This window comes from Capricornis sumatraensis, chromosome X (genome assembly GCF_032405125.1).
Source record: "Capricornis sumatraensis isolate serow.1 chromosome X, serow.2, whole genome shotgun sequence".
Classification (NCBI taxonomy): domain Eukaryota; kingdom Metazoa; phylum Chordata; class Mammalia; order Artiodactyla; family Bovidae; genus Capricornis; species Capricornis sumatraensis.
This window is the reverse complement of record NC_091092.1, coordinates 14996631-15140809: the sequence shown is the minus strand read 5'-3', so window position 1 is coordinate 15140809 and position 144179 is coordinate 14996631. Positions and strand designations below refer to the sequence as shown.

At 46.2% G+C, this 144179-nt stretch overlaps 2 protein-coding genes across 5 annotated transcripts in view; one reads left to right on the top strand and one right to left on the bottom strand.

The window, feature by feature from the left end:
- The window catches only part of NCBP2L (nuclear cap binding protein subunit 2 like), a 52937-nt gene extending 5931 nt beyond the window's left edge, over positions 1 to 47006 (bottom strand). Inside the window, exons 1-2 of the mRNA XM_068962533.1 lie at positions 47001 to 47006; positions 46124 to 46658 (exon numbers count right to left, since the gene is read on the bottom strand). Coding sequence (XP_068818634.1) covers positions 46124 to 46658; positions 47001 to 47006 — 541 coding nt within the window. The remainder of the gene's footprint in view (positions 1 to 46123; positions 46659 to 47000) is intronic.
- A 20296-nt stretch (positions 47007 to 67302) lies between these two features.
- On the top strand, positions 67303 to 135099 carry TSC22D3 (TSC22 domain family member 3). 4 transcript variants are annotated; one of them, XM_068962107.1, is made up of 4 exons: positions 67303 to 67435; positions 68097 to 68522; positions 132284 to 132335; positions 133489 to 135099. In XM_068962107.1, the coding sequence occupies exons 1-4, from the start codon at positions 67341 to 67343 to the stop codon at positions 133717 to 133719; spliced, it is 804 nt and encodes a 267-aa protein (XP_068818208.1). In that variant the 5' UTR covers positions 67303 to 67340; the 3' UTR covers positions 133720 to 135099. The 4 variants fall into 4 exon arrangements, with proteins under 4 accessions (XP_068818208.1, XP_068818211.1, XP_068818210.1 ...); XM_068962110.1 differs by lacking the exon at positions 67303 to 67435 and adding an exon at positions 67705 to 67813; XM_068962109.1 differs by lacking the exons at positions 67303 to 67435; positions 68097 to 68522 and adding an exon at positions 126481 to 126530.
- The last annotated feature ends 9080 nt before the right edge of the window (positions 135100 to 144179 follow it).

Below are 144179 nucleotides of genomic sequence, written 5' to 3'. Positions count from 1 at the left end.
CACAGGATTCTCTAGGCAAGAATACTGGAGTGGGTTGCCATTTCCTTCTCCTAGAATACACAGAAGAGCTATACAAAAAACATCTTCATGACCCAGATAACCACGATGGTGTGATCACTCACCTAGAGACAAACATCCTGGAATGCAAAGTTAAGTGGGCCTTAGGAAGCATCACTACGAACAAAGCTAGTGGAGGTGATGGATATCCAGTTGAGCTATTTCAAATCCTAAAAGATGATGCTGTGAAAGTGCTGCATTCAATATGCCAGCAAATTTGGAAAACTCAGCAGTGGCCACAGGACTGGAAAAAGTCAGTTTTCATTCCAATCTCAAAGTAAGGCAATGCCAAAGAATGCTCAAACTACAGCACAATTGCACTCATCTCACATGCTAGCAAAATAATGCTCAAAATCCTCCAAGCCAGGCTTCAACAGTATGTGAACTGTGAACTCCCAGATGTTCAAGCTGGTTTCAGAAAAGGCAAAGGAACCAGAGATCAAATTGCCAACATCTGCTGGATCATTGAAAAAGCAAGAGAGTTCCAGAAAAACGTCTACTTCTGCTTTATTGACTACGCCAAAGCCTTTGACTAAGTGAATCACAACAAACTGTGGAAAATTCTTAAGGAGATGGGAATACCAGACCACCTGACCTGCCTCCTGAGAAATCTGCATGCAGGTCAAGAAGCAACAGTTAGAACTGGACATGGAACAATCGACTGATTCCAAATCAGGAAAGGAGTACTTCAAGGCTGTATATTGTCACCCTGCTTATTTAACTTATATGCACAGTAAATCATGCAAAATGCCAGGCTGGAAGAAGCACAAGCTGGAATCAAGACTGCTGGGAAAAATATCAATAACCTCAGATATGCAGATGACACCACGCTTACGGCAAAAAGTGAAGAACTAAAGAGCCTCTTGATGAGAGTGAAAGAGGAGAGTGAAAAAGTTGGCTTAAAACTCAACATTCAGAAAACTAGATCACGGCATCCAGTCCCATCACTTCATGGCAAATAGGTGGGGAAACAATGGAAACAATGAGAGACTTTATTTTGGGGGCCTTTTAAATCACTGCAGGTGGTGACTGCAGCCATGAAATTAAAAGACACTGTTCCTTTGACGAAAACTATGACCAACCTAGACAGCATATTAAAAAGCAGGGACTTTACTTTGCCAACAAAGGTCCATATAGTCAAAGCTATGGTTTTTCTGGTAGTCATGTATGGATGTGAGAGTTGGACTACAAAGAAAGCTGAATGCCGAAAAATTGATGCTTTTGAACTGTGGTGTTGGAGAAGACTCTTGAGAGTCCCTTGGACTGCAAGGAAATCCAACCAGTCCATCCTAAGGGAAATCCGTCCTGAATATTCTTTGGGAGGACTGATGCTGAAGCTGAAACTCCAATACTTTGGCCACCTGATGTGAAGAACTGACTCATTGGAAAAGACCCTGATGCTGGGAAAGATTGAAGGCGGGAGGAGAAGGGGATGACAGAGGATGAGATGGTTGGATGGCATCACTGACTTGATGGACATGAGTAAGCTCTGGGAGTAGGTGATGGACAGGGAGGCCTGGTGTGCTGCAGTCCATGGGGTCACAAAGGGTCGGACACGACTGAGTGACTGAACTGAAATGACTTACTTTATTGTGTATGACTTTAGTAGTCTTACCTAAGCCTCCAGCTCTTTCAAACTGGTTTCTGGTTTACCAAAGCTCTGTACAGAGTGCCACAACCTCCTCTTCCCTCCCCAATCAGCAGCCCATATTCTGAATCTTTCCTATTTCCTCCTCAAAACTTAAAACTGCTTCTGGGTTCCTTTCACAAAGGACCTTACTGATAAAGGATTTCAGTCAACTAATTTGAGCTAAATATTAGTAACTTCATTTGTCTCTCTGTTAGTAATGTTTTAATTTTAATGGAGGCCTTCCATGTATTAAAGCAATGACTAATAGTGTGGGTGGGTGTGAATGAGGGTGTGGAGATTTCACTAATCACATCCCATAAGCAACCAGTTTGAAAATATCTCCACTTTCAGTGGTTTTATGCAAATTATCCCTGTAAATGTATTAGAGTAAATGTTTTGTGTCTGGCAGGAGATGCGAAATCGGCTGGGAGTATGTGATGAAATTATTTGTCTGTAATTATTTAATGGTTACCTTTGTATATAGCATGTGTTGATCCTATTAGCAAAAGAAATCAGGCCCATGGGAAAAAAAGGACATCTGACAAATTCTGCTTGAGGTGTTTAATTGAATTAAGCTGAGGCAGACTCAGGACACCACAGTCCTAGAGGATGAATGGGACAGCTCATGGGCTCTTTTTTTCCTAACTACAAATAGGGGGGCAGGGTAGGCGGAGGAATGCTCAAGATACTTTCCACAGAGAGAAGCACAGAGCCCAGTCTGTTTCAGAAGGAAAAAATCACAGAAGGGAGATTTTGTTGCACAAGAGCATTGTTGCTTCTGCAGAAGGGAACCTTCATACTGCTCTCAAAAGAAGTGGCTAGTTGTCTGAAATCCAGAAGTTGACTGAAGGCTTTTCTAACCAGTGAGCTCTTAACAAGATGGTGAGAAGAAAAGTACTTTGGCATGGGCTCATCTATAGGACATTGTTCTAAAACCAGTTGTGAACATGCCACGTTCAAATAAATACGTTCCCAGTATGGAGAAATGGCATGCTCCTAGCCCTTCTTATTCACCTTTGAACTCTATCCTGGTATTGCTTTCATTAACTTTGTAATTTATTTGAATTATTCTGTTTGTTACAATAAACATATCTGTTTGAAATCTATGGTACAGTGGTAAATGCTTTCCTAGAGTTTTAATTAGCCTTTAGGACCAAGCCTAAAACTTGAGGTTCACCATGCTTTCCTAACCAGCTCACCAGGTCACTTACAATCTAGTAGTGTCTATGACCCCATGTCCTCCAAGTTTTGTTCCCATTTCCAATGGGCTCTGTTGCTTCCTCCTGCTGCTCTTCAACCTCTGAAGGTTGGTGTGACCCAAGCCTTGGTCCCTGGCTCTCTTCTATGCCTACATTCACTTCCTAGGTGACCTCTTCTAGTCCTATGTTTTAAGTACAATCCCCACTTTAGCTCTCCAGCTCAGACCTCTCCCCTGAGTTTAGACTTGCTTATCCACCTGACTATTTCATATCTTCACCTGGTTGCCTCATGGACAGCACTAACCTTTTTTCTTCTGGGCTGCGCTGAGTCTTGGTTGCTGCTCTGGTCTTTGTACTCTCTATCTTCAGTGCACAGGCTTCTCATTGTGGTGGCTTCTCTTGTTGTGGAGCACTGGCTCTGGGGTGCACAGGCTTCAGTAGTTGCAGCTCCCTGGCTCTACAGCACAGGCTCAGAAGTTGTGGCACATGGGCTTAGCATGTGGGATCCTCCCGGACCATGGATCGAACCCATGTACCCTGCATTGCGATGTGGATTCTTTACCACAGAGCCAACAGGGAAGCCCAGCACTAACTTAATGTTACCAAAAGAAACCCCTTGGTTTTCATTACTGCGCAGCTCAGTCAATGACACCACCCAATTGCTTAAACCAGACCCTGCGATGTTATCTTTGATGCTCTCCTCGCCCCAACACGCAATGTTCAATCCATCATCAAGTCTTACTTTGGTCTCCCCTCCTCTACTTTTGGGAAGCCCTGGTGGCTCAGCGGTAAAGAATCTGCCTGCAGTACAGGTGACACAGGAGACTTGGTTTTGATCCCTGGGTCAGAAAGATCCCCTGGAGAAGGGAATGACAATACCACTACAGTATTCTTGCCTGGGAAATCCCACAGACAGAAGAGCCTGCTGGTCTATAGTCCATAGGGTCACAAAAGAGTTGGACACAACTTAGTGACTAAACAACTTCTTTTGCCCTCTTACAATCACTTAAAATTGCTCTTTTAAAAGTTATCAGATTTTACTTTCTTCTCTCTGGCCATTGCTTGACATAGTCTCTAAGACTTGGCATTTGCTGGCCCTTATCTACCTCTCCCACTTCATCCTGTTATACTCTTGGCCTTACAATCCAAACACACTAGCCTTCTGACACCCCTTGAACCACAAGCTCTTGGCCACCCCAAAAACCTTGCATGTGCTCTCCCTCTGCTGGAGTGCTCTCCCTTCCGCTCTTCACATGGCTGTTCTAATTCCTTCTTGTTATGCATCACCTACTCCAAGAAGCCTTCCCTGATTACCCCATCTAAAGTAACCTCTTCACATTTTTCCCTAATATAACACCCTCCAGGACACTTACTGCTAGCTAAATTTACCATATGTGTTTATTATATTTCCCCCACCATGCACATGCGCGTGCACACACACACACACACACACACACACACAGCACACACAAGCATATATATTCCATGAGAACAAGAACTTTGTCTCTATTACTGATGCCTCTCCAACAACTAGAACAGTACCTAGCTCATAGTAGATGCTCATATTTGATGGATGGATGGCAAAGGACAGGAAAGAGTGCAGTCCAGAGATGACTTTCATCACACTGATTCAAATTTATTCCAATCTTCCATCTGCAATGAGAACATCACATAGAAAGGATCTCTTGGCAGAAATTTATAGCAGATTCATGCAAAGAGGCCAGACACATTTCTCTGTGCCTCAACTGCTTAAATGCTAGCAATTTTCAAACTGACCCAAGAAACGCTAGTGTCCCTCAGGGTATTAACTGGTGTTCCGAGAAAAATGAATTCGATCAAGTAAGTTTAGGAAACGTTGCACATCAAATCTCTCTCTCTCAGAGACTCTGCATACATTAGCATATTAAGGCTTTAAGAAGTCTTTCCAGAAATAAAACCTATTTTAGCTTTGCTTAGCATTTTCCAGATATATTTGACCCTGGAACTTTCATGTTTTACTCACTAATTGATATCCCACAGGATACTAGCATCTCTCAAAATACAGTTTTGGAAATACTGTCACAGATATAGACATAGATAAATATGTATAGAAAGACATAGAGATAGGCTTCCCTTGTCTATAAATAAATATCTATAAATGTCTATAAATATATATATATATACTGGGTATTAATCAGAGTTTACTTCAGGAACCAGAGATCAAATTGCCAACATCTATTGGATCATAGAAAAAAGCAAGAAAGTGCCAGAAAAAAACATCTACTTCTGTTTTATTGACTGCACCAAAGCCTTTGACTGTGTGGATCACAACAAACTGTGGAAAATTCTTAAAGAAATGGGAATACCAGACCACCTGACCTGCCTCCTGAGAAATCTGCATGCAGGTCAAGAAGCAACAGTTAGAACTGAATATGGAACAACAGACTGATTCCAAATAGGAAAAGGAGTACGTCAAGGCTGTATATTGTCACCCTGCTTATTTAAATTATACACAGAGTACCTCATGAAAAATGCTGGGCTGGATGAAACACAAGCTGGAATCAAGATTGCTGGGAAAAATATCAATAACCTCAGATATGCAAATGACACCACTGTTATGGCGGAAAGCGAAGAACTAAAGAGCCTCTTGATGAAAGTGAAAGAGGAGACTGGAAAAGTTGGCTTCAAACTCAACATTCAGAAAACTAAGATCATGGCATCTGGTCCCATCACTTCATGGGAAATAGATGGGGAAACAGTGGAAACAGAGACTTTATTTTGGGGGTCTTTTAAATCACTGCAGATGGTGACTGCAGCCATAAAATTAAAAGATGCTTGTCCCTTGGAAGAAAAGCTATGACCAACCTAGATAGCATATTAAAAAGCAGAGATATTACTTTGCCAACAAAGGTCTGTCTAGTCAAAGCTATTGTTTTTCTGTACTCATGTATGGATGTGAGAGCTGGACTATAAAGAAAGCTGAGCACCAAAGAATTGATGCTTTTGAACTGTGGTGTTGGAGAAGATTCTTGAGAGTCCCTTGGACTGCAAGGAGATCCATCCAGTCCATCCTGAAGGAAATTAGTCCTGAATATTCATTGGAAGGACTGATGCTGAAGCTGAAACTCCAACACTTTGGCCACCTGATGCGAAGAACTAACTCATTGGAAAAGACCCTGATGCTGGGAAAGATTGAAGGTGGGAGAAGGGTATGACAGGGGATGAGATGGTTGGATGGCATCACCGACTTGATGGACATGAGTTTGACTAAGCTCTGGGAGTTGGTAATGGACAGGGAAGCCTGGCATGCTGCAGCCCATGAGGTTGCAAAGAATTGGACATGACTGAGTGACTGAACTGAACTGAACTGACTTCAGGTCCATGACCATAAATTCCAATTCAAAAATACCCGTGAAATGAAGTTGAATGGGATTCAAGTTTAAAATAAAGCAGCAGTTGGAGATAGTGCTTTCTGTTACTATCAACTGGCCTGCAATGGGTTAACAGTGCTGCTTTAAATAAGTTCAAATCTTCTAGCCTGGATGAATTACTCCCTAGGCAATGAGAATGTACAAGTACAATCAAAGAACCACTGTCAGTGATCATTGGGAAATCATACACATGGGAGAAGTATCAGTATCAGATCCTCAAAGATTGGAGATGATGGGCTTTCAAAGGAGGAAAGGTAGTAGATTCTAAAAGCTACAGACCAGTGTGGACTTAATGTGGATCCAGGATAAGATTCATTATCATTCATTCCTCTAACCCATTTCAGTACTTCTTTCTGTTCCTTGTGGCTCAGCTGGTAAAGAATCCGCCTGCAATGCGGGAGATCTGGGTTCGATCCCTGGGTTGGGAAGAGCCCCTGGAGAAGGGAAAGGCTACCCACTCCAATACTCTGGCCTGGAGAATTCCATGGACTGTATAGTTCACGGGGTTGCAAAGAGTCAGACACAACTGGGCAACTTTCACTTTTCTGTTCCTTGAACCCTCCAAGCTCAGCCCTGAGTAGGGCCTTTGTGTTTGCTATTCTTTTTGCTTAGAGCAGGGGTGGACAAACTTCTTCTCTAATGAGCCAAATAGTAAATATTTTTGGCTTTTGGGCCGTATGGTCTCTGTCGCAACTACTCAGCTCTGAGCAAAAGCAGCCACAGATGATGCGTAAATAATCAAACTTTATTTACAAAAACAGGCTGGGGTCCAGATTGTGCCCAAGGGTCATCTTTGGTCTACCTTGAGTGTCCTTTGCCAGGATTGTTATAATACATACCTTTTTGTTCAAATTCAATTCAAACATCCTTGTCTCAGGGTACACCATCCAAAGCAGCTATGCATTTACTTGCTTCCAAATCATTCAATTTTAATTACTTCCATTGCACCCATCACTAACTTGTATTTTTTTGTTTATTGGCTTGTCCCCATGTGCCCACACACAACAGAATAACTAACACTTGTTGAGCTCTTTTGATGTACCAGACACTGTTTAAAGCATTTTACATGTATTAGCTCTTTTAATCTTAATAATAATCTCAGAGCAATAATCCTTATTTTCCCCATTTTATAGATGAAGAAACCAGGGCTGAGAGATTAAGTAATTTATCCATAGTCACGCAGTTTAGCAGGTAGTGTTTCCAGGATTTAGACCCAGGCTTATAACCATTATGCTACTGTGATATTGTGATTTATAATAAGAAATATATATTTGGCTGTCCTCCTTGTTCCTGGCACAAAGCTCCTAAAACTTTCAGAATTTCCTAAGTGATGAGAGTGAAAAATGTGTTTTTCTTATGTTAATGAGCTGAATTTTGGATCACACCCAAGGTAGGATGCTGGTTGCCAGGGGACCTCCAGGGAGGGGAGGGGCTGGAGGTTGATTTAGCCAATGGCCAGTGATTTAAATCAATGATTCCTATGTAATGAAGATTCCATAAAGATCCAAAAGACAAGATTTGGAGAGCTTCCAGATTGATGAACGTATTTTTTTTAGAGTATAATTGCTTTACAACGTTATGTTAGTTTCTGCTGTACAATGAAATGAATCACTATATGTATACGTATATCCCCTCCCTCTTGAACCTCCCCCCTCCAGCCATCTAGGTGGAGAACACATACTGATGCTGGGAGATTGGGCACACAGAAAGGGCTTGGAAACTTGGTATCCCTTCCCAAATACCTTGTGCTATGCATCTCTATCATTTAGCTGTTTCTAAGATTATATCTTTTAATAATAAACTGGTCATCTTGTAAGTAAAATGATTCTCTGAGTTCTAGGAGCCATACTAGTAAATTAACCAAACTCAAGGAGGGGGTCATTGGAACCTCAAATCTCCAGCCTGTACTTGCAGAAGTACAGGTAACCACCTGGTATTGTCATTGGCATCTAAAGGGCAAGGGGCATCTTAGAGGGCTGAGCCATTAACCTATGGGATCTGACACTTATGTCCAGGTGGATAGTGCCAGGATTGTGTTGAATTGTAGCACACCCAGCTGGTGTGGGAAAATTGCCTGGTGGTATGGGGAAAACTCTGCATATAAGTTAAATAAGCAGGGTGACAATATACAGCCTTGACGTCCTCCTTCTCCTATTTGGAACCAGTCTGTTGTTCTGACTGTTCTGACCAGTCTGACCAGTTCTGACTGTTGCTTCCTGACCTGCATACAGGTTTCTCAAGAGGCAGGTCAGGTGGTCTGGTATTCCCATCTCTTTCAGAATTTTCCACAGTTTATTGTGATCCACACAGTCAAAGGCTTGGGCATAGTCAGTAAAGCAGAAATAGATGTTTTTCTGGAACTCTCTTGCTTTCTCCATGATCCAGTGGATGTCAGCAATTTGATCTCTGGTTCCTCTGCCTTTTCCAAAACCAGCTTGAACATCTAGAATTTCACGGTTCACGTATTGCTGAAGCCTGGCTTGGAGAATTTTGAGCATTACTTTACTAGCGTGTGAGATGAGTGCAACTGTGTGCTGGTTTGAGCATTCTTTGGCATTGTCTTTCTTTGGGATTGGAATGAAAACTGAGCTTTTCCAGTCCTGTGGCCACTGCTGAGTTTTCCAAATTTGCTGGCATATTGAGTGCAGCACTTTCACAGCATCATCTTTCAGGATTTGAAATAGCTCAACTGGAATTTCATCACCTCCACTAGCTTCGTTTGTAGCGATGCTTTCTAAGGCCCACTTGACTTCACATTCCAGGATGTCTGGCTCTAGATGAGTGATCACACCATCGTGATTATCTGGGTTGTGAAGATCTTTTTTGTACAGTTCTTCTGTGTATTCTTGCCACCTCTTCTTAGTATCTTCTGCTTCTGTTAGGTCCAGACCATTTCTGTCCTTTATCGAGTCCATCTTCGCATGAAATGTTCCCTTGGGATCTCTAATTTTCTTGAAGAGATCTCTAGTCTTTCCCATTCTGTTGTATTCCTCTATGTCTCTGCATTGATCTCTGTGGAAGGCTTTCTCATCTCTCCTTGATATTCTTTGGAACTCTGCATTCAGATGCTTATATCTTTCCTTTTCTCCTTTGCTGTTTGCTTCTCTTCTTTTCACAGCTGTCCTGGGAAGCAAAGGCCTCCCCAGACAGCCATTTTCCTTTTTTGCATTTCCTGTCCATGGGGATGGTCTGGATCCCTGTCTGCTGGACAACGTCACAAACCTCCATCCATAGTTCATCAGGCACTATCTCTATCAGATCTAGTCCCTTTGGACTGGCCAAATACAAAAATCTGACGAAACCAGTTACTGGCAAGGATGAGGAACAACAGGAACTCTCATTTGTTGTTAGTGGGAATGCAAAATGGTACAGTCACTTTGGAAGCAATGTCTTACATAGCTAAACCTTGTCATACGGTATGATCTAGCAATTTTGCCCCTAGATAGTGCACCAGGTGATTTGAAAGCTAATGCCCACACAGAAACATGCACCCGAATTGTATAAAGCTTAACTCATACTCTGTCTCTCTCTCTCTCTCTCTCTCTCTCTCTCACACACACACACACACAAATTGGAGGCAACCAAAATGTCCTTTACTACCTGAATGTTTAAACTAACTACAGAACATCAATATAACAGAATATTATTGAAGAATAAAAAGAAATGGGCTATCAAATCACAAAAAGAAATGGATGAAACTTAATGATGTTATTAAGTATAATAAGCTAGTCTGGGAAAGGTTATACACTGTGAAAGTTGCTCAGTCATGTCTGACTCTTTGTGACTCCGTGGACTGTAAGTCCATGGAATTCTCCAGGCCAGAATACTGGAGTGGGTAGCCTTTCCCTTCTCCAGGGGATCTTCCCAAGCCAGGGATCGAATGCAGGTCTCTCAGTCTGGGAAAGGTTATACACTGCATGATACCAATTATACCACATTCTGGAAAAGGTAAAACTAGTGCAAATAAAAAATAGCAGAGGCTTTTTTTCCTTTTGCTTCAAAATACTTTTATTGGTTTGGATACAGTTTGTCAACACTCAACTACTCTTCTTCCTTGATGTGAAAATCCACTTCATCGGGGTCTCCGGTGTCCCCGTAACTCATATACCGTAGTGTTATTCTGTGCATCACCAAGAGCCTCGATATTGGGACATTGGCGTCTATCACCGGTTGCCGCGATGAGTTTCAGATTCCGCATCCTGGACACAAGGTTCACAAGTTTCGTCTTGACCTGGGTTAAGGCACCGCACCTAGAGTCTTTGTCGGGGGAAGCCTTTATCTTCTTTCTTCCTGGAGGGCCAGATGAACAGCCCTGACGGCCAGGAGGAGTGCACATGTTACTTTCGTCATCGCCTCCGGGAAACTTCAGGATCACCAAAAACACGAGGAAGATTAACAGCCAGTGCAAATTTCTCCGAAACCAGCCTGGGGCATGCTCTGCTTGATTCTGCCGAATTCGGAAGTGCCTTCCGCTGGGCACCATCCATGGGGGTTCTTCGGCTTCATCTCTCAGGACATAAAACATATAGGAAAAGACAAACGAGACAAATGTAGACCAAAAAAATACCCATATCACAGACCGCATCGTGAGCTGAGATGAAGTGGCTCCCGGTGCGCTGGTCTGCGCTGGCACCTGGAGACTGAGGACCAGGCAGGGCTGGGCCCTTGGTGACGTCACAGAGGGCCCCGCCCCCACCAGAACCCATGTGGCCATGGTATGACTTCAGAGCAGAGGGTAAGGAGGCCTGCAGGGGTCAACCGGGAGTGGGGCTTAAAAGGACATGGGGACATTTCCAGTGGGCAGTTGAAAAAGAGGCGAGGAGTGACAGAGTGCCATCTCCATGCCAGTGTATTCTTTCTGAACCTGGTGTTCTCCTGGGAGGGTGGGTCCATCTTCTGTTTTTATTTTTCCATTTGTTGAATCCAGACACTGTGGTGAGCAGAGCAGACCCAGGGGCATGTGCCCCTGTGGAGCAGAGAGCCAAGTGGGAAAGAAAGATATTAAGCCAGAGGCCACAAACTAGGAGCCACTGGTGTTCTGTGCGGCCTGCCACTGTTCCTAAAAATGATTGTGCCCAGGGCTAAGTCCTGTCTGACTCTTTGCCACCCCATGGACTGTAGCCTGCCAGGTTCCTCTGGAGACGGAAAGTCAGGGGCATCACCAGTGATGCAGTAGGGGTGGGCAATGAGGTGGGTACTCTCTAAGATCCCTCCCAGATCAGAGGTTCTATGATCCTGCATGGCAGTTTCCCAGAGGGCAGGGATGCACCTCCCAGGCAACAAGCAGCAGAACTGGCACATCTCTGGGGAAGTGCTGAGTTGGCAAAACTACACTAGCTCTGATGCCCCTGTGGATGAGCAAGTGCTGGCTGCACTCCTCCTCCCCGTCTGTGCACGTTTAACCGCTACATGTGTTTGAAGGTGACCTTGCTCTGCAGGTGTGGCTTGAGAGCTGTGTTTCTTTCTTCTCTAGGAAGACGACCCTTCTTTGTGCTGTGCGAGTTGATGATCTGAATGAATGTGTATGGCTGCAGCACTCGGCACTTTGCCTTTCTGTCTGGGCCGGTGGTTTTCACACTTGAGTGTGTATCAGGGTCACCTAGAGGACTTGCAAAGTCCCATTTTGCTGGATCTCAGTCCTCAGTCAGTCCTGGGTGAGACTTGAAGACTGGCACTTCTGCACGTCTCTGGGCAACACTGAGAACCACCCTGCAGACAATGGCTTCACTCACAAAGACGTGGCTTCCCTCTGACTGCTGTGCACTGAACCTGAGGGCCCAGTGGGAGTGGAGAGGCAGCAAGAGCACCGAACTGGAGCCTGAAGACCAAGGTTCTACACTGCACCTGCGCTCTAGCGAGCTGTGTGACCTTAGGCAAGCCTCAGCACCTCTCTGCGCCCATAGCTGCCTCACAGGCACAAGGGCACGATGAAGTTGGTGACTGCTACTCTGGGTGTTTCTGAAATTCAGATTTGGTCTGTCACTCTTGTCCCCAGCCTAGCCTTCCCAATTGGGAAGCCAGATACCCCCACAGCACGCCACCCCCAAGCATCCAAGTGCCCACTTCTGTCCATAATCACCCCCAGCTGGAGTGGTCCACTTGCTTGGGGGTCTCCTTCTACAGCCAGCCCTGTGTATGGAGCCCAAAGGGTGAAACTGGTGTCTCCCTCTTAGAGATCCACATCTACCACTTGGGGGTATGTGTGTCTTGCGTGTGCTACTTGAAACGCCTTTTAGCGCAGAGATAAGGATACAGAATCCTAGAGGTAGTCTCCTGATGGTAAAATTCTGATGCTAATGACTTACTGTGTTACCTTGGGTATGTTAGTTAACATCTCTGAGCCTCATGTACCTGACTTTAAAATGGAGAAACAGTACCTACTTCATGGGATTGCTGTGAGGACTAAATGAGATCATGTATGCAAGGCCTTTACCAGAGTGCCTGGCACATAGTAAGTACTTAACATGGTAGCTGTTGTTTCTCAAAAAGAGGATAATGGCCTCCTCTATAACATTAGAGATGCAGGAAAGCTGAAAACACTATGGTTGCAGGTGTTCTACTTTCTTAATACCTCCCATGGTACATAATAACAACAATAGGAATACATATATACTGACACTAGGGCTTCCCCGGCGGTGCTAGTGCTAACGACCCCGCCTGCCAATGCAGGACATGTAAGAGGCTGGAATTCGACCCCTCAGGGTACAATCCCTGGGTTGAGAAGATCCTCTGGAGAAGGGAATGGCAACCCACTCCAGTATTCTTGCCTGGAAAATCTCATGGACAGAGGAGCCTGGCGGGCTACCATCCACAGGGCTGCAAAGAGTCAAACACAACTGAAGTAACTTAGCATGCATGCATAGTAATACCTTATAGAAATGTATATTTCACATTTTTGAGAACACTATCCACACTAAATCCTCTCATTCCATCTTTATCACACTATAAGGACAAGGCCACCACATTTGTGTGGATCTCAGGATGAGCTGCGATGTTCTGAAAACACTGCAGTCTACAAGCCTCCCATCAGTAGGCTGCTTTTCCCTATGTGGATTTCTGCTCCTGCATGGGTGAGAGAGCATCCTGGGCCATGGCTGCCAGCTGGGGAGGCTCCAGGGACCCCATCTGGTACTCAGCCCATTTCTCTCAGGTACACATCAGGCCTAGAGGCTGCTTCCCATGTGGCATTATTGCTTGCATTCTGTTTACTGCATGCATTGCTGCTGCTGCTGCTGCTGCTGCTAAGTTGCTTCAGTCGTGTCCGAGTCTGTGTGACCCCAGAGACGGCAGCCCACCAGGCTCCCCTGTCCCAGGGATTCTCCAGGCAAGAACACTGGAGTGGGTTGCCATTTCCTTCTCCATTGTATGAAAGTGAAAAGTGAAAGGGGAGTTGCTCAGTCGTGCCCGACTCTTTGTGTCCCCATGAATCACAGCACGCCAGGCCTCCCTGTCCATCACCAACTCTCGGAGTTCACTCAAACTCACGTCCGTTAAGTCGGTGATGCCATCCAGCCATCTCATCCTCTGTCGTCCCCTTCTCCTCCTGCCCCCAATCCCTCCCAGCATCAGAGTCTTTTCCAATGAGTCAACTCTTCGCATGAGGTGGCCAAAGTACTGGAGTCTCGGCTTTAGCATCAGTCCTTCCAAAGCACAGTCAGGACTGATCTCCTTTAGAATAGACTGGTTGGATCGCCTTCCAGTCCAAGGGACTCTCAAGAGTCTTCTCCAACACCACAGTTCAAAAGCATCAATTCTTCGGCACTCAGCTTTTTTTATAGTCCAACTCTCACATCCATACATGACCACTGGAAAAACCATGTCCTTGATTCGATGGACCTTTGTTGGCAAAGTCATGTCTCTGCTTTTGAATATGCTATCTAGGTTGGCCATAACTTTCCTTCCAAGGAGTAAGCGTCTTTTCATTTCATGGCTGCAGTCACCATCTGCAGTGATTTGGGAGCTCCCCCAAATAAAGTCTGACACTGTTTCCACTGTTTCCCATGAAGTGATGGGACCAGATGCCATAATCATTGTTTTCTGAATGTTGAGCTTTAAGCCAAATTTTTCACTCTCCTCTTTCACTTGCATCAAGAGGCTCTTTAGTTCCTCTTCACTTTCTGCCATAAGGATGGTGTCATCTGCATGTCTGAGGTTATTGATATTTCTTCCGGCAATGTTGATTCCAGCCTGTGCTTCTTCCAGCCCAGCATTTCTCATGATGTACTCTCCATATAAGTTAAATAAGCGGGGTGACAATATACAGCCTTGACGTCCTCCTTCTCCTATTTGGAACCAGTCTGTTGTTCTGACTGTTCTGACCAGTCTGACCAGTTCTGACTGTTGCTTCCTGACCTGCATACAGATTTCTCAAGAGGCAGGTCAGGTGGTCTGGTATTCCCATCTCTTTCAGAATTTTCCACAGTTTATTGTGAGCCACACAGTCAAAGGCTTTGGCATAGTCAATAAAGCAGAAATAGATGTTTTTCTGGGACTCTCTTGCTTTTTCCATGATCCAGTGATGTTAGCAATTTGATCTCTGGTTCCTCTGCCTTTTCTAAAACCAGCTTGAACATCTAGAATTTCACGGTTCACGTATTGCTGAAGCCTGGCTTGGAGAATTTTGAGCATTACTTTACTAGCGTGTGAGATGAGTGCAACTGTGTGCTGGTTTGAGCATTCTTTGGCATTGTCTTTCTTTGGGATTGGAATGAAAACTGAGCTTTTCCAGTCCTGTGGCCACTGCTGAGTTTTCCAAATTTGCTGGCATATTGAGTGCAGCACTTTCACAGCATCATCTTTCAGGATTTGAAATAGCTCAACTGGAATTTCATCACCTCCACTAGCTTCGTTTGTAGCGATGCTTTCTAAGGCCCACTTGACTTCACATTCCAGGATGTCTGGCTCTAGATGAGTGATCACACCATCGTGATTATCTGGGTCGTGAAGATCTTTTTTGTACAGTTCTTCTGTGTATTCTTGCCACCTCTTCTTAGTATCTTCTGCTTCTGTTAGGTCCAGACCATTTCTGTCCTTTATCGAGTCCATCTTCGCATGAAATGTTCCCTTGGGATCTCTAATTTTCTTGAAGAGATCTCTAGTCTTTCCCATTCTATTGTTTTCCTCTATGTCTTTGCATTGATCGCTGAAGAAGGCTTTCTTATCTCTTCTTGCTATTCTTTGGAACTCTGCATTCAGATGCTTATATCTTTCCTTTTCTCCTTTGCTTTTTGCCTCTCTTCTTTTCATAGCTGTTTGTAAGGCCTCCCCAGACAGCCATTTTGCTTTTTTGCATTTCTTTTCCATGGGGATGGTCTTGATCCCTGTCTCCTATACAATGTCATGAACCTCATTCCGTAGTTCATCAGGCACTCTATCAGATCTAGGCCCTTAAATCTATTTCTCACTTCCACTGTATAATCATAAGGGATTTGATTTAGGTCATACCGGAATGGTCTAGCGGTTTTCCCTTCTTTCTTTAATTTAAATCTGAATTTGGCAATAAGGAGTTCATGATCTGAGCCACAGTCAGCTCCTGGTCTTGTTTTGTTGACTGTATAGAGCCTCTCCATCTTTGGCTGCAAAGAATATAATCAATCTGATTTCGGTGTTGACCATCTGGTGATGTCCATGTGTAGAGTCTTCTCTTGTGTTGTTGGAAGAGGGTGTTTGCTATGACCAGTGCATTTTCTTGGCAAAACTCTATTAGTCTTTGCCCTGCTTCATTCCGTATTCCAAGGCCAAATTTGCCTGTTACTCCAGGTGTTTCTTGACTTCCTACTTTTGCATTCCAGTCCCCTAGAATGAAAAGGACATCTTTTTTGGGTGTTAGTTCTAAAAGGTCTTGTAGGTCTTCATAGAACCATTCAACTTCAGCTTCTTCAGCATTACTGGTTGGGGCATAGACTTGGATTACTGTGATATTGAATGGTTTGCCTTGGAGATGAACAGAGATCATTCTGTCGTTTTTGAGATTGCATCCAAGTACTGCATTTCGGACTGTTTTGTTGACCATGATGGCTACTCCATTTCTTCTAAGGGATTCCTCCCCACAGTAGTAGATATAATGGTCATCTGAGTTAAATCACCCATTCCAGTCCATTTTAGTTCCCTGATTCCTAGAATGTCGACGTTCACCCTTGCCATCTCTTGTTTGACCACTTCCAATTTGCCTTGATTCATGGACCTGACATTCCAGGTTCGTATGCAATATTGCTCTTTACAGCATCAGACCTTGCTTCTATCACCAGTCACATCCACAACTGGGTATTGTTTTTGCTTTGGCTCCATCCCTTCATTCTTTCTGGAGTTATTTCTCCACTGATCTCCAGTAGCATGTTGGGTACCTACTGACCTTGGGAGTTCCTCTTTCAGTATCCTATCATTTTGCTTTTTCATACTGTTCATGGGGTTCTCAGGGCAAGAATACTGAAGTGGCTTGCCATTCCCTTCTCCAGTGGACCACATTCTATTATGAGAAACGCTGAACTGGAAGAAACACAAGCTGGAATCAAGACTGCCGGGAGAAATATCAATAACCTCAGATATGCAGATGAAACCACCCTTATGGCAGAAAGTGAAGAAGAACTAAAAAGCCTCTTGATGAAAGTAAAAGTGGAGAGTGAAAAAGTTGGCTTAAAGCTCAACATTCAGAAAACAAAGATTATGGCATCCAGTCCCATCACTTCATGGGAAATAGATGGGGAAACAGTGGAAACAGTGTCAGACTTTATTTTGGGGGGCTCCAAAATCACTGCAGATGGTGACTGCAGCCATGAAATTAAAAGACGCTTACTCCTTGGAAGAAAAGTTATGACCAACCTAGACAGCATATTCAAAAGCAGAGACATTACTTTGCCGACTAAGGTCCGTTTAGTCAAGGCTATGGTTTTTCCAGTAGTCATGTATGGATGTGAGAGTTGGACTGTGAAGAAGGCTAAGAGCCGAAGAATTGATGCTTTTGAACTGTGGTGTTGGAGAAGACTCTTGAGAGTCCCTTGGACTGCAAGGAGATCCTACCAGTCCATTCTCAAGGAGATCAGCCCTGGGATTTTTTTGGAAGGAATGATGCTAAAGCTGAAACTCCAGCACTTTGGCCACCTCATGCGAAGAGTTGACTCATTAGAAAAGACCCTGATGCTGGGCGGGATTGGGGGCAGGAGGAGAAGGGGACGACAGAGGATGAGATGCCTGGATGGCATCACTAACTCGATCGATGTGAGTCTGAGTGAATGCTGGGAGTTGGTGATGGACAGGGAGGCCTGGAGTGCTGCGATTCATGGGGTCACAAAGAGTCGGACACGACTGAGAGACTGAACTGAACTGATGGGGAAAACCCCTGACACTCATCGGAATTGGAGTCAGTATCGTACTACAGTGTATCTCAATTACAAGCTCCATGAGAGCAGGTTTTTTTCTTTTTTTTCTGTCTGGTTTACTGACGATGAGCCTAGAACAGAGTCTAGTGGAATGCCTGGTGTTAAGTGCTCAATAGACATTTGTCCATTTAATAAAAATTCTAGAATGCTCAGATTATTAAAGTGAGATGTTTTTACTAAGAATAAGTCCAATTAACCTGATTTTCTCCTTTGGTGAAGCTAATCATTAGGGAGCATAAGCAAATGGAATTTTGGATTTTTTTGGATTATAACAAAGAACTAAATAAGTTCTTTTCAGGAACCCTTATTTTACTAAACCTTTCCATGTCATTGAACACTGTTGCTCATTTCTTTCTTCTTTGTGGCTTCCATGACACCACACTTTCCTTGCTCCCTTCACACCTCTATGACTATTCTTACTTGTTCTTTCATGTGATCCTCCTCCTCCATCAACATGTAGGTGTGTTGACCAGGATTTCATCCTTGGTCCTTGGTTCTTTTCACTTTCTGAATTGTCCCAGATGGTCCCATCCGTTTTCATTGTTTTCATTCTTACCTTTGTTCTGATGACACTCATATCTGTATTTCCAGGCCAGAACTTTCTTTCAAGTCTGAAAATCCTGTAGGTACCTCAATTTGAACATGTCCAAAACCAAACTCAGTATCCCCCACGTCCATTCTTTTTCTTATAATCCCTGTCTTATTGGATGGCATCACCCAGTCAGTCCCACACCAGAAACCTGAAAGTCATTTTTGCCTCCTCACTCCCACTCACTTCCCCCATAGCTAAACCCTGACTGAATCATGACAATTTTCCTTCTCAAATATTTCTCAGTTCATCACACACCTGGTAGTTGTCTCCCCAATTCCAGTTTTGACCCTATCCAGCTCTCCACATAGCCACCCGAATTAGCTTTTTAAATTGCAAATAAGATCATGTAACAGGCTTCCCACATGGCACAGTGGTAAAGAATCTGTCTGCGAATGCAGGAGACACAAGAGACCCTAGCTTGATCCCTGGGTTGGGAAGTTCCCCTAGAGTAGGAAATCACAACCCACTCTACAGGATTCTTGTCTGGAGGAGACTGGTAGGCTACAGTCCATGGGGGTCACAAAGACTGCATGCACACACACAAGATCATGTAATACCTCATGACCTATGAGATGGAGTCTAAGCTATGTTGCTGTTCAGTCATGCAGTCAGGTCCAACTCTTTGCGACCCCATGGACTGCAGCACACCAGACCTCTCTGTCCCTCACCATCTCCCATAGTTTGCCCAAGTTCATGTCCATTTTCACTGTTGATGCCATCCAGCCATCTAATCCTCTGATGCCCTCTTCTGCCCTCAGTCTTTCCCAACATCAGGGACTTTTCCAATGAGTCAGCTGTTCACATCAGATGACAAAATACTGGAGTTTCAGCTCTAGCATCAGTCCTTCCAATGAACAGTTGGGGTTGATTTCCTTTAGGATTGACTTATTTGACCTCCTTGCAGTCCAAGGGACTCTCAGGAGTCTTCTCCAGCACCACAGCTCAAAAGCACCAATTCTTGGCCCCTATGTCAGGGACATGCAAATCTCCTCAAACTTGCCAGCATCATCTCCCACACTACTGCCTCTTTCACAGCTAATGTCTCAACAATACCAAACTGCTGGCAACCTTGCAATTCTCCAAACACTTCTCTGACTTTGCTCATGCTGCAGCCTCTGCTTTGATGCCCATCACTTCTGCTTCTCACTCTCTCTCTGCCTGGCAGACTTCTTGTCATCCTCTCAAACTCAGCCCGGGCATCATCTCCTCAAAGAAGGCTTCTTTAACATGCCCCATCCTACGCTGGGTTAGAGTTTCCTCTTCTGTGCTTCCAAAGCATCCTGCTTCTATGTCCAGCTGTATTTTTCTTGTCTGTTCACATGTCTGTATCCCTCAGACTGTGAGCTTCCTGTGGGCAAAGAGTATGCTTTATTCAAAATCGTACCCATCACACCATGTACAGTGCCTGGCACATAGTAAGGATTCAGCTGATGTTTGATGAATCCACTATTTTATGGCCATAACATCCCCTTGGTTCATGGGGTTGACTTAAAACATTCTTACTTCTTTCACACAAATAGCTGTTACATAGTGAACTGTGCATAAGAACAGTGTAATGTGCAAAAGAACAGAAGAGGAACAGCCAGCTCAGCCTGAGATGAGGGGAGGTAGAAGATATGGTGGGGGCTTTCCAGGTGGCTCAGTGGTAAAGAATCCATCTGCCAAGCAGGAAACTCGAGTTCGATCCCTCGATCAGGAAGATCCCCTAAAGAAGGAAATGGCAATCCACTCCAGTATTCTTGCCTGGAGAATCCCACTGATAGAAGAGCCTGGTGAGTTACAGTCCATGGGGTCCCATGGACATGAATGAGCGACTAAACAGCAGGAGCAGCAGCAGAGGAAATGCTACATCAAACCTAAGCTACAGTGATAGAACTAGAGTATGTGGAAGCAGAAAGGGGATAGTGTAGGTCTATTCATGTGGTCAAACGCCACCTGAACAACATTTCAATCAGTGGGCTCAGTTGAATTATTCAATAAATGGCAGTGATTTAGGGGAAAATAGAGCCAAAGCTCAGGAATGATTGAAGGAACAGAGGAGGTTTAACTGAGACAAAAGAAGGCCATATGGAATTTGATGATTTTCTTAATATTTGAAGGGCTGTACTCTGAGTTGAATTGTGTCCCTCCTAAAAGATATGCTGAAGTTCTAAACTCTGGAATATCAGAATGTGACTTGATTTTTAAAATAATTTTGTGTATTTCTTTTTGGCTGTGCTGGGTCTTCATTGCCGCATGAGCTTTTCTCCAGGCGCCGTAAGGGGGGACTCCTCTCTAGTTGTGGTGTGCTGGTGTGTGGGCTTTTCATTGCAGTGGCTTCTCCTGTTGTGGTTCCCAGGCTCTAGGGTGTGCAGGCTTCAGTAGCTGTTTAATGTGGGCTCAGTAGTTGCAGCTCTTGGACTCTAGAGCACAGGCTCCGGAGTTATGGCACACGGGCTTAGTTGCTCCGAGGCATGTGGGATATTCCTGGAGCAGGGATCGAACACGTGTGCCCTGCATTGGCAGGTGGATTCTTTACCACTGAGCCACTAGGGAAGCCACTGAGTTTTGAATGCAGTCTTCACAGATGCAGCTCATTCAGAGGAGGCATATTGGCATAGGTTTGGCGCTTAATCCAATATGATTGGTGTCCTTGTGAGAAGGAAATTTGGTCACAGACACAAAGAGAAGGTGATCATGTAAAGAAGGAGGCACAGACTGGAATCGTGCTGTCACAGCCAAAAAACAGGAGCCCTCAGAAGCTGGAAGGGGCAAGAAAGGTTTCTTCCCAGAGTCTTCAAATGAAACATTGCCCTGTCAACACCTTGATTTCAGACTTCTAGTCTGGAGAACTGTGAGACAATAAATTTCTTTTGTTTTAATCCACCTGGTTTGTGGCACTTTGTTATAGTGGCCACAGGAAACTAATACAGGCTGTCATGGAGCAGAAGGAGTAGATTTGTTCTATGTAAGACTCAATGAATGGAAGGTACAGGGAGACAGCAATCCTTCTTTCTGTTGAATGGAAACACTATTGAAAAATAAAATGAACTGCTGTGAGAGCTGATAAGCTCCTCATCACTGGAAGTCAAGGCTGGAGATCTGTGTGATAGAAATGATAATGGTGACGATGATAATAGTAATATAACTTCCTTTTTTACCCTTATTTGGATAAGCCAACTTAAAAATTGTTTTTGACATAATTTGCGATGTTTGAATGCTGATTGGCATTCAATTGATCATACTAAGATTTTTGTGTTAAACTTTTAGGTGAAAATAATGGCATTAATTAATGGTTATAATGAGAAAGAGAGAGAGAGGAAGATAAGGGTGGGGTGGGGATCAGCCTTAAGTCTTTTACAGATACACACTGAAGTGTTTACTGAGCAAATGATATAGGTGTCTAGGATTTACTTTATGAGCTGGTGTACAGATGAAACATGTTTGGCCATGTGGTGATAAGTGTTGAACCTGAGTGATGGATACATAGAGATTCACTTATACTGGCCTTTATACAGTGTGTGTGTTTGAAATTTTTCCATAATCAAATAAAATTTTAAAAGCTACCAGTTACCATGTTCTAAGCACTTAAGATGTCCAGGAACCATGCTAAGTGTTTTTAAAGCATTATCTCATTTAATTTAATCATGGCACATAAAGGCAAATAAAAAGTGACATTTCTGTATAGGAAGGCACAATACTATAAAGATATTCTCTTCAAATGTGTCTGCATAATCAAGATGAAGAGAAAGTTCAATTTGTTTGGATTGCTTGAACTGTCAAAAGAATATATCTGTGTCAATTTGTATTCTTAAAAAAAAATCTCCACAACAGCCCAATGAGGCATTATCATATTGATTTTATAAATGAGGAAACTGAGGATCAGAAAAGAGAAGTAAACTGCCCAAGGTTGCATAACTACTAAGTTAGAAGAAGTAGGATTTTAACCCAGGTTTCTCTGACTCCACTCTTGTGTGATTTTAATGTCCTTGCTATTCAAAGCGTGGTCCACTGTAACATAGGAGAGTTTTCCAGAAATACAGAACCTCAGGCCGCCTATCCAGACCTACCAAGTGAAATTCCACTTTAAAGTTTGAGAATGCTATAATCAGGCTGTTCAAGCACTGACATGATGACTACACTCGATCAAACATTCTAATCCCTGGTTACTCATCTGAACAAATATTGGTCTCAGATTACACTGTATTGTACCTCTGTATTGTACTGAGCCACAGGTGGCTCAGTGGTACAGAGTTTGCCTGCCAATGCAAGAGACTTGGGTTTGATCCTTGGGTTGAGAAGATCAAAAGGCAACCCTCTCCAGTATTCTCGCCCAGGAAATCCCATGGTCAGACGAGCCTGGTGGGCTGCCTCCATGGAATCACAAAGGGTCAGATATAACTTAGTGACTAAACAACCAACACCTCTGGAGTGGGGCATGAGAATCTGTATATTTACAGGCTCCCTCAGATGAGCTATTAGGGTTGAGAAGCACTAGAAAAGGGGACCTATAAAGATCTTTTTCAACTCTTAGATTCTCTAACTCTTGATAAGTTTGCGGGAGAAAATAAAGAATTCAGTTATGTGTGACTGTGGAAAATTATCTACCTGTTCACTGAACATAACCATTTAGAAGGGACTTGAAGTTTTATTCTAAGGAAATATAAGCTTCAAGGAGTGAAAATAGAGTCCAGATATATGGCATGAGAAAATTAGTAAACATATCAAAATACATGACAAGTAATGTATAAATATATAAATCTTATATTTTATTTCAAGGATTTATCAATGCATACATATACAATGAAACAAGAAGCCTATGACTACAAAGCAATTTGATTGGTTCTTATTGGCGCCTTGTGTAAATCAAACTCATTGTATTAGAGTTAATTTTTTCAGTGTGTGCTAAGTCCCTCTCCTCAAGGAGTCCCAAGTCTAGTAGGGAAAAGATAAGTGAACAGACAGTTACAATAAAGTGTGGTAAAGCACTGAGATATGATAAATACAAGCTGCTACGCAGCATGGAGAATGGGATCCTACTAACGAGTGGAACTGGGAAAGATGAGTCTTGAAAACAGAAAAGGTGTTGTTCGGGGAAAGAAGGGCATTTCAGAAAGATGGCACAGCATTCACAGCAGCACAGAGGCCAAAGGGAACATGGTAATTCAATAAATGAATAATATTGTAGGTACATGGTTGAGTGTGGAGGAGAATGAAGAGGCTGATAGTCTGAAGACAGATCATGAAGAACTCTATATGACATTCCAAGGAGTATGGACGTTTTCCAGAAGCTATGAGCAATCTTTGAATGGTTTTAAATAGGGCAATGCCATGATGAAATCTGCATTTTAGAAAAATTATTCAGGTAGCTGAAGTAATTCAAAAGGGTAGAGATTATTGCATAAGAGCTGCTGGAAAATCATTGCAATATGTTAAGCAACAGATACTTGGTGCTACTGGTAAAGAATCCACCTGACAATCCAGGAGATGGAAGAGACATGGGCTCAATCCTTTGGTCGGGAAGATCTCCTGGAGGAGGAAATGGCACCCCCCTTCCAGTATTCTTGCCTAGAGAATCCCACGGACAGAGGAGCCTGGTGGGCTACAGTCCATGGGATCGCAAAGAATTGGACACGACTAGCTATTTCAAATCCTGAAAGATGATGCTGTGAAAGTGCTGAACTCAATATGCCAGCAAATTTGGAAAACTCAGCAGTGGCCACAGGACTGGAAAAGGTCAGTTTTCATTCCAATCCCAAAGAAAGGCAATGGCAGAGAATGCTCAAACTACTGCACAATTGCACTCATCTCACATGCTAGTAAAGTAATGCTCAAAATTCTCCAAGCCAGGCTTCAACAAAACGTGAACCGTGAATTTCCTGATGTTCAAGCTGGTTTTAGAAAAGGCAGAGGGACCAGAGATCAAATTGCCAACATCCGGTGGATTATGGAAAAAGCAAGAGAGTTCCAGAAAAACATCTACTTCTGCTTTATTGACTATGCCAAAGCCTCTGACTGTGTGGATCACAATAAACTGTGGAAAATTCTGAAAGAGATGGGAATACCAGACCACCTGACCTGCCTCTTGTGAAATCTGTATGCAGGTCAGGAAGCAACAGTTAGAACTGGACATGCAACAACAGACTGGTAACAAATCGGAAAAGCAGTACGTCAAGGCTATCTATTGTCATTCTGCTTATTTAACTTATATGCACAGTACATCATGAGAAACGGGGGACTGGAAGAAACACAAGCTGGAATCAAGATTGCCGGGAGAAATAGTAATAACCTCAGATATGCAGATGACACCAGCCTTATGGCAGAAAGTTAAGAGGAACGAAAAATCCTCTTGATGAAAGTAAAAGTGGAGAGTGAAAAAGTTGGCTTAAAGCTCAACATTCAGAAAACGAAGATCGTGGCATCCAGTCCCATCACTTCATGGGAAATAGATGGGGAAACAGTGGAAACAGTGTCAGACTTTATTTTGGGGGGCTCCAAAATCACTGCAGATGGTGACTGCAGCCATGAAATTAAAAGACGCTTACTCCTTGGAAGAAAAGTTATGACCAACCTAGATAGCATATTCAAAAGCAGAGACATTACTTTGCCGACTAAGGTCCGTCTAGTCAAGGCTATGGTTTTTCCTGTATGGATGTGAGAGTTGGACTGTGAAGAAGGCCGAAGAATTGATGCTTTTGAACTGTGGTGTTGGAGAAGACTCTTGAGAGTCCCTTGGACTGCAAGGAGATCCTACCAGTCCATTCTCAAGGAGATCAGCCCTGGGATTTTTTTGGAAGGAATGATGCTAAAGCTGAAACTCCAGTACTTTGGCCACCTCATGCGAAGAGTTGACTCATTGGAAAAGACTCTGATGCTGGGAGGGATTGAGGGTAGGAGGAGAAGGGGATGACAGAGGATGAGATGGCTGGATGGCATCACTGAGTCGATGGACGTGAGTCTGAGTGAACGCTGGGAGTTGGTGATGGACAGGGAGGCCTGGCATGCTGTGATTCATGGGGTTGCAGAGTCGGACATGACTGAGTGACTGAACTGAACTGAATTGAGCATCTCAACCAAAGCCAAATAAGAAGAGCACATAAATGAAAGAGATTAAGAACTTTGTGACAAAATAAGTGAAGGAAAAGAAAGAGTCAGATTTCTGGTTAGGTACTTGGAGCCAGTGGTGTCACTAACTGGGACAGGGAATGCAAACAAACAAGCAGACATAGGGGAGAAACGGAGATGAAGAAATGTGGGGGAGGGATAATGAGATCACCTTGGGACATGTTGAGCATGAGGAGTCTAGGGAATAACTAGACTTAAGTGGACATGTGGATGAGGAGCTCAGAAGAGGGGTAAGGACTGAGCACACACGTGTGGAAATCATGAGTGTGCACATTGGAATTATGAGAGCAAATGAGTTCACCTAGGAAGGGAAGAGGCAGGAGCAGGGCGAGGAGGACAAGAAGAAGGAAGAGGAGATGAGAAAGTGGAGGAAAGGGAAGAGGAGAAAGAAGCAAGTGTGGGAAAATGTTAGCATTTGGGGAATCTGAGTGAAGGACAAAATGGGATTTTTAACAACTCTTATGGCAAGTTTTTTGTAAGTCTGAAATTAAAAGCTAAAATTAAAAAATAAATGTTGTCATTGTTCAGTTGCCAAGTCATGTTCAACTCTTTGTAACCCCATGTACCCCAGGCTTCCCTGTCCCTCACCAACTCCCAGAGTTTGCCCAAATTCATGTCCATTGAGTTGGTGATGCCATCCAACCATCTCATCCTCTGTTGCCCTCTTCTCCTTCTGCCTTCAATCTTTCCCAGCATCAAGTTCTTTTCTAATGAGTCAGCTCTTTGCATCAGGTGGCCAAAGTATTGGAGCTTCAGTTCCAATTTTATTTTAAATAAAATGCTTAAAAGCTAAAATACAAAAATCAAAATAAAAAGCTAAATTAGAAAAAAGAAGTGACTCTGAGAGGAGGAAGTGGATACAGCAACTTCTCAACTAGTTTTGCTTTACTTTCAATTTCTTTCAAAAAGTTTGCCTGTGGCGGCAAGTCCTAAGGGAGGACAGTGGTGGGAGGGGTTGCAGCTGCTGCTATTGTACAGGTGGGAGAGATTCATGCCATACAGCCTCGGGGGAAACATCAAGTGGAAATAGAGTAAAGATACAGGAGAGATGGGATGTTGCTGGCATGGGACACATTGGTGGAGTTCCACATTGATGGAGCATTAGCCTTAGACAGGAGAGTGGATCGATCCCCACTTAAGAAGGAAGAAAACATGGGACTGTGCATATGTAATTTGTATGTAAGGAGTTGATGAGAGAGATTTTCTTCCTGATGGACCATTTGCTTTGTGAGTAGGAAGCAAAGTCAGCTACACAGTGTTAAGATTATATAGTATTCAGTCAAAATAGTTATTCTGAGGAATCGGAGAGGAAGCTAATTGGGGAACTGTTGACTTGCCTAGTATTGTTGAGGGCCCAGCTGAGGTTCTAGGGAGTTAAAATCCAAACACAAAAACTGACTTCTTTGCAAAAGAGCAAACACAGTGATTGACTCACAGTCTATAGATGACTTTACCTCCTACGCCACAAAGTTGGTGCTTCAGCATTCACATGGATGTACCACTGGATTCTCAGTTCCTTGATCTATTCATTTCCCATGATCTTTTCCTCCATCTCAATTCAGCCATCTACTCCCATGGTTACACCTTGGACCTTATCATCACAAAAATTCTATCACCTCTGCATTTTTAGTTGAAACATCCCATTCCTCTGCCCTCCCCCACCCTCACTGCTAACACACACACACATTTCCTTTCTAAAACCTCCGATCCACTGGTGATCACTCTTCTCAGTATCTATTAGCCTCCATCCTGACTTCATTTCATTTCTTAACCAGTCCTGAATCTGTGTTGAAAAGTGAAAGTGTTAGTCACTCAGTTGTGTCCAACTCTTTGTGACCACATGGGCTGTAGCCCGCCAGGCTCCCCACTCTATGGGATTCTCCAGGCAAGAGTACTGGAGAGGGTTGCCACTCCCTTCTCCAGGGGATCTTCCTGACCCAAGGATCGAACTCACGTCTCCCTCATTGCGGGCAGATTCTTTACCGTCTGAGCCACCAGGGAAATCTGAATAGGCTCTTATCTGTTCTCATTTTACTCACACTCTTAGCAGCATTCAGCACTATTGACCACTTCTTCCAGTTTGAAATACACATCTCTCTTGCCTTTCTTGACATCATACTCCTGTGGTTTACCCTCTTAACTGCTTAGCCATTATTCACTCTGCTTAGTTATTTGCTCTTCCTTTAGTTTATTTTTTAATATTGGCTTTCTTCAGTGATCTGTCTTATACACTCTTCTGTTTTTACTCTATGTTTTCTCATTGCATGATCTCAGCTATTCCTATAGATATAAATATTTTATTTTATTTTGATGACCCTCAAATTTAAATCTACCAATCAGAGATCTCTGAATTCTAGCTGTCCACTTGACACCTATATAAAGATATCTTACAAATATATAACACTTGATATATTCAAAACTAAATTCTGGATTCCTCTAATCATCTCCTTACTTTCAGTAGTAAGCACCACCATCAATCTCATTGCCTAAGTTGGATATCGTTATCTTTGAGTTTTCCATTTCCCTTTTCTCTTATCCTGTCTTCACTCCTCAGGAGGCTGTATCTTCAATACACATCTTCAAGCTACTCAGACTTCTCCATCTTCATTGTCATCACTCTAATTGGACTATTTTCAGCTCAAGTCTGGATGGCAGTAAGACCTAATTTCTCCACTTGCATTCTTGACCCATCTAATCTATTCTCTCACAGCGGCAGAAGTGACACTTTTAAACTGAAAGATGATGTCACTACACTGCTTAGAACCGTTTAGTTCACCTAGGGAAAAGATACAAATTCTTCATCAACTGGCTGGACCTTGTATAATCTAGTCTCTGTCTGTTTTCCTGGAACCATCTCCCTTGTTTTAGCGCCCCTAGTCTTCTTTAAAAAGTGCTTGAAACACCTAACCTCTCTTTTGAGACAGGGCCTTTATGCTTGCTTTTCCCTCTGCCCAGTATGCTCTTATTTCCTTTATATCCTTCCTGTCTGAACTCAAATGCCAATTCCTTAGATATGCCTTCCCTGGTCAATCCTTCTAAGTAAACTGAAAAGTGAAAGTCAGTCATGTCAGACTCTTTGTGACCCTGTGGGCTATACAGTCTATGGAATTCTCCAGGCCAGAATATTGGAGTAGGTAGCCTTTCCCTTCTCCAGGGGATCTTCCCAACCCAAGGATTGAACCCAGGTGTCCTGCATTGCAGGTGGATTCTTTACCAGCTGAGCCACCGGGGAAGCCCAAGAATACTGGAGTGGGTAGTCTATCACTTCTCCAGTGGATATTTGCTACCCAGGAATCGAACTGGGGTCTACTGCATTGCAGGCGGATTCTTTACCAACTGAGCTATCAGGGAAGTGCTTCTAAATAGACTAGGCCCCTTGTATTATTCTCCTTCTTAACCTCTTGTTTGTTTCTTTGGTAGAACTTACTATAATTTATAATTATCCCATTTATTTACCTTTTTGTTGGTCTCCTCTTTGGGCAGAATTCTGTGGGACTGGCTCATCTCTACTCCACATGATGTTGGATGGAGCTGCTTGACTAATTCTGGAGGATCCAATATGGCCCCACTCACAAGACCTTTGTGCTCGCTGTCAACTGGGGCACCTTAATTCTCCTTGTGGCCTGTTTCTACATGAGGAAAGCTTGGAGTTCTCTACATAGCAGCCACATTCAGAGGGTAAAAACAGAAGATGGATGACAAAAACCATCACAATATTGTAAAGTAATTAACCTCCAATTAAAATAAATAAATTTATACTAAAAAAAGAAATAAAATAAAATAAATAATTTAAAATAGAGAAGCTGCAAAACCTCTTAAGACCTAGCACTGATAAGTTTACATATCATTCCTGTCCCCTTCAAAGCAAATCATAGGACCATCCCAGATTCAAGAAGAAGAGGGAAAGTTCCAATTCTTGATAGAAGGAGTAGAAAAGTCACATTACAAAATGGGAATGCTGAATGGGAGAGATTATTAGTCATACAATCTACCACACTCAAATATCCAAATGGCTCAGTCTTTCACCTCTTAAAGATTTTTGCTCAAGAGACACTTTCTGAGTGAGGCCTTTGCTGACCACTCTAAATTGAAATCCCATCTACCCATTCCCTAAAGAGTGTTTTATTTTAACACTACAGAACTTATCTGGAGATGGAAATGGCAACCCACTCCAGTATTCTTGCTTGGGAAATCTCAAGGACAGAGGAGACTGATGGGCTACAGTCCGTGAGGTCACAAAGAGTCAACACAACTGAGCAACTGAACAGACAGAACTTATCACCACCCAACATGTATATTGCACATACTTATTGTCTGTCTTCTCCTTCTAGAATACAAAATCCATGAAGGCAGGGAATTTTGTCCATTTTGTTCATTACTATACTCCCAGAACCTACAGAGTGGCGGGCACATACTAGAAAGTCAGTAATTATTTAATGAATATGAATTTAAAAATAGTGAAACCTAAAAACATAGATACTTAGATATATACTATAAGAATATTAAAGAATTTATAACTCATTAGTTTTCCCTCCTTTTCCTCTCCCTGATTTCTTGGTAAGCCTTGAATAAGTTGTTATCTACAGATCTTATCTTAAAGAAAGTGAAAGTTGCTCAGTCATGTCTGACTCTTTGTGACCCCATGGACTATACAGTCCATGGAATTCTCCAGGCCAGAATACTGGAGTGGGTAGCCTTTCCCTTCTCCAGGGGGTCTTCCTAACCCAGGGATCAAACCCAGGTCTCCCGCATTGCAGGTGGATTATTTACCAGCTGAGCCACCAGGGAAGCCTAAGAATACTGGAGTGGGCAGCCTATCCCTTCTCCAGTGTATCTTTCTGACCCAGGAATTGAACCAGAATCTCCTGCATTGCAGGCATATTCTTTAGCAACTGAGCTACCAGGGAAGCCCACAGATCTTATCTCCCCACCAGCAAATGAACATATATAATAAAACATTGTGCTTTTTAGAGAAAAGCATGGGTTATCTCAATAAGAGAGTTTGAGGGGACTCCTATGAGATCAAATTTGAGATCCTATGAGGTGAGATGGGCTTCCAGGTGGTGCTAGTGGTAAAGAACTCGCCTGCCAGTGCAGGAGATGTAACAGGCATGGGTTTGATCTTGGGTCAGGAAGATCCTCTGGAGGAGGGCATGGCAACCCACTCCAATATTCTTGTCTGGAGAATGGACAAAGGACATTCCATGGACAGAGGAGCCCGACAGGTTTTAATCCATAGGGTCGCAAAGAGTTGGACACACTGAAGCGACTTAGCATCCACACATGAGGTGAGGTATAAGGCCATTTTCAGCTCATTATTTTGTATCTTGTGCCCAATTTATACCCACTGGGGACAACTAGTTAAAGTTCTGGGGGGGGGGTTGGTTTCAGTCTGGAAATTTGGTGAAGATGAAAATCTCATTGTCCAATTGCAAATAAATAAATCCAAAGGCATCAAGAGGACGAGAAAGTGTCTTTCAGGGAGGAGGTGATTTAAAGGTAGCATTATATATCCTTTCCAGTTATCCCTGGATTGAGATCAGATATTGGTCCAGTGCCCTATCCTTGCCAGGACAAAGGGACAGTTGCCCTAGAACAGAATATAGGGATGAATCCAAGTATCTGACTAAATATGCATCCTTCCTCTCCACAAAAGAAAGTGTTGGTGTGCTAGTACAATAGCAAAACCCATCAAGGAATGCAAATAGGAAGAGGGTGGGTTGGGGGTAAAAGTAGGGTTATAGGGAAAGTAAGCCTTATGTAAGAAATTTTAAATTGAAGAAGCCTTCAATACTACCAGGATATACACAGATAAAATAGCCTGCCTATCCCTATATCTGTTCATATCCAACAAATTTTTATTCAATGTGATTTTTAAAAACAGCTTTATTGAAATATGTCACATACCACACAATTCATCCATTTAAAGGCTTTAATATATTCACAGAGTTGTGCAAACATCACTACAATCACTTTGGAACATTTTCACTACCCCCCAAAGAAATCTCATACCCAATAGTGATCATTCCCCACCAACTCCCTGGATCCTGGCAAATATTAATCTGCCTTTCTGTCTCCACGGATTTGTCTACTGTGGACATTTCACATAAATGTCCTTTTTTACTGGGGTCTCTCAGCATAATGTGCATGTGCAACTTCACTTCTTTTTGGGGCCAAATGATGTTTTATTGTATGGATATACCACATTTTATTTATCCATTCATTGGTAGATGGATGTTTGAGTGGTTTCCACTTTTTGGCTCTAATTTATGGTGCTATGAACATTCATGTACAAACTTTTGTGTGAACATGTTTTCATTTCTCTTGGGTATAAAACTCTGAGAAGAATTGCTAGGTCATTTGGTAACACTTTGTTTAACATTCCAAGGAACTACCAGACTATTATCAAAGCAACCATACCACGTTATATTCCCATCAGCAATGTATATGGGTTCCAGTTTCTCTATATCCTCATCGACATTTGTTATGAGAATCTGACTTTTTGGTTACAGCCATCCAACTGTTTGTGAAGTAGTATCTTACTGTGGTTTTGCTTTGCATTTCTCTTATTGCTAAGGATACTGAATATCTTTTCATGTGGTTATTGACCATGGGTTTTTTCTTCTTTGGAGAAATGTCTATTCATCTTCTTTGACCATTTATAGAATTTTTTGGTCTTTTTAATTCAATTGTAAGAATTCTTTATATATTCTAGATACAGGTTCCTTATTAGATATATGGTTTGCAAAATGTTTCTCCCATTCTGTGAATTGTTTTTCTACTTTTCTAGTGGTGTCCTTTGAAGCAGAAAAGCTTTAAATTTTTGATGATATTCAATTATCTAATTTTTATTTGACTTCTGGTGCCATAACTAAGAAATCATTGCCTATGCCAAAGTCTTGAAGATTTATGTTTTCTCCTAAGAGTTTTATAGTTTTAGCTATCTAACCCATTTAAAATTAATTTATGTGTATGGTGTATGATAATCAACCTTACTCCTTTGCATGTGGATATCCACTTAAAGTTGTTCCTGTCCCATTTGCTTTAAAGGCTATCTTTTCCCTCATTGACAAAAATAATTTGGCTGTAAACGTGAAAGTTTACTTCTGGACTCTCTATTCTAGTTGATCTATCAGGGGGGCAGAATTGAGCACTAGGTGCTTAGTCACTCGGTTGTGTCTGACTCTTTGTGACCCCATGGACTACAGCCCACCAGACTCCTCTGTCCATGAGATTTCCCAGGCAAGAATACTGGAGTGGGTTGCCATTTCCTTCTCCAGGGGATCTTCCTGACCCAGGGATCAAACTGGGGTCTCCTGCATTGAGGGCAGATTCCTTACTATCTGAGCCATCAGGGAAGCCCATTGATCTATGCGTCTATTCTTATGTCAATACAACATTGTCCTGTTTACTGTAGCTTTGTAGTATGTTTTGAAATCAGTAAGTGTAAGCCTTCCAACTTGGTTCTTCTTTTTTTTCCCTCCACCTCTCCCAGTCTTTATTTTTAAAATTAATTAATTTATTTAAATTGGAGGCTAATTACTTTACAATATTGTAGTGGGTTTTGCCATACATTGACATGAATCAGCCATGGGTGCACGTGTTCCCCATCCTGAAACCCCCCCTCCCACCTCCCTCCCCATCCCATCCCTCTGGGTCATCCCAGTGCACCAGCCCCGAGCACCCTGTCTCATGCATTGAACCTGGACTGGCGATCTGTTTCACATATGATAATATACATGTTTCAATGCTATTCTCACAAATCATCCCACCCTTGCCTTCTGCCACAGAGTCCAAAAGACTGTTCTACACATCTGTGTCTCCTTTGCTGTCTCACATATAGGGTCATTGTTACCATCTTTCTTAATTCCATATATATGCATTAGTATACTGTATTGGTGTTTTTCTGACTTACTTCACTTTGTATAATAGGCTCCAGTTTCATCCACCTCATTAGAACTGATTCAAATGCATTCTTTTTTATAGCTGAGTAATACTCCATTGTGTATATGTACCACAGCTTTCTTATCCATTCATCTGCTGATGGACATCTAGGTTGTTTCCACGTCCTGGCTATTATAAACAGTGCTGCGATGAACATTGGGGTACAGGTGTCTCTTTCCATTCTGGTTTCCTCGGTGTGTATGCCCAGCAGTGGGATTGCTGGGTCATATGGCAGTTCTATTTCCAGGTTTTTAAGAAATCTCCACACTTTTCTCCATAGTGGCTATACTAGTTTCCATTCCCATCAACAGTGTAAAAGGGTTCCCTTTTCTCCACATCCTCTCTAGCATTTACTGTTTATAGACTTTTTGATAGTGGCCATTCTGACCGTCATGAGACGGTACCTCATTGTGGTTTTGATTTGCATTCCTCTGATAATGAGTGACGTTGAGCATCTTTTCATGTGTTTGTTAGCCATCTGTATGTCTTCTTTGGAGAAATGTCTGCTAGTTCTTTGGCTCACTTTTTATTGGATCGTTTATTTTTCTGGAATTGAGGTGCATGAGCTGCTTGTATATTTTTCAGATTAACTCTTCGTCAGTTGTTTTGTTGGCTATTCAGTTCAGTTCAGTTGATTAGTCATGTCCTACTCTTTGCGACCCCATGAACCACAGCATGCCAGGCCTCCCTGTCCATCACCAACTGCTGGAGTCTACCCAAACCCATGTCCATCGAGACAATGATGCCATCCAACCATCTCATCCTCTGTCGTCCCCTTCTCCTGCCCTCAATCTTTCCCAGCATCAGGGTCTTTTCAAATGAGTCAGCTCTCCACATCAGGTGGCCAAAGTGTTGCAGCTTCAGCCTGAACATCAGTCCTTCCAATGAACACCCAGGACTGATCTCCTTTAGGATGGACTGGTTGGATCTCCTTGCAGTCCAAGGGACTCTCAAGAGTCTTCTCCAACACCACGGTTCAAAAGCATCAATTCTTCGGCACTCAGCTTTCTTTACAGTCCAGCTCGCACATCGATACATGACTACTGGAAAAACCATAGCCTTGACTAGATGGACCTTTGTTGACAAAGTAATGTCTCTGCTTTCTAATATGCTGTCTAGGTTTGTCATCACTTTCCTTCCAAGGAGTAAGCATCATTTAATTTCATGGCTGCAATCACCATCTGCAATGATCTTGGAACCCAAAAAAATAAAGTCAACCACTGTTTCCACTGTTTCCCCATCTATGTACCATGAAGTGATGGGACCGGATGCCATGATGTTAGTTTTTTGAATGTTGAGCTTTAAGCCAACTGTTTCACTCTCCTCTTTCACTTTCATCAGGAGGCTCTTTAGTTCTTCTTCACTTTCTGCCATAAGGGTGGTGTCATCTGCATATCTGAGGTTATTGATATTTCTCCCAGCAATGTTGATTCCAGCTTGTGCTTCCACCAGCCCAGCACTTCTCATGAAAAGGCAAAAAGATAGGACACAGAAAGATTAATTCCCCAGGTCCATAGGTGCCCAATATGCTACTGGAGATCAGTGGAGAGATAACTCCAGAAAGAATGAAGGGATGGAGTTAAAGCAAAAACAACACCCAGTTATGGATGGGACTGGTGATAGAAGCAAGGTAATTTGCTATTATTTTCTCCAATTCTGAAGGCTGCCTTTTTACCTTGCTTATACTTTCCTTCATTGCGCAAAAACTTTCAAGTTTAATTAGGTCCCACTTGTTTATTTTTGCTTTTATTTCCATTACTCTGGGAGGTGTGTCATAGAGGATCCTGCTGTGATTTATGTCAGAGAGTGTTTTGCCTATGTTCTTCTCTAGGAGTTTTATAGTTTCTGGTCTTATGTTTAGATCTTTAATCCATTTTGAGTTTATTTTTGTGTATGGTGTTAGAAAGTGTTCTAGTTTCATTCTTTTACAAGTGGTTGACCAGTTTTCCCAGCACCACTTGTTAAAAAGATTGTCTTTTCTCCACTGTATATTCTTGCTTCCTTTGTCAAAGGTGTCCATAGGTGCATGGATTTATCTCTGGGCTTTCTATTTTGTTCAATTGATCTATATTTTTGTCTTTGTGCCAGTACCATACTGTCTTGATGACTGTGGCTTTGTAGTATAGCCTAAAGTCAGGCAGGTTGATTCGTCCAGTTCCATTCTTCTTTCTCAAGATTACTTTGGCTATTCAAGGCTCTTTGTATTTCCATACAGATTGTGAAATTATTTGTTCTAGTTCTCTGAAAAATACCATTGGTAGCTTGATAGGGATTGCATTGAATCTATAAATTTCTTAGGGTAGTATACTCATTTTCACTATATTGATTCTTCCAATCCATGAACATGGTATATTTCTCCATCTATTTGTGTCCTCTTTGATTTCTTTCACCAGTGTTTTACAGTTTTCTATATAAAGGTCTTTTGTTTCCTCAGATAGATTTATTCCTAAGTATTTTATTCTTTTTGTTGCAATGGTGAATGGAATTGTTTCCTTGATTTCTCTGTTTTCTTATTGTTAGTGTATAAGAATGCAAGGGATTTCTGTGTGTTAATTTTATATCCTGCAACTTTACTATATTCATTGATTAGCTCTAGTAATTTTCTGGTGGAATCTTTAGGGTTTTCTATGTAGAGGATCATGTCATCTGCAAACACTGAGAGTTTTACTTCTTTTCCAATCTGGATTCCTTTTATTTATTTTTCTTATCTGATTGCTGTGGCTAAAAATTCCAAAACTATGTTGAATAGTAGTGGTGAGAGTAGGCACCCTTGTCTTGTTCCTGATTTTAGGGGAAATTCTTTCAATTTTTCACCATTGAGGATAATGTTTGCTATGGGTTTTCATATATGGCTTTTGTTATGTTGAGGCATGTATTGTCTATTTTATTTATCTTCTCAAAGAACCAGCTTTTAGCTTTGTTGATTTTTGCTATGGTCTCCTTTGTTTCTTTTTCATTTATTTCTGCCCTAATTTTTATGATTTCTTTCCTTCTACTAACCCTTGGCTTCTTCATTTCTTCTTTTTCTAGTTGCTTTAGGTATAGAGTTAGGTTATTTATTTGATTTTTCTCTTGTTTCCTGAGGTAAGCTTATATTGCTATGAACCTTCCCCTTAGCACTGCTTTTACTGAATCCCATTGGTTTGGGGTTGTTGTGTTTTCATTTTCATTCATTTCTATTCATATTTTGATTTCTTTTTTGATTTCTTCTGTGATTTGTTGGTTATTCAGAAACATGTTTTTAGCCTCCATATGTTTCTAATAGTTTTTTTCCTGCCATTGACATCTAATCTTACAGCATTGTGATCAGAAAAGATGCTTGAAATGATTTCAGTTTTTTTTGAATTTACCAGCACTAGATTTATGGCCCAGGATGTGATCTATCCTGGAGAAGGTTCTGTGTGCACTTGAGAAAAAGTGAAATTCATTGTTTTGGGGTGAAATGTCCTATAGATATCAATTAGGTCTAATTGGTCCATTGTATCACTTAAAGTTTGTGTTTCCTTGCTAATTTTCTGTTTAGTTGATCTATCCATAGGTGTGAGTGGGGTATTAAAGTCTCCCACTATTATTGTGTTACTGTTAATTTTCCCTTTCATACTTGTTAGCATTTGTCTTACATATTGTGGTGCTCCTATGTTGGGTGCATATATAATTGTTATATCTTCTTGGATTGATCCTTTGATCATTATGTAGTGTCCTTTGTCTCTCTTCACAGCCTTTATTTCAAAGTCTATCTTATCTGATATGAGTATTGATACTCCTGCTTTCTTTTGGTCTCCATTTCTGTGAAATATCTTTTTCCAGCCCTTCACTTTCAGTCTGTGTATGTCCCTTGTTTTGAGGTGGGTCTTCTGTAGACAGTATACATAGGGATCTTGTTTTTGTATTCATTCAGCCAATCTTTATCTTTTGGTTGGGGCATTCAACCCATTTACACTTAAGGTAATTATTGATAAGGAAGAAGCACAAGCAGGAATCAAGATTGCCGGGAGAAATACCAATAACCTCAGATATTCAGAAGACACCACCCTTATGGCAGAAAGCAAAGAGGAACTAAAAAGCCTCTTGATGAAAGTGAAAGAGGAGAGTGAAAAAGTTGGCTTAAAGTTCAACATTCAGAAAACTAAGATCATGGCATCTGGTCCCATCACTTCATGGGAAATAGATCAGGAAACAGTGGAAACACTGTCAGACTTTATTTTGGGGGGCTCCAAAATCACTGCAGATGGTGATTGCAGCCATGAAATTAAAAGACGCTTACTCCTTGGAAAGAAAGTTATGACCAACCTAAATAGTATATTCAAAAGCAGAGACTTTGCCAACAAAGGTCTTGTCTAGTCAAGGCTATGGTTTTTCCAGTGGTCATGTATGGATGTGTGAGTTGGACTGTGCAGAAGGCTGAGTGCCGAAGAATTGATGCTTTTGAGCTTTGGTGTTGGAGAAGACTCTTGAGAGTCCCTTGGACTGCAAGGAGATCCAACCAGTCCATCCTAAAGGAAATCAGTCCTGGGTGTTCATTGGAAGGATTCATGCTAAAGCTGAAACTCCAGCACTTTGGCCACCTCATGCAAAAAGTTGACTCATTGGAAAAGACTCTGATGCTGGGAGGGATTGGGGGCAGGAGGTGAAGGGGACGACAGAGGATGAGATGGTTGGATGGCATCACTGACTCAATAGACATGAGTCTGAGTGAACTCTGGGAGTTGGTGATGGACAGGGATGACTGGCGTGCTGCGATTCATGGGGTCACAAAGAGTCAGACACGACTAAGCGACTGAACTGATGATGATCCCATTGCCATTTACTTTATTGTTTTGGGTTCGAGGTTATACACCCTTTCTGTGTTTCTTGTCTAGAGAAGATCCTTTAGCATTTGTTGAAGAGCTGGTTTGGTGGTGCTGAATTCTCTCCGCTTTTGCTTGTCTGTAAAGCTTTTGATTTCTCCTTCATATTTGAATGAGATCCTTGCTAGGTACAGTAATCTGGGCTGTAGACTTTTCTCTTTCATCACTTGAAGTATGTCCTGCCATTCCCTTCTGGCTTGAAGAGTTTCTATTGAAAGATCAGCTCTTATCCTTATGGGAATCCCCTTGTGTGTTATTTGTTGTTTTTCCCTTGCTGCTTTTAATATTTGTTCTTTGTGTTTGATGTTTGTTCATTTGATTAATATGTGTCTTGGGGTGTTTCTCCTTGGGTTTATCCTGCTTGGGACTCTCTGGGTTTCCTGGACTTCGGTGACTATTTCCTTCCCCATTTTACATTTTAGGGAAGTTTTCAACTATTATCTCCTGAAGTATTTTCTCATGGCCTTTCTTTTTGTCTTCTTCTTCTGGGACTCCTATGATTCGAATGTTGGGGTGTTTAACATTGTCCCAGAGGTCTCTGAGGTTGTCCTCATTTCTTTTAATTCTTTTTTCTTTTTCCCTCTCTGATTCATTTATTTCCACCATTCCATCTTCCACCTCACTTATCCTATCTTCTGCCTCCGTTATTCTACTGTTGGTTCCCTCCAGAGTGTGTTTGATCTCAGTTATTGCATTATTCATTACTGATTGATTCTTTTTCATTTCATCTAGGTCCTTGTTAAACATTTCTTGCATCTTCTCAATCCTTGTCTCCAGACTATCTGTAACTCCATTTTGTTTTCATGATTTTGGATTATTTTTTACTATCATTATTCTGAATTCTTTTTCAGGTGGACTCCCTATCTCCTCCTCTTTTGTTTGGTTTAGTGAGCATTTATCATGTTCCTTTACCTGCTGAATATTTCTCTGCTTTTTCATCTTGTTTAAATTGCTGTGTTTGGGGTGGCCTTTCTGTATGCTGGAAGTCTGTGGTTCCTCTTTATTGTGGAGGTTCGTCCCTGTGGGTGGGGTTGGACGAGTGGCTTGTCGAGGTTTCCTGGCTAGGGAAGCTTGCATGGGTGTTCTTATGGGTGGAGCTATATCGCTTCTCTCTGAAGTGCAATGAAGTGTCCAGTAGTGAGTTTTGAGGTGTCTGTGTGTTTGGTGTGACTTTGGCCGCCTGTATTTTAATGCTTAGGGTTATGTTCCTGCATTGTTGGAGAATTAGCTTGGTATGTCTTGCTCTGAAACTTGTTGGCTCTTGGGTGGAGCTTGGTTTCAGTGTAGATATGGAGGCTTTTCGATGAGCTCTTGTTGATTAATGTTCCCTGGAGTCGGGAGTTTTCTGGTGTTCTCAAGTTTTGGATTTAAGCCTCCTGCCTCTGGTTTTCAGTCTTATTCTTACAGTAGCCTCAAGACTTGTCCACCCATACTGCACTGATGATAAAACATCTAGGTGAATGGAGAAAAGATTCTCCACAGTGAGGAACACCCAGAGGTTCACAGAGTTACATGGATAAGAGAAGGAGGAGGGAGATAGAGGTAACCAGGAAGAGAAGCTGCTGCTGCTGCTGCTAAGTCGCTTCAGTTGTGTCCGACTCTGTGCGATCCCACAGACGGCAGCCCACCAGGCTCCCCCGTCCCTGGGATTCTCCAGGCCAGAACACTGAGGGAGAATCAAAAGGGGAGAGAGCAGTCTAGCTAGTAATCAGTTCCCTATGTGATCTCCACAGTCTGGAACACCCAGAGAGGTTCACGAAGTTACATAGAGAAGAGAAGAAGGAGGAAGGAGATAGAGGTGACCAGGAGGAGAAGAGGGGGAGTCAAAAGGAGAGAGACAGATCTAGCCAGTAATCAGTTCCGTACATGTTATCCACAGCCCGGAATACCCAAAGAGATTCACAGAGTTATGTAGAGAAGAGAAGGGGGAGGGAGGAGATAGAGGTGACCTGGGGAGAAAAAGGAGAGTCAAAAGGGGGAGAGGGCAATCAAGCCAGTAATCACACTCCTAAGTAAAAATGGGTACTAAGGATTGGATACTTAAAGGCACAAAGTTGATAACAAATACCAAAAGGCAAAAGTTAAAAATCTAGAGTAGAGGTTAGACTCTCAAAAATACAATATTAAAAAAGAAACAAAATCACAAACATCATAAAAAATATATGTGAAATTCGCTTTAAAAATAGGGTCTCTTTTTGCAAGGTAATAGTAGGTTATATAGATGAAGATTAAAGGAGTAATAAAGAACTTAAAAATTTTTTTAAATGATAATAGTAAAAATATCTAGGAATTTCTCTGGAGTTGTTGAGGGCAGTGTGGGGTCAGTTCAGTTCCAGACAGTTCCTTGTTCCATCTTATACTTCTTCTCAAGGTCTATAAGCCCCTTCCAACGTAGTTAGTGCTAACTACAGGGTTTTAATCTGTTGCACCTGTCACTTCCAAAGCGGTTCCCTCTTCTTTGTTTATTTTGTCTTCCTCTGTTGGGCTTCTCTGGTGGCTCAGAGGTTAAAGCATCTGCCTGCAATGCAGGAGACCTGGGTTCGATCCCTGGGTCGGGAAGTTCCCCTGGAGAAGGAAATGGCAACCCACTCCAGTATTCTTGCCTGGAGAATCCCAAGGATGGAGGAGCCTGGTAAGCCCCAGTTCACGGGATCCCAAAGAGTCGGACATGACTGAGCAACTTCACTTTCTTTCTGTTTGCAAGTCTCTTCAGTGTCTAATTTCTGCCCTGACACAAGGGAGTGAAGGTAGACACTTATTTAGGCTCACTTGTTCAGTTGTGCTGTGGGGAGGGAGGAACACTGGCGTGTGTGGGGAATGCTTGTAGTGTCTGGGTCACATTGGGTTTGCCCCCACTCATGGCATGTGTGCTTTCCCAGTCTACACTGCTCAGGCTTCAGGTTGCTCTGCAGGGGAACTGTCTAAAGTGGGCCCTAAGTTGTGTGCACCTCCCAGGTCTAAGCCGCTCAGGTTCAGGTTCTCAGGTACTCCACAAAGGCAGACTAGGTTGGGCCTGTGTTTTGTGCCCTTCCCGGGTCTGAGCATCTCAGGCGACCAGGTGCTTGGCAAGCACACTCTCCCTAGGTGGATGGTGCATCTTATCACTTCCCCAGTCCCAGTCACTCAGTTTTCTGGGTGTTCAGTGGGAGCGCTGTCTCAGGTGTGCCATGTGTCTCCTCTGGGGAGCTGATCTCTGGCTGCGCCCCTCCTGGTGGATGTCAACCGTCCAAGATCCCAAGAAGACTTGGTTAGCAGCTGGGATCCTGCTCACAGTTTGGTAGAGGATGCCATCTCTGGGGCCAAGATTGCCCCTCACCTTCTGGCTCTGGCTGTCGCTTGCCCACCTCTCTGCCTCTGGCGGGGGATGGGCTGGTCCGCAGCCAGCTAGCTCTCCTCTGGTATTCACTCAGTCCTTTGTTCTGTGAGTGGATCCAGCAGTGCCTTAGGTTAGAGCTTTTTGTGGGAAAGTTCTCTCTCTTTTTTCTCTCTCTCCCTGGCTATCTCACAGTTTGGGTTGCTATCTCATGTTAGTTCCCTCAGATTGTCCTCAGGGCATTTAGGCTGGGTCCTTACCCTAAGCATGCAACGTGTGCCTCCCTGTTCAGCCCCTGCTTGCTGGTGGTGGACACGAGTGTCTGGGCTACTTCTCCACTGGGAGTTGTGGTTAGGCACGTAATCTGTGGGTGTTTTTTTTTTTCCCTTCCCGGTTATGTTGCCCTCTGAGATTGCAAAACTCCCCACAGACCCGCCAATGAGAAGGTTTCCTGGTGTTTGGAAACTTCTCCTTCACGACTCCCTCCCTGGGATGGGTCTCCATCTCTAACTCTTTTGTTTCTCTTTTTATCTTTTATATTTTGTCCTACCTCCTTTCAAAGACAATGGGCTGACTTTCTGGGTGCCTGGTGTCCTCCGCCAGCATTCAGAAGTTGTTTTGCTCAGCGTTCAAATTTGCTCAGCATTCATATGATCTTTTAATGACTTTGAGGGGGAGAAAGTGGTCTCCCCGTCCTATTCCTCCTCCGCCATCTTAGGACCGCTCCCCTTGGTTCTTCTTTTTCAAGATTTTTTTTAGCTATTCTATTACATTTCCATATGAGCTTTTGGATCAGCCTGTCGATATCTTAAAAAAAAAAAAAAAAAAAAGCCAGCTGGCGTTTCAGTAGGAATTGGATTTAAGCTACTGATCAGTTTGAGAGATATCGTCCTCTTAACAATATTAATAAGCCTTCCAATCCATTAATATGGAATACTTTTTCCATTTATTTAACCCTTCTTCAATTTCTTTCAAACAATATTTTGTAGTTTTCAGAATGCAAAGTAGACACTTCTTGTGTTTTTTCCTAAGTATTTTGTTCCTTTTTATGCTATTTTAAATGGAATTGCTTTCTTAATTTCATTTTGGATTTTTTATTCCCAGTTCATAGAAGTGCAATTGATTTTATCTCCTGCAACTTTGCTGAGCTATTAGCTCTAGTAGTTCTCTTTTTAGTGGACTCCTTGGGATTTTCTCTCTACAAGATCATGCAACCCGCAAATAAAGAATTTTACTTTTTCCTTTTCAATTTGAAAGACTTTTATTTCATTTTCTTGCCTAATTAATCTTAGCTTAAAATCTCCAGCAGAATATTGAACAAAAGTCTACTGTTTCTGATCTTAGAGGGAAAACTTTCAGTCTTTCACCATTGACTATGGGGTTTTCATAGATACCCTTTATCAGAGTGAGGAAGTTCTGTTCTATTCCTATTTTGTTGGTCTTTTTTGTCATGCAAAGGGAATTGAATTTTTTTCAAATATTTTTCTGCATCTATTAAGATTATCATGTGATTTTTATCCTTTAGTCTACTGATTTATTCAACATGATTTTGAAGAATATTTTATATTGTAAGAACTACTGGAAGAGTACTCTAGCTACACAGTATGAAAGTTCCTTTAACTTAACTGACAGTATGCTTCATAAGACATTGTTAAATGCTTAAAGACATATTTGGGAGCAGGCTAAGTGGGTAGCCACGAGGAGGAGTGGCTGGGAGATATGCCAAGTTACTCCTCCAGAAACATCCTGTGATAAAAACAAAATTTTAATCCCATGACTTGAAAAGTCTCTTTTTCTATTTTAGGGAAGTTGCAAAGAGGAGACACTAAAAACTTAGTAAACTCCATTGCTGTATGCAGAGTAAACTAAATTGGCCAGAAATGCATGTCAGGTGCTCCTCTTTCTCCCTGAGAGTAAAAATAAATATGGCTGGGTAGAGTTCTCGACATCAAGACAGAAAGGCTTGAGAAGCTTGCTTGAGGGAAAGAGAGCTCAGACATGATGTAGTCAGTGGGACAATTTCTGGAGAAAGAAAACTGTAATAGAGGTTTGGACCTCCCGTCCTGACTGAAGATAAGGGAAAGAGATAATAGAGTACCCTGCTTAACACCACCTTCGATGGAGACTCCTTGGTTTGAACCCCAGCTCCGCCACTTACTAGTTGGTGCCGTTACCTCTCTGAGCCTCTGTTTTCTCATCTATGTAAGGGGCATAGAGTTGTTAAGAATAAATGAAATTGTATTTTAAAGCCTCCCTCAAAATGCCCAGAACTTAATAACCAAAAAATTGACATTCCCTTTCTTCTCCTACTCAGGAAAGTATGTTACTGATGAGAGAGAATAACATCAGGACACAGGGTGAAGAAATCAAGAGTAAGATGGGGATTTTATCGAAATTCTCAGATGAAAGGTCATGAACCCTGGAGAGGTATGTTTGGGCTCGTGAGAAAACAGTTTAAATCCTTTATACAAGAATAAAATTAAGAAAAAGTAATCAGTATTAGAGTACTTTCAGCTGCATGTCAACAAGCTGGTTTACAGGATAAAATACAGTATTATCTCACATAATAGGATATCCAAACATGGTGTGTGCTACAAGGCTAGTTGATTCAGCATCTGGGCAATTTCATGAAAGACACAGTTGCTTTGGTTCTTCTTCCCATCATCTAAAGAGCCCAGTTCATCCTAGGGCTTATTTCTCTTGTGGTTATAAGGCCATTTGTAGCAATCACTGTACACATACTTATTCATATGCAGTGGGAAGGAGAGAGACAATGGTTCATTCAAATATAAATTAAAAATCCTTCATTTCTGTCTTACTGGGGTCCCCATTGGTCATTGTCCACCTATGGCCTTATTAATAACTAATCTCATGGGATTGTAAACCTCTGATTGGCTTAATAATTGGATTCCTAATCCAATCATTAACAAGAAAGAGGGAATTACCATAACTGATTCACATGACTGGTAGTGGATAAGCCTTTTGGGCCCCCAAAGGAGGATGATCATGGCATGGAGAAGAACCCCCAGGCAATCAGCAATGAGAATGTAGTTTGAGGAACAGACTTCATTGATTTTAAGCCACTAAGGCTTTTGGGGTTGTTTGTCACTGCAGCATAAGCTAACCTGTGTTGTAACAATATAAAATGTAAGTAAAATGTTGCAAACTATATTGAGAGAATTGAGAGAAGAGAAGTGCCAGTGGGGGTGTAACTGAGCTACATCCTCATCTCTGAAAGCAGGAAGTCAATAGATGACATTTAAAATTAAAATAAACAGTGTAAGTAGTCATGTTATTTAGAAATATGGAGAAAACTACCAGGAAAGATACCAGAGTCATTCAGTCCAGTCACTCAGTCGTGTCTGACTCTTTGTGACCCCATGGACTGCAGCATACCAGGCTTCCCTGTCCATCACCAACTCCCGGGGCTTGCTCAAACTCATGTCCATCGAGTCAGTGATGCCATCCAACCATCTCATCCTCTGTTGTCCCCTTTTCCTCATGCTCTCAATCTTTCCCAGCATCAGAGTCTTTTCCAGTGAGTCAGTTCTTTGCATCAGGTGGCCAAAGTGTTGGAGTTTCAGCTTCAGCATGAGTCCTTCCAATGAATATTCAGGGTTGATTTCCTTTAGGATGGACTGGTTGGATCTCCTTGCAGTCCAAGGGACTCTCAAGAGTCTTCTTCAACACCACAGTTCAAAAGCATCAATACTTTGGTGCTCAGCTTTCTTCACAGTCCAACTCTCACATCCATACATGACTACTGGAAAAACCATAGCTTTGACTAGACAGACCTCTGTTGGTAAAGTAATGTCTCTGCTTTTTAATATGCTGTCTAGGTTGGTCATAACTTTTCTTCCAAGGAGCATCTTTTAACTTCATGGCTGCAGTCACCATCTGCATTGATTTTGGAGTCCAAGAAAATAAAGTCTGTCACTGTTTCCATTATTTCCCCATCTATTTGCCATGAAGTGATGGGATGGGATGCCATGATCTTCGTTTTCTGAATGTTGAGTTTTAAGCCAACTTTTTCACTCTCTTCTTTCACTTTCATCAAGAGGCTCTTTAGTTCTTTTTCGCTTTCTGCCATAAGATACCAAAACAAGCTGCTAAAATAATTGAAAGTTATTAGCCAGGGAATAGGCCTAGGGTAGGAAGAGGTAGGGCAGGAGGATTTTTGCTTTCCTTATAGTCTCTTCTGGATTTTTTTTAATACTTTATAATAATGTGCTTACATTCCTTTAATGGCTTTTTAAATTGTTTCCAATTATTTGACTTTATTTTATGCAAAGTCTACAAAATGATCATTTCAGGTTCTGGGAACATGGTCATAAAATCCAGCTGAAATCTTCCTGAATGGGAAGTTGTACTTTTCATGACTCATATCTCACATAGCTAATTTATTCCTGAAGGACATTTCACTTTTGACCACCTGATGATCAAACTAGTAACCTGACAACCAGTCTCAAAATTAAGATAAGAACAAGAGATTATTTTTATTTGCACCATTTAATATCATTTCAGAGAGAAAAAATACATCAATAGGGCTTCTGCCCAGCAAATAAAGTAATTTAAATTTGTTATGAAATGGGCTATTTGCTGGCCTGGCATTGTTCTTTAACAAAGAGATTTTGAATGGATTCCTCTCCTACCAGGGACCTGAGCCTGTTTTCCAAAACCTCCTCTATCATCATTGAAGTCTTCATGAAACTCATCTCTTAACTGGCTCCCAGATTGACCATGGCCATATTGTCTGCCCTCTCTTAAGCCTAGATCCCAATCTGTGAGGATAATATGGTCATCTAGGCTGGCGCCATTCAGGAATTGCATGGCATTTTCGGCCTCAGCTCTGTTAAAGTATTCTATGAAACAGAAACCACAGGCCATTTTCTTTATTTTATCCAGGCCCATATAAACATTCTCGATGTCACTGCATCTACTAAAGAGCTCATATATTTGCTCTTTGGTTGTATAAAAGGAAAGATTCCCCACATAAAGTGTGGAGCTTTCCATCAGTAATCTTTCTTGCTCATTGTTGTCACCACTAAACTTCTGGTCCCAGTACTCGTTCGGCTCCAGGGAGGAGTCATTGCACAGAATGCTTAGGTCATTGGATGTGGCGCCATGTGGGCACCGTGAGAGCGGTTCCTGATCCAGCTTAGCAGTAGCGACACCGCCAAAGAAGCCCTAAATTAAATTTTAAAGAAAGTAAAGTTACAAGGAGGGAAACTGAAATACAAACTTGTGTGTATTTGAGGTTTGCATCCAGAGGCATAGACAACCTCAGCTCTTGACTGTGAAAATCACATCAAGGCAAACCAAAAATGATAAGTTCCAAGTCCCAGGAACATGGTCTTAAATCCAGTTTAGCAAGTCTTCCTGAAAGGGAAGTTATGCTGCCTTAGGTTGACTCAGATGTTGTACATACCTCATCTATTACCAAAGAACACATTTAATAACAGTACCCTCCAGGAAAATACAGCATAAAATGGTAAAATGAATCAAATTTTCATGGAGAATGAACACTACCACCATTCCTGATCAAGGACTAGGCATCAGATAAAACATACCTAACCAGGGGCCAAAGTACCAATATAGTTGTGACATACTCTCATAATTTAAAATAACAAATTTGTGATTCAAGCCTATAATATGGCAATCACTATATTATACTGTTGAATTAGGCAAAATATATATTGTCAAGTACACAAGTAAAGTGAAAAGGGAAAGTGAAAGTCACCCAATTGTGTCTGACTCTTTGAGACCCCATGAACTATACAGTTCATGGAATTCTCCAGGCCAGAATATTGGAGTGGGTAGCCTTTCCCTTCTCCAGGGGATCTTCCCAACCCAGGGATCGAACCCAGGTCTCCCACATTGCAGGTGGATTCTTTACCAACTGAGTTATCAGGGAAGCCCTCAGTATACAAGAAATTATATAAAAATGAAAACTCTCTGGCATCACAAACTTTGATCTAAATTAAGATCAGATTTTATTAGCAATAATTTCACTTATTATCTTAGACTTTAGAACTTTAATATAATTAATTGAATATTCCAAGTCTATTTAAAAACCTTTCCCAGATAATTTTAACGAATGCCTTTTTCCCCCTTTACTAAATGTTCTTACTGTAGTCGGAGACATTAAACATGATTCAACTGGTTTTAGCTACACTTTTCAAAAATATGCATTAGTTCTCCCCCCTCCCCTGACTCCTATTTTGCAGTGGTTCCCAAATTTTAGTGGGAAAGAAATATCTGCAAACTAGACTGAAATGCAGCTTCCTGAAGTCCACCCTTAAGAGATTCTGACTCAGCAGATCTAGAACAAGAACTGACATTTAACACGTAACCTGAGGCCTTCAGTGATCTAGATGCAAATGGTCTAAAGGACCACACTTGGAGAAACTCTTCTGAGGAAATGCATTCTCTTACCAAACCTACAATGAGCTATCTTTATTTGCCAGGCACTATGCAAAGTGCTTGGAGAAGACAATAGCACCTCACTCCAGTACTCTTGCCTGGAAAATCCCATGGACGGAGGAGCCTGGTAGGCTGCAGTCCATGAGGTCGCTAAGAGTCGGACATGACTGAGCGACTTCACTTTGACTTTTCACTTTCATGCACTGGAGAAGGAAATGGCAACCCACTTCAGTATTCTTGCCTGGAGAACCCCAGGGACGGGGGAGCCTGGTGGGGTCCGCACAGAGTTGGACACAACTGAAGCGACTTAGCAGCAGCAGCAGCAGCAGCAGCAGCAGCAGCATGCAAAGTGCTCTGAATGCAAAAATGAAAAAGACAGTGTAAGTATGATTTTCAGAAATTATTGTATCCCCAGCACCTAGCATGAACAATGACTCGCACACACAGTAAATGTGCAATAAATACCTCTTGAATGAAAGAACGCATGAGTTCAGAATTGACTGATGCAGGGGACAAGTAAACTAGAGAATACAATATGGTGTGATCCATACTGTTTTAATGATATACATGGGGAAAGAGAGAATGAAACGAACATTTATTGGGCACTGACTTTGTGATAGACATTGTGTGCACTTTCCACTACAGCACACGGGAGGAGGAACAGTTATTCAGTTTGGAGGCACCAGAGAGGGTATCCAGAGGGAAGGTTGGGTACACTGATTCTCAAATGACAAGGAGGGTGTGTGCATGTGTGTGTGTGTGTTTTGGGGGAGGGGAAAATGTAGAAATTTAGGGAACAAGTCAGACAGAAGAAACATGTGCAAGAGTACAACTCAAAGAAAAATAAAAGCATAGAAAACTGAAATGGGAGCCTAAATAAAACCAGGTGCAAACAACAGTGCTGTACCATTCAAAGCAATAAAAATGGGGGACCCTGCTTATTTACATGCCATTTGAAGAGCAGTAGTAGCAGCAGCAGCAGGAAGCCCACTGCCCCCAAATCTTCCTGGCAGCCTTTCAGTGATGTTTGAAACTCTGGAAACTTTCTGCTGGAAACTCATTACTTTGAGTCATTGACAAATTGCCCCTTTTAAAAACAAATACCCCTCCTAGACTTCATTTCCTTTTTTTGGGATCTGGTTACTAGATTGGCTGATCAGAGAATGTGATATCTATAGTGGATTGCAATTCATCCAGGCATTAGGCAAAGTTTCCCATATTTTCCTTGTTGATGAGATAGCAAAATATAGGCTGGGTGCCCCAGCTGTTTGTTGCGATGAGCCTGTAACTAGTTGAACAAATGAATGATTTGGTATCATACATGAAGGGAAGTTGTAGGAGTGAGCCAAAAAGCTCTATTCTTGGCTGTGTCTTGTTCAGCTCATTTATAATTTTGGCTTCCTACAAACAAGAGCTTTAAAAATGGTTAGAATATGGATGTTCAAAGATAGAATGGCTGCCTTGGGGAACTGTGAGCACTAGGTACCAGCACTAGGAATTCAAGTCAACCTTGGAGAATACCTTGCCTGGCAGTCAGCAATGGAGACACCCCTTTTAACCAGTGTAGTGTTGTGAAAAGTAGAAAAAACAGTGAAAGTGTTAGTTGCTCAGTCGTGTCCTACTCTTTGCAACCCCATGGACTATAGCCCACCAGGCTCCTCTGTCCATGGAATTTTCAGGGCAAGAATACTGGAATGGGCTGCCATTTGCTTCTCCAGGGGATCTTCCTGACCCAGGGATCAAACCTGTATCTCCTGATTTCAGGCTGACTCTTGTAGTGTTATGAATCAAGCATAAATATTGAAGTCAAAAGACCTCAGTTCAAACCTAAGCTTCACCACTTATTATCCATGCGACCCTCAGTAAAGTAGTTAACCATAGTGATTTCAGTTTCCTCATCTATAAACTAGGGATCAAAACATGTACCTTGAAGCAAGTGCTGTAACAATGTCATTGCTTAAAGGGGCTTCCCTGGTGGCACAGACAGTAAAGAATCTGCCTGCCAATGCCAGAGACATAGGAGATCCAGGTTTGATCCCTGGGTCAGAAAGATCCCCTGGAAGAGGGAATGGATACCCACTCCAGTATGCTTGCCTGGAGAATCACATGGACAGAGGAGCCTGGCAGGCTACACTCCACAGGGTTCTAAAGAGTTGGATACGACTGAGTGACTTTAATTTTCACTTTTCACAGTCCTTAAAACACTGTTCAGTTCAGTTCGGTTGCTCAGTCATGTCTGACTCTTTGTGACCCCATGGACTGCAGTACACCAGGCTTCCCTGTCTATCACCAACTTCCGGGGCTTGCTCAAACTCATGTCCATCGAGTCAGTGATGTCATCCAACCATCTCATCCTCTGTCGTCCCCTTCCCCTCCTGCCCTAAATCTTTCCTAGCATCAGGGTCTTTTCAAATGAGTCAGTTCTTCACATCAGGTGGCCAAAGTATTGGAGTTTCAGCTTCAGCACCAGTCCTTCCAATGCATATTCAGGACTGATTTCCTTTAGGATTGACTGGTTGGATCTCCTTGCAGTCCAAGGGACTCTCAAGAGTCTTCTCCAACACCACAGTTCAAAAGCATCAATTCTTCGGCACTCAGCTTTCTTTATAGTCCAACTCTCACATCCATACATGACTACTGGAAAAACCATAGCCTTGACTAGATGGACCTTTATTGGCAAAGTAAAGTCTCTGCTTTTTAATATGCTGTCTAGGTTGGTCATAGCTTTTCTTTCAAGGAGTAAGTGTCTTTTAATTTCATGGCTGTAGTCACCATCTGCAGTGACTTTGGAGTGCAAGAAAATAAAGTCTGACACTGTTTCCATTGTTTCCCCACCTATTTGCCATGAAGTGATGGGACAGGATGCCATGATGTTAGTTTTCTGAATGTTGAATTTTAAGCCAACTTTTTCACTCTCCTCTTTCACTTTCATCAAGAAGTTCTTTAGTTCTTCTTCGCTTTCTGCCATAACGGTAGAGTCATCTGCATATCTGAGGTTATTGATATTTCTCCTGGCAATCTTGATTCCAGCTTGTGCTTCTTCCAGCCCAATGTTTCTCATGATGTACTCTGCATAGAAGTTAAATAAGCAGGGTGACAATATACAGCCTTGACGTACTCCTTTTCCTATTTGGAACCAGTCTGTTGTTCCATGTCCAGTTCTAACTGTTGCTTCCTGACCTGCATATAGGTTTCTCAAGAGGCAGGTCAGGTGATGTGGTATTCCCATCTCTTGAAGAATTTTCTACAGTTTGGGGAAAGGCATAGAATCAGAAAAATCCTGGGAAAGACCAGCATTTTAAGGGTGGCAGAGGTAGAGTCCACAAAGAAGCATATAAAGGAGTAACTAGGGAAGAATGAGGAGAATCAGGAGAAGAGCAGCATCACCAAAGCCAAGGAGTAGACACTTTCAAGAGAGGCATGAGGACAGAAATGGAGTGAGAGTGAGATATTAAATGCAGCAGCAAGATGTCCAATAAAACAGAGGTCTGTTAAAACAAAGACTTAAAATTGTTCATTGTATTTGGCAATCAGGATGTCATTAGTTTCCTTAACAGGAGCAGTAACAGTGGTGTTCTGGGACCAGAAAAGGCAGACTGGGCGGGGGGGTGGGGTGGGAGGTGGGATGTGGAGGCAGGCAGGGCTGGCTTTTGAATGGGAGGTGAGGAAATGGAGATAATGAGTGTAAACTATTCTTTTGAAAGGCATCTGTGATAGTGGGTGGAAAGAAATAGGGTGAGCACCAGTTAAAGATAGAGCCAAAGGAGAGTTTGCTTCTTTTTTTTTTAATTGAAGTATAATTGATTTACAATGTTGTATTAGTTTCTGGTATACAATATGATTCAAGTATATATATACATATATACATATATACACATACATATATACATGCATACTAACATATATATGTATATACATATATGTATTGCTGTTGTTGTTGTGTTGGTTGCTCAGTCATGTCCAACTCTTTGAGACCCCATGGACTGTAGCCCACCAGGCTCCTCTGTCCATGGAATGCTCCAGGCAAGAAACTGGAGTGGGTTGCCATGACCTCCTCCAGGGGATCTTCCCAACCCAGGGATTGAACCTAGGTCTCCTGCATTGCAGGTGGATTCTTTACTGTCTGAGCCATCAGAGAAGCCCATATGAATGTATACATATAAATATATGTATATTCTTTCTAAGATTCTTTTCCATTATAGTTTATTACAAGATATTGACTATAGTTCTCTGTGCTATACAGTAGGATCTTGTTGCTTATCTATTTTCTATATAGTAGAGTTTGTATCTATGAATCCCAAACTCTTAGTTTATCCCTCCCCCCCTTCCCTTTTGGCAACTATAAGTTTGTTTTCAATGTCTGTGAGTCTGTTTCTGTTTTGTAAATAATTCATTTGTATCAATTTTTAGATTCCATATATTTGTGATATCGTATGACTTGTGTCTTTCTCTCTCTGACTTCCTTCACTTAGTATGATAATGTCTAGGTCTTCGTCTGTTTCTTTTGTAATGGGAGAAAGTCGTACATATCTAAATGCCGATGGGGAAACAGCCAGTACAAAGACAAAGAGTGGTTGAAGATACAGATGAGTGAGGTGATAACTGAAGAAGAGAGGTCAAGGAGGTGGGAGAGAACAGGATCCAAATCATAAGCAGTTCCTGCAAGGTAAGAAAGGAGGTAGGACACGTAGGGATGCAACTCTGTGGCAGGGTGGGGTGAGGGCAGGAAATTGAAAGGATGAAACTTGGACATGGGTCATTTACAAGGACATTAAAGTCGCTCAGGATAAGGGCCAGAGTTGGGGAGACTATAAGTGAGATGCCGAGATCCTCAATAAGTGAGAGACCTGGAGGGCAGTGGATATGAGGAAGAAGGCTGGGAAGAAGGTAGCTATACCATCTCCTGGACCCAAAGGAGGCTCTCAACAAATGTGAAGAAGTGACTTTTTAAAGCCAACACAATCGTAAAATCGCATTAGAAGATGACAAGAAGGAACAGTCCTAATGTACTAAGCTCAGTTCAAACCACACATGGAGCAGTACACCCACCCCTAGGTGCCTTATTTTAACATGAGCATTTACAAACTATAGTGAATTGATTAGCAACTGGGCATATTTAGTCTAGCAAAGAGATAGTTAACCTTTACAGGAAGATATGGCTAGCGTCATGATACATTTGAAGGGTTATTTCTGCTCCCTATGGTCAAAGTAAGATTAATGGATAGAAGTTACAAGGAGAAGACTGCAAATCTTTTTTATGCACGGCTTTTCATTTATCCAATGATGAAATGTGAACCTACCTAGTATATTCAAGTGAAGATTGGATGAATACCTACCTGAAAAGGGAGTCAGAAAGGCCACGGTTGGAGAGAGAAGATGGAAAAGCAATGGAGTTATTTCGGGCCACAGATCATCAAGTTGATTTGTAGACATTGTGCGAGACTATTTCCTACTTTATGAAGTAGAGCTTGGCTAGAATAGAAGGCCCTCCCTGCCTCTTGGTACTGGGGAAGAATGAGTCAGAGCATCTAAAAATAGAAGAAAACCTTGAAGAATGGCTCAAAATGATCGCAATCAAATCCTAAGGGGAGGGAGGAGAGAAGGTGGCAAGATAAATCAAATAATCTTTCAGGGAAACCAATTTTTCTAGTCTTCTGGAATTAGCAGGAGTACTCTGCAAAGAACTTTTTCAATGGCTGCCTTAAATTAATGCTTGGTATTATTTCAACTATGTGGAAGAAAAAAAGATTTGGACTCTTCAAAAAGCCATGCTGTTTCCTGCTCCAGATGAAGGCAGTAGCTCTGAGGAAGGAAATTAGAAAGAGCTGGGACAGCAGTGTTACATGCCTCACCCTTATAAGACTGTTCCTAGCAGGAGAGAGAAAGCTTAGAGTAGCTGTTGAGGTCTGGACCTCATGGCCAGAGATATGGCTTGGGCCAAGAGAAAGTAGTGCTTGAGTGAGGCTGCTTAGGGCTCCAAGTAGTAGAAGATGCTCATCTATCTTTAACACTGTATTTTAAAAAGCAGTTGAGCATAAGTTGAAACAGACAGGAAGACCCAAAGCAGAGACAATGACCTATGACAGCCTACAGGAGAAAAGAGAGTAATAAGTGTTTAGTATAGAAGCTGATCTTGATTAAATTACTAACAAGGAATTAATGATGCTTAACATGTTTGCTTGCTTATCATTGGCTCTGTGTGGCCTTGCAATTCAAAGTGTTGCCCATGGACCAAGGGTAGCATCATCACCTAGGAGCTTGTTAGGAAAGCAGGAGCTCAGGCCCCAACCCAGACCTGCTGAATAATCATTTTAACAAGTATCAGGTGATTTGTATGCACAGTACAGTGAGAAGCACTGGTTTCTTAGGTGAACTTTTGCCTAGCAAAACTCTCTCCCTTCCTCCTTTCTTTTCTCCCTCCCTCCACCTCTCTTGATTTCTCTGATCCTTGTTTATATTGTAAGCTAACAAGCAACTCTATGGCTGGTAGCCTTAGTGCTCATGCTATACCCAGATAAGGAAAAGAAAAGAGTGGCCAGGTAACATATGATAAAGCATGAATTTGTGGGGTGGGAAACCACTGACTCGGTTTCCCATTATACTGTGTGAATGACCTTCATCAAGCTTATGGACCTTTCTGAGCTTCAGTTCCCTCATCTGTAAAATAAAGGTCATTATAGCATTTGCCTCATTGTGCTGTTGTGAGGGCGCTTCCCAGGTGGCACTAGTGGTAAAGAAACTGCCTGTCAAAGCAGGAGATATAAGAGATTTGGGTTCGGTCCCTAGGTCTGGAAGATCCCCTGGAGGAGGGCATGGTAACCCACTCCAGTATTCTTGCCTGGAGAATCCCATGGACAGAGGGTCTTGGCGGGCTGCAGTCCCTAGGGTGGCAAAGAGTTGGACACGACTGAAACAACTTAGCCCCCACGCATGCTATTGTGAGGGTGAAATGAAGAGAAATATGGAAATTGTCCGCCACAAGGTCTGTCACTCAGTAGATGCTCAGTACATAGCAGTCATTGTTACTGACAGCCATCAGTTTTGAAGTGAAGTTAGAAATAATAAAGAACTAGTATAGCCTTCCCAAGTCCCTGAAAGTCCCCTTGAGAGCCTCCAAAATGGAGTGGATTCTCCATTTTCCTCATCTAGTTCAGCCTCCTTGATTCCAGTGCCAGCCAGCAGTCGCACTGAAGAATTTCTTATTCCCTTGGACTATCTTCCTGTTTTTGCTGAATTAGGAAGATTTTCTACTTTTTCATTGCAAATGGCCCACAGTTCTAGTACATTAACGTTTAAAAAAGTCTTTTATGGTCTGATCTGGAAATATAACTACCATTTATAACAATTTTTTTCTCCTATGGAAAAATGCATGTCACCTTCCAAACAATTGACTCCAGAGTGAACTTTGAGATCCTAGCCTGTGTACAAGTTGGAGGCTTCCTCAATATCAACATACAGAGCAGTGGCAAAGGGCTAGATAAACCGAGTCCAGAATTCCAGAGGTGGCTGAAAGGTAAATGAGAATGCTCCAAGGAGTGGAAAGTAGGGTAAATAGATCAATCTGAGTGCACAGCATCAAGATTTAAAAAGCTAGTACAGGAAGGGAGATTCACCTTGGGAAAGATATTAACAGACAGCAACAACAACAACACAAACCACTTTTCTACTATATTAAGTTAGGGGCCCCTAATCAGTAGCTTGGGATCTACAAACAATATAGAAGCCTTACAAGTTATCTCCGTAAGGTGGTTGCCCTCCTTTGCCTTGATGTCTGTATTTCACCTGGATTCTCAGTTCAGGGAAGAAGACAGAAAATATCATCCTGGCCCCATCTTTCTCACTCCCACATCCTGACAGCCAGCTTCCAGGTTCAGTTAGCTTCCTTCTGCCCTTACCTCCTTCTTTCAAGAGGAGATCAAAGCTTCAGGAAAGTAGCACACAGTTTTTCCTTACGAAGAGGGAGAAGACCACTGTATTGGGTTAAATGAAAGGACTAGTGAAAACAGGATCCCCAGGATGGAGAGAGGTGGAAAGCTAATAACAAAGAACCATGGAAAAAGCAAACGACTTGTGTGCCTTCTCACTGAAGTGTTTAGCAAGATTGATTATATAATAAACAGGGGAACTCTGAGTTAATAGGGCAGCAAGCTAGCAATGGCGGATGCCCACCATTTACAAATGCCTATTACAATATCCATGAAAGTGAAAGTGTTAGTTGCTCAGTCGTGTCCAGCTCTTTGCAACCCCATAGACTGTATCCTACCAGGCTCCTCTGTCCATGGAATTCTCCAGGCAAGAATACTGGCATGGGTAGCCATGCTCTCCTCCAGGGCATCTTCCTGACCCAGGGATCGAACCCGAGTCTCCTGCATTGCAGGCAGATTGTTTACCATCTGAGCCACGAGGGAAGCCCTGAGGTACAATATCCATGAAGCTCTGCAAGAACACCAAGAGTTGCACTAGCTAGTGAAACTGCGGATCGGGGGAGGGGGGTGGAAACTGATCATCAACTGCTAGTGAGGAAGGAGGACCTGGCTCTTGTGGGAAGATGGGATTGGACTGAGGACCATACTTGTGGCCTATATACCCTGTGATCCAGACAGTATAAGTGCCCAAGAAAGAGGAGAAAACTTTTGATTGACTTCTATCAGCTGTCTTCAGGGGATTTACTCATCAGAAAACCAGAGATTATTCCTTTACTGGGTTTCCCAGGTGGGCTATGGTCCATAGCATCACAGAGTCAGACACGACTGAAGTGACTTAGCACACACACATGGACTATAGCTTGCCAGGCTCCTCTGTCCATGGAATTCTCCAGGCAAGAATACTGGAGTGGGTTGCCATTTCCTTCTCCAGGGGATCTTCCTGACCCAGGGATCAAACCCAGGTCTCCTGCATTGCAATAATACATGACCACCATGAAACAGTTCTACAAAGATAGAGGTTGAGATAAAAATTGCTCTTGGCTGGCTAAATTGTGGGTGAATTTTGAGGCTTCTTCATACCATCCTGCAATAGCAATTTTCTAAAATAATCTTGTATTACCTTTTTTTTTTTTGGCTGTACTAGGTCTTTGTTGCTTTGCATGGGCTTTTTCTAGTTGTGTCAAGTGGGGGCTACTCTTCACTGTAGCGCACAGGCTTCTCATTGTGGTGGCTTCTCTTTCTGCAAAGCATGGGCTCTAGGGCAAGCAGGTTCAGTAGTTGTGGCTCACGGGCTTAGTTGGTTGATGACATGTGGAATCTTCCCAGACCAGGGATCAAACCTGTGTCCCCTGCATTGGCAGATGGATTCTTATCCACTGAGCCACCAGGGAAGTCCTTGTATTGCTTTTATATTTAAAAAAAATCTTGAATTTATATTAGTAAAACATACTGATTTTTGGCAAATGATAAAGCTAAAAAGTCCCTCTCCTTCACTCCTTTCCCCTCACACCTAATCCCACATCCTCCTTAGAAGTAACCCCTGTCACCAGCTTAGTTGGCATCCTTCCAGAGGGGATATATATTTCAAATTTAATCAAGAGAAAAATGTGTCAATTCTAAATAGAGTAAATCCTACTTGTGATAGAAGGTTGGAAAACCAAACTGTAGTAAAATAAATCAGTATTTAAAGAAGATCTGTGGCTTCCAGGTGGCTCAGTGGCAAAGAATCCGCTTTGAACCTACATGTCTCATAGGTTCAATCCATGGGTCAGGAAGAACCCCTGGAAGAGGGCATGGCTACCCACACCAGTATTCTTGCCTGGAGAATTTCATGGACAGAGGAGCCTGGTAGGTTACAGTCTATGGGGCCACAAAGAATCAGACATGTGTGAGCCCTGAGCACTAAGAAGATCTAGAAAATAAATTCTTACGTTCTGGGCCTTATACTACTGCTACTACTACTATTAATTACGACTGCTACTATTTTTAAAATTATTATAATTATTACTATTTTTTGAGCCCTATGAGGAAGATTAGGCTTTCCAGGTGGTGCTAGTGGTAAAGAACCCGCCTGCCAATGTAGGAGACATAAGAGACACGGGTTTGATCCTTGGGTTGGGAAGAACCCCTGGAGCGGGAAATGGCAACCCACTCCAGTGCTCTTGCCTGGAGAATTCCATGGACAGAGGAGCCTGGGGGCTACAGTCCATGGGGTCGCAAAGGGTTGGACATGACTGGGTGACTGAGCACCAAAATGTATTATTTCTCTAATTGTCTAACTTCAACGTGAAGACCCCTGAGGGCAGTTTAAAATTTCCCCCAGTTGCTCATCTTCGTATTTTATTTCCTCTTGCATAATCAATCAACAAGTTTTTATTGAGTATCTACCATGTCCAAGCACTGTGCTAAGAAATTTTGTGGCTAGGAACCCAAACCTGGCTATCTGTAAGTATCACCTGGGGACCTTTTAAAATTACAGATACCTGGTCCCCACTCCAGACCTACTGAATCTGAATCCTTTTAATTGGGATCTCTTGGCCTTTTGGCTAAGATCAAGTGGTGGCTCAGACGGAAAGCGTCTGTCTACAATGTGGGAGACCTGGGTTCGATCCCTGGGTCGGGAAGTTCCCTGGAGAAGGAAATGGCAACCCACTCCAGTACTCTTGCCTAGAAAATCCCATGGACGGAGGAGCCTGGTGTCCATGGGGTCGCAAAGAGTTGGACACGACTGAGCGACTTCACTTCTTTTTGTGTGTGGTGATATTGTGTTCCCCCTCAAAATCCACATGTTGAAATCCTATCTATACCTCAAAATGTGACTATATTTGGAGATGAGATCTTTAAAGAGGTAATTAAGTTAAAACAAGGTCATTATTTATTGTTGTTGCTGTTGTTTCGTTGCTAAGTCGTGTCTGACTCTTTGCAACCCCAAATTCTGCAGCACAGGCTCCCCTGTCCTTCACTATTTCCCAGTTTGCTCAGCCTCATGTTCATTGAGTTGGTGATACTATCTAACCATCTCATCCTCTGTTGCCCCCTTCTCCTTTTGCCTTCAATCTTTCCCAGCATCAAGGTCTTTTCCAATGAGTTAGTTCTTTGCATCAGGTGGCCAAAGTATTGGAGCTTCAGCATCAGTCATTATGGTGAGCTTTAATTCAATATGACTGTCCTTATAAAAGGAGGCTATTCGGACACAGACACATACAGAGGGATGAACATGTGAAGACACAGGGAGAAGACAGCCATCTACAAGGCAAGGAGAGAGTTCTCAGAAGAAAACAACCCTGCCAACACCTTGATTTCAGACTCCTAGTTTCCAGAATTGTGAGAAAATAAATTTCGGTTGTTGTCTTCCACTTGGCAGCTGTGTAACCTTGGAAAATTAATTCCATCTCTCTGAGAGCTGTAAAGCAAGGCTACCTCATGGGCTTGCTATGAGGAATAAATGGAAAATGGTAGTAAAGCCCTTAGCACTGTGCCTTGCATATAGTAAAGGCTCATTCATGTTTGCTGTTGTTATTAATATTATACCATGGTTGGTCTAGAACAGGAACTCTTGAAAAATCAGGATAAATGAACTTCAAGGGAAACTATTACAGCTGTATTTTCACCAATCTCTAAACTGAAATTTAGATTTCCTTCTTTTATACATGCAGAGAAGAGATCACAATAGTATTAGCAGTACCTGTGAGTTTGTTACCAGTAGGAATCACAGTTTTATGTCACATTACTGTTATTACAGGTGTCTTTAAATATTTTTACACTCATTATTATTTTGAAGTTATTGAGGTTATCAGAGCTGCATCCATATCTTGTCATATACATTAATAACAAGCACTTATATATAATTATATGACAATTTCCATTTTTAATATTTTGGTAAGTGAATTTCAATATGATTTATTTCCTTTGTAATTCTACATATTATATCCTGCATATCTAAAAACATTGTTCTGAGAGGGATCCATGCTGCTGCTGCTGCTAAGTCGCTTCAGTCATGTCCAACTCTGTGCGATCCCACAGACGGCAGCCCACCAGGCTCCCCCGTCCCTGGGATTCTCCAGGCAAGAACACTGGAGTGGGTTGCCATTTCCTTTTCCAATGCATGAAAGTGAAAAGCGAAAGTGAAGTCGCTCAGTCGTGTCCGACTCTTAGTGACCCCATGGACTGCAGCCTACCAGGCTCCTCCATCCTTGGGATTTTCCAGGCAAGAGTACTGGAGTGGGGTGCCATTGCCGTCTCCAAAGGGATCCATGGGCTTTATTTTATTGTCAAAGGAGTCCTTGGCATAAAAAAGGTTAAGAACCCCTGATCTAGAAGGTTTTAAACCCTTACTAACTATTGCTTTGTTTAGTCTGGCTCTTTTGCAGCCCCATGGACTGCAGCCCCCTGGGTTCCTCTGCCCATGGGATTTTCCAGACAAGATTGCCATTTCCTCCTCCAGGGGATCTTCCTGATGCAGGGATTGAACCCACATCTCCTGACCTGGCAGGCAGATTCTTTACCACTGTGCCGTTTGGGAATCCCTTACTAACTATAGCAGTCTACAGACCTGTGAACAATTGTGAAAAGTTTCAGGAAGAATAATCTGCTTTCTCCCATTAAGAAACTTTAACAAAACTGAGTATTGATGATAGGGAAATGGGCTTGCCTAAAAACTATTGTATGTCTTAACTTGCACCTAATTATTAAGAGATTGCAAGTGCTTAGAGACAGTTTCTATTCTCTGCTGCTGTTGCTGCTAAGTCGCTTCAGTCGTGTCCGACTCTCTGCGACCCCATAGACAGAAGCCCACCAGGCTCCCCTGTCCCTGGGATTCTCCAGGCAAGAACACTGGAGTGGGTCGCCATGTCCCTCTTCAATGCATGAAAGTGAAAAGTGAAAGTGAAGTTGCTCAGTCTGTCCGACTCTTAGCGACCCCATAGAGTGCAGCCCACCAGGCTCCTCCATCCATGGGATTTTCCAGGCAAGAGTACAGGAGTGGGGTGCCATTGCCTTCTCCGTTCCTATTCTCTAGATACCCTACATAACCTCTCAGTGCTTTGGTTTCCTCATCTTAAGTGGATATGATGGTAGTATCTCACAGGCTTGTTGTGATAATTAAACTGAATAATACTATGTAAAGCACAGGTGAGGTCTCTGGAAGCACTTGGAAATATCTAGCACATGGTAATAATAAAGGAATTCCGCTATTATAATAGTAATTATTATACCAGATTAATCAATTTCTTTTCTGGCTCTCTGCAGCACAAATAAAATTTTTTAAACATAATGGTCAGGGCAGAAGACCCATATAGACATTTTTCCAAAGAGGAAATGCAGAAGGCCAACAGGCACATGAAAAGATGTTCAATATCACTATTAGAGAAATGCAAATCAAAATTACAATGAGATATCACCTTACACCTGTCAGAATGGCTGTCATCAAGAACACAAATAACAAACGTTGATGAGGATACAGAAAAAAGGAAACCCTTGTACACTGTTGGTGGGAACGTAAATTTGTGCAGCCACCGTGGAAAAGAGTATGAAGGTTTTTCAAAAAACTAAAAATAGAACTACCATATGACTCAGCAATTCTACTCCTGGTTATATATCTGAAGAAAATCACACTAGTTTAAAAAGATACATGTGCCCCAATGTTCATAGCAGCATTATTTACACTCACCAAGATATGGAAGCAACCTAAGTGTTCATCAACAGGTGAATGGAAAAGAAGATGTGGGATATATATATATATATATTAATATATACATACATATATAACAGAATACTACTTGGCTATTAAAAGGAACAAAATTTTACCATTTGGGGCAACATGGTTGGACTTGGAGGGCATTATGCTAAGTGAAATAAGTCAGACAAAGACAAATACTATGTGATATCAGTTATTTGTAGAATCTAAAAAATACAACAAGCTAGTGAATATAACTAAAAAAGAAGTAGACTCATATATAGAGAACAGTGTAGTGGCTCTGTAGGGGGAAGGGGCAATATAGGGGTGGGAGAGTGGGAGATACAAACTGTTGGGTGTAAGATAGGCTCAAGGATGTATTGTATAACATGGGGAGTATAGGCAATATTTTGTAATAACTGTAAATGGAAAGTAACTCTTTAAATTGTATAAAAATTTTTAAACATTAAAAAAGGAAGTCATATATATGTGTGTGTGTGTTAATAAATCGATTGCACTTTTTTTAGAGTATGTGATCTTCTTAAAATAGATGTTATGCTTTGTAAATGTTTGATAAACCATAACTAAAAAGTCACCTAATGGTTAAAGGCCTGAGCTTTGAAGTTGGAAAGGGGTGGGTTCAAATCCAAATGTCACCACTTACTACTTATGCGACATGAGAGCTTCTTGAACGTTCCCAAGGCCATCTCATTACTGGAATCATAACCTACTTCATAGGATTGTTGTGAAGATTAAATAAGATCATATATGTAAAGTACCCAGCACATAGCATGACCTCAGTAAATGATACCTATTCCTTTTCTTAATAATTGCTAAATATGCGGCAAACTTGTGAAGCGGGAGGATTTCCTTCATGCTTCGCGTGAGGTGCCCTGATACTAGTCCCCAGATCTCTTTCTAGCCTTCACTCTCAGTGTTCCATCTTTCGTATCTTGCTCTCCAGGACACTGCACTTCTTTGTAATTCATATCCGCCCCTGCACACTGCTGCCACCTCCAGGCCTCTGTTTTCTCCTCTCTCCGTGTAGTGTGCCTTTCCCTCCTTCCGGAGCTGACCCCTTCTCCACACTCCCACAGGAGTGCTCCCCCCACACACACACCAGGCCTCCATCGTCATTCCCAGATTGTGCTGTTTTTGTCTGTTTATGTCTCTGTTTTGCCAACTAGACCATGAGTTCTTTGGGTGCTTGGGCTGTGTCTTACTTACCTCTGAATCCCCACTCACCCCATACTTGGCACAGGGCGAGCAGAGAGTGACCGTTGATGACTCCATCTGAGAAGGTATCACTTTTTTCCCCCTTTCTACTCCACCCTGTCTGTAAGTGGGCCCCCTTCCGCTTGCTGGGTTTATATAAGAACGTTTTGCTACTTGGGAGTCTCTCCATCCAACACAGTATATGTGAGCAGAGGGAGGCTTCACAGAGAGGAGCCAAGATGGTCCTGCCCAGTCAGCCTTTTCAGGAAGGTATGCTATATGTCAATACACGCTGGACTTGTGTGCAAATACACAACAGCTTTCTGAACTCTATCTCAGAACTATCTAGATTTTCTTCTAAGTTATATTTGCTCTTGATCAGCCTGGATATAGTATGCAAAGCTGTATTGAATTATTAACAATACTGCTTGCTAGTAAGGACTACAGCAAGGGAAATGTCAAGGGGACAAACTCTGGAGTTTAATGGTGCCAAATGCCAAGAAGGAAATACTTCCACCAGGGCCTTGTCCCAAGGTTATGCACAAAGATAAAAGAATTCAGGCCAAGTGTAGAAGCAAAAGGCCCCTGCAGTTCTCAAAACACAAATTAAATAAACATTTATGAAGCTAATATATTTTGTTATAATGTTTAACATAAAATAATTATAAACAAGAGGGAAAATCTTAAACACTGTAATTAAAAAACAATTCAGTAGGCTATAAGTCTACATAATGCATATGAAATTTCATATTCTACTACCTCCTCTGGCTTTTAACCAAGAACATTAAAAAAAAAAGACAATGAAGAAGAAAAAGGGAAATTAATGCATCTAAACGACTGGCTTTTTTGAGATAAACAGTCTTCAACAGTCTGTGAGAACACAGGGGCCATACCCTCAGCTTTGCTGGTCCAGTCAGTGACCTTGCAACCCCTCTTTCCTGTCTTATCTTGGGATCCTGTCAGGAGGCAGGGATACAGATTGGTTTTGGTTTTCTGTGTCTTACAGCAGAGAGAGTACTGTCCTCCTTCCATTTCTGAAAATTGCCGGGCCCCTTGTAAGATCTATAGAGCCTTGGAAACAGTTTGTTAGCTGTCCTTTGCTCATCATGGGGGTGATACCTGTGGCACACAGAAGTGAAGTGAAGTCGCTCAGTCGTGTCCGACTCTTTGCGACCCCATGGGCTGTAGCCTACCAGGCTCCTCTGTCCATGGGATTTTCCAGGCAATAGTCCTGGAGTGGACTGCCATTTCCTTCTCCAGGGCACACAGAGGGAATGTTAAATCTATGAAAGCCCGATCTCCAGAGACTCAGATAAGTGGAGCGGCACTAGAAAGACAGTGGCTGTGCCCTGACTGGTATCCAGATGTACAGCCTGGCCAAGGAGCCCTCTTAGCTTAGAGGATCTGCCTCTTTTTACCTCGTGCTCTCAGGACGAGTGCGGTGTGAATCCCACTAGGGGGCACCTCTAGCGTCTCCGCCAAGATCTGACTCAGGCAAGAAATGTTCCGCTTTGTGAACACAAGATGGCAGTATGTACTGGTCTATCGCAAGGGCCATGGCCTTGTGAAAGTGAGCTGAAAGAAGGGTGGGAGTGCTGACTGAAATCCATTTGAGTTTTAAGCGAAAACTGAACATCAGGAATATTTTGAATTCTTCTCAAAACCCAATAATTACTGAATTCTATGTATACAAACTTCCAAGTCTCCAAGTCCTGAGACACTTCAGAACCCTACCACTTACACACCCACGGCTGGGGTTAGACCTGCCTGCTTTCCCCAAATCTGCCCTTTCACCTCAGCTCGGCTCCAGGGGTACTTTCTCCTCAGAGCCAAGAACCCCTCAGGCCAAGGTTTTAGGACACTCTGCAGTGTTCACGAACAACGAATCACCACACCCCTCCAAAAGGTAAGGATAGAGATCACCTGAGATGGTAGGTAGGACTTCCCTGGTGGCTCAGATGGTTAAGCGTCTGTCTACAATGTGGGAGACCGGGGTTCGATCCCTGGGTCAGGAAGATCCCCTGGAAAAGGAAATGGCAATCCACTCCAGTACTATTGCCTGGAAATTCCCATGGAGGGAGGAGCCTGGTAGGCTACAGTCCATGAGGTCGCAAAGAGTCGGACACAACTGAGCGACTTCACTTCACAAGGTGGTTCAGTTCAGTTCAGTCTCTCAGTCGTGTCCGACTCTTTGCGACCCCATGAATTGCAGCACGCCAGGCCTCCCTGTCCATCACGAACTCCTGGAGTTCACTCAGACTCACGTCCATCGAGTCAGTGGTGCCATCCAGCCATCTCATCCTCTGTCACCCCCTTCTCCTCCTGCCCCCAATCCCTCCCAGCATCAGAGTCTTTTCCAATGAGTCAACTTTTCGCATGAGGTGGCCAAAGTACTGGAGTTTCAGCTTTAGCATCATTCCCTCCAAGGAAATCCCAGGGCACAAGGTGGTTCAGTTCAGTTCAGTTCAGTCTCTCAGTCGTGTCCGACTCTTTGCGACCCCATGAATTGCAGCACGCCAGGCCTCCCTGTCCATCACCAACTCCTGGAGTTCACTCAGATTCACGTCCATCAAGTCAGTGATGCCATCCAGCCATTTCATCCTCTGTCGTCCCCTTCTCCTCCTGCCCCCAATCCCTCCCAGCATCAGAGTCTTTTCCAATGAGTCAACTCTTCGCGTGAGGTGGCCAAAGCACTGGAGTTTCAGCTTTAGCATCATTCCTTCCAAAAAAATCCCAGGGCTGATCTCCTTCAGAACGGACTGGCTGAATCTCCTTGCAGAGTCTTCTCCAACACCACACTTCAAAAGCATCAATTCTTCGGCGCTCAGCCTTCTTCACAGTCCAACTCTCACATCCATACATGACCACAGGAAAAACCATAGCCTTGACTAGATGGACCTTAGTCAGCAAAGTAATGTCTCTGCTTTTGAATATGCTATCTAGGTTGGTCATAACTTTTCTTCCAAGGAGTACGTGTCTTTTAATTTCATGGCTGCAGTCACCACCTGCAGTGATTTTGGAGCCCAAAAAAATAAAGTCTGACACTGTTTCCACTGTTTCCCCATCTATTTCACATGAAGTGATGGGACCTGATGCCATGATCTTCGTTTTCTGAATGTTGAGCTTTAAGCCAACTTTTCCACTCTCCTCTTTCACTTTCATCAAGAGGCTTTTTAGTTCCTCTTCACTTTCTGCCATAAGGGTGGTGTCATCTGCATATCTGAGGTTATTGCTATTTCTCCTGGCAATCTTGATTCCACCTTGTGTTTCTTCCAGTCCAGCGTTCCTCATGATGTACTCTGCATAGAAGTTAAATAAGCAGGGTGACAATATACAGCCTTGACACACTCCTTTTCCTATTTGGAACCAGTCTGTTGTTCCTTGTCCAGTTCTAACCGTTGCTTCCTGACCTGCATACAGATTTCTCAAGAGGCAGGTTAGGTGGTCTGGTATTCCCATCTCTTTCAGAATTCTGCACAGTTGATTGTGATCCACCCAGTCAAAGGCTTTGGCATAATCAATAAAGCAGAAGTAGATGTTTTTCTGGAACTCTCTTGCTTTTTCCATGATCCAGCAGATGTTGGCAATTTGATCTCTGGTTCCTCTGCCTTTTCTAAAACCAGCTTGAACATCAGGAAGTTCACGGTTCATGTAATGCTGAAGCCTGGCTTGGAGAATTTTGAGCATTACTTTACTAGCATGTGAGATGAGTGCAACTGTGCGGTAGTTTGAGCATTCTTTGGCATTGACTTTCTTTGGTATTGGAATGAAAACTGACCTTTTGTAGTCCTGTGGCCACTGCTGAGTTTTCCAAATTTGCTGGCATATTGAGTGCAGTCCTTTACGGGGATCAAAAAACTGCAAGTTTGGACATTTTGGGGAAGCTAAGTGAAATGGGGAGGATGAGACGAAACTAAGGAGAATGAGGGGGTATGGAAGTGAGAGGAGCAGGGGGGAATAAAATGAGGGAAAGAAAAGGAGAAAGAAAGAAACCGAGAGGAGTAAAAGAGGAATGGCAGAGAAAAATCCTAAATAAGGAAATCCAGGAAAGGGAAAAAAAGGAATAAGAAAGGGGGCAAGAAAGAAAGGAAAGGGCCGAAAGGAGTAAAGAAAGAGGAAAAAAGAACAGAAAAATAAATGAGAGAAAAAGAGGCAAAGGAACAGAAAAATAAATATGAAACAAAGAATGGAAGAAGAAAGGCAAAGAGAAGCAAGGTGTGGGGGGCGGGCGTGCAGACAGAGGGAGAACTACTAACGCACTGGCATTCCGGGAAGCTGGAGCAAAGACCATCTCAGATGGGGTTCAGGGAAGACATGGGAGAGAGCAATTGAGGGGAAAGGGGGAAAGGAATGAAGGGAGAAGAACCGGACAGAAACCGAGGAGCGGTGGAGCGTGCTTCTGTGAGTTTTGTTGCAGGAGCGTGTCGGTTACCCCCGAGGCGCGCACAGCACCCTCGGACACCCAGCACGGGCCACGCGCTCTCTGCACCTCACCCCACCCCCACGCCGCTTCTCGAAGGCGGCGTCTCTCCTGTAGGGGGACCCGTCCGCGGTGGGACCAGGCACATTGGTCCGCCCGTTGAGCTCGAGACCGGGGGTGCCGCGGCGGCTCTCGGGGATTCCTGGCCCAAGATGCGCCAGAAGCACAGAGACAGGCCGAGCCGAAGCGCGGCGAGACTCACGGAAGGAGGCCGAGCGGGGCCGGGCTCCCGGGAGCGCGGCAGAAGGTGCGGGCGGCCCTGCGGGCGCCGGGGCGAGATGGGGGCGGAAGCCCGGTGGGAGCGGGGCGGGGGAGGGGGACAGTACCGTGCCGCCGGCTCCCGGGCGCGGGCGGGCGAAGCTGCGGCGGCCCCGCGTGGTCGGCCGGCCCCCCGGCGGGTCATTTGCATGCTGTCACGGCTCCGCGCTGACACCCGGGCGCGCGGCTCGCTCGCTCGCTCACTCGCGCTCGGCTTCTGCCACCGCTCCGCCGGCGCAGCCCCGGAGAGCCTGAGAGCCGGCGAGTCCCCGAGCTGGCGAGGGAGGGAGGGAACCCGAGAGGGAGGGAGCGAGGGCGCGCCCCGGCTCTCTGTCGGCCCCGCCGCCCGCCCTTCCTGCTACCCCAGGTCCGCCCCCGGCCCCCGCTCTCACACTTGGGAAACTTGGGACGGCGCGGGGGCCGCGTGTGGCACCTCGGGGTGGGTGGGGGGGCGGCCCTGGCCTGGAGAGGCGGAGGAGGAGGAGGGGGGCGGAGAGGAGGAGGAAGAGGAGGAAGTGAGCCCGAAGGATCCGCTCAGAGCTGTTTGTCCAGCTGTTTCTATTCGCACCCCGAGCGGCGCAGCCAGAAGGGGGCCGAGCCGACGGTGGCCGGCTTTCGACGCTCATTTCCAACTCTTCTTCTCCTCGCAGCTTGTCTGTCCCAGACACCCTGGAGTCTCCTCCGGCCGGCCCGGCGGGCGCGCACCTGCCGGCTGCCCCTGACCTCGCGGGCCAGGCGGGCCCCGAGCTGGAGAACATGGCCCAGCCCAAGTCCGACTGCCGCTCACCTGTCGGCCTCGACTGCTGCAACTGCTGCCTGGACCTGGCCCACCGGAGCGGGCTCCAGCGCGACAACGGCGGGGACAACAACAACTCGGGCAGCCCCACCGTGAGCAACTTTCGGCAGCTGCAGGAGAAGCTGGTCTTCGAGAACCTCAACACCGACAAGCTCAATAGCATAATGCGGCAGGATTCGCTAGAGCCCGTGCTGCGGGACCCCTGCTATCTGATCAACGAGGGCATCTGCAACCGCAACATCGACCAGACCATGCTTTCCATTCTGCTCTTCTTCCACAGGTAGGTGGCGGGGCACGCGCGGGTGGGCACCTGGTCCCGGCTGCCTCGCACCTGCCTGGGCTGAATGCGCCCCTCCGGAAGGCCGAGAGGGACACTGGAGGTTTGGGCGCCCAGGACCGCCACAACCCGACCCAGGAGGCTACCTGGATTCCTGTGTGGCTGAGGGGAGGCCTGGCAGGTGGGAGCCCTGTTTGGAAAGGTGCCTACGGAGGCGTTCCTGGGGAAATGCTGGAGCCCAGAAGATGGACAGAGCGACAGAGCGGTAGATGCTTTGGGGGTAGCCGGCGGCACTTTCTACCCAAATGCCTGCATTTCTATGACCACTTTGGAGAGTCTGCCATGGGATGCTCTTGGGACCTGAGTTCCACGCTTATCAAAAGTCCATTTCCAAACAGGCAAACTTGGGCGGAAATTGCAAGGGCTTTTAAATTACTGAGTGGCCCTGACTGAGAATAGGGGCAAGCAAATTGTCCCGGCAGATTCAGCTGCTACTGGTGTGGGGGAGGGTGGGGAATAAGAAAAATTAGAGACCTGTGAGAATTTCTTGAAACTCTGGATAGGGGGACCCCTCCCCATCCATGATCCACCATGGATCACAGCCTTCCATTTCCAGTGATAGCTAAAAGCAGCCCCAAAGAGCATCCCAGGACAGGAGGGTGGATGAGTCCATGTCATGGCAAACCTGTTGTTGGAGTGCAGGTCAGACGTTCTAGAAATCCTGCTGAAGGGCAAGGAAGGGAGAGTGGAGGAGAAAAACACAATGGGAAGACCAAAGGTGGCTGCAGTCTTCCCGTCTGAGGCACTCTGGTAAGAGCCGGTCTTGGGCAGACAACTGCAGCAATTTTGAGGCAGGAGAGGCAACTTTAGGAAACTCAGCTGTGGGTTTGGTGTTCTTAGAGCCATAGGAACGAGGCACTGGTGTGTGTGTGTGTGTGTGTGCACGCGCGTGAGGGTGGGTGGGTGGGTTTTCTTCTTCCTCAAGGTCACAGGTTATGTAAGAGAAAGAGAAACCCTCTGTGGGAGACCTTGGTTGTAGTACAAGTTATGTGTCTAGTTCCCTGTGTGACCTTGAGCAAGTTGCTTGACCTCTCTGGTCTCTAAGCTTCCTTCTAGTTCTGAGGTTCCAAGTCATGGGCAGGTAATGTGCTCAGACAAGGTTACAAGTAATTTTGGGCTTCCACAGAGTAATTGAATAATTTGATGGTTTGTCGGTGAGACACAAATAGGAAATTTTAAAAGCCATTGAGCTAGGCAAGAGCTACCTCACTTAGTGCTCAGCCCAGGTTAGCTTCTACAGTCCCAGAAGTTCCAGGAGGGGACAAGCAAGGCTGCCAACTTCGTTAGCATTATTATAACAGGTTGTATTTGCAGGCATTTTCCACGCCATCAAAGCCCTTTCTCATCTATTATTTCACTTTAGGCATCAATTTATCTCATTGTCTCTAAGAAACCAGGCCGAGTTTCCAGGGAATCTTCATTTCTGGTGAAAGATTACTACAAGTGTATTCAGACCACAGCCACTGCAACCCTGCCGAGCGAAAGCCCTAACAGGTTCCTAATAGTCTGCTGAGCTTAGGGCTGTAGGTGGTGGGGGATGGGTGGCAGCAACACCTGGAAAGAGGGCTCATGGCACTTGCACTCTTTCGACTGGGAGAGAATCTGCTCCAAAATGGCCTGACGAATCATAAGAGGGGACACTTCCTCAGCTCTGGGTCCTAGGTTGGAGGCCTGGGAGGGTCAGACCTAAGTGAGTGAGATGTGAGGCTGAAAGTCTGAAATCAAAGTGTTCACTTGCGCCACACCTTGGGAGGCTTCCTGGTGGTCTGGGTTTCTTGAAAACAGCAAGACCTCCTTTGTCACCTACTCTGTTGACACCTCTTGGTTCTTGGCAAAGCCTGGAAATGCCACCAGGTTGGGTTGGGGGCTGAGAGCTTTGGTGGAGGGAACAGGGCATATCATTGAGAAGTTGTCTCTGAGCACCCTGCCTCCCCTCCTGGGAACAGAGCAACTCAAGCCCCCAGGCTGAGGAGTGACAGGGTCCTATGGTAACCACTTTAACAGTTCCAGAAACACAAAGCATTCTGTCATTTCTCTTCACAACTGGGACCTTAGAGACTGGAGATTCTGAATTTGGTTGAAAGTTTGCCTACAATGACATGCTCATTGGCAAAGTAGGAGGCCATTATTGCTGGTCATGGGGTTTCTCCAAAATCTAGGCTGGACAGTCTTCTGAGGGAAAATTTCCTCTTCCTATTTCATTTATTCCCTGGTTTTCTAACTTCATACCACAGTCATCACTGTTACTTCTATTCCATTTAATTATTTGATACTTCAGATTCCTGCCTGAGTGTCTTTTTCCTCTAACTTGTCTCCTTCATGGCTTCTGGAGAAGCGACTCTTTCTGCCTTTCCTCCTATAGCCCACTCCCCAGCCGCAAGGGCTCCTATATTCTTGGGAGGAAGCGTGGGGCAGACTCTTGATTGCCATCTGGTTTCTGCTTTGACCTGTCCCTGACTCTCAGCTTAGCTCTTGGATTCCTTGGAACACAAGAGTGTAAGCAATTTGAGGGTAGGGTGTGTTTTCCACTTACTTGGCTTTCCCTTGACTTCTAATTATACTGCCAGTACTCAATAAAGGGTTTTTTTGGCTAGATGACTGCTTAATTGTTGGTGTGATCCTATGTAAAGATTTTACAACTTTAATTGACTCTTGGAAAATTCTTACAAGTGTTTAAATATGATTTTTTTTTCCTGGTATGAACTACATGCAGTAACTCTGATAGCTTGGTAGAAGCCCTGATGAACAGTGTTGTGTATATACGTATGAATCAGTGGTAATGGACATGTAGCTCACTGGTGTGTAAATAGTCCCTCTAAACTACTTGTAAGGGGAGATGTGTTTTACACACCAGCCCTTCAATCTTGTGTTAGGTAACTAATAACTATAATAGATTAATAGCTAAACATCTATGAGTGTTTACAGCGTGTGCTAAGCATTATATCTGCATAGGCTCATTTAATTTTACACCAACCCAATGAAATGGGTACTGTTATCACCATTCTTCATTTTTTAATGAAGGAAATTAAGGCTGGAGAAAATTAAATAACTTTCTCGGTGCCTTACAATGAAGAGCAGAGCCAAGACTCCACCTAAGATCAGGAGGACACTAAAGAATTGTCGATGAAGGAAGAATTGTTAAGCAGAGGCAAATATTAGCCCGTAAACTAATCAAATGGTTAAAATGTCCTAATTAGGTCAGCTGACCAACCATCCCAGGACTTTCCACCAACACAGGACTTTCAGTGCTCAAACAGTGCTCAAGGAAACTGGGATGATTGGTCAATCTATTATTAGGGGGCTATTGGCAACCCACTCCAGTACTCTTGCCTGGAAAATCCCTTGGATGGAGGAGCCTGGTGGGCTGCAGTCCATGGGGTCGCTAAGAGTCAGACACGACTGAGCAACTTCACTTTAGTTTTCACTTTCATGCATTGGAGAAGGAAATGCAACCCACTCCAGTATTCTTGCCTGGAGAATCTCAGGGACGGGGGAGCCTGGTGGGCTGCCGTCTATGGGGTTGCACAGAGTCGGACACGACTGAAGTGACTTAGCATACTGTATTATTTGTTGAAATGCTCCTAAAACTGGGAAACCTAAGAGGCAGATAGATTATGCTGGGCAAAGAGCTAATTTTTTTCAATTGAAATGCAGCCTATTAAAAAATTTGCAAAGTTGAAATTTGAGGGGCCTTAATTCTCTGATCTGGGCTGCTATGGTGGCTCATTGGTAAAGAATTCACCTGCCAATGCAGGAGACACGGGTTCGTTTCCTGGGTCGGGAAGATCCCCTGGAGAAGGAAGTGGTAACCCACTCCAGTATTCTTGCCTGGAGAATCCCATGGACAGAGGAGTCTGGCAGGGTACAGTCCATGAGGTCACAAAAGAGTTGGACACAACTTAATGACTAAACAACAACAAAGTCTCTGATCAGTAAAGTATAGCAAGCTGAAAGGGGAGCTTTTGCCATATTCTGTTGTTGTCATTGTTGTAATTTCAAATTTATTTCTAAGATTTTACCCAAAACTACTTAATCAGCTCTACTCTTCAGCTCCCCAGCACCCCAGCCAGTGTGATTTGAGCTACTTTGAATCTGACTTCTCTTGCAGCTCTGAGAGCCCTTGGACTCTACCTTTAAGCTTCTGCACCGGCAACAATTGGTCCCCACTTAGATGCTCAGAAAATAATAATAGCAAGATTTCTAGTTGTTTTACGTGTGTTAATTATTTTAACCTTCCTTATTGATGTGATATATAGTAGTAAAGGGAAAGATGTGGATTCAGAGATCAGGCTTCCAAGAAAAATTTGCATAAAAATTATTTGTGCTTCTCTTGAGTCTTCAAAGTAATGATTTCATAAATGTATATTCCTGAACCTGACTTCTGAGGACGTAGAGGATTTAGGGGGCAAAACTCTCCCACCTGCCTGCTGTAGAGCTTAATTTTATACTCTAAGATCAGTTTTCTGTCCTTGCCATCTAAAGTTCCTATTCCATAGTGCAGCAGTATTTGGGTCACACCACAAGAAATTCTGATTTAGAGGTTGCAACCGTTTGTCAACTAATTTTGCCATTTGATTTTGAGGATGGTGTACTTTGCTGGGAAAAGGTTTTACGTTTCTATGTGCTTAAGTCTGTTATTTTTTGCTTTTGTGAGTTTTGCTTTTGGTATCAAGCTCTGAAAGTCCTTTCCTAGGCCAGGGTAATTTAAAATAACTTTTCCCTGAGTGCCTAGTGGTCTGACAAAGAATAGGCACCTTGAATTAAGAGACATCTCTGTTAAAAACACAAATGCATTTGCAGACGTGACATTCATGGTTTGTATACCTCATGAGAGCCCTGATGTGTTAGAAATTGTCTTTTTGCTGAGACACAGATGTGAATTCCATGTGCTCAGAGGCTTTGGGTGGTGCGTGACCCTACTGCTCTACCAGCAACTACTATATATACTACATATGTGAGTGTATGTTATATATGTATATAAAGAATATGTATACATTAGGTATATGCGTATATACAATAACATATTTATAAGACAAAATTTGTCATTTTAACCATTTTTAAGTGTGCAAGTCAGTGGTATTAAGTATATTCACAATGATGCAGTCAGCAATCTTACCCATTCCAGAACTTTGGCACCATCCCAAATAGAAACTCTGTACCTATTTAGTACCTTCCCTGGTGGCTCAGGTGGTAAAGAATCTGCCTGTAATGCAGGAGACCCGAGTTTGATCCCTGGGTCCAGAAGATCCCCTGGAGAAGGAAATGGCTACCCACTCCAGTATTCTTGCCTGGAGAATTCCATGGACAGAGGAGCCTGGTGGGCTACAGTCCATGAGGTCGCAAAGAGTCAGACATGACTGAATGACTAACTCTTCATTTAATTAAGCAGTAATTCCCTGTTCTCCTCTCCCTCCAGTCCTTGGTAACCTCTGTTCTTCTATCTCAGGAATTTGCCTATTTGAGTTATTTTGTATGAGTCAAATTATACAAAATGTGGTCTTTTGTATAGCTTCATTCACGTGAGGTAATGTTGTCAAGGTCTATCCATTTATCAGCACTTGCTTCCTGTTTATGAGTGAATGACCTTCCTTTGATGGATACACCACATTTTGTGTCATCCAGTTCATCTGTTCACAAACTCGGGTTCTTCCCACCTGCTTGATCTGGTGAAGTATGCTGCTTTGGACAGTGGTGTCCAGGTATCTTTTTGAGCTCCTTCTTTCAAGTCTTCTGGGTCTCTACCTAGGAGTGGAGTTGTCCAGAACCTACTTTTCAACCCAATTTTGTAGTCCTTTTCTCATAGTCAATTCATTCAAGTATAGTAATGCCCATGAAAATAGCAAATGTCTATTTCTTTGGGGAGAAGGCCTCCCTCCCCGAGTCAGCTGCTAGTGCTAGTGATTACAATGAAAGAAAGCTAAAAAGTTTAACCAAATGATGCAAGTTTTATGAGGGAAATGATGTGCTTTCACGATGCTAATGAATTGGGGACTGTAAAAAGTTTGAGTGTGTCTCTCTCATGAATGGACAGGATCTACCCAGGTTTGCTACCCAAGATTTCCTTTTTAAAAGAGTAACATGTACATGTTTTACTCACCATTGACCACTTTGTGTGAACTTGTTTATCAGAACTTCCTTTGGGGGTGACAGCTCACTGGGCATAGGGTTCTATGGGAATGAAACCTATGAAAGCCAAGTTTGGAGAAGAGAAGTAGAGAGATGGGGCCAGAGTCCTTGAAAGGCCTGCTGCAATGTGGGGCTCTGGGCAGCACAGAGCTCAAGAGGTCTGGATGGAAGATTCGTGCTCTTCAAGAAAAGTGACAAGAACAGAACACAAATTCCACCTCCTCCTCCTCCTCAGTCTTGCCAGGAATGGGCCCATGTGAGCCCACACCTCAGAAAATAACTCTTTCCAGGCTGACCTTATTTTCCCTCCTCGCCTGAAGAGAAGGTTAACTGCTTATATTTGCACTTCCAGATAAACTAACAAGCTCTCAATTCCAGGTAGAGCTTTGGCTCCTTTCCATGACAGGTCCTGAAGGCCAGGAAGTCTGGGTAAATGGAGATGGATGTGTCTGGCCAAGGCTGCCAGGGTCTTTGGGTCCCCTGGGTGGTGGAGCCCAGCAGAGCACTTGCCTGTGCCTGTGGGCTGGCTGAGAGGAATAAGGTCAGCCATGTCTTTACCTTGGTGGTAGCCATTGCACCGTGTTTGCTCATCACGATTATGCTCTTACCTGAACTTTCTCCTCTTACGTAAGGGATCCCTCAAGATATCCACAGAGCCATAATCTGCCATGACTGGCTGGGTTTACATAACAAATTGGTTGGTGTCATGCAGTAGTCTCACTAGCCCTAGAGAAGCCAGTGTGCTGAGTGGGCCTGAAGCTTGGGCCCATTTGATGGGGCACTCTGTGCTCAGTGCACTCAAGGGAGAGCATTCCTTGACCACAGGGGTCAAAAAAGACCAAATTTCTCTTTTAGGCGAAGAAGGCAATAATGGCCCAGAACATGTTGCGCTGTCCCATTGCCTGCAATAATGGGACAAGGGTTAGAGCTTCGCTTGGGGCCACGGGTTTGGCAGAGCAGGACCCTGTGGACTAATGGGATCTCTGTGAAGGCTGAAGGCTAGATCTCGGCCTCAAAGCAGGTTTGATGAGGAGTCAGCGTGGGGAAATGGCTTATGGAAGCCACCACGTACCCATGCCAAAATCCAGCTTAGCTAAGGAGTCAGAGTGGGGATAAGATGGGAGGAGTCGAGAAAATGAGCTTTTTCAAATGCTAATCTGGGCAGGAGGGAGTCTTTTCATGGGGCAAAGCTAATTCACTTGTACCTTCTACCTGGAAATCTCTGCCCCAAAGTGGCTGTTGCCCTATGGGAAACAGTTTGTGAGGTGTGAGGTCCCAGCCAGCACGGAGACTGACTGGGAGGCTTCCCATTGTGCGGCACTAGCCTGAGGGGAAACCAGAGCCCTAAGCTGCTTGGTCAGTGATGTCCCAGGCATGCAATCAGCCTTCCTCCCCTGGGAACCACTTTCCTCAAATAGGCCCAGCCTGAAATCAGGCCCCTGCCTGTGGACAAAGCCCCGAAGGGACCTTCCCCATCCTTCCTAGAAGGAAGAATTTACTCACGAAACAGCTTTGGGTATTCAGCCTACTTCCTCTTGTCTTCTCTTCAGGGGAGATGGAGAGCAGCTGCTCACAGCTCAGGGTCTGGCCGGGATTCCCACTCCGAGCTTTGTAGGCCAGCGATTGGCTATAGCTATCCCTGAGGAAGAAGCGGGTGAGAAGTGAGAGGAAAGGAAGTGGTTCCAGCAGCTCCTTCCTGGCTTACCCCCCCTCCCCACACACACAAACACACACCTCCCTTTTAGCCTCAGTCCCAGGCTAGGCTGGGCCTGGGCCAGCCTGAGGTCCCTGACTCATATCTCTCATAGTGCCTTATGTAACAGAGCCAGGTTACTGAGGCATCAAGCTTCTGCTTGCTCAGTGGCAGGCTTCCCTGGGGCCAGGCATTCAGAAGCCTGCTGGGGGTCTAAGTAGAGCTCACTACACTTCCAAAGGAAAAGCCTCCCCTGCCTAGTGTCAGGCCAAGAGTCTGCTCAGAAGCAAGTGCAAGGCGGTGAAGGTGATTCCTCCCTGAGCCCCCCCCCCCCACTCTGCAGCACATGTAAGCAGGTAGGTGAGCTGCTATGGACTTAAGCATGGTTTGGGGTGTTCTTGAGGGTTGGCATCTCCTGCTGTCACCTGATGGTGCAGTGCTGAAGTCAGCCTGGTGCATTGGGGGTGGGGGGTGCAGAACAGGTGTCAGAAGTTCTTCTTCCTTTTGTATCTGCTTGTTGTGTCAGGTACTGTTCTGGGGACTTTAGGGAGATGGGTTTAGAGGAAGCTGGGAGGCCCAATCCATTCTTCACAAAGTCTCAAAGTCTCAAAGTCTCCAGGCTGGCCTGAATTCACAGTGATACCTAGTTCACTTCTTGCTGCTGCTGCTAAGTCGCTTCAGTCATGTCCGACTCTGTGCGACCCCATAGATGGCAGCCCACCAGTCTCCCCCATCCATGGGATTTTCTAGGCAAGAACACTGGAGTGGGCTGCCATTTCCTTCTCTAATGCATGAAAATGAAAAGTGAAAGGTGATAGTGAAGTCGCTCAGTCGTGTCCGACTCTTAGTGACCCCATGGACTGCAGGCTCCTCAGTCCATGGGATTTTACAGGCAAGAGTACTGGAGTGGGGTGCCATTGCCTTCTCTGAGTTCACTTCCTAGCCTTTTCAGAAAATGGCATTACTGGTTTGGTGCAACTGAGCCCCCAGTGAAATGGGACTTGCTAAATTCTATGACATATTTCTCTAATAAACTCACATGAATATCTACAACACAGAATAGCCCCATCAATCTAATAGTCCACTGGCTCAAAGTTTATGTCGAAACCAATAGGTCCTCTTCTCTTTCCTTGTCTCCACCCAGCCTGTCACACTGTGTTGTCAGTGGGTAAATGGCTCACAGGCCGAGTGTCATGGGGGACTCTGCCCTCCTGTCCAAGGAAAGGAAGAAGAAACAGGGAGATAAAGTCAAAAGGTAGCGTGGGAATTACTGACAGGTGTGATTTGTATGCAAATCTCAGACAAGCCCAGGACCACCATCTCAGGGCTCAGGAGAGCTGGGCTCCCCAAATTCCCTGAATCCAGTGACAGTTGGGGGTGGGAACTGAGGCAGAGGTGTAGGATTCCCCTTTTTTGAGGCCCCTCCCAGGCCTCCAGCCCCTCACTTCTCTCTATCCCTCACCTTTTCAGCTCATAGTCAGTTGCAGTAAAAAAAGAAAAACAAAAAGGAATAAGATAAACCTGGCCCAGTCCTAATGCACTAAACTCTGCTTCCCCAGGTGCACATGGAACTGAACCACGGCAGGGCCTCATTAGACCTTGTACTGAGCGGCCAAGCACTTCAATTAATCAATCCATCATTTATCGACCATAGGTCTGCTATTTACCCAGCACCTACTGCAGAGTTATTGAATGCCTGCCCTGTTAGGCACGGTAGAGGGGTAGAGGAGGGAGGGGGCAGGACCAAAGCGGTTGCAGCAGAGCCCCCAGCCACTGCAGGCTAGGCTGGGGCTTCTGCTTCTTGAGGGAAAGGGCTCAAGTTTACTGTTTCTTGATCTGCAAGCCCAAAACTTCAGTTCAGTTCAGTTCAGTAGTTCAGTCATGTCCGACTCTTTGCGACCCCATGAATCGCAGCACACCAGGCCTCCCTGTCCGTCACCAACTTCCGGAGTTCACTCAGACTCACGTCCATCGACTCAGTGATGCCATCCAGCCATCTCATCCTCTGTCATCCCCTTCTCCTCCTGCCCCCAATCCCGCCCAGCATCAGAGTCTTTTCCAGTGAGTCAACTCTTCACGTGAGGTGGCCAAAGTACTGGAGTTTCAGCTTTAGCATCATTCCCTTCAAAGAAGTCCCAGGGCTGATCTCCTTCAGAATGGATTGGTTGGATCTCCTTGCAGTCCAAGGGACTCTCAAGAGTCTTCTCCAACACCACACTTCCAAAGCATCAGTTCTTCGATGCTCAGCCTTCTTCACAGTCCAGCTCTCACATCCATACATGACCACAGGGAAAACCATAGCCTTGACTAGACAGACCTTAGTCGGCAAAGTAATGTCTCTGCTTTTGAATATGCTATCTAGGTTGGTCATAACTTTTCTTCCAAGAAGTAAGCGTCTTTTAATTTCATGGCTGCAGTCACCACCTGCAGTGATTTTGGAGCCCAAAAAAATAAAGTCTGACACTGTTTCCACTGTTTCCCCATCTATTTCCCATGAAGTGATGGGACCCGATGCCATGATCTTCGTTTTCTGAATGTTGAGCTTTAAGCCAACTTTTCCACTCTCCTCTTTCACTTTCATCAAGAGGCTTTTTAGTTCCTCTTCACTTTCTGCCATAAGGGTGGTGTCATCTGCATATCTGAGGTTATTGCTATTTCTCCCGGCAATCTTGATTCCAGCTTGTGTTTCTTCCAGTCCAGCGTTCCTCATGATGTACTCTGCATAGAAGTTAAATAAGCAGGGTGACAATATACAGCCTTGACGCACTCCTTTTCCTATTTGGAACCAGTCTGTTGTTCCATGTCCAGTTCTAACTGTTGCTTCCTGACCTGCATATAGGTTTCTCAGGAGGCAGGTCAGGTGGTCTGGTATTCCCATCTATTTCAGAATTCTGAACAGTTGATTGTGATCCACCCAGTCAAAGGCTTTGGCATAGTCAATAAAGCAGAAGTAGATGTTTTTCTGGAACTCTCTTGCTTTTTCCATGATCCAGCAGATGTTGGCAATTTGATCTCTGGTTCCTCTGCCTTTTCTAAAACCAGCTTGAACATCAGGAAGTTCACGGTTCATGTAATGCTGAAGCCTGGCTTGGAGAATTTTGAGCATTACTTTACTAGCATGTGAGATGAGTGCAATTGTGTGGTAGTTTGAGCATTCTTTGGCATTGACTTTCTTTGGTATTGGAATGAAAACTGATCTTTTCCAGTCCTGTGGCCACTGCTGAGTTTTCCAAATTTGCTGGCATATTGAGTGCCGCACTTTCATAGCATCATCTTTCAGGATTTGAAACAGCTCCCCTGGAATTCCATCACCTCCACTAGCTTTGTTCGTAGAGATGCTTTCTAAGGCCCACTTGACTTCACATTCCAGGATGTCTGGCTCTAGATGAGTGATCACACCATCGTGATTATCTGGGTCGTGAAGATCTTTTTTGTACAGTTCTTCTGTGTATTCTTACCACCTCTTCTTAATATCTTCTGCTTCTGTTAGATCCATACCATTTCTGTCCTTTGTTGAGCCCATCTTTGCATGAAATGTTCCCTTAGTATCTCTAATTTTCTTGAAGAGATCTCTTGTCTTTCCCATTCTGTTGTTTTCCTCTATTTCTTTGCACTGATCGGTGAAGAAGGCTTTCTTATCTCTTCTTGCTATTCTTTGGAACTCTGCTTTCAGATGCTTTTATCTTTCCTTTTCTCCTTTGCTTTTCGCTTCTCTTCTTTTCACAGCTATTTGTAAGGCCTCCCCACACAGCCATTTTGCTGTGCCAAAGCAAACTAGGAAGGGAGAGTCTGTTTATGCAGCAGCTTCCAGCAGGGCCTTAAAGAATGGCCAGTGGGAAGAGCTGTGAGGCCATCTGGTTGGGAGGGGAGAGGGGGACCTTGCCTGTCCAGCAAGTGTCATGGGTCAGAAGGAGCTGGCTGGGGTGGGGACAGCGAGGAACACTTTCCATGTATGAGAGGCCTTCTCTGGCCCTTCTCTTGTGGCCCCTCTCTGAGTTGGAGCAAGCCTCCCCTCAGGGACCTAGCTAGTCTTGGGTAGGTGGAGGCCTTCAGGGCCCAAGAGCAGAAAGGCACCCTTCAAGGATGCTTGCAGAAAGTCCATCAGAACCAGGAAGGCTAAGCGTGGGCGTGCAGTTGACAATGGGTACCAGAGGAGTCTGTGGGTATGGCTTCACATCTGTGCATCTCTGGCCTCGGTCTCCACCAGGCCCCTTCTGAGGGGGATAACAGAACTAGGATCATGTCAAGGCGCTGCCCTGAGAATACACATGTAGTGTGGTAGTGTTAGTTGCTCAGTCGTGCCTGACTCTTTGCGACTGCATGGACTTAGCCCACTAGGCTCCTCTGTCCATGGGATTCTCCAGGCAAGAATACTGCAGTGGGTTGCCATTTCCCTCTCCAGGGGATCTTCCCAACTTAGGGATTGAACCCAGGTCTCCTGCATTTCAGGCAGATTCTTTACTAGCTAAGCTATCAGGGAAGTCCACGAATACACACACACACACACACACACACACTGTTCACCCAAATCTCTCTGGAAAAAAAGTTCCTGGTGGCCCCACAGGGTGTCATTTTAGCCTTATTTGTATCAATACCTTGGTCAAACCCTTCCTTCCCAGATGCCATATAAATGTAGGTCCTGGGGTTGGGCTGAGGAAGGAGGGAAGTCTCAAGCTGACAGGAAAGGAAAGGGAGCTGGAGTAGCAAAAAGGAAGCAGCCTTGGGTCATCTGGGGAAGCAGATTGCTGCTTATGGTCAGCACCTTGCTTTCTGGGGCCCTTGCACCAAGCTAATGTCCTGGGCATGCATGCCCACACCCTTTCCCATCAGTGCTCTGGAAAATTCACATTTAGGTTCATGAGCAGATTCAGTCAACAACAAATATTTCTCTCATGCCTTCCATGTGACAGGCTCACTGTTCAGTTCAGTCACTCAGTCGTGTCCGACTCTTTGCGACCCCATGAATCGCAGCACGCCAGGCCTCCCTGTCCATCACCAACTCCCGGAGTTTACTCAGGCTCATGTCCATCGAGTCAGTGATGCCATCCAGCCATCTCATCCTCTGTCGTCCCCTTCTCCTCCTGCCCCCGATCCCTCCAAGCATCAGGGTCTTTTCCAACGAGTCAACTCTTTGCATGAGATGGCCAAAGTACTGGAGTTTCAGCTTCAGCATCAGTCCTTCCAATGAACACCCAGGACTGATCTCCTTTAGGATGGACTGGTTGGATCTCCTTGCAGTCCAAGGGACTCCAAAGAGTCTTCTCCAACACCACAGTTCAAAAGCATCAGTTCTTCGGCGCTCAGCTTTCTCACAGTCCAGCTCTCACATCCATACATGACCACTGTTAAGCACTGGGGATAGAGTGGGGAACTCCCAAAAAGCATGGCCACAGCCATCATGGAATAGTAGAGTAAAGAGACAAACATTAACCTAAATAACCACACTAATGAATCCATAATTACAAAGAAGTGCCAAGAGGGAAAAGGAATAAGCTCCTCCCTGAGAGTATAACAAAGTATCAGACAAGGCTTCCTGAGGAAGTGATATTGAGCTAAAGTAATGAATCTCTATGGCTGAAATTCTAATCATCAGACCCAAGCCGAAGGAGATATGTTTAGACAGAGGCTTTCTCAGAAACCCCTGAAGTCATGCCATAGCTACTCACACTCTTGGAAATATTTCTAGGCTATGAGTGGCCAGCAGGTCCAAAAGGGGAGGTCTGACAACATTCTGACAGGAGGAAGAGATGGGGGTTGAGGCCCACAGGGCAGCCAGTACTTAATGTCATCTTTCACTAAAAATAGTCCATGACGGTATGGAAATGCATAAAGGCTGGCCCTGGGGACCAGTGATAAAGCCTATGGTGGAGGAAAATTTGTTTTTGTAAATTATTTACTGTAAAGAAAAAAAGAACCACAGAGGGTCATCGGGGTTTTTATTTTCCCTTTGCTTCTAAGCTGTGAATGCTTCTCATTGTACAGTGGCCCTGGGGCACAAAGCTTCAGGCTGCATTTGTTTCTGGGGCCCCAGGGTTAAATTTTCTGGGGTGCAAATGTCAGATAATTTGTCCAGGCTGGAAAACAGTCTGAATGCAGAAGGGAAGAGAGGCTTGCTTAGCCAACGAGCTAATGCCTGGGACTTCAGGGAGCTGTGGGGCCAAACTAAAGAGCCAAGGTGATTGATTGAAGAGGAGCATAAGAATGGGCCAGATGGTGGTCAAAGAGAGGTTGATCATCAAATATAAGAAAGTCACAACTCAGAGATGGTGACTAGCTATTTCCAAACCACACTAGAAACAGAACAAGAGGAAATAGGCCTCTACTGTAGCATGAAGAACTGTGATTAGATAACAGAAAGAACTTCCTGACTACCAGCAAGCAGAGAAGCTAGACAGAGTTACCAAGGGATGTTACATAAAATATAAACACGGGGAAGGTGGTGACTAGCAATAAAGAACTGAATAAAAGTATGAGAGGGCTGGTAATAAGGATCATGGACAGAAGGGGTCAGACAGGTGGGGAAAGCAAAGGCATCAGATGCAGGTGCTTATAAGGAAAAGAAAAGTGCATGTGTGAGAGATGAATGTTTTTAGGAAAATACTTTCGTAATAGAAACACGTATGATATTTCCATTGGAAATGGAAGTGAAGTGAAGTGAAAGTCGCTCAGTCATGTCTGACTCTGTGACCCCATGGACTATACAGTCCATAGAATTCTCCAGGCCAGAATACTGGAGTGGGTAGTCTTCCCCTTCTCCAGGGGCTCTTCCCAACCTAGGAATCAAACCTAGGTCTCCCACAGTTGCAGGCGGCTTCCTTACCAGCTGAGCCACAAGAGAAGCCTAAGAATACTGGAGTGGGTAGCCTATCCCTTCTCCAGGGGATCTTCCCAACCCAGGAATTGAACTGGGGTCTCCTGCATTGCAGGCAGATTCTTCACTAGCTCTTCTAGGACTGGAATCATGTGGGGGAACGGACTAAGGAGCTATTCATTCCCCTCTGAATCTTTCAGCTTTCTTATCTCCTAAGCAGATTAGCTTCAGTGGGACATCCATCCTAATGGTCTAACAATTTTGGGGGGCATTCAGTGTGGGAAGTCATTGGAATAAGACTGCACACCCCAGGTGCTTGGGGACGAGGAGGATTTCTCCTTCCACACACATGTGAAAATCAGACACGGGGAGAAAGTGGCAGCCAACAAGCCAGGAAGGATCCCCGTGGCAGGAAATTTACAATCTAGTAGTGGAGACAGACATCAAAATAATTACACAAATAGCCATATCATTACAATTGATCATAATGAAGAAAAGGTGCAGGAAGCTGTGAGAACACAGGCTGAGGGGTGTTCTAATCCTTCCCACAGGATTAGAAAATTCACAAAAACAAGTTACCTTGTTAAAACCTTGGGCATTATATCATTTATGTCCCTCTGTGAGGGATTCTTGCCCCAAATCAGTAGCAAGAAAAGTTAAAATGAACCCAGTCACTGCTAATACCCTAAGGTGTGGATTTTGAAGTTACTCTGGCTCACTGGGGGCCTCAGATAGAAGCAAACCCCCAAGGAAATTTTCTCATTGCCAAGATCAAGCAACCATGATTTAGGCAGAGTGATTCTCTAAGGGCCCTAATGGCCTATCAGCTGAAAATCAAGATCAGAAAGACTTTGAAGAGCTCTTCACCTGCCAGATGAACAGGGTGAATGTCAGTGAAGAGAATAAAGAACTAATGCACTGAAAATTATACTCGAAACTAGCCCCCCGAAATGACTATGTCTCCAAAATGTCTTCAGCTACCTATTCAGATGTGGGTGGCTTTGCTGGTATATTCTAGTATTAACTGCAAGGTATGTCCAGAGCTTTTGAATGCTGGGGAGCCAGGATCCTAGAGAGTCAGGGCCCCACTCTGTTTTTCCCAGGTTCTCTCCCAGTAGGGTGGGAGGTGCTTGCCTTTGTGGGGAGCTGGGGTGGGCTTCTTCACCTCAAAAGACCCTGGAGCAGCCACTGAGGAGTAGAGAAGGGCCTGACAGACGATGTGACGTTAGCAAGTGACTTCTCGACCTCCGTCTCCTCATTTAGAAAATGGCGGAAGTAAAAAAAGAAAAAGAAAATGGTGGAAGTGTGGTTGAGGGGTGGGGTTTAAGTGAGAGGACGTTCCAGAACAAAACCTTTTGGGACATGCCTTATCTCCCTCTCTCACCAGTCCCCTCACAGACCCCTCCCCTTGCTCTGTCAATCACAGAACCTGTCCTGCCCAAAGCCAGCTAACACCCGCAGCCCAGTCTGGCAAGCTTTATCTCTGTCAAGGCTTGCTCTCTGAACCTTCTTCATTCACACTCAGGTGTAAATGACTGACAAGGCTTCTCGTTTTCCTTCTGTTTGGTTTTCCTTCTGTTTGCGGGGGACAAACTGCTGGGAGCTTTGACATTTTTACCAGAGATTGAAACCTGAAGAGGCATGAGGGCGCCCTACTGGCACTGCTGGCAAGTGGAGAAGGATTTCAGAGGGCAGTGGAACTGGGGACTGCGTCTTCAAGACCTTGAACTTCCATCTACCCAGTATTTGGGGCTGGCACCTTCTGCCTTCACTTGCATCTTAGCCAGAGACACAGAGGCTCAGATCTGGTAGGGTTTCTACCAGAGGGCAGTCATTCAGTCTGACCCTCACCCTTTACAGATGAGGAAACTGAGGCCCAGAGATGGGTGGGTGCCTGTCACAAGCCAGATGGCCATTAGTGACCAGCTGAAAAGAGAAATCATGTCTCCTGATTCAATGGTCTTATGACTTCTCATCTCTAGATGGCTGTGCATATCCCATCCCAGTAGGTACACAGCATCTCCATGCCAAGAGACCAGCTTTGAGTCTCCCTGATGCCCAAAATGGTGGTTTTTTATTTGATTTTATTTAATGGAATTGACCAGTGGTTTGGGTGTTATGGAGTCCCAGCCCTGGAATTCTGCTTCTGTTCAGACTGGGGCTGCACGCCACAGCCACAGTCATGCAAGGGGGACAGAAAGGCTTGCTGTTCGGGTTGGAAAAGAAATAAGTTGCTGAAACATTGGTCTTTTTGAAAGTTCCAACCACAGGGGCTGGCTGGCAGAGCCACTGTCTGGGCTCCCCTGGAGGATCCGGCCCTCCCCTTCAGTCTGGGAGTTAGTTTAGGAAGCTGGCCCAGCCTCAGCAGAAGATCTGGAGGGCAGCACTTGCCCCAGGAGCTCCAGCCTTCCCTCAGAGCCTGGGAGCCCCCGAAGGCACTCAGGGCCAGGAACTTCCTTCCGCCTCCACAACTGAGCCAGCCCAGGCTGGCCCCGAGGCTCCCTGAGCACTTTTTCTTCTGAGCCTGGGCAAGAGTTTCCAGTTGATCCTGCCCTACCCCGCAGCTATAGAGGGAGAGCTAGAGCATGAGAGGGAGGTACAGAGAGAGAGAGGAACCAACCCCAGCCAGGCAAGAGAGAGGAACCAACCCCAGCCAGGCAATCAAGATTTCCCTGGGCAACAGTGACAATGAAGGGGGAAAGCCTGGAGGAGCCTCAGCTCATGGAAGAGCCCCAGTTGGTAGAGGACCCCGAATTCATGGAGAAGGCACAGTTCCTGGAGGAGCTACAGCTTGAGGTTGTAGAAAGTGGGTCAGATTTGGATCCAGAAGATCTGGGTTCGAGTCCCGACTTTGCCACCAATCTGATGCTTGAGCTTGAGTAAGTAACTCCCTGCCCTTCTGTGGGCTGCTTTCCCTACTTACAAAATGAGAGAGGGGAGAGAGACAATGGGTTTATTGACCCTCTTCCAATTCAGATATTCTGAAAGATCACACCTCTAGCATCTTGTGTATAGATGGGATGTGTGGACACATGAATATGTCATTGAACCCCTGAAGGTTAGAAGGATGGGAGGAAGAGGGGATTCACAGAAGCAAGAAAGGGAAAGGAGAAGGTGGTAAATGTGTAAAAAGTCATAACCCCAAGAGAGGATCTAGGCTGAATAGAACATTAGGGTCCACTTTGAAAACTCAGGGATGATGGAATGATTTAGTAATGAGAACCAAGGTGTTTGGGGGTGTGGTCAAGGTATAGTTGCTAAGGAGCTCTCCACCAAGTGTCTCCCAGTGACCCCTTTAGCCCCAAAGCTCAGCTCCTCAACACAGAATAAGTTTCTTGAGTTCTTCGTGTGTGTCTTTGGAGAAATTATCATTTGAACTAGCGGGATTTTCTGGTCTTGGATGTTTGCATCCCATCTAAAAAACTGCCTAAGAAGAAGGACTAGACTGGTCCTTTGTCTTAGAAATCTGGTTTCTTGGTAAACCCCCACTTTCACTGGAACCACCGCTGCATGACTCAATGCAAGGCCCTTTGAGAATTTGACTGCTGCTATATATAGCTGCTCTCCCCCTCACTTATGCACCGATGAGCTACCAGAAACCAGTCTGCTTGGTGAAAGTCAGTGTTTGGTACATTTCACTGCATTCTGATTCCTTCATAGTGGACCATCTCTCCCTGGATTATATGATAAGGGTCCATAGCCACAGTAGGTGACACTTCACTAACCAGAGAGAGCTCCTTGGCAGGCGAGGCTTGAGAGCTCAGGGCTCGCTACGTGGCAGATCTTCTCCAATGTCCTCTGCCAACTGTGTACCCACCAGCCTCTCTGCTGCAGTGGGGAGGGTGAGTAGAGAGAAGCCGGCCCCACCCGTCAGGCACCTGCCTGCTGCCCTAATGTCCTCACCCTCAGAGTCACACACTCTGCTTCCTTGCTGCTAGCCCTCTTTCTTCTTGGCTCAGTTTGTTCACCAATCATTTCTTGTCCCTCAGTTAATCAGTCATAGAGTCCGGTGGTTGCAAGGAATCTTAGAATTCCCATAGGGAATAGTGCTGCAATATATAGACCCCTAAGGTCCTTCTTGGTGCCTTGGGGTCTGCCGAAGGAAAAGAACAGAGAAAGGGGGGAGAGAGTTGGGGGCAGAGGAAGAGAGGCCGGAGTGAAAGTGAATTTGAAGGGAAGGAGAAGAAGAAAGAGTTTAGAGGAGGACCCAAAGAAAGACAGGAGGCATTGTGCCAGCTCCCTCATCTCCAAATAGAGGTTACACCTCCAAACAAGCAAGGTCACAAATAAAAATCTGTGTGTGTCTTCTAAACTTGAAGGGGTTTGGGTCTTCACCTGGTTTAATTTTCTTCACCACAGTATTTTCAAGCTGGACTGCCCTGAACTGGAAAGCATCTCCCAGTGGGTAGTGGAAGTTAGGGAGCTCTGGGAGCCTGGGGAGTGGAACGGGCAGAGCTCCCTGCCTCAGCCCTGCCTCCCTCAGAGCAGTTTTGTTTCTGGGGACTTTGCATTCAGAGACCCTGAGAGAGTCCAAGTTAGATGGGGTGGGGGATGGTGGAATGGGGAGTGATTATCTGTTTAATAACAGCAAAAAGGGCTCTAAGCCCCTACAGGGCCTTAACTCTCCAGCAGACACAGGAATCTTGTAAAGCATCCCCAGGGGGTGGACACACTGCTTCAGCCTGTAGGCATCTACCCACAAGCGGGTTCCCTTGTTGGCCAGCCCTGATTGTTAGATAGTGCTTGTGTTTACCCCACACTGGCACAATCTTTCTGGCCTGCAGAACACTTTGGCCCCGCTCCTCATGTTCTTGCTGCGGGCCTCCTTTGTCTCCTGACCACCCGGGGAGCCAGCTCAGTGAAAGGGGGGTTGCTGGCCTCCCAGGGAAGACGGTGTTCCCAGCTCGGGGCACCACGCACTCCACGCTTCTCAGCCAGAGGTGGCTGGGCCCCGTGTAAGCACTGGGCTGGACAGGCAGGCTACTGATGTGGGCTTGGGGGCACTCCAGCCAAAGCAGCCCCTGGGGCCAAGGCTGAGGAAGTCCGCTCCACAGAGAGCACTGTCCAAGTTAAGTGAGGTCTAGTGAGGAATTCTCAGCAGGGGAAATAGCTTGAGGGAAGGAGCACTTGACCAAGAATAAGGGCCCTGTGTTCTGCGCAAACTGCAGCCTTGGCCAGGGTTGGCACCTGAAAGGAGGAAAATAGGAAGGGCTGGGCCCCTAGCCCTAGAGGAAGGCGTGAGGGAAGCAGGCTCAGGATGGCATCCCGGCCACTCAGCCCTCTAAAGCCCTGCTGGCTTTACATTGCAGGAGGAAAGAAAGCCATGCTTGTTGGCAGTGGGGACCTTCTGCGTGCCTTATACAGAAAGCACTGTTCCCCCCAAGTGCGGTAAACAGGCGCTGGTGGTATGCAAGATCATTTTAGGTGGTACGTGGACTAACTTTTTCTATTTTTATAGCTATTTATTTATTCAACATGTATGGAGGGGGAGGAGTGTGTCTAATACATACACTGTATGATTTCTAAAATCTTTCTGAGCTGGAGGCAGTTTTAAAAAGTGAATCTCCTACAAGCTGTTTTAGAGAAAATGTTAAATAGATAAGGTTTCCCATGTGGCTTGGTGCTAAAGAATCCACTTGCCCATGCAGGACACTTGGGTTCCATCCCTGGGTCGAGAAGATCCCCTGGAGAAGTAAGTGGCAACCCACACCAGCATTCTTGCCTGGGAAGTCCCACGGACAGAGGAACCTGGAGGGTTGCAGTCCACGGGGTTGCAAAAGAGTCGGTACACAGCTGAGTGACCGACTAAACAACAAATAAAGAACAGTACTGGTGGCCCTCAGACATGGCCTAAATCTTGAAAGTGGTAGGCAAATCACTGGATTCGGGGCCATCCGGCCACACTGTGTTAGCAGAGGCAGGCAAGGGGAGCCGTACTGTATGATTTGAGATCCTCTTATCCATGTACGGGCTTCCCTGGTGGCTCAGCTGGTAAAGAATCCACCTGCAATGCTGGAGACCTGGGTTTGATCCCTGGGTTGGGAAGGCCCCCAGGAGAAGGGAACAACTATGCAGTATTCTGGCCTGGAAAATCTCTTGGACTATCCATGGGGTTGCAAAGAGTTAGACACGACTGAGCGACTTTCACTTTTTAACTTATCCATGTACACCTAGCTTGAAGGCCCTCTCTGACAGCCCACTTCCAAGTGTAAGAACATTCTGCTATTTTTATATCTCTGGTGTCCTGCTCTGCCCCGTGACACTCAACACTCCAAATCAGCAGCAGGCCTTTCCCCTGGCTCCAGGGCACCGCCTCTACCCCACTCTGGGACACAGTCGCTGAGAAGTTGGTGGGGCTGTCCTCACCACCTTCCTCTGATTTCTTCTCAGCATTGTTCACAGGCATATTCAGCTCCAACTTAAGGAGTATTTCCAGGAAGTAAGTCAAAGAGGTTCCAGTCTTTCTCCGAATGCACAAAGCCCCAGTAGAAGGACAGGAAATATGTCACTGTGGCAATTTCACATGGACTGGTGCCGATTTCTGGACAGATTCAGGCACGATTTGGTGGGAAATTTGTATAAAATCAAACTGTACAAGAGGGTTCCCATTTCTATGAAGAATTTGTGATGGGCCCTTCCTCCTCCCATTGCTCTGAGATAGGGAACATGATTATTAGTCCTGCTTCCTCCCGGGGCTCACCTTGCGGATTGTGAGGTGAGCCCTAGAAGGAAGTGGAAAGCCGATCAAGGTTTTGCGTCTGTTTTCCTACCTTCCACCTGGATTGTACCTCAGGAGCCTTGCATGTCTTTGCTATGTTGTCCTTGGAACTGTCTTTAGCCAAAGGCTCAAGCCGAGACAGCTGAATTTCCAACACCTCTAAGAAAGGAAATACTACAACATCCTTTGGTGGCCCAGTCCAGGGTTTAACAACCTTTGCTCTCTGAGACTGTTCCTCCCAAATTTTGTCCTCCTGCTTTCTGATCCACCTCTTTTATGCTTAATGGTAGTTCCGATGCCCTTTGTCAGCTTTCTTTTCCAAATTAACAAAATCTATTATAAAAAATTTGAACCAGCTTGTATCTCTCTATCCCTTAGACAATCTCCAAATTCTCTACCAGAAACTTCATTATGCCCTCTGTAACAGCTTTAGCCGGTCACCCCCATCTCTCTTCTTACCAGTGACACACATTTTGCAAGATGGCAGGTTTGGAAAAGAGCAAAATTAACTGAACCTCAGAGGACCTAATCACCTGTCCTAACTCCCTGAGCTAGTTGTCCCACGGGAGACTGGAGCAGTATAGGGTTTCATTAGTGGCCAGTGGCCATGGAATAGAGAAGGAAGGTGACCTCAGAGTTCCTACAGGCTTCTTCAATATTTAGAGCATCCAGAATCATGCTTGTCCCTTAATAATACTAGATTGTGTACTTCTAATTCATTGCAGCCTCTGTCTTTAGCCACATAGATCCATTCTTGTATCTGTCACATTTGGTTGTTCTTATATTCATTATCCACATTATCCATAGGAGTCACTGACTCCTAGGTTGCTAGTGAGCTGCTCTCTGGGTACTCCGGCATGCAGAGTCACTTTGACATCAGTCCAAGTCAAACATAAATAAAAAATATTCTTGCAAAAAGAAATCATCCACTCACATACAGATTCCAAATACAGTTACAATTGAATTTCATGTAGCTGGGGTAACACTGGACCTGTGGCATGGATAATTCAAAATAAAAGTTTTACCCCCAAAAAATCATGTATAGCTAGCTTTTAAATTGCAGTATGGGCCTAGTTTGTTTGTTTGTTTGTTTGTTTTCAGTAGTTCTACTTTCCTAATTATTTGGGCCAATATGAAAGTGAGCCAGCATTCCTGGAGTATACAGAAACTAGGAGAAGAACCTGGGTGTAGGGAGAAGCTAAGCTGAGACCAAGTGTTGCCACAGACATTTCTCAAAGTGGAAAAGCCTCCCAGAAATACTTGGGAGCTGGCTTTCAGAAATCTTGTCTGTGTGTCTTAGGAATGTGTCATATGGTTGTTTATGCAACGGACTTGTCCAGGAAGGTCTAAGGGGCCTGTCTGCGGGTATCTAGCTTGCTTTGGGGAGACACAGAGCCAGGGAGCTGACCAGAAATCACAGTTCTCTTCTCCTTCCTCACCATAGCCTGATGGCTGTTGCACTGTGCCTGGTCTGGTCACCTGACCTGAGCAAGTCTGAAGGAGGTGGTGCAATTCATCTGAAGAAAATCACGTCTGAGACAGGAAGGGGCACGGCAGCCTCTTCAGCCAAGGATTTATGTATCTGTCACAGGAGGGAAGTGTGAGCTGAGAAATGACTCCCAGAAGTGCTAGAATTGGAAGAGGCAGCACAGCTACCTTTCACAGTCACTAGTGTATTCATGCGGAATCTGGGCTACCTCAGGAGGCCAGCGTCCTGGCCCTTCCTCCCTTCCTGGAGTCCCTCCTCCCTCCTCCCTCCCCTCCTCCCTCCCTTGCTCCTTGCTCTGACTCCGCATGCACTTAAGAAAACAGAGCAGAGCTGGCCAGGTGCGTCCCACCAGGGGCCAAGCTGTAGGTGAAGGAAAGGGGATTGCTACTGCTTTTTGCCTAGCAGTGAGAAGCCAAGGGGACAGAGCCCGGACCCTTGAGCCAGGCATAACCCCTTGCAGCAGGTGTCATGTCACCATGCTGGGCACTGTAGCAGCCTAGGGGAATGGGGTTCTTCTGGTCCCTGCAGCCCACAGAGGCCAGGGGGTTCATTCAATCTGGCTCTATCTACACTTAATTCTTTGCGGATTTTGTGAATCAATTTTTGCATTTTTGCCTGCTGGGCGCGTTTTGGCTATGGGCCTCGGTAACATCATTAGGCTCTTGTGGTGTCTCTGGGGAATATAAGATGGGCTGCAGGACTCCATCTATTGGGCTCTGTGGTCTGGATAACGTCTAGCCTCTCCAGTGCCAAGGGACCCCAGCTGCAACATCCAACCCACTGATCAGGTCTGTTCCTGGCCCCAATGGAAACAGAGTCCTGGCATCCAAGTGCAGCTCTTTGCATGTTCCTTTCCTATTCTTTGTCTCCAGGGCAGGGGCTTGGCCAAAGGGGCAGATTCCCCGCCATGACAAAGACCAGGTCACACTCTTCTTCTCAGGAAGCAAGGAGTGGGCCACACCAGGCCTTGAAGGGTGAGTGACACCCTGGCTCGTGATCTCGGCCCTCCTCACCAGCACAGGCTCCCTCTGTTAAGTGGGAGGCGATGAGTCTGAATTCTGGGGAAATGCCTCTCTCTGGAGAGGAGATTTTATCTCCTTTGTTGTAAACCTAAATGTCAAATCTGAAACATTCTCAGCCTGGATAGAGGAAGCAGGCACATTCCTCAGAAAATGGCCAACTGGGTAGAATTTGGTTTTGACCCTCTTTCTTCTCCCCCATTCTGCTTTCTAGCACAAGCTCCCTCAAACCACCACCCCCCCCCCCCGCCAGCTGCTCAGGGTGATAGATAGTACATGTTCCAGAACTTTGCTGATCTCCCTCTCTCTTAACCATTCCCCTGCAGGAAGCTTGCTTTCTGCTACTGCTAATGTGATACTGTGAATCCAGCCAAGGTGTAAACAGCTGGTAGTAACTGAACGTGCTTCCCCTGCCCAAGTCACAATTCTCTTTAGACCTGGACCTTTGCCAAAAGTAAGCACTGTGAGAACTGCAGGCTTAGCTGGGGGCCAGCAGAGCTGACCTTTTGCAGCAACGTTCCTCTGACCTTTACCTCTCAAATCATACCAAGCAGGCAGCTACCCTCTCCATCCACATATAAAGCCATCCCTGGGGATGCTGTTGACGTTAGCAGAGGGGACTGGGAGAGTCCTGGCTGTGCCCTGACCCTACCCTCATAGAAGCCCAGACAGAGGGGGAGGTCTCTAGCTGAGCCTAAATTTGGCCTAGGCCCCTGTGCCCTTCCCGCAAGTGGCAAAGTGGTAAAAAAAATCTGCCTGCCAATGCAGGAGACTCAGGAGACCTCTCTGGGTCGAGAAGATCCCGTAGAGGAAGAAATGGCAATCCACGCCAGTATTCTTGCTTGGAGAATCCCATGGACAGAGGAGCCTGGTGGGCTAGCCTATAGGGTCGCAAAGTATCAGATGCAACCTAGCACGCACACCTTCCCGCCACCAGACAGACAGGATCTTTTGGAAGATGCTAGGAAGAGACTAGAAATCCTTCCTGGCTGTGTGTGTGTGTCTGTGTGTGTACCTGATTTAAATATCCTTGTAATAGCAAAACCATCCTCGTTTGAAGGGAGGAGCTCTAACCACTTACAGAGCAAGGGTTACAGTCATTCTGAGGGGTCTGTTGCAAAGCTATTTTTGGCTCATTTGCTCTTCTTTCCTCATTGAGTCCTGTTCCTCCCCAGGCCCCTCAGGAACCCACCTCTCTGCCTCCTTCCGAGTGTCTGTGCTCACTCAGGCTTAGGCAGGGGAAGTAACCTCTAGCCAAGTGATTCTCTCATCCAACACATTTTCCGAGATGGTCCCACTGCTCCTTTACAGAAGAGTGGGGACAAAAACTGTCTGGGCTGGTGTAACGACCTCTTCCCCTCCGCCCAAGCACACCGGAATTCCAAATACTCTTGTTTCCTTCGAGCGCAAATGGCTTTTGCTGCTGATCCTTCTGCTCTGGGTTACCCATTTCCTGCTCAACCCTGGCACAGAGAACGTGTCTCTGTAGCAGCTACCTCAGGGTAATTTGAGAAGGAGCTCTAGGCCACCACATGTGGAAAATGAATCAGAGAAGACACATGTGGAATAAGAATCTCCTAAGAAAGATGTTGGACTTTTGCAAAGGGCCTGAATAATACAGACATACCAGCACCGGATGTTTCTCTGGTGCCAGCATCATTTAGTCTAAGGTGATTTTATTGTTATTATTATTATTATTATTATATCCTCCCAGTTCCAGAGACTCAAAAGAAATCCCTGCCACTGTTCCATCTGCCTTAGGGAGTCAGCAACCACTCATGTCCTGGCTGTGTGAAAGTCTTAGGCACACATACCCCTATTGAGTCTGGAACACTCAGCTTGTACCTGCGGTATCTGATTGCTTTCTGCCTACTCAGTCAACTGTGCCGTGTCACTGAGCCTGTTTGGGTGGGAAGGGTGGGAAAATGGAGCAAGCACTCCAGGAGGAGGCCTGCTGTTTCCCCGCCCCCTCCCCAACTCTTCCGCTCTCCCTCCTTGGTCCATGTCTCAGGTGTCTGGACTCTAGTCCTGACCAGGCCCAACACCCACTGCTCAGAATGCCAGGCCCATAGTTGTGCTCACCTGTGTGTCCGCTGCTCCTCTTCTGCCCAGTCCCCGGAGCTGGTGGCAGCTTGCTGTCTGTCTGGCCACTGAGCCCACCTAAAGATGTCTGGCCAGTTCCTTCTGGCCTTTTCCTCATCCCATGCCAAGGATGCTCATGGGCTGGAAAGAGCTACTCCAGGAGACTCCTTCCCCCTCAGAGCAAAGTGAGAAAGCAGGAGGCCTGCTCACATTCATCTGGTCCCATCCTTTGTTTCACCCATTTCTGCATGTGTGCATGTTAGTTGCTTCAGTCGTTTCTGACTCTTTGCAGCCCTCTGGACTGTAGCCCACCAGGCTCCTCTGTCCATGCGGATTCTTCAGGCAAGGATACTGGAGCAAGTCGAAGTGCCCTCCTCCAGGGGATCTTTCCGACCCAGAGATCAAACCCACATCTCTTTATGTCTCCTGCATTGGCAGGCGGGTTCTTTACCAACAGCGCTACCTGGGAAGCCCCTTCACCCATTTCTAGACCCATGTGTTTCTGTAGCACTGAATTTGGAGCATGGATTCATAAAACTGCAGCCCTGGGCTTCCCTGGTGGCTTAGTCAATAAGGAATCTGCCTGGATCGGGAAGACCCCATGGAAAAGGGAATGGCTACCCACTCCAGTATTCTTGCCTGAAGAATCCCATGGACAAAGGAGCCTAGCAGGCTACAGTCCATGAGGTCGCAAGAGTCGGACACGACTTACTAAACCAAACCAAACCAAACCATTCTAGGGTAACCTCAGAATGCAGGCCTGGGGCTCAGACAAAAGCTGCTGAGTAAAGTAAAGGTGTTGCCCCCAGTTCTGCCTTTCTATGGCATTCTTCCATCCCCCTTTTCTGTGCCCTGTACTCCCTCGCTCCAGTGCTCAGACTGTGGCTGTCGCCTGCATGTCTGGAGCCCCAGATGCCAGGCAAGAGTGCCTGCTCTACACTGACGATTTTTCCATGTGCTCCTTTGGAGCCCTAGGGACCCACCAGAGTGATCTTGAGGGCAGGCAGAGACTCCAGCCAGTGGGATTCCATGGGCATCATCCCAACTTCAACTCGAGTAGCTCTGCTCTCATCTGTTTTATAAACTGAGTTTTCCATGTGAGACTCTGTTTGAAGGAAAGGGTTGCCTTTTTTAAGAAAAAAAACCGCAACCCTAGGTCTTTCTCTCTCCATACCAAAGTAACCTACTCCTTCCGTGTCCTCTTTCCTCTGGCTTGAACTTTTCTAGGGGACAATGGGGGTAATGCTAATCAAAGAACCACCCCCACGGATGTGTTGGGTGACTACAGGCCAGCTGGCAACGCCAGTGCCTTCACCCAGTGAAGATGGTGATGAGAGTAGGCAAGTTGGCACTCTGCTCCCCCTCTCCTCACGTGGCTACCTCCTCACCCATCATTAATAATAATCCCTTGCATTTGCATAGCACTTGACAATTTCCAAAGAACTTTCACAGACTTTATCTTATTTGATCCTCTGAAAAGCCTGTGAAGGCCGCCAGGGCAGGGGCTGTTATTTACATTTTACAGACTCAGGAGACTCTCGAGACCATTTAATCATTGGTCTCTCTGAAGAGCTTGCTAAAGGGAACTAGTCAGTATGAGCTTAAGGGCCAGTTAAAAGGAATGAGAGTTGGAACAAGGATTATAAAAAGAATGATGGGGGAGGGAGATGAGGCTGAGGGAACAACAGAACCCACAGTGCCACCGGATCCCCCAGCTTGGTTTGTGAAACTTCTCAGAAATAGACTGGAGCTTTGGGAGGGGCCAACCCAAAGAAACAGAGATTTCCCTCCTCTGTGACTCTGACTACTGCCCCCATCTTGTCTCAGCCCATTTTGCAAAGTTGACCTGGTCACGCAACTCTCTTGGGGGTCAGGAAGCAGAATGTCAAGTCCTAGAACCGGAAAGGCACACAGAGATCATCTAGTCCCACCTCTCACGTTATAGGACAGGAAACAGAAGCCCAGAGACAGAAAAAGTCTCGTCCAAGGTCACCCAGAGAAGCAGAGACAGAGCTGAGTTGATACCAAGATACTTGCAATCCAGAGTGCTTTCCGCTATAATCCGCTGCTGCTGCTGCTGCTGTGTGTGTGTGTTCGCGTTTGTGTGTGTAGGGGAGTGTATGCAGAGGTGTGAAGGAGGGTTGTGTGCTGTGCCCAAATGCCTATCTGGTGAACCACTGTGGCCTGGACTTTCTACCTATGTTCAGTGGCTGGGGTTTCAAGCCATTTGTAGGGCCTGGCGTATGATAGGGTGTGAGAAAGACGGAGTTCAGGGTTTCTCTCCCAAGGGGATTCGCCCATATAAACTGCTCCAGGTAATTAAGATCCCAGAAGAATTGGCAGCTGCCTGCTGAACAAATTAGACTCTGCCTTTATGGGCATGTTCTGTGCTGGAGATCAGAGGGCCCTCCCTGATGTTTGGTTCATTAGTCATTGTTCCCTGTCAGAGCAGGCACTCAGAAAATTGGATGTCTGGCAACAGCCTGTATTCAGAAATTAAATAGCAGAAGCAGCAATGGCAAGAGCGAGTGTCTGGGACTGTGCTCCATGCACAGTAGGTCCTTGGAAAATGCTTGTTAGCTAACTAATGAACTAAGTAAAGAAAGCCTTTAGTCCTCTGTACTATTCAGAATGAAACAGTGTCAATAACAGACCTGATTGCTTTTCAGCTGAGCCACATTTGAACTTTTTAATGGGCAGGCTGTTGGGGCCAGGATAAAAAGTAACTGGACCATAGACTTCCTATGCAGATGGCACTGCACAGATCACAGTGCCCACCACTTGAATCTTAGATCTAATAAACTAACTGTACCCTGTCAGCTTGCCCATGACTTCCTTTCGGTTGAATCCAAAAGCGTTTTCCCAATTCTAGTCTTCTTTGGCTAGTACCGAGGCAGCTTTGTGGGGAAGACAGTAAGGTTCCAAAACATATATGGGAGGGAATAGGAGCTCCAAGAGGACACCCAGGGCTGTGGGCTTTAAAATCAACTTCTCCTCCTTCACCATCTTGCACAGGCCAAACCTGCCAGGTGAATTTGGATAGACACTTTTAGTATTGTTCTTAAATGTCAGGGGAAGATGTTTGTTTTTGTTTTGTTTCTTATACTAAATGTTCTTAGTTCAAAATACCCAGGATTCCTTGCAAAGGTCAGCTAGCATAGCAGGACTAAGAGAGTCTTAGACGCTTTTGGCAGCTGCTAAAGGTTACTGCTGGTGTCTTGTCTATAGGCCAAGGGAGTGAACTCTGTGAGGCTTTCAAATGTCCTTGATGGACTTTTCCACCATGCTAAGAACCATTAGCAAAAGTACTTCTCCAGTTCACCTAGCTATCCAGTCACTCCTTCAAATCCCATCCACCAAGGGAAGAAAGCACTAGGATTTATTGAGCAGACCTCTTTTTGCCTTTGTTGGGAAGAAGATGTGTTTGAGTGTATGCATGTATGGTGGTGGTGGTGTTTAGTCGCTATGTCACGTCCAACTCTTTGCGACCCCATGGACTGTAGCCTGCCAGGCTCTTCTGTCCACGGGATTTCCCAGGCAAGAACACTGGAGTGGGTTGCCATTTCCTTCTCCAGGGGATCTTCTCCCTGCAGGGATTAAAGCCATGTCTCCTGCATAAGCAGGCAGATTCTTCACCCCTGTGCCAGCAGGGAAGCTCATGTATGTGGGTAGGAGGACTTGGTTGTATGGAGGGAGTTTCAATAGTAATGTAGATATACATAAAAATATGTATAAAATAACATAAAAATATGTTATGTTATTTGAACATAAAAATATGTTCAAATAATAGGCAAAAAAAGCTATGGAAATGTATGGGAAATATATTTATGTGTGGATGGGGAGGTATACTTGTGTTTGTGAAGGGACAGCTGAAAGGATGGCATCAGGGAGGGTTGGTGTTCTTGTGTGTGTGACATATGAGTATGTAACTGTCTTGAGTCTATTCCTGTATTTTTGACTTGAGAGCCAGGATGAGGAAGGTTAGCTAGCAAAGGTCAGCTAGCATAGCAGACCTATGTGAAAGAGGCATGTGTGCCTCTGTGTGTGTGTGCGAGTGTGTGTGTGCGAGTGTGTGTGTGTGTGTGTGTGTGTGTGTGTGTGTGTGTATGTGGTGAGGGTTTGGTGAGGGTTTGTCTTAGGCTTGCCTGGGAAAACCATCTTGGCCCCAATTTCCTTTTCTCCACTCACTCACAGATATCTTTTAAGTTCTCTGCCTCTACTTTATCCTCTTTAGGGAGATATTTTCTACCATGTATTCCCCCCATTCTGTTTCATGATCTCTCTCATCCCTTCCCACTGCCCCCTCTCCCAGGCCACCTGCAGTCTCTACCAACAAAGTGGGGGTGACTCCACCATTGAGAAGGGCAGTGTCAATGATTGGGAAACAATCTTGGAGCCAATGAAATGTCTGCCTAAAGATTGTTCTTGGATCGATGGGAATCCTGTGGATCACCCTTGGACGGATTACCATCATTAAGAAATGTAATATAGATATTCAATCTAAGAATTTTGGTGACTTAATTAAAGCCTTGTTTTTAGTTCTGTTGAGAAGGAAAATCATTTATTATCTTAAGTCTGACCCTGTGCCTTCAGGAGAACTCTTATTCTGTGAAAATAAGGGCTGAGGTAGGCAATTCACACATACTTGTGAAATCTAAGCAGATTATCTCACCAGTGGCTATAACTGTAATAAACTAAAGTGACCTCGGTTTAAACAAACAGATGTTTGAGGCTGACAATTGAAGTGCAAACATAACCTTAATTAATGACTTGGTTAATAGTAAGTAGCTCACTCTTTAGAGATATTAGCTAAATTCCCAGTCTCAGCTATAACACAGGTCTCTAGGCTACCTCTGTGTTATTTCTGTTAGAAAAAGAAAGAGTTTTAGCTACTCAGTCTGTGAGGTTGCTTGTGAAGCAGGAGAGAAGGAAAACCTAGTGACAGTTCTGATTGGGATGAGTGTTTTAAAAGAGTGTTCCTAAGTACTCAAAGTTCCCATCCATAAACGTGTATCCACCATCAAAGCCAGTCCTCTAATATCTTCTACTAGGTAAACCCCTAAAGAAGATATACATTAAGAACCATTAATGAGCAAACATGATCTCTAACTTCAAATAATTTCCTATCAATAACTCACTCTGGGTCCAGTGGAGTCCCACAGCTAGAGTCAGGGAACTGCCACATCTGGAAACGAAGCTAGAAAGCAGCCTAACACTCTGTTGCCAAAGAGATGGATGTATCGGAGTGGAGGTTGCTGGGAAATGCAATGTCCAGCTTGTCGGCTTAATGGCCGCTTGGTGTGAGGCACCCCACCCTTGTCCCAACTGCTTATTTGTTGTTTCATCAAGATGGGACGAGAAGGGGGTGGTTAAGTCAAGTGACATGCTGGCTTTGGGTGACCCTCCCTTCAAGAATAGCTCTTTCTTTGCTGCAACGGATCCATCCAGCTGCAGATTTCCGTCATCACTGGATGCGCTCGCCGATGAATTCAGAAATTATGCTGGCCTCCCCAGTTGTTGTTACTGAGTTGAACAAGCACAATTGAGACCATCCTCGGCCACACCACTGTCCTGAGTGCCACAGGGGGAGGGAAGAGGGGAGAAAAAGCCCCCGAAGGCCTGCTTCCCACCCTTCAGGAGCTTTGGGGTCAAGACAGGGAGATGGATTACATGCAGAGAAATCACTCCAGAACAATTATAAAGATAGTCCACACATGCAGAATAACACATGCCAAAATGTCCTGTAAAATGATCATCTCTATAAAATGATAGGTGGAAGTAAGTGGCCAGTGCAGCTGTCTGGAATCTTGATGCAGGACTTTGTGAGTGGGGTCAAGAAGGACTTTGTTCTAACTGTCGCCTGAATGCCATAGCCCTCAGCAAGAACAAGGGGAATGGAAGTGGTGACAGTAGGTTCTAAAGCATGTGTTTAAGTACTGAAAGTCTGGGCCATGACTGTCTTCCATGCTGAGCTGTTTATTTTAATGGAGCTTCTTCTAGATATCCAGGTCACCCTGTCTCAGAAAACAGCATGTGCCGTTTCCACACTGGAGGGTTGGCTGTTTCTGAGAGGGTGGGGTCAACTCAGCCTCACCCCAGCCCATGGCTTGAAGACAGACTCAGTCGATATAATTTTGTCCTGAGCATCCTGCCAGGCTCAGCCTTGTGGGCCTTGCCATCTGCCCGCAATCTGGCCTCAGAGCTTGCTCAAAGTAAAGAAAGCTAATCCATGGCTTATTACCTTCTCGAAGTTCATAGGCCCTCCCACCTGCCCACTTTTTCTTTCCTGTTCACAATTGGAGTATTACATCTGGGCCATGAAGGAGCAAGGTGGGCTCTGAACCTCAAAGAGATGGCAAAGGCTCCATACCTAGGGTTGCCCTCACACTGCCCTCTCCCATCAGTGGAAAAACTAGGTCTTAGTTTCTTCTCCCTTCCAGACCTGAGGCCTTGGTAGGAAGAATGCTCTAGAAAACATGAAGGCAGGGAAGAGCAAGAGTCCCCAACCCAAGTCTGACTTGACATTGAGTCCCAGTTGTGTTGCTCACCTGGCCCCATAAGGTCAATAGACATATCCCTTGGCAGATGAAAGGGATTTCAAGAACTCATAGCCCCACACCAGCCTCATGGCCACATTCAACTCACCAGGCTACACCACCCATGTCAACCCTGAGCTTCTTGATCCCAGAATTCTTGACTGGGCCTCAGGTTGGTATATCTACTCTCAGCCATGGCCAGGACCCAGAACTCTTTGGCTTGGTGCCCTGACTTCAAGTGCCAGCTCTTCTACTAACCACCTCACTCTGGACCCCCATCCATAAGGTGAAATGGTTGGAACACAGGATTCCTGAGGCGCTTCTGGCTCTGCATCCTGGAGTCTAAGGGTCCCCCATTTTTTCATGAGAGGGCCTTCTTTTGCAAGGGGACAGACAAGGGATATTTGGGGACTTTCAGTTTGGAAGCTGGTCCAAAGTTCCCAGGTTGTGTTTGTTATCTTGTTTGCTACTTCCCAAGTGGCTTCTCCCATTGGTAAGGGCCAGCAGCCACTGGGCTTGGGCTTTGAACACGGTGGGGTGGTGGGTCAGTGGCTCAAGGCTGTCCTGGGCCTCCCTCTCTGGCTGCAGAGGCTGAATTCTGTGTCTCCTGCCGGAGGCACCATCTCCTCCAGGCCAGGCCGGCCTCCTTCCCTCGGAGGCAGCCTTGTGAACCAACTCCAGAGGTCCCCTTGGAGACACAACCAATGGACGCCTGGCACTGGCTGGGTGTGGGAGTGGGTGCTAGGCTGGGAGGGCCCCGAGGAACAGGAACTTATGGGGACTGTGTGAAGAGCCAGTGCCGACCGCCAGGATATCAAGTTCCTCCAGGATAGTCGGGCCTGAGGGAGGCCCTGTGGGGGCTGGTCAAAGTGTGGGTCTGGGGGCTATTTGTCATTAGGCTATAAATGATCCTGGGGGCAAAGGAGGGGGCCACAGTACATGCCCTGCTTCTTCCAAGGGACCTGGGAGGCTTTCAAGCTTGGCTCCTTGTTTCACACAGGACAAGATGGAGGAGCCAGGCTTCTGTGAAGCCACGTGACCAGGGGTTTGAGGGAGGGCAAGTTGTTCTATGTGATCACATGACCCTGGGACTGCCCTATTTCCCAGTGCTTTCTGGGAAAGCATTAGTGGGCTGGAAGGAGCCTAGGTGGGGAGAACAGTGATGATGTGCCACACAGAAGGCCATGTCAGCCACAACAAACAAGCACAGCCTCTCAGACACAGACTCTCTCTCTCTCTCCCTCCTTCCCTCTCTCTCTCTCTCTCTCTCACACACACACACACACACACACACACACACACACACACACAAGCTGAGGCTTTACTGCACAACCCATGCCTCTGTGGCACTGACTTTCTGTGATGACAGGCTCGTGGCCCAGCCCATGTCACTGGTTGGTCCAACCTCACTCTAACCCAGGTGTCAGGGAGGGACGAGGTTTCCTGAAAGGAGGGGAGCATTTTTTAAAAAAGCTCCAGAAAAAAGAAAGAAAACAAAGCAAGGCTGAAGTCCTCCCACAGGCAGGCTCGTGCTCCGGGTGTGCTTCCACAGGCCAGAAACTACAGAACTGGGAGTACTGCCAAATGCTTTATCAAAGGAAACAGCCCGCCCAACAGCTGGAGATGGGCTCCTGCCAGCTGTGTGTGCCTCTTGGTCGCTCCTTCTGCTTTTCTCTCTTCTTCTAGCTCCATCCATCCCTCTCCTGCAGCCTTGTACTTGGCTATGGGAGAGCCCACAGACAGACTTCCTTGGACCACAGAGAGTCCCCTTGATGCCGAGTAACTGAGTGGATTGCAGGCCCAGCTGGGGTTGAGGGTGGGATGGCATGGCTGTCCTTTCAGGGGGATGTGCTGTCTGGAAGCCGGTCTCCTGGCATCAGGCAAGGGATTGCTGGGTGGCAGGCGCTTCTGCTGCAGCTGGCACCTTGAGGAGACGCAGTCAAGTAGTCCCTCAGAGCTTCCTTTTCATCCACAGTGGGAGGCGGGTGCCGAGCCGGGTTGTGTGTGTTGGCGGCAACAGGGTGTTTTCCAGCAACCTCAGCAACTTTGCCATCCATATTCATTAATTAGTTAATTACTTGGACTCATTTCTCTAAGCCTTGGGCTTCCCAGGGGGGGAGGAGATGATGGGCTGGTGGGGGAGAGCTCTGAAGAACATTCTCCCCTTACTGGAGGCGGGAGGCCCACTGGCAAGTGAGAGAGGGCGAGGGTAACCTCCTGTGGCTTCCCCACCTCTCCCAGCCCTCACCCACTGCCGGCTCCTGGTGTGTCAGCTGAAGTGGCAGGCACAGCCCTGAAAGGCTGCTCCAAGCTGTGTTTTTCTCAGCAACCCCGGTGGGGAATGGTGCCAGCTGGGCTGTCCAGCTCTGTGAGTGGAGCTGAAGGCAGCGGCCCCATGTCTGGGAAGGCCCAAGGGCTTCCTTCTGTTCCTTGACTGGGCACAGCCTGCATCATTTGCCCCAGTTAACCCCAGGGACAGCTCAAGGCCCAACTAACATCTCCCCTGCTGACAACCTGGCCGCATCTTAAGGGCAGGGTCCCTGTTGGGTTTGTCTCTATACCCCTGCTGTCTGCCATGTGCTGGGAGCTTAAGTAATGTCTAGTGACCTGGCCTGTGAGGAAGTCACTTTAAAGCTTGGGTCTTACCAAGGGGGAGTCAGCCATTTGGTCTGTGTGTAACCCCCAAGGTTGCCGTGTTGTTTGCTCCTTATCTGTTTTACTGAGTTGAGTACTGGTGTGATGGTAGGCACCATGATGGAGACCTTGGCAATTCCTGAGACATGTAAGGCTGCAAACTTAGATCACCTGAGCTTCTGGCATCTAATGGGCATTGTGCTGCCCATCTTAATTGTTTTACCCCATGGCCTACCATCTCCTCCACCCAGGTGGTTCTTCTCCAAAGGCCCAGCTCTTGGATCTTTCCTTTTACCCCTGTGTTCCTTCCTTCCCTGAGGCTTTTTGTATAAATGGGCACATTCATATGCTTAGTCACAAGGGCCCTGTAATTTAATAAGCACAGGCTTTGGGCCCAGACCTCTGCTGAATCCCTATTCAGACACTGAACCTGATGGGACTTTGAGTAAGTTATTTTGCCTTTCTGGACCTCAGATTCCCCCTCTGTAAACTGGGGAGGGTTAATTGAAATAAAAATACATACTGTATATGAAATGCTTTGAACTATGTTTGGTGCAAAGTAGGTGCTTGGGAAGATCCCTTGGAGAAGGGAATGGCAACCCACTCTAGTATTCTTGCCTGGGAAATCCCATGGGCAGAGGAGCCTGGTGGGCTCCAGTCCATGGGGTCACAAAGAGTCAGACATGACTGAGCTACTGAACATGCACTCACAGGTGCTCAATGAATGTTAATTGCTGGTGTTCATTGCTGCTGCTGCTGTGTGTGTGTCTGTGTCTATGTGTGTGTGTATGTGTATTGAATGGGCTTCCCTTGTAGCTCAGTTGGTAAAGAATTTGCCTGCAGTGCAGGAGACCCGGGTTCGATCCCTGGGTTGGGAAGATCCCCTGGAGAAGGAAATGGCAACCCCACTCCAGTATCCTAGCCTGGAAAATCTCATGGACAGAGGAACCTGGTGGATTGCAGTCCATGGGGTCGCAAAGAGTCGGGCACGACTGAGCGACTAACACACACATGTGTATTGAAGGTGTCTATCATGCACAGCTGGGCTGATAGGATTGACTATGTGCTAAACCACAGATAAACTGGAGACCCTGACCAGGACACTCAGAAGGCATTCTGGAAATTCCATTTGCCCAGCCTAGGCAGCCACAATCTTGGGTGGAGCAAGGTTTGGAGGTCAAGAGCCTGAGAGAGTTCAACCACTTATCCATGATTCCATCCTTCCCAAGCACAGCTTACCCTCAGGCTATAGGCCAGACTAAACTTCCAGGCAGTGTGGATAGGGCCAGATGTCTTCTGGGAAATGCCACATTTCCCACAATTTCTCTGGACTCTAGCTTCTCAGCTTCCCTCATTTGGGGTCTCTTATATTTCACCTGTCTACCCTAGCCTATGCTCTAATACACATGCTCTTGCTGCATTTTCTCCAGCATGTTGTCAACTCTGTGAAAGTGAAAGATGGTCACTCCTGCCCGACTCTTGCAACCCCATGGACTGTAGCCCACCAGGCTCCTCTTTCAATGGAATTCTCCAGGCAAGAATACTGGAGTGGGTTGCCATTTCCTTCTTCAGGGGATCTTCCCGACCCAGGGATCAAACCCACATATCCTGCATTGCAGGAGGATTCTTTGCCATCTGAGCCACCAAGGAAGCCCATTGTCAACTCTGAGTGTAACTGTAAAAACTAGGCCAGGACTCGAAATGACCATTTCTGTCATGTCGTGTTGATAACCATCTCCCTGAAGATGACGATGACGATGATGATGTGTATGTATGTGTGTGTGTATCGACAACCTGCAACCTTGGGGTCCCAGTTCTTCTGTGTGTTTAAACGTCATGACATCAAGATTTCTCCTTCTTGGTATTTTCTGACTGCTCAACCTTCCCTCAGCAGCAGCATCTGAGAGCTGGGCAGTCAGAAGGATGTTGACGTGGGCATGTACACGATTTGCAATCTAGGTCTTCACGAATGGAGGTTTGTGGGGCTTGCCCCCTCCGGTTCCCTCACTGGGGCACTTCCGATGGTTGGCACCAGCAGCATGTCAGCTGCAGGGAGCAAATGGTGTGAGGAGAGAGATTCCAGGTCTTCTTTGGCTACGGCTGATTCCTTATTTCCTCTCCTTTCCCAGTTTGGGAGCATTTGTTGCTGTCTGAAGGGCCGGGCAGTGCCAAGACCACAATAAACAGCTTGTCCAGTACACACAAGCTCTTTGGACCCTGAAATGTCAGCTGGCCAACTGGCTCACAGCTAGACCCTGCTGCGTGCCATTTGCATCCGGCCCCGACAATGCCGCTCAGCACTTGTAGAACCCTGTATCGTAGCAACAAGCCTGGGAGTGGGGGGCCACAGTGACCTGGCCCAAGCCCTGGGATGCTGAGCTTAGGCACCATACTTCGGACCCCTAGTAAAAAGAATAACTGCATTAGGGACCCAGATTTGCAGATCTCAGACCAGCAGAGTGACCCCCCCCTCCCCGCCCCCACCTGGGCCTGGCCCCTTGGTCAGCAGTCAGCCAGACTGCCTATGCCCCATATGGCTGAACCGCTGACTGGTGTGAGACAGAAATATCTCACCCAGTGGAAGCTAGTTGGGTGCAGGGCACATGCCTCCAGACGGTTCAGACAGAGCACAAAGGGCAAGAGAGGAGAGCCAGTGGGGTCTGGTGGCCAGAGTGCCAGGCCAGGATCCAGGAAACCTGGGCTCTGCTCCCAACCCCTGCCACCAATTCCCTTGGCATCCTTGAGCAAGATCACCCAGAGGGCAAGGTCAGGGCACCAGGCACAGGGCCAAAACCATGCCTCGGAGAAGATGAGCTGCACAATTGAGTTCATACATTTGGAAGGTGGGTGTTTAACCAGGAATGCTTTCCCCTGAAGAGCTGCCTTTAAATGCCTTGAACACTTCTTGAGCAGCAAAGGAAGCAAACTCAAGTGCCCAGGGAATATATCGGAAAAGAGAGTACTGTTGTTCAGTCACTAAGTCATCTCTGACTCTTTGCAACCCTACCGTCTATAACACACCAGACTTTTCTGTCCTCCACTGTCTCCCAGAGTTTGCTCAGATTATGTCCATTGAGTCGGTGATACTATCTAACCATCTCAACTTCTTACAAAATGTCCTGTCCTTTGCCTTGTTTGGGAGGTCAGTAGGGAAGGACTGAGGACAGAGGGCATGGCTTGTCTCTTAGCTGTGGAAGTTCCCCCGATTATCTACACCTCTGCCACTTGTGGCTCCCCAGGACGAGTGTGAGATTTGTCCCTGGTCCTAGGAGTCTGTGTGGAAGTGGCATCTCCCAGCTTACCATCCTAAGCGTCCGTACCTGAATATTCCCGATGTCCAAAGACCCACACTATGGCACATACTTACTCTCAGGACCTACCTTTGTAGTTTATCCCCAAGCTTCCTCTGCCTGGTAGCAACAAACCTGCTATTTCATCTGACCTTACATGCTCATATAGGAGCTCATGAGGTACAGCAGTCTTCAGTTGCACAAAACACAGTTGATAGAAGCTACTAGTGTCTGACACAGGGTAGGTACTCAGTACATATTTGTTCAATGAATTCAGACTGGAACAAGTTCATAATACTTTCATAGAAAGGACACCATTTAATGGTAGAAATATCAGGCTCAAGCTCTGTGGTCTGGTTTCAGGACCAGTTTCAAGACAGAAGGAAGAAGCTTGTTTGTGACCATGCAGATAACAGCATGAGGGCAGCCACCCTCTGTGTGCATGGAGGGAAGGTAGGATACACCCACTGGGGCCGAGGGAAGGATGTCTGGGAAAAGGGCCAACATCCACTCCAGTCTGAGGGCCTCAGACACTTCCCATTGCAGGAAGGCCCCATGGCATTGTCTAATTGGCTTTCTAGTTACTCTCTTCCTTAGTGAAAGCCCAGTGCGGCGAAGCTGGGGCTGGTTGAGCTTCCAGAATTGCTATTGGAGCTCTGGACAGCTTCGGATTATTCTCAGGGGCCAGCTACCAGGGAGGGCCTCAGATCCAATTAGCATTGCCCAAGGAAGCCAGGAGGGCCTTGGTCAGGGTCTTCACAAATCATTCATACTTCGACATGCTCCTGCCACTCCCCATTCAGTTCAGGGGCTCTGGGGGTGGTGGTCTGGCCTTTGCAGCTTTGCTTGCCAGATTCCTGTATTGTCTATGCCATCATAGCAGGGTGGGTGAGAAAGAGCAACCCAGAAGGAAAAAACAAACAGAGGAAAGGTCTCTGAGTCTGTTGACGTTATAAGTGCTATTGATTTTATAAGATTTTTCCATTGGGAGTCCAGTGAACTGACCTCATTTTGCAGCCGGTTCGGGCTTTGACGCCAGTGTCTAGGCCATGAACTGAGAATCCGAGAGGCTATGGCTTTATCTCAACACATTCTTGATAGTCACCACTCTCAGCAAGGCCAGGCTGGGGCCTCCCATGGAGGATAGGAGGATACAGGCAGTTCCAAGCCTCTGCTCCTTCTACCTTTCCCCGGTGACACTGTGTCACCCTGGGCCAAAGCCCTCCCAGATCTTGCAGGACCTGAACATCATGGGAGGGGGACGGGTTTCCAGACAAGAAGAATTCTTGACAAAAAGCGCAGACAGGAAGAGGGTGGTTGAAAGAACACTGAACTAGGAGTTGGTGACTTGGACTTGGGTCCCAGCTGGGCCACTAATTAACTGTCTGATTTCAAGCAAATGACTTCCCCTCTCCTGGTCTCATTTTTCTCATCTGTGCAGTGATAGGTGAAACTAATGATCCCTGAGGTCCCTTCCAGCTCTAAAATCCAGCAGGTTTGTGAAAAATGCAGAAGTTGGGAAGGAGGATAAGAATATCAAGGAAAGAAGAAGCAAGAATGAACCATCCCAGTGCAGTACTGAAGGGGGAAATGGGATAAAAAGAGAGGTGCACCGCATTGGGCTGTCATGGATAAGGCCCCAAGTTGTACCACTAGAGAGCTGCATGACGTTAGGCAGCTCAGTTCCCCTTTTTGTATATCATTCAAGTGGGAGGAAGGATTAGCTCCTGCTGCCCAGACTACTTGCTCACGAAGGAAACCAGTAGGGAATAGAGTCAGTGCACAGTGGTGTGACATGAGCCACAGGTACATCTGAAGAAGGAGAGGGGATCGGCAGCTGGTGGGTTAAGGCCTTACCTAAAGGGTAAGGGAGCAGAGTAAAGGAGCAGAAGCCCCAGAATCAGGCAGACCTAAACGGGGTATTGGCTTTACCCCTGCCCAGCCATGTGACCCTGGGCACGTCATTTACTCTATTCAAATTTCAGTTTCCTCGCCCATGAAAGGAGGGGTTGGAACTCACTAGCTGATCCTCCAGGTTCCTTCCATCTCTCTGAATATGTGGGAAAACAAAACACAACGAAAAGAGGCCAGATTATGCCAAGTAGGCCAAAGGGGAGAATTGCATGTTTAAGGAGGAAGCCAGCCATTGTGGATCAGACTTGTTTGCCAGGAGAAAAGAGCAATAGTGAGCTAGGGGGAAAAGAGGACAAGGAGAAGAGGGAGGAAGAGGCAAGGAAAGGTCATGTCAGAGGAGTGATAGGAAGGGACATTGATGCATGTTTGGTGAGAGAGGTCTTGGTTGGAGGGCATGCCATTTAAGGAGCCACTGCCTGGCACCAGGTTCTTGAGTGAGTAGTGGACCAAAGATTAAGGGTGGTGAGGGTTACAGCAGACACTCCAAAGGGTAAGCTCTGAGTGGAGTGGGGGAAGTGGAAACACTTTCAAATGGGCAGGGCTTCTTCCATGGAGAGCAAAGGATTCAGGGGCCCATCAGTAAGTATTTGACACTGGGATTTTTTTTTTCATGAAGTTATTAAAATCTTTTTAACTTTTTATTTTATATTGGTGTATAGCTGACTAAACAATGTTGTGATAGTTTCAGGTGGACAGCAGAGGAACTCAGCCATACATACACATGTATCCATTCTCCCCTAAACTCCCCTCCCATCCAGGCGACCACATAACATCAAGCAGAGTTCCCTGCTATAGAGTAGGACCTTGTTGGTTATCCATCTTAAATATAGCAGTGTGCACATGTCCGTCCCCAACTCCCTAACTATATCTTCTAAAAAAGAATGATACAAATGAAGTTATTTTCAAAACAACTTTATGGTTTCCAAGCAGGAGTGGGGTGGTGCACACAGAGGGGAAGGATTAGTTAGGGAGTTTGACAACCTTGGATTTTATATATCACTGATCCGTTCAAAGCCCAGTACTCATGCATGACCCCTGTCCCATTCATTGGATTGTGTGCTAAGTTGCTTCAGTAGTGCCTGACTCTTTGCAATCCCATGGACTGTAGCCCGCCAGGCTCCTCTGTCTATGGGATTTTTCAAGGCAGATTACTGGAGTGGGTTGCCATGCCCTGCTCCAGGAGATCTTCCCGACCCAGGGATCGAACCTGCATCTCTTATATCTCTTATGTCTCCTGCATTGGCAGGTGGGTTCTTTACCACTGAGCCTCCTGGATGCTCTTAAACAAATGCCTGATTTGAATTGTTAGCTTCTTGGTGGTGCGGAGGAGAAAGGGAGTGAAGCGGAGAAAAACCAATTCCAGGTGACTGAGGCTCTCAGTACCTTTGGAGGCAAAAACCTGCTGGAGAGTGCCTGGTATGCCCTTTGGCTGCAGAGCCCACACTGGGGGCAAGGGCGGTGAGCGCTGGGTAGGGGTGAAGAAGGGTTGTTTCAGAGTCAACTAGGTCCTCAGATAAGCAGCTCCAGCTGAGTGACTTTGGGCTGGTCACAACCTCCCTGAGTTTCTATTTCCTTATTTGTCATCTAAAAAAAAAAAATAATTTTTTTTACACAAAGTTATTGTGAGGAGTAAGTGAAATAATGCACTTGCAATAACTAGTAGCTGTGGTTATTATCATTACTCTTACAGTGACTGGTTTAGCAAATGTGACAGTAGTAGTCTTTCTTACCAGTCTCCCTCTCCCACCAAGGACCCAGACTCTGCACTATCAACTTCCTTCTCCTCTGACTTGCCTCAGAATCCTGCCACCACTTCAGCCGCTGGGCTCTGAGACTAACTTTGTCACCTCCAGTATGAGACCAGCTTTCCTGGGTGGCCTGTCCAGAGTCCCACCTCCTCCTGACTTGCCTGCCAACATGGGGCCCCAGCAGTGGGCGGAGGGAGGGAGACAGGTGGCAGAGGCCAACGAAATGAGGCTGTGTGTTGCCACCCTGTCACCGATTCCCTGCCAAGGCCTAGCAAGGTCACCTTTTGCTTCTGATTTCCTCCTTTGGGGAGAGGAGAGTTACAATAGCCCTGAGGGATAGAGGGAAAGGGTTTGCCCCCGCAGTTTGGGAAGAACGCTCTCCAGTATTTGCCAGTGTAAGAAACATTCCAGCCAAGGGGAAAAGCCCAAGAGCCCCCACATCTGCAGAGGAAAACCCAGGTTTTCCTCAGGTGACAAGACTCCTAGGTGTGGCCTTGAGAGGGAGGTGATTGCTTATGCTGGGAAATTCAGAGGGTGCTCCAAACTGCTCTCAGCCTCTTGTCCCTGAGGGAAAGGTGGGGTCACCCGAGAAACGCAGTGGCAGTAGGCCAGGGAGGCCTGAAATCACATTCTAGCATGCAGGTCCTGGAGATGAAAGAGCCCAGCCCATTCTCTGGGTTGAGAGGTGAAGGGGAAGATGGGTGGGAAGAGCAGGCAGGCAGGGCCCCGCGGATCTAGAAGTGGAGCAACCTTCTATCTGGTGAGCTGTCAGGGGCCGAAGCTGCCTCCGCCCCCAAGTCTCCCCCAGCACAGGCAACCAAACAATGATGTGTTTCTGGAACGCACGCTGGGTGTTCCGTGTTGTGCTCAGCCTCTGTATCAAATCGTCAAGTTCAGTCATTACCCCCGCCCCAGAGTCCTTCCCCTTCAAAGCTTTGATGGGGATGGGCTGAGGTCACGCCAGGAGAGCAGGGTCATTCGGCAAAGGGATGGCCCTGAGCACTGGGCTGCGAGAGAGGGGGAGAATGGAGCAAGAGGCCCTTGGATGGTGAAGGAAGGCCTGAGGGCAACTGGATGGGTGGTGAGGGGTATGGGGGCGGGGCGGGAGATGTTCTTGAAGCTGGGCGGAGGTGCACAGGAGACCAGATTTGGCGAAGACCCAAGCCCTGGAGGAGAAGCAGGGGAAAGGGGCAGGCCAAAGGCACACTGGCATTTCTGTAAAGAAGGGCTTTACCATGTAACCTGCATGAGTCCTTCAAACATAGCAGCGGGGAGACATAACCCCTGATACTTGTCCCAGGCTTTGGAGTTAGCTCCCCCACCACCCCCAACACACACACACACACACACACACACACACACACACACACACACACACACACACACACACACACACACACACACCCCTCCTTTAATTTTCATAACACCTCTGTTGAGGGCGGCAAGGGTAGGGCAGGGGTAATTACTCCCATTTGACAGATGAAGAAACTGAGACTCAGCGAGATTAAGTGACTTGCCCAAGGTCACACAAACAGTTTTAGTGGCAGAGATGAGACCAGAACTCTGGTCTCCCAACTCCCAGGGCAGCAAAAGACAGAATTGGTCTAAGAAGCATCCAGAGGATGGCATGTCAAACCAGGAATTCTGGAAGAGACCCCTGCCCCATCAATCAGTCTCTCTGTGTCTCTCCACTCGCTAATACCTGAAATTTCACTCTTAAAGACTCATTCTCGTGGATTGAAACTGTGGGTCCTGTTTAAACGTGAAAGGGTGCTGGAGGAGAGTGGGGACACAGGAGTATTCCTAGGAGAGGGCCCTGGCCATGGAGTGGGGTTGGGGAGGGGAAAGCAGGGGGATGTTAGGAGGGGAAGGGAGAGGAGGAGAGGCAGCCTGGCGAATGCACCTGTTTTGCGAAAGAAGGGGAGGAGTTGCGTCAGAGTGTGAATGCAGGCGCTGTGAAAAGGACCGGCAAATCTGCCTCCAGAGGGGGGCTGGGGGTGGACTTCACGTCACCTCGGGGGAGGGGGAGAGGGCGGCCACTGGTCGGTTGGTTAGGGAAGCAGGTTGGCCTGAGAAGCTAGAATGGTGGAGGGGTGAGTGGGGGTGGGAGAGCTATTCAGGGAGCTGGCCTGGAGCCAGGGGCCCGTCCCAAGGGGGTGAGCAGAGGCTTGAGAGCTCCGGGCCCCATTCCAGCTCCTGACCTTGAGTCACCATTGCAACTCGGCACTTTTCCTACCTCAGCCCAGACACCCATCAAGTCTCTGTTATCTCGGCTTCCCGTTTTACAGAAAACTGTGTAAAAGTTACTCTCCTGATTCTTCCTGACCGACCCTGCCCTTCCTACATTCCTCACTACCGCCCCCATCCAACATCCTGAAAGCCTCCTGGGCCTCCTGGAAGCTCTTCCCAGCTGCGTTTGGTCCCAGAGGCTGCCCTTCCACAGTGCAGGCTGCCCCCGTACCCTCTGGTCCTGAGGGCAAGCGCCTGGAGGCCTCACTCAGCCCTTGGCCTTGGGCCTCTCCACTCAGAGGCACAACTATAAAGAGCTGCATTTGAGGACATCAAGGCTGGGACTGGCAGCAACCTTAGAAGTCACTTTTGCCATTCCTCCCTTCCTCCCTTCCTTCAATTGTTCCATTTGTTGAGCACTTACTATGTGCCAGACACTGTTATAGGCCCTTGGTATGTAGCTTCATGGAGCTCTCAAGTCTAAATGAGGGTGTATGTGTGTGTGCTAAGTCACTTCAGTCGTGTCTGAGTCTGTGCGACCCCATAGACTGTACTCTGCCAGGCTCCTCTGTCCATGGGATTCTCCAGGCAAGAATACTGGAATGGGTTGCCATTCCCTCCTCTAGGGGGTCTTCCCGAGCCAGGGGTTGAACCCTCATCTCTTATGTCCCCTGCATTGGCAGGCAGGTTCCTTACCACTAGTGCCACTGGGGAAGCCTCCTAAATGGGGGTATCATTCATCAAATAAGCACCTAAATTACTATACATTTGTAGTCTCAATCCTCTCATTTTGCATTTAGGGGAAACTGGGGCCCAGAGTGGTTATGAAACATTTCCAATGTTGTTGTGGCAGCCAGGGGCAAAACCACGCCAGACTCTGGTCTCCTGACTGTTACCCCAGTGCCCTGTCCACAATGCTCTGGAAAGAATACACTGAGTGTAAGGGCAAAGTGCTTATCCCTCTATGCAGACCCAGACTTAACCTATAGTCAGAGTAGCACATGGCCTACTTGTCAGGACTTGAAGATCACCGATGAGCAATCTCCCCTCTCCCACTGTTGTGACCCTGCTAGCTTGTTCCCTCCCCACCCCCAGGTCCCCATCCAGGTGTAAAATTGTACCACTAACTGAAATCTAAGGGCTAGAGCCCCATGACCTGGGGAAAACGTGTTAAGCCATTACCTGCCATTTACACAAACACATTTCCCCAGTTTGTCCTTCAGGAGAGGCTGGGTGCATATCATTGCAGGGAGGGAGAACAACTGTCGCCCTTACAGGGGGCATTGGTAAGAAGGGCAGGGCACCTCCAAACATTAGTGAGGGGCCCCATGGAACCCTAGGCAGCAGGAGGGCACAGGTCACTTGCAGGGACAGGCAGGAGGAAGGTACCTGAAAAGGAAGTGGGAAGGTTCTGAACACAGGCTCCTCCTTCACAGTTTAGCCTGGAGGCCAGCCCTACACCAACATCAACACTGACCAGTGACATTTTGTTTCAAAAATATGTGTTTACAATTGGTCTTTCCTTCTACTTGGATTATATTGAGTCTTTTGTCCCTGCCCCAGCCTGCTGTGGGAGTAGTTTATACTGATTTGCAATTAGAAAGGGCCTTCCCTGTGTCCGGTCAAGCAGTTGTCCTTAACCCTGGGGGTCTGCAACCTCTGTGCTGTGGACTGGTCCTCCTTTCAGATCATTGGCAGCATCAGATTAGAAAGGAAGGGCACGATAAATGTAATGTGCTTGAATCATCTTGAAACCATCCCCCGACCCCCAGTCCGTGGAAAAATGGTCTCCCACGAAATCGATCCCTGGTGCCAAAAAGGTTGGGGACTGCTGCCTTAACCAGTCTGCCAGGCCTGAGTTGAAATGCAGATCCATCCCATCCTGGCATGCTGGTAGGGCCACCCTCCCCATGAGAGTCTTTTAGTCAGTGGAAAGAACCAGCCCCAATCTGGGGGCTTCCCCACCCTAACCCTGATAAAGGCCTATTAATAGTTCCCTGCAAACTGTGATGAAGGGGGTTCAGTGCAAATGGGCATTCATGCCTAGAATGCAGCCCTGCTTAGAAATCTCAAAACAAGGTGAAATCCCCAGCCAGAGACAGCCTGGAGTTTAGAATCACACACCAAAGGTTCATGTCTCGCCTCTCCAGCTGCTACCTGGGTAACCCTAGGCTAGTCACTTAAACCTGTCTGAGCCTTGGTTTCCTCATCCACAAAATGGGCCTAAGATAATATGATACTCTATTCCTACTATCAACTATCCTGGGGCTTCTCAGATGGCACTAGTGGTAAAGAACCCACCTGCCAATGCAGAAGATGCAGGTTCGATGCTTGGGAAGATCCCCTGGAGGAGGGCATGGCAACCCACTCCAGGATTCTTACCTGCAGGATCCCATGGACAGAGGAGCCTAGTGGGCTATAGTCCATAGGATCTCAAAGAGTCGCACACAACTGAAGCGACTTAGCACATAGTACAGTCACTGAAACCTGTGTGAGCCTCAGTTTCCTCATCCACAAAATGGGCCTGAGATGATCTGATACCCAATTCCTACTACTGTCAACTATCCATAGCTATTGACAAGATTCAAAAGGCTAATGGATATAATCTTAGCACAGTGCCTGCTAAGCAATCAGTACACAGGAACTACTGATGTTATTATTTGGACCAGATGTGGCTGTGAGATCTCCCAGGGATAGGTCAAGACCTAACAGCTGTGCATCCCTGCCCTCTTGCTGAATTGAGGTTTTTCATATGTCAGGTTTGCTTAAAGCAAGGCCCACCTGCAGGGCATTCCCTGAGCTGGTGATTCATGGGTGGGATGCGTTCCACCCACCTATTTTCAGCTATTCTACATTTTCTTCCTCTTGATATGGACGTGTTTACACAGAGGAGGACAGTCCCAGTCAAAACAAGATGAAAATACACTGCTGGCTGGGAGCCCCAAGCTAACTGGTTTCAGGTCCTCTCCCAGCTGTCAGCACCTCACAACAGAGCCACGGGGTTGGGGGGGTCGCTGCCCAGTCCTGCTCCCCTGCCTCCCTCCATCAGCCCAGCGCTGCCTGGTATCAGGCAGTTGGCCATCGCCTGGTCAAGCTAGAGTGGGATTCTGGGGCTGAGGTTTTGCCAGTTTTACAGGGGCAAGAAGGAGGGGTGCTGAGGGGCAAGGGCTGCCCTGGCCAGCTCTGGTGTGAGTATTGTGTCTGCCGCCAGGGCCGCCTGCTACACAGGCAGAGAAGTCAGCTGCCAACAGAGAGTGGCAGAAAATGGCCAAAGAAAGCTCCCCCAGCAACCTGACCTCCTGCCTGGCATTCCCTGCACTGGACTCATTCCCTGGGGTTAACAGGAGGCTCTTGGTAAAAAGAAATTACCCCAGGGAAGGAGAACCCAGGTACCCCTTATCAGTCACAGAGCTTTCCTGGGGGTCAGTTTCTCACCTGTGTCCATTTATCAGTGAGTTGGTAGGACCTGAGGAGAAGATCGACAGGGAGGATTCTTTGATGAGCATGCAAACCAGGTTCTCTGCACAAGGAGCACTAAAAATAAATATCCCCAGTAGGGCTTAGACATATATATGATTGCTCCTCACGGCCTCTGCAGAACAGTTTGCTGATGTTTACCAAGAAGAGCAGGAGAAAACAAACTCCTTTGTCATAAACTCTGCTATTTAGACGTGCCCACTCAGGTAGCTTGGTTTATTTACAGTGAGTTCAGGAACGTTTGGGCCCATTTGCCTGTCCCCTGAAAGCTCAAGGCCAGCAGTTAGCCAGGACCCATTGTAAGGCCTCACCTCAGGCCCAGTCTATACTTAGTCAGCCTGGGTCACTAATCCCAGAAGCCCCGCAACTCATTTTCAATACTCAACTTAGTACTCCAAATAAAGTAAGTATATTCAGACCACACTGTTCTTCCCTGAGACAAACGAGTTTCCCTTCTGAGAAAGACTTTTCATTTCAACAGGGATCCTCAAGAGTTCAAAGCCAAGCGTGACATTAGTGGTGAGAATTTCCTCTATGTTGGCGGACATCAGGGTATTTTTAATCACGATTGGTTTTTTATCTGCACCCCCACCCCACTGCACCATCATTCCAGTTATATGGCTGTCACTCACTCAGAATCAGGCTTGCTAGCCTGAAATCCCTCTTTGATGTTACTGCCAGCTGAGACTTGGCTGTCCTCCTCCCAGGCTTTACCACCCTCTAGTGCTCCCTGTGGGTGCCCTGTTTCCAACTGACCAAGCCCCTCCAGCTAAAGATGGAAAGTGACTGAAGTCCCAGTATTTGCACAGAGCCAGGCACGCACACATGGATGAATTATCCTTTTTATTGAAGAGGTCGGGCCTTGATTCCAGGTCATTAGTGGCCACTTAGATTGTGTTTGGGTTGGGTTTCCCAAGTATGTTTGATTTTCACAGGTCTTTTGTGTTTTTAACTCTGACAATGATTGTCACCAAATTAAAATATTAACAGGAAGCAAATTCATGAATTTGCCTATAGTTCTTCCCTGTGGGGGCCATGAACCAAGTTCAAATACTTATCTAAACCTTCTGTTTACTTATTAAGCACAGGTGTATGGCATTGAGGCTGTGTGCCAGGCACTGGGCCAAACTCTGAGGGATACAGTGATGAATAAGATAAGCCCCTGCCCTCAAACAGCTTATATTCTAGTCTAGAAAGCCAGTCACTGCTCACTTGAGAATGTATGCACTGCCCACTTCTGGTGGACATGTTCTTATCTGGCTGTGCCTTTAGTCCTGCTTGAAAGACTGAAAGTGATTACTGACTGCTGGTGCCATTTGGGGCTTTCTTGGGGGCTCAGCAGTTAAGAATCTGCCTGCAATGCAGGAGACGCAGGAGATGCGGGTCTGATCCCTGGATCAGGAAGATCACCTGGAGAAGGAAATGGCAACCCACTCCAGTGTTCTTGCCTGGAGAGAGACTCTCAAGGCCAAAACTTTATGCAGGTTACAAGTCGTCCATGCAGGAAAGGATTGCTAAGACTTTCAAGAGACTACATTTTACTTGCTGATTCCCACTTGAACATCAGTCACTCAACACTATCCCCCTCTCCATAGGCAGTAGCCACAACTTGTGAGACCATGGAAGCAACAAACTGGAACTGGACAGGAAATTAGAAATGCTAGACTTTGAAAGAGCAGTGATAAGGCTGCTCATATGGTGAGCCATGTTAGCAGCAGTGTTTGGGGACAGGGCCCTTACCCCACATTCACATGGCCCTTCATATTTAGAAGCCTTCTAAGTGTCCAGGGGGTCTGGGGTTAAGGTGGAAAAAAAACTCTGGCCTTCTGATATGTTTTCTTCCTACTTGACCAAGTTCATTTAAAACAGGTGCTAAACGAAGGCAGAAATATAGATCAATGGAACAAAATCGAAAGCCCAGAGATAAATCCATGCACCTATGGACACCTTATCTTTGACAAAGGAGGCAAGAATATACAATGGGCAAAAGACAATCTCTTTAACAAGTGGTGCTGGGAAAACTGGTCAACCACTTGTAAGAGAATGAAACTAAAACATTTTCTAACACCACACACAAAAATAAACTCAAAATGGATTAAAGATCTAAATGTAAGACGAGAAACTATAAAACTCCAGAGGAGAACATAGGCAAAACACTCTGACATAAATCACAGCAGAATCCTCTATGACCCACCTCCCAGAATAGTGGAAATAAAAGCAAAAATAAACAAATGGGACCTAATTAAAATTAAAAGCTTCTGCACAACACTCTGTATAATCAGCTCCAGTTTCATCCACCTCATTAGAACTGATTCAAATGTATTCTTTTTAATGGCTGAGTAATACTCCATTGTGTATATGTACCACAGCTTTCTTATCCATTCATCTGCTGATGGACATCTAGGTGGCTTCCATGTCCTGGCTAGTATAAACAGTGGGAGAGGGAGAGGGTGGGATGATTTGGGAGAATGGCATTGAAACGTGTATAATATCAGATAAGAAACAAATCGCCAGTCTAGGTTTGATGCAGGGTGCAGGATGCTTGGGGCTGGTGCACTGGGATGACCTGGAGGGATGGTGTGGGGAGGGAGGTGGGAGGGGGGTTTGGGATTGGGAACACATGTACACCCATGGCAGATTCATGTTGATGTGTGGCAAAACCAATAAATATTGTAAAGTAAAATAATAATAATAATAATAAATTTAAAAAAAGAAAAAGCTTCTGCACAACAAAGGAAACTATAAGCAAGGTGAAAAGACAGCTTTCAGAATGGGAGAAAATAATAGCAAATGAAGCAACTGACAAAGAATTAATCTCAAAAATATACAAGCAACTCCTGGAGCTCAATTCCCAAAAAATAAACAACCCAATCAAAAAATGGGCCAAAGACCTAAACAGACATTTCTACAAAGAAGACATACAGATGGCTAACAAACACATGAAAAGATGCTCAACATCACTCATTATCAGAGAAATGCAAATCAAAACTACAACGAGGTACCATTTCACGCCAGTCGGAATTGGCTACTATCCAAAAGTCTACAAGCAATAAATGCTGGAGAGGGTGCAGAGAAAAGGGAACCCTCTTACACTGTTGGTGGGAATGCAAACTAGTACAGCCACTATGGAGAACAGTGTGGAGATTCCTTAAAAAACTGGAAATAGAACTGCCTTATGACCCAGCAGTCCCACTGCTGGGCATACACACCGAGGAAACCAGAATTGAAAGAGACACATGTACCCCAATGTTCATCACAGCACTGTTTATAATAGCCAGGACATGGAAACAACCTAGATGTCCATCAGCAGATGAATGGATAAGAAAGCAGTGGTACATATACACAATGGAGTATTACTCAGCCATTAAAAAGAATCCATTTGAATCAGTTCTAACGAGGTGGATGAAACTGGAGCCGATTGTACAGAGTGAAGTAAGCCAGAAAGAAAAACACCAATACAGTATACTAATGCATATATATGGAATTTAGAAAGATGGTAATGATAACCCTGTATGCGAGACAGCAAAAGAGACACAGATGTGTAGGACAGTCTTTTGGACTCTGTGGGAGAGGGAGAGGGTGGGATGATTTGGGAGAATGGCATTGAAACACGTATAATATCATATGTGAAATGAATTGCCAGTCCAGGTTCAATGCAGGATACAGGATGCTTGGACCTGGTGCACTGGGATGACCCAGAGGGATGGTACGGGGAGTGAGGAGGGAAGGGGGTTCAGGATGGGGAACACGTGTATACCCATGGTGGATTCATGTTGATGTATGGCAAAACCAATACAATATTTAAAGTAATTAGCCTCCAATTAAAATAAATAAATTTACATTAAAAAATAAAAGGCCATTCTTATAAATGCCTCATAAAAAAATAAATAAAAATAAAACAGGTGCTAGAGCCGTGTTTCTCAGGGAGACCCTCCCCTGCCATGCACAGTGGTAGAGTTCCTCTCACTTCTTGTTATTACTCTCTGTCGGAGGACTCAACTCCGTGGACCAAGCCCCTTATTGCAGCAGCCTACTGTTGGATAGAAATCACCCAGCAAGATGACAGATGTGTCTGGATTGTCTCCCAACTGTGCTCAGGCCCCGCTGCCCCAAGAGGTCCAAGGGGTGTCTGAGAAAGTCTATCTTCTCAACTGCCGAGTTAGTAATTGTCTACACTTGGCCATTCCTCAGTTTCCATGTTTACTTTAGTTCTTCTGCGACTCTGTCAACAAACGCCATGGTCTTATTAGTTTTAGCAAATAACAGGATGTCAGAACTGTTAACCAGGATTCGCTACTTTGCTGTTATACCTCTATCCCAGGACATAGGGGCCAGTGTTCCTCTTATTTTTTAAGATGTATGAGATTTGGCAGGAAGCCTTTCCCGAGCAGGCCCAATGCACTCTGCTCCGTCTATAGGCCTTTAAGGCTGCTCACTGCCAAGGCTCCGCCCACCAAGACCTGGGCTTTTCTGACTTTGCTTGATGGCACAAAGACATCGGGCTTCCCAGGTAGCGGTAGTGGTAAAGAATCCCCCTGCCAATGCAGGAGAAGTAAGAGATGCGGATTCAACCCTTGGGGATCCCATCCCTGGATCAGGAAGGTCCCCTGGAGGGGGGCATGGCAACCCGTTCTCTTGCCTGGAGAATGCCATGGACGGGGAGCCTGGTGGGCTACAGTCCATGGGGTTGCGCAGAGTCAGACACGACTGAAGCTGCTTATCACTGAAGTGACTTAGCATGCACAAAGATATCTGTCAAAAGAAAAAAATCAATGTGAATACTTTGAATTTTCCTTTTCTTGTGCTTTACCCTTACACTCTTACAGTGCCCTTTAAAAGCAGTCTGTACTTGGTAAGGCAGCTTTGGGACTTAACATTCACGTGGAGAAGGGCGAGGGGATGGTATTTCAGGCTGGCACTAAGGGTTTCCAGGCTTTTGACGCAAAGTATGTTGTTCTTCCAATCCCGCCCCCAACACTGTCTGTCTCAAGGAGTGAGAGGTTAAAAGGGTCACTCGCTTGCTGACAGAGAACCAGGAAGTCCAAGCCTTGGGGGAAACACAGCCTTTGTTTACTTAAGCCCCAAACCTAGCAGGCAGTGTAAATTAAACATAAAAATAAAATAAGATACCAAAACATAGGCCGGATGCATACCACAGAGAGCAGTGAATTCCCCTTCTGCTCTCCCTGGGGAGAGGGGGAGTCAGTGAGCCTCAAGGGCGCCCTCCTGGCCAGGCAGATGCTAGCAAGCCACGGGATGGGATGAGGTGGTAGGGGCAGGGGAGAGCAAGGCTTGGCTCAGGGTGGGGATGGGCACATTGGCAGAGATCCTCGCCAGTCTTTATCGTTAGCCCAGCAAGCTCCTGAGGGGGCACTGAGTCACAGCCCTCCAGCCAACCTCAGAATGGATCCATGTTTGACCAGGCAGTGACAGCCACAGGGCTGGAGGAGAGCTGGCTTTTATTGAAGGGAGGTAGGGCTGATTAATTGACCAGACCGTGCTGTTGGAAAAAAAAGCAGCCTCTCTCCATTCTCACCCTCTCTCCAGGTTCTTCTTCTCCCTTGTCACCCTGATGCCCACCCCCATTACCTCTAGCCTCCCAGGCCAAGAGTACCCACCAACAGCTGGGAAGTGTCTCAGAAGCAATCTGTTCCTCATAATGGAGAGGCCAAATTTGCCAAAGGTTGACTTATAAATCAGAGCAGATTGGGGTTATCTTTCTAATAGTGGCTCTCATTCGTTTTCTGATTAAGCGTTTAGGAGTGAGAGGGAAAGAGGTAGCCAAACAGGAGAGGGAAGGAGATGACTGAACAGAAGTTAGGCTCAGAATGGTTGGATGGCATCCCCAACTCAAAGGACATAAGTTTGAGCCAACTCCGGGAGATAGTGAAGGACAAGGAAGCCTGGCGTGCTGCAGTTCATGGAGTCACAGAGTTGGACATGACTGAGCGACTGAACAACAGTGCTCAACCCCATCATGGTGTGTGACACAAAGTGGGTCATGGTGACTGGCATTATGGTGACTCTTCAGGTAGACCCTCTCGTGGCTCTCACCTGTAGGCCAGTGACTCCCAAAAGCAGTCCCATGGACTGGAGCCACAAGCGCTGCACCCACATCTCCTGAAAGGACCCTTCCCAATCCACGGACATCCCTATTCTCCTCATCTGGACGCATTTCTTGCCCTCCGCAGCCCACCAGCAAGGTGTACCTGCTGTGTTTGCTCATCTTATGCTGATCGGCCACTGACCACTCTGTTGAAAGTAATAGAAAAATTGAGTTCATCCCGATTTAAATATTTGTAATTGATAGTGGCAGAATGTGGCACTCTCCCAGGGCTTTTGCATGGGGAAAAAAAAATCCTAATTCCTCAAAGTGTCAAGAATTCTATTAGAACTCTAAGGTGTGACTCGGAGGGTGACATTTGTAGGCACTGCAGTAGTCTGGTCAGGCAAACAGCTTGGACTGAGGGGGAATTTTCCTCAGTGCCATTCAAATCTTGCTTCTCAGACCATCAGTCACATATGATGCCTATGCCAGGACTGGGTCTCCTTAGAACTGATCTCATGAGGAGCCTGCAGGAATCATCTCTTAGGCATTCATATGATTGATGGTACACAAATGGTGCTCGTTTTTATTTCTTAGAATGTGTAATTGACCTCTTTGAAAACTGTGGGCCTGGCAGCACCAGCACTTCCTTGCAGCCGGTGGACAGTGTGTAGTATCAAGCTGGTTCACCCTATACCCACCTGACTTCCACTCCCAAGACCCTGTCACCCATGACCCTTGCACAGTACTCAGTCATCCTTGGATGTCAAAGTAGAGGCTGTGGCTTGTGACACTCTGGCTGGGTCTAGAGTATCCTGCCCTGCCACCTTGCCATGTCCTATTGCTTTACTACCCCTTTGGGGTCACGGGGAAGCTGGCATCAGCTGAGAGAGAGAGAGATTGAATGATACCCTGGGCTTGCCTATCTCTATGAATTGTGCTTAGTTGCTCAGTCGTGTCTGATGGTTTGTGACCCCATGGACTGTAGCCTGCCAGGCTCCTCTGTCCATGGGGATTCTCCAGGCAAGAATACTGGAGTGTGTTGCCACGCCCTCCTGCAGGGGATCTTCCTAACCCAGGGATCGAACCCAGGTCTCCCACATTGCAATTGGATTCTTCACCGTCTGAGCCACCAGGGAAGCCCAAGAATACTGGAGTGAGTAGCCTATCTCTTCTCCAGCAGATCTTCCCAACCCAGGACTCGAACCAGGGTCTCCTCCCTTGCAGGCAGACTCTTTACCAGCTGAGCTACCAGGGAAGCCCCTCTCTGTGAATTAGACTTCGTCAAAGGCCGAAAGGGTGTTTGCATAAATGTGTGTACGTGTGCTTCTGTGCTGCTCTTTCCTCCTGATAAGGTGTGTGTATTCCTTGTCAGCAGTTCTCAAACCCTGGGCAGGGGGCCTTCCTTAACCTCTCCCAGAACTCCTTTGAGCTCCCTGGCTCAGTTCCCACGTCTGGGGAGGGTGGGGGCAGGGGTCCTGTCCAGGGAGGAGCTTGCCTTGTTTCTCTCCTTTTTTTCTGTTCTGGGAGTAGTGTGTAGCCTGCCCCTTCCTGCCATTGCCGCACCTCAGCTGGGCTGCCTTCTTTCCATCCAGGAAGCCCGAGGGAGGGGGGAGGTGGCTGGAGAGCCAGAGGCCCACCGAGTCCCACAACAGAGGATCAAGGAGCCACCTCAAGTGAGCCTACTGTGAATAGCTCCACTGTGAGTTAAGCAAGGGCCTCAGGAGTACAATGTGGGAGCCCGGGGAGGCTCATAATGCTTACCCATCCTGGCCTGGGAGCCTCCCTGCGCCTGAAGAGGCCGGCATTATTACCAGCGTTTTGTTCCCCAGGGAACCTGGACCACTTCAGAGGTCACCCATTCTATCGCGGGGGCCCGCAATAGAGCCAGGTGCTCCACCTCAGAGCCCCTGGCCTCTTCACAGGCCCCTCGTCTGCTGGCTCAGCATCCCCAACAAGATCCTCCTGGGTTCTCATCTTCCAAGCATTGCCAATCATCGCAAGTCCTTCACATACCACTCAGAGTAACCCCAGCAACTGCCAGAAAAAAATGGCTTGCCTTGGAATTTCGGCTCTTGTGGCTGCTCCATAGAGCAGAAGGGCTGGGAAGAGGCCCTGCCAGTGTCGGTCGCCCTGGCCCAGAGAAGCTGGTGGAGGGCTGGTGCAGACGAACACACGTAGAGAGTGGCCGTGTTCTTGCTGCTTCCTCTCCCAGCCTCTGGGAGGGCTGTTGAGCACAGATTCCCAGAAGGTGGGCCACGATGAGGGGGGTTATTTGCTTACCTGAAGATGCTCACTAGTTGGGAGGGCCATATGAACAAGGATGAGACCACTAGGAGCTGGGCAAAGAGGGGAGACCAGGAGGTTGGCAGACAGAGGTGAACACCCCGCCCATGCTAAACATAGATTCCCCCCCTACTCAGAAGGAAGACACTGGCAACTGTGAGACCCTTAAGGACCTGTGCTTTGTTCCCTTGGTTTACAAAGGAAGGGAATCAGAGTGAGGGACCCTGGCACTGTCAACCACGTCACAGGAGCCTTAGGTCCCATGGAAATTCCAGGTTTTAAGACTGCTCTGTTGCATGCTAAGTGGCTTCAGTCGTGTTTGACTCGTAGCAACCGCATAGACTGTAGCCCACCAGGCTCTTCTGTCCATGGGATTTTCCAGGCAAGAATAGTAGAGTGGGTGGCCATTTCCTTCTCCAGGGGATCTTCCTGACCCAGGGATCAAACTAGAGTCACTTATGTCTCCTGCATTGGCAGGTGGGTTCTTTACCATCTGAGCCACCAGGGAAGCCCCTGACTGCTGTGTTATCCCTGTCTAGATGGACAAGGACCAAATGACAGGGTGGGGAGAAACAAGCATGTCCAATTCTCAGGAATGGAGTGATGATGGTGGTATGGCCCTCCCAAACCCCAGGCTGCCATCCTGAGCACCCTGAAGCCCTAGGCTTTTTCCTGAAGTAAACATTTCACAGAGATCTAACCAGTAGGGAGACTTCAGAGTTCACCACAGGCCTAGGATATTGTAGAAGGAAGCACAGCTGTTGACCTGTACTACCAGTTTGTTTATTTGCTTTTTTAATTTCCATAAAATGTGCCTTCTACTTTGAATAGGTGTTAATCTACTTTGATTTAAGTTGAGTTGAACTGAACTGAATTGAATGATAATGGCAACTAGTGTGGGGAGAAGGGACGAGAGGGTATTCCATTTACTGAGGTGAATTTGACATCTCTTTTATTTTTCAGGAATGTCTGTTTCATACTTGTAGATGGGTAATGGGGACAGTGGAAAATGGGAAGAGAACTTAGAAAAATTATGGAGGTAAATTTTCCCAGCTGCAAGGCATAAGGAGAAGGGAGACAAGCATAAATATTGACACAAGGTTCATGAAATTTAAGATCCACTGAACTAAACTGCATTCCTGGATAACGTTGCCAATACTTCCAGTCTTGCTGAGATGCCAACACAAATCGCGCCCCCCCCCCCAACAAAGTGAGATGCCAGAGGTGGGGCAACCAAGGTGATTTGACAAGAGCCCTTTCCGGCTTCTTTGAATGAGGGTCAAAAGGGTGGAATGCCTTGTCCAGATGGCGCTTGGCTTCTGCCTGTCATCCATAGTGTCACTGGGAGATTGTTTGTGAAGCTCACGTGGGACCCCGTCCGGAGGGAGCTGAAAGGCACAATTCATTGCTTCTGCCACCATTCGGTGCCAAGGTTTGGCCCAAATTGGTTGCTAGATCCACTTTTCCAAGACAGTGTCCCTCTTGCCACAGTTCCCCTTGGGCTCCCTGCAGCCCACCGCTGCCTTCTGCATCTTCGCCTGCAGATTCCTCCCCATTTTCCTGCCCCCCAGAGTCGACATTCTGGGTCCCAGCCATGTGGGGCAGTTCACGTGACCCTCTGAGGACAAGGCACTTTGTCTGTCACTGTCTTTCCTTCTTGCTTCCCTCCTTCTGGACTTTGGGGATTTTCCATGAGGCCAGAGTAACCATGTAAGTGGCAGCGTCCTTCCTGTCTGTACTCTCCCACCCCTGGCGTGGAACCTGAGGGCAAGAGAGAAGAGTGAAGCCAGGACAAACTAAATGATGGCCTTTCAGCCTCCTTTCTCCCCCAGCCTCTTCAGAAAAAGGGACAAGTAAGTACTTAGAGGTAGACGGAGCTTCAGGCGGAGGGGGCGCGGAGGGGAGTGAGTGGGGAGGGTTGTTTGCAGCCACCCCGTCAACTGTGCTCAGTAGCCTTTATGATTTCCTTGTCCGGCTCCTAACTCAGCGCTTCTTTGGTGGCCAGTCCCGTACCTTCCCACATCTCCTGACACAGACCCTGTGTTTTGCTGGCAACAGGGCTGAATCTTGGGGGTGGAACATATCCTGTAGAAAATAAGGAAGACTTGCCTATAAATAGTTTCCTCTGGGCTGCGTGGCACACAATGCTTCAAGTGTGACAGAAAGGGAAGTGAGATGTTCCCCCTCCTTGCCACCCCCAACCTACCGCACCCACCCCAATCTGGTCCCCACACCTCGGCAGCATGCTCAGATCCTGCCCACGAGTTCTGTGGCCCAGACTGGCCACTCTCCGTCTTCCTGGGCTGTGGGAACCCAAAATAGGAAGGGGCTCCAGCCCTAGAGAGTCTGGCTTTTGAAGGAGAAGAGACTGGTGATAATGTTGAGACACTTCTTCCAGTTCTGAGGGAACAAGTGTCTCAGCATCCAGCCTCAGGTGGCTTCCAAGGCCACCTGAGATGGTGGGAGTTGAGGAGCTGACTCGCCCTCCTGCTGCCCTCCATCTAGAAGGTCACCCTGGGAGGGGGAGGGTCAGCTGTGTCTGTTTAACCACAGAAACCCCCAGCTGTAGGGCTAGGATCAGAGCCGGCAAAGGAGCCGGCTCATCAGCTGGGTGCTGGGACTGTGAGGGCTTTCAGTCCAGCCTGTCGTGTAACTCACAGCATGGGAGAAAGGGAGTCGGGCAATACACACGTTGGCGAGGCTGTGCTGTTGAATCCTTAGGCCACTGTTTCCCGCCTGAGGCCCACGTCCACAGGGCACAAGGATGCTGACAGCCTCATGGATCAGCACTTTACTCAGAAAACTCAGATCACAGATACCCTATACAGCGTGCACTTCCACTCACTGCAAGGTCTGGTGCAGCTATTCTGGACAGAGGAATTTTCCAGTATGCCCAGGGTTCAGCAGAAAGCCTTCTGGGTTCCTCCAGTTTCTCCCTCTTCCCCTACTACCCGCTGCATCTCTCTTATGCCTGCTGTTTGAAAATCTTCCTACAGGGACAGTTTTTATTTAGGTTGGTGGCCTTAGTTTAGCAAACCCTGGGGTCCAGGGATCCAGCCACGATTTGTAAACTGAGAACCATGAGGCCTCATAGGGAGTGCTTCTCACTACTGGTTGGTGAACTAGAGGTGAACAGGGGAGAGAGATCCGCTGAGTGTGGGCTGAACCTGGGACATACTTTCCAAGTTGTTTTCTTAAACTACATCCCTGATACGAGCTGGTTTTCTTGCTCTTGGTTTCATTCTTCTAAAAGCTGAGCACAGCAGGAATGAGGGGAAAGAGTTAATTAAGGGCGTCAGTTAGCGGGGCCCTGGGGACTTTAGGTTTGACTGGATTATTATTCCGAGACTCCCTACGTCATGTGGGGCACTGTGTAGTCCATCCTGGGAGCCACCTGGTGGGAGTCATGGTTTCAGTTTTCTAGACAGAGAGGGCTTTCATTGAGGACTGCGTAGCTGCCTTTTGAAATCATGCGGGTGAGCAAAGCCCTCTTATAAAGCTCATTTAGACACTTGGGATATTCTTCTGGTCCCACATGCTGCTGGTGTCCTAGACACTTCTAGGTGGGCCTGCCCCCACCTTTTCTTCCTCCCTCACTACTTTCCTGGCACCTCCAACACATCCACCAACTGCCTTGATTCACTCATTCAATAAACTTACTCCCTGCCCCACTAGTAAGTGTAGTAAGAACAAACTTGGTCTCTAGGTCAGAAAGACCTGGGCTGGAGTCCCAGCTCTCTAATTTATTCACTGTGCCACCACCTTGGGCAAGGTAGCCTCTCAGACCCTCTGTTTCTTCATCTGTAAAAATGACAGTCACAGCGCCTACACTGCCAGGTTTGTAACTCAGCCAACACAGCGTCTGGCCCATAGCCGAAGCTCAGTGTATGGTAGCAGTTATTGTCAGCGGGTCTCAAACTGAGCTTATTTCTAATCGAAGTATAATTAATGTACAGTTACAGTACACGACTTAGTGACTGAGCAACAACAACAATGTACAATTCAAACACAGCCTCGCTAGCAAACTTCACCTCTTTGCTTTCCCCTCCCCGAACTACCTGGAATTTTATGCCTCTCTCTCCATATAAGGGAGTTCCCATTGAAGGAGCCGGTTTTTCTCCTCTCCTATGCCCTGTTTTCCTGGTGGTGTTTTCTCCCTCCTGACCTAGCTTATTTATCTCTCTTTTTTCTTTTCATCATCTCCCTTGGAATCTTGAGGTGGGTAGCAATAGTGAGTTTAAGAAAGAGTTACAAGCAAATGAAAGGTCAGCTCAGACCCTTTCTGGACCAGGAAAACTCTCTGTGACACAGAGGGCAAATTAAGATATCAGGGAATTCCAATATCGATTAAGCTCCAGATTTAAGAAGGTTTGTTTTTTTGTTGTTGTCGTCTTTTTTTTTTTTTTGCTCAGATAATGTTCCTGATGATCTATAAATACAGTCTGCACTTTGTTCCATATACTACACGCAGTTTAGTGTGAACACCTTGTTCAGAGAGTTTGTGACCTGAGGATAACCTGATATCCTGAGATTGGAATTGTCTCCCAGCCAAACTGGGGTGAAGAAAATCACCATCCGGGGCTAGTGCAGTAGGTTTGCTTGGGTAGATCTGTTTGTCAGTCCTTTGCAAATAGAATGGTCTTTGTCCATGTATTACTGCTGGTGGGGTCCAATAGAGGGCTTCCTAGGTGGTACTAGTGGTAAAGAACCCACCTGCCAACGTAGGAGACATAAGAGACTCAGGTTTGATCCCTGGGTCAGGAAGATCCCCTGGAGAAGGAAATGGCAACTCACTCCAGTATTCTTTCCTGGAAGATCCCATGGACAGAGGAGCATGGCAGGCTACAGCTCACGGGGTTGCAAAGAGTGGGACACGACTGAAGCAACTTAGCACGCACACACGATCCATTGGGAGCTTCACATCATACTAAAAAATGTTCGCTGTTCGGTGGCATAACTGCACTGGCAGCCTAGAGAAAATTAAGGCCTTCAGACTAGGCTTAACTGGGGCCTTGGCCAGGGTGTCCATGCCAGGCACCTGGTTAGGTGAAATATCCTGAAGCAAATAATAATAGCCTTTGCTGATAAGCCCCCAGTACTTTTCCAATAGTGTGATTACACTAAGTTATTTCTTTGGACCATAGCCTGAATCACAAACTGATTCATGGGTACTGGCCCTAGCTTCATCCAAACTATTGTATATGTGGTGGAACCCGATGTTCTCCTTATGGTCCTGAGTTGGTGTAAATACTACTCCTAGTTGCGTCAACTGTCCCGTTTCTCTAGATTGCTCCATCTGTCTGCAGTTCTCCTTCTGTCCACTAGGTGCCTCACTTAGGAAAGAGCAGGATAAAAACACTTCGAGCCTCTGATGGTTTGGTTTGTTTTTGTTTTTTTAAGATTGAGGCTAGAAAGAATGAAAATATATTTTGATGGAAACGTGTAATTTTTAGTAGGCAACAATCACCTCATCCTCCTTGTGACTTGAAATCTGTTTATGAAGTACCCTGTAACCCTGTATATAACTGGACCCCATCACAGGGTATTCTCCTAGGATGGTTTATATATATCCTCGACTCATAATTTTGTTGTCATTAGCTGTTTCGAGGAAAGTAACAAAATCTTGTCTTTAAAAATAAGGACATGAGGGACTTCCCCAGTGGTCCAGTGGTTAAGACTCTAGGCTTTCAATGCAGGGGGAGTACGTTTGATCCCTGCTCAGGGAACTCTAAGATCCCACCTGTTGCGTGGCATGGCCAAAAAATTTAAAAAGTATTTTCTGGCATCTTGTGGTCACTGCAGTGCCCACTCCCCTACTGGCTCCTCCCCATCCCCTCTGCCACCTGCCTGCCGCCAGCTGCTCCCCTGTGCATGTTCCTCAATTCATCTGAGTTCCTAAACACTTACAGTGTCCTCCATACAAGCACACTGGCAATACAGATTGGCTAGTCTGTACATGCCACAGATCTGTGCATGTGTCAGTACATGGACAGGTACATCTGAGGATGAGGTGAGTGGATAGGTACTGGGGATAGGGGCAAGCCAGTGGGCAAGCTGGCTGGGAGAGGGGACCTGCAGGTGACAAAGTCTGTGTGCAGGAGAGAGGCCAAGAAGGCAGGTGGCAGGAAGCAATGAGGAGACTGGTGGTGAGGGTGGGTATCCAGGGCGGCAGCCTGTGATCGCATGGCAAAGACAGGCGAGTGTTCTGGCTGACATCTGAGGAAGAGCTTTTAAAACCAGCGCCACCCTCTACCAAACGCTTCCTAGCTCCTACAATGGCATTTCTACTTCTCATTTCTCTAAGAAATCAGCTCCAGTTTGTTTTTTACCAATCTCCAGAGCCCTCTTTGGAGATGCCAGTTGGCACAAGAAAGTGCTGAACTGTTTACAGTCCCAGCCTAAGGTTCAGGGAGGGGATGTGGTTTAACTGGGCCACAAAGCCTGGTACAGGACTCATTTGCATGGCCCCTGACGCCATGTGACGCAGCCGGCTCCTCCTATATAAAGAAGAAGGAGCCGAAATATCTCCGAGTCTGGGTTGGACCGGCGGCCGTGGAGTTTGTGACACACTAGGTGACACCCCTCGAGTCACTTCCCTTCAACTCTGGAACGCCCGCCCGGCTTTGGGTCCTCTTGGCAGCCTTCGCCCACCTCCTAGCTCCAGGGCCCAACGCGCAGAGCCCAGCCCCGCGCAGCGCGCCAGCCGCCGGCGGCCGCCCAGCCTGCCCAGCCCAGTCCAGCCCGCAGCCCGGCCAGAGCTCCCCGGCAGCCCGAGCCATGAACACCGAAATGTATCAGACCCCCATGGAGGTGGCGGTCTATCAGCTGCACAATTTCAACATCTCCTTCTTCTCTTCCCTGCTTGGAGGGGATGTGGTTTCCGTTAAGCTGGATAACAGGTAACAGCTGGCCACAGCTCCGGAGCCCGGGCGCCGGCGGCGGGGGCTGGGCTGCGAGCGGGATCTCCGAGCGAGCCGTGTGCCGGCGGCCCCCGTTCCCCGCGGTGCAGCATCCTGGGAAGGGGCGGAGGTAGGGGACGCGGGGGGGGGGGGGTCACCGCCGCGCTGGGATCCGCCGTCGGAGCGTCCCTGCGGCCGCTGCGCCGTAAGAACGAGCTGCCACAGCCGGAGGCAGAGGCGGCAGGGCTGGGCGGGAGGCTGGCCGCGCGCCGTGCGCCGTTGGGGAGCAGGCCGGAAGCTTCTGAGCCTAGGAGGAATTCCTAGCTAGCTACAGAGCTCGGTAGGTTTGCCTTGGACCTTGTGGGCCGGCGCCGTAATGGGCCGGCAGCAGGCGACTCGCTGGGCCGCGCGCCCCCATTGTTTGCACGTCGCCGAGCAGGCCACGCTGGCCCGTGCACCCCCGGACCTGGGCGCCGCTCCCCGCGGAACTCCATACAGCAGTGGCCGGCAGCTGGCCTGGGTGCGGAGGTGCAGCTTCCTGCAGGGGCCAGAGAGGGACCTGGGGACAAAGTGCCTGAAACTCCCGGCCAGGGCTGCGGTAGAGAGGAAGAGCTGGGCCAGAGGGAGAACCTTGTGGCCACCACTACCAGGTACTTAAGACTGTGACCAAGTGGGTAACGTGGTCGCTTTCCTTTTTGTCTTGACAGTGCCTCTGGAGCCAGTGTGGTGGCTATAGACAACAAGATCGAGCAGGCCATGGTGAGTGGCATCACTGCGTCATTGTCATTCCCAGACCTGTCTTCTGCTTATGTAACTCAGGGCAGTGGTGAGGGGGTGGGTGCGAAAGCCAAGAGCCTGGGGAAGCTGACAGCCTGTCTCCTCTCCCCTTAGAGGCCTTGAGTAGAGTCCCATAGGAATGGCACCTTTTAGGGCATTTCCAGTCCACACTTGCTGGGCCCTCTCCTTTCCTCCTCCTCCTCCTTCTCCAATCGCAGGGCTTTACAGCCATGTCTGGCTCCCTCCTGGGCCCATGGCAGGGCAGGGAGCTCAGACACCTGCATTTGTCTACATCCCACACTTGGCAGGGGCCAGAGCGCATTGGTTATAAGCACACTGCAGTGCCTCTGCAGAGCCTGGGCTGGGGTCAGGAGCTGGGAGGAGACAGGAGGCAAAGCAACTCCCCCACAATCCCTTCTTCCTCTCCTTAGCAGGTAGAGGTCATATTCCACCAAGCAGCCACAGTGGCTACAGGGCTTTGGGGCATCGAGCAGTTAGCAACCACGTCATTGTGCCCAGGAGCCTAAGGACATTGTTCTCTGCCTCCAGTGCAGTTATCCAAATTCAGAGAGGATGCGGCCATGCTGGTAGCTTCCCCCAGGGCCAGTGTCCTGTCTGGCCAGGCTGCAGAGCAGCTGCAGCTCAGTATGCTGGCTTATGAGGAGTGGGAGAGGCTCCAAAATAGCCCATTTTCCTCTCTTGGTGAAGCTGTGTCAAGCAGACTGACAGTAGGGGGTGCATTGCAGGTGTTCCCTGGGATCAGGGCCAGCAGCGGGACCTTATATGGAAATGGAGATAGAGCGAACCACCACCAGCCAGCATAAGTCGCACCCCAAAGGCTCCCAAGAGGCCAGCTTTGAAAGTTATTAGAAACTTATCAGGGGAGAATCCTATGTAGTTCAAAGCTGGGCTCCCAACTCAGGCGTGGCCCCGATCCCACAGCTCTTCTGAGCGTGGCTTTAGGTGCTTGGGAGAAAGGGGTGGGAGGGGCAGGGCCACACAGGGCCAGCATGCTGAGGGAAGTATGGTGGTCAGTGATGTGAGAGACAGCAGGCACCCCGATGGCCAGGGCGCAGTGCTGCAGAGGGGCCGCCATGGCTAACGGATGCCTCTGTCGTCATCTTCTCCGGGACAGGATCTAGTGAAGAATCACCTGATGTATGCTGTGAGAGAGGAGGTGGAGATCCTGAAGGAGCAGATCCGGGAGCTGGTGGAGAAGAACTCCCAGCTGGAGCGGGAGAATACTCTCTTGAAGACCCTGGCGAGCCCAGAGCAGCTGGAGAAGTTCCAGTCCCGTCTGAGCCCTGAGGAGCCAGCTCCCGAAACCCCAGAAACCCCTGAGGCCCCCGGTGGTTCTGCGGTGTAAGTGGCTCTGTCCTCAGGGTGGGCAGAGCCACTAAACTTGTCCTACCTAGTTCTTTCCAGTTTGTTTTTTGGCTCCCCAAGCGTCATCTCACGTGGAGAACTTTACACCTAGCCTAGCTGGTGCCAAGAGATGTCCCAAGGACATGGCCACCTGGGTCCACTCCAGTGACAGACCCCTGACAAAGAGTAGGTCTCTAGAGGCTGAGTTGCATGGGGCCTCATCACCCCAAGCCAGTGAGCCTCTAATGCCACTGCGCCCTGTGGGCTCCCAGAGCCTGAGCAATTTAGCTGCAACTGGCAAAGGAGAAAGGTAGTTTGAGACGGGCCGCTCCAGAAAGTCTAAGGGGTCTGTTTTTTTCATTTCCATGGACATCTTCAACAGCTTCAACCTGACAAAAACTGTCCTATGGAGAAACCAATTGTGGTTTAAGCAGAGGCAACCTCTCTCTCCTCCATTGCCTCACCAGGACAGGGCCACAGTTGGGAGAGATTGAGCCAAGTCAGCCTTCTGTTGGTGAATATGGTGTAATGCATGGCTTTGTGCACAGCCCAGTGTGCGATTATGGCTTTGGGATGACCGCTTACAAAGTTCTGTTTGGTTAGTATTGGCATAGTTTTTTTCTATATAGCCATACATGCATATATATACCCATAGGGCTAGATCTGTATCTTAGTGTAGTGATGTATACGTATACACATACACCTGTGTGTTGAAGGGCCTAATCAGCTTTGGAAGTATCAAGTGGTCCCTTATCTCTTAAGGCTAATTCTTAGATTTGTTTATTTACCAAGTGGATCCAGTTTGTCCTTTAGGTTAAGTGAAACTAAAGAGTAAAGGCACGTGTATACCCGTGGCGGATTCATGCTGATGTATGGCAAAACCAATACAATATTGTAATTAGCCTCCAATTAAAATAAACAAATTTATATTTAAAAAAAAAAAGAGTAAAGGCAGGGAGGGGGCCAGCCTCTAAATGCCTTGCTGCTGCAACCTTTGTCCCATATGTCCCCTGAATACATGTGAGGTCCCCTTCTGAATGCCAAACCCACCATTCACTGGTGCTGACTACATAGAATGGGGTTGAGAGAAGATCAGCTGGGACTTTGTCATCTGAAAACTTTGTTTTGTTGTTAACGGTTGTGAAAAACTTTCAAGTGCAGAGAACGATCAGCTTGCCGGTGTCCTCTCATGGACAAGGGAATAACTCTGACCCGATGATGCCTGGGTGATGTGCTCAGGGAGCTTGTCTCTAGGGAGTTCTGTGGCAGTTGAACACTTCCCACTTTCTAACACCTTATCCTGATGTTATGTCTCCAGGATTTGGATTTTGATTTTTCAAATGTAGCTTGAAATTTCAATAAACTTTGCTCTTTTTTTTTTTTCTAAAAATAAACCTGGTGTCCGCCTGAGCTTAAAACAGAGTGGGTGGTAGAGGCCCTAATGGTGGTTGGGGGCACTGTTTTTCTGACTCATCTGCTCATGGGCACCACCTGAGTGGCAGGCCTGTGCTACACCAATGATCTTGCGTAACTATGACAACACCCCCATTGTACGGGTGAGTAAGCTGAGACTCAGCCCACTGAAGTGACTTGCCGAAAGTCACATAGCTATTATGGCAAGTTGGGACCCAATCTTCCATCCATCCCTCTCTCCCACTCCTGCTTTCATATGGCAGCTTGGGAGTGAGTGGTGAGGTGACTACTAATGTACAACTTCTGCTTGAGGGGTGATTTGCAAGGAAGGGTACCCCAAGAAAGGCCCCAAAAGAAAATGGCACAGTGTCCATGTGAGGGAGCAAGAAGGGGGGAACCAAATAAACGCAAGTGGGCCTCTCCCCTTCTGAAACATCATCCAGATCACTTAGTACATTTACCTTAATACCACCCACAGGAGACCACTGACACTGGAAAAGGGGCTAAGAGGGCCTCAGTGAGAAAAGGACACGCAGTATATACGATGGCCCAAACCCCATCCCACTCCCCCAAGGGGAGATGCTCTCAAGCTCTGCTGCTCCACTTGTTACTGCTGAGATTTTGCTCACAAAACCCACCAGCCCCTTGGGCACAGCCAAGTCTAAGTATCCCAACTCCACTTCCCTCCTCTGTCTCTCCTTGGAGGCATCCTTACTTACCCATCACCCTTTCCTGGGCCCCATGTCTCTGGCATCTGGGGTCCAGCCATTTCTCTGATTCTGGGCATTCACTGTCTCCTCCACTGTGTCCTTTCCTGGAGCCACTATGGGCCCTAAGCTGTGGTCTAAGCCCCCCAGTTTCCCAAAGGAGGGAATCACTCCTGTGTGAGTGACTCCGTTCCATCTCAGCTTCCTGTAGCATATGCACCTACCTCTTTGTCACTTGAAATTTAAAGGAACTCTTTGACCTTCCTGAGCCATAAACCTCAAGGGCCAAGAGGTCTTGGCTCCTTTTCTTTCTTTTTTTTTTGGCTCCTTTTCTTGCACCCATCACTGACCGGATATATTTCCAATGGCAGGCTTCTTTCACTGTAAAGGTCACACATGTAGGCCTATTTGTTTAGAATCACTAAACCTCTTCTTCACAACCTAACCCTGCTTGCTGGTCTCTCAAATCCCAACTTCTCTTTCTGCTCCTCACCTCTCAACTCATGATGCCAAGCTCATTGTCTGCACCTGCCCATTTGATCAATTTCCTGGCTGTGCAGACTTCACAGCTGGTAGAATGGACACAAAGGTTGCATCAGGCAGCTACTCCCCCAGTTCCTCTCATCTCTCCACCCAACCCGGTTCTCCCCAGTTCCCACTTACTCCCATCCCCTCCCCATCTCACGAACTGAGGGACTTTTCCACTCTTAGGCTCATCTGCAGACTTCCCATATGCTGATTTCCAGCCAAATAAGAACCAACAGATGAAAAAAGGAAACTCAGGAGATGGCCCAGCAAACATACAGCCCTCTCTGGTCATCCAGCCCTTCCCTATGAGAAAGGGGAAAAACATACCCACAGTCACACAGTGGGAAAGAGAGAACAAGTACGTTGCCCAGGCAACCATGACTAAACAGAGACAAACACTGCACCTTCTGAGGCCACAGCAGTTGCTAGACTAGATAAGAGGAACTTTGTGGCTGTTTGTCAGTCACATAGAGGAGCAGCTCTTGTTGTTTTTGTTCCACAGAAAACCAGCAGGGGTGGGGAAAGGCAAAAGAAAACATGACTCCTGGAAAGACCTTCACAGCTTGGGGCTTCCGGGCCCAGTTGGTCGGGCTGGACCCAGTACAAGGAAAAGAACCAGAAGTACCGAAGCGGTATGTTCCCCTGCCTGGACATGCTCCCTCTCCCAGGACCCTCCTACCACCGTCTCATCTGATCCTCATGCAGCCTGCCGCCCCCTCCCCACCGCCACAGCCATGTTTCCTGCCCTTACAGAAACAGATGCTTGTGATTCGCCTCCATTTCACAGATAAGAAAACTCAGAACCAGAGAGCTCAGTGCTACTCCCACTGATCCCATGGGACCTTGGTGACATCAGGAGCCCCTTTTAAATGTCAAAACTCTTCCCCAATCTATCCCAACCCAAAAGTAGTTGAACTCTTAATATAGTCATACCTCACTTTATTGTACTTCGCAGATATTTTTTTTTTTTTAACAAAGGTTTCTGGCCACCCTGCATCAAACAAATCTATCAGTGCCATTTTTGCAACAGTGTTTGCTCACTTTGTGTCCTGGTTTGACATTTTGGTAATTCTTGCGATGTTTTCAACTTTTTCACTGTTGCTATATTTTTATGGTGATCTGAGATCTTTGATGATACTATGACTTGCTGAAGGCTCAGATGATGCTTGGCATTTTTCAGTGATAAGGTATTTTTTAATTATGGTATGTACATTGCTTTTTCTGAATGTTGAGCTTTAAGCCAACTTGAAATAGATGGGGAAACAGTGGAAACAGTGTCAGACTTTATTTTGGGGGGCTCCAAAATCATGGCAGATGGTGATTGCAGCCATGAAATTAGAAGACGCTTACTCCTTGGAAGGAAAGTTATGACCAACCTAGATGACATATTCAAAAGCAGAGACATTACTTTGCCAACAAAGGTCTGTCTGGTCAAGGCTATGGTTTTTCCAGTGTTCATGTATGGATGTGAGAGCTGGACTGTGAAGAAGGCTGAGCACTGAAGAATTGATGCTTTTGAACTGTCGTGTTGGAGAAGACTCTTGAGAGTCCCTTGGACTGCAAGGAGATCCAACCAGTCCATTCTAAAGGAGATCAATACTGGGTGTTCTTCGGAGGGAATTATGCTGAAGCTGAAACTCTAGTACTTTGGCCACCTCATGTGAAGAGTTGACTCATTGGAAAAGACCCTGATGCTGGGAGGGATTGGGGGCAGGAGGAGAAGGGGATGACAGAGGATGAGATGGTTGGATGGCATCACTGACTCGATGGACATGAGTTTGAGTGAACGCTGGAGTTGGTGATGGACAGGGAGGCCTGGCGTGCTGCAATTCATGGGGTCGCAAAGAGTCGGACACGACTGAGCAACTGAACTGAACTGAACTGAACATTGTTTTTTAAGCCCTAATGCTACTGCACACTTAATAGACTACAGTATACTGTAAACATACATTTGATATGCACCGGGAAACAAAAAAATTCACGTGACTTGCTTTATTATGATATTCACTTTATGGCCACAGTCTGGAACTGAACGCATGATGTCTCCAGGGTATTATTCACTGAGATAGAGAAAGAGAATACGTAATGACAAGCAGTGACTATGAATTCAGTGGGGCTTTTAAAGGAGCTTACTGTATTTGCCACACGAGCATAGAGGTGGGTTTGAAAAGTAGAACAGAAATGTGGGTGGTAGATTATTTACAGACTAAGACTGCAGAGGCGCAAGGCACAGGGCTCTCAGACTGGGAACCACTACAGAAGAAGGTACTTCTGGTGAAGCTCCAAAGGAAGAACCCACGGAGTGAGATGAGGAAGCAGGGCCGCTAGGACTTGAGGTATAGGGAGAAGGAGTCTAGAAAGACCAGAGGAAATAAGCTGCACATTCTCTTTAGGGTATTTTGAAGTATCCTAACATCATCCTACTTACCCTGGAAAAATCTTGATTTCAAATCTCACCTCCTCTCCTCCTAGTTGGCTAGAAATTAATGGACGTAATTAACGCTTTGCAGGCAGCCCAGTTCCTCAGGTTGTCTCATGCAGAGCTGCTTATTGGAACCCAAATACTTAGCAATTAACCACCTCTGCCAGATCTGGCAAGGTCTGACAGAGAACTCAACCAGTTAGCTATTCCAAACAGAAGTGGTTTCCAGGGAAGAGCTCGCTGGAAGGGGCCATAATAACAATGATTAAGTAATAATAGCTACCACTTACCATGGCACTTACTTCATGTCAGGCAATATTCTAGGTCCCCTTGACACCTAGTTCTTCTTTTCATCGTCTCTGCAAACCTATGAGGATGTACCACTAAGATCTCCATTTTACAGATGAGAAAATGAGAGCACTAAGGCACAGACAGGTGGAACAACTTGTGCGAAGGGAATGGCCAAGTCGCGATAGGGGGAGGGGAGATGGATGTGCTGAGAAACGGACTAGAGAGTCTCAACAGTTTTCGTAATTCCCCCTAAGTCACAAGAGGTGTTCTGGGCACGGTGCAGTGGGGTTGGGGTGGGGGTAGAAAGAAGACCACCCCCAACTAGCAGAGGGGCTAACATAACATTAAAAGTGACCAATGAAGCTGACTGGCTGGAGTGACTAGGAAAGGAGGAGAGAGAAAGAATGGGAGGCCGAGTTGGCTGGCTCCCAGCTGGTTGACTTAAGCTAGGATCTCATAGATCTGGGGGAGCCATGGTAAACTTCTGAGCAGGGAAGTGATGTGATGCCAAAGATATTTGCAGAAGATGGGTCCTGGCAGCTGGGGAGGCTGCAGCAGAGAAAGGCTAGCTGAAGGCAGGCCAGCTGTTGCAGTAATCCAGGTGTGAGGTGATGAAGGCCAGCCGGGTCGGGAAGGGGTCGTGGAAAGGAGACAAAGGGACAAAGCCAAAAGGAGGTGAAGGGCAGTATTTTTCCAAGTGTGGTCTACGGTCCACTCGCATCAGGTTTGTTGGGAAGTAGGTTTAAAATGCAGATTCCAGGGGACTTCCCTGGTGGTCCAGTGGTTAGAATCCGCCTTGCAAAGCAGGGGACATGGGTTCAATCCCTGGTTGGGGAATTAAGATCCCACATGCCACTGGGCAACTAAGTCTGTGCGTGGCAACTATTGAGCCACGCACCACAACTAGAGATCCTGCCTGATGGAATGAAAATCCTGAGTGCTCCAACTAAGACCCAATGACCCAGCTAAGACCCTTTAGGGGAGACCTACATAAATAAATAAATATTTTAAAAGGCAGAGTCCAGGCCCTACCCCCAGACTAAAGAGGGAAGCAGGTGGGCCTTGGGAACTGATAATTCTAACAAGCTCCCCTGGTCATGCTGCAGGATGTGAAAGTTTGAGGAACCTCCACTAAGTGAAAAATCAGCATGACCTGGTAACACAGTGAGTGGGGATGAGAAAGCAAAGTAGCCACAGGCCAAGGATGACTTGAAAGTTTAGTGTTTTCTCTTCTTTTTAACTGTGACAAAGTATATGTGGCATAAAAGGGACCACTGCAACCATTTTAAAATGTGCAGCCCAGTGGCGTTAAGTACACTCATACTGTTGTGCAAACGTTGTCACCATCCATCTCTAGAACTGTCTCCTCCTCCAAACTGAAACTCTGGACCCATTAGGCACCAGGTCTCCATTCCTGCCTCCCTACCCCCTCAGCCTCAGGTGATCTGAAAGTTTTGTGTCTGGAAGACCGGGGGATCCTGGAAGCCCCAAAGGAGACAGATTCCCAGAGGAAAGATGAATTCCAATCTTGATCTCCAATGGAGCTAACCCTATTTACATAGGGAAATACCCCAGAACCAGCTATGGAAAGAACTGTCAGCTTCAAGGCTAGAGCACCAGATGCGGGTGTGTCCACGTGTCACAGGAGCTAGTGATGCGAGGGGACATGTGCTCCAGGAAGTGGGTGCCGAGGAGGCCCAGCAGAGAGCCTGGAGCTGCACTTCGGAGGCTACCCACAGTGGGGCTGGGTGGGCAGGATGCAGGGCCGGCTGAAAAGTGTCAGAGAAAGACAAGGCAGGCCCCCCAGGGAACACTGAGGTTTGTGATCTCTTCCCCGTCTTTATCTTTTCGTCTATTCTTTTTGACATTTCCCCTTCAAAGTCTTTAGCACAAGCCCCACCAGCTTATAAAATTAAACAAGTCCCTGAAGGTCATTTTGGGGTAGAAGGAGGCAGCTGAGATATTCAGAGAAGAGGAGTCAGGAGTCTGGGCTGTCGTCCTGTCTTCGGCCAATAAGCTATAGGACCTTGGGCAAGTCATTGGCAGTGTTGCCAGACCTGAGCTTCCCAATCTGCTAAACAAAGCAGTTACCCAGAATCAATTCTCAGCCAGGTACCTAATAAGTACCCTGGCCAGGAAGAACCCTCTTGGTGTGAGAGTGAGATTTATATAGCTTCCTCCTTCCTCTAGGCCTGTTTCCCTTCCAGCTCCCAGATTCTATTCATCCTCATATTGAGCTCTTAACAAGTTGCTGAAGAAACAGACACTTCTTAAAATTTATGTTTATTAAACTTTTTATTTTATATTGGAATGTAGCTGATTGATAATATTGTGATAATTTCAGACGGCAAAGGGACTCAGCCATACATATACATGTGCCCATTCTCCCCCAAACTCCCCTCCCATCCAGGCTCCCACATGACATTGAACAGAGTTCCCTGTGCTATACAGTAGGTCCTTGTTGGTTATCCATGTTAAATATAGCAGTGTGTACATGTCTATCCCAAACTCCCGAACTATTCCTTCCCCCCACCTTCCCTTTCCCCTCTGGTAACTATGCTGCTGCTAAGTTGCATCAGTCATGTCCAACTCTGTGCGACCCCATAGACGGCAGCCCACTAGGTTCCTCTGTACCTGGGATTCTCCAGGCAAGAATACTGGAGTAGATTGCCATTTCCTTCTCCAATGCATGAAAGTGAAAAGTGAAAGTGAAGTCACTCAGTAGTGTCTGACTCTTAGCGACCCCATGGTCTGCAGCCTACCAGGCTCCGCCATCCATGGGATTCTCCAGGCAAGAGTACTGGAGTGGGGTGCCATTGCCTTCTCCGTCTGGTACCTATAAGTTCTCTAAATTTGTGAGTCTGTTTCTATTTTGTAAATGAGTTCATTTATATAATTTCTTTTTAGATTTCACATATAAAAATATCATATATTTGTCTTTGTCTGACTTACTTCACTTAGTATGCCACTCTCTAGGTCCATCCGTGTTGCAGAAACAATCACTTTTAAAGGCCAGTACATTGCTCCCTGACACTCCATGTGAATTTATAGAAGGAATCATTGACAATCCTTATTCCCCAGGTTTTCTCGTTGCATGAATCACTTCTGGTTGCCTATATTGTGACAACACATTTATGAGTTCTTGGTCACCAAATTCATGTGGCAGGAAGGAGAGCGGGTGGCACCAATGATGTCTCTGGTTGGCAGAAGGGATAGGCTCACCTTCAAAACACTTGTGACTGATGCCAGTACATAGAGAGGGCAGGAAAGGCATGAAAAGGAGATGACTTAGCAGTGGGTTGGCAGAGCCGGACACAGAAGAGGACAAATGTGGGCCCAAGGGGCATCCCCAGCCCATTAGGCCTTTCTTAGCTGGGCTCCTCTGCTGTTTCAGTGGTGAACTTCCTGCTAGAGATCAACTGTCCCAACCTCATTTCCCAGAGGAGGACACTGACCCCCAGAGACAGAAACAGGCTTGTCCCAGCCACTCAGGCAGTCGGCAGCAGGGCTGGGACGAGCCCACAAGTTACAGATGACCCCCGTAATTACTCTACACCTCAGTATTTCCGTTGGGAAAATGAGGAACTGGGTCAGAGCAATGGTGTTTTGGCTTTCACAAAAAACTTAAAAAAAATTTTTTTTTTGTTTATTTTTGGCTGCACTACATGGCATGTGGGATCTTAGTTCCCCAACCGGGGATCGAACTCACAGCCCCTGCAGCGGAAGCACAGTCTTAACCACTGGACCACCAGGGGATTCCCAAGAGCAATAGTTGTTAAGTTTGGCTGCACAGTGGAATCACCCGGCAAGACTTGAATGGAATACTGTTGCCTTGAACTCTGTCCCCAGAAATGTTGATAAAACCAGATTATAACATGGATTGTAACACGGGCACTGGCATTGGTCAGCTTCCCAGGGAATTCCCGGATGATCTGTGAGGTTGGTTTCAATTCTGACATCCATTCATGCCATGCACATGGGCACCTGCTGAGTGCCAGGCCCTCAGCTATAGCCGGGCAAGAGCAGAACTGGACACTGTGATCCTGGGGCTGGTTTCCTGTTTCTATGTGGACAGGGTGGTTGAGACAGGCTGCTCATATTAGCAGCCTATTCACAGACAACTCTACTTTCTCCAGGCAGCCTTATGATTAATAGAGGTGATATTCTTATCTCGTCTGACTCATAAGTGTGTCTCTTTTGATTGATTCTGATTTTAGGTGGAAGAAAAGAGATGTTATTTATCAGCCTCCTCGAAACTCTAAACCATTCTGCTGGAGATGACAAGCAGTATACAAATAACCTTAAGGCTCCCTTCTCAGCCTCCCTTGCAGACTTGTCTTTCTTTCAATGTTGGAGCACCTCTAGGCTTGGCTCTACCCTACTCTCTCTCTCTCTCTGGTTGATTCCATCTATTCCAAAGGTCCTCAGTAACAACCCCAGGCTAGTGACTCTCAAATTTATATTACCAATCCTAAGCATTCCCCTGAGCTCCAAACTGAAATATTCTACTTTCTCCTTGACAGCCCCATATAGTATATTTTACAAGTACATCAAAATCTATGTGATCAAAATCAAAGTCTTGACTCCCACCTCCCCCAGCATATCTGACCTCAGTGTAAGGTAGCACCACCTACACAATTGCTCAACCAGACACTTGATCCCTCCCCACCCACTCAGCTCCCACATCTAATACATCACCCAATGTGGGCCACTCTGCCTCCAAAACACACCCTGAATCCCTCCACTTCTTTCCAGCCCCATCACCGCTCCCTGGTCTAAGCCATCCTCATCTCTCACATGGGGGCCGTCTCACACATTGGTCTCCCTGCTTGCGTGCTGGCCTTTGTCCAATTCCCCACAGCAGCCAGAGTGACTTTCTTAATGCAAAACTAGATCCTCGTGTTCCTTTACTTTAAGCTTATCAAAGGGCTTATCATTGTGCTTAGAATAAAGTCCAAACTCCTGCTCATGGTCTGCAAGTGGCCACGTGATCTCACCTGCGCTGACCTCTCCGGCCTTTATGTGTCACTCCCCTCTCATATGAAGCTCCAACCCCCTTTCATTCCTGGAACACACCTCAGAGCGTTTGTGCATGCGGTT

Bases quoted from the DNA above. Each gene is read 5' to 3' on its own strand.
- TSC22D3 (XM_068962107.1), top strand. From the start codon at position 67,341: ATGCGCCAGAAGCACAGAGACAGGCCGAGCCGAAGCGCGGCGAGACTC. The intron at 67,436-68,096 runs GTGCGGGCGGCC...TTCTCCTCGCAG, and splicing joins TCCCGGGAGCGCGGCAGAAG to CTTGTCTGTCCCAGACACCC. The intron at 132,336-133,488 runs GTGAGTGGCATC...TCTCCGGGACAG, and splicing joins ACAAGATCGAGCAGGCCATG to GATCTAGTGAAGAATCACCT.